Source organism: Myripristis murdjan, chromosome 22 (genome assembly GCF_902150065.1).
Source record: "Myripristis murdjan chromosome 22, fMyrMur1.1, whole genome shotgun sequence".
Classification (NCBI taxonomy): domain Eukaryota; kingdom Metazoa; phylum Chordata; class Actinopteri; order Holocentriformes; family Holocentridae; genus Myripristis; species Myripristis murdjan.
Genome location: NC_044001.1, coordinates 16,260,689 through 16,391,240, shown reverse-complemented (window position 1 = coordinate 16,391,240; position 130,552 = coordinate 16,260,689). Strand labels below are relative to the sequence as shown.

Here is a 130,552-nt window from a genome sequence, read left to right as displayed (position 1 = left end):
ATAACTGATTTTATTGTCACAGAATGTCACAAAATGAGTCGCTGTCGCAAACAAAATTAATTTGCTAGTGAGAAACTGAAACCCAAACATAGTCAGGCAGCTGCAGACAGAGCAACAGCCAAAGCAGATCTCACACTGTACACTGTGAGCCTCTAGGAAAAGATGGTTGTAATTTGTATTGTGAGCTTCACCAGAAGAGAAGAGAAGAGACCGGAGGAGACACGGGGTGTGTCAGTGCACCCGTTCTTTGGTCAAAATAAGCCACATTCATCCAGTATACTTTTATTGAGTTGGCACTTGGATGTTAGCAGAAACAGACAACATGCCGGAGCAATAAAGGGGATTGAGGTCTGAGTAGGAGTCACTTTTTCCAAATTGTGTTGCCATGACTTCATGATTGTGTAACAGGTGGAAGAACCGCACAAGCCAGCTTTTTCATGCTTCAGATGAGAGGCATGAATGATTTCTTTGTTTAAAGTGACTCTAACCATTCTGCAATTGAACCCTTCCTCAAAGAATACAGTAATATTTCCTAAGCATAACAGCAGGAGAACACAGATAGTAAAGGTTTTTAAAGCCTCAGCTCAGCTGGACTGCTACATTGTGATTTGGGAACTTTTCTCAGCTTCTCATAGATCACACACTGTATTACGTTTATAAAGGATAAGAAGAAGAAGTGGTTGCTTTACAAGTGAAGTACTTGCACATATGCTTGAACTGAACTGGTGAACCTGAGCGGTTGCAGGACAACTGAGCTACTAATGGGGGAGGAATGAGGAGACGAGGGGAGGAGAAGGGCAAATGCATAAGGGGAGGGAGAGGAGCACAGAGGGGGAGGGCAGTCAACTGTAACAAGCCTACTCCTTTCTCACAATAAGACAAACTCTCTGAGAGCAGGCTCCATAGTAAGTTCAGAGGAAGCTATTTTGGACCAGGATCCTCTCCCCTCTATATGAATAGACCCTCTGTGTATGAGTACAGATATAGTCTTGATGAGTACAAGCTGAGCCTCAGCCCTGTGATGGAATAGCATCGATATGAAATTCTGCCTTATTATCTTACATTTTAGTGTTTAAAACGTTATTTTGAAATCAATTTTGAACTCTTGTATTGAGCCTTCAGAAATTTTGCTGGTACAACACTCTCAATATTCAACCCGATGCAGAGTGAAGGCTGCCTTATGGTCTGAACTGAATTATCTTATTAGCTGCAGATGTCTGCTGACGTATGACATCATTTGATCATCATCAATACCAAATGTTTGGTCTTTGTATGTTCATGTTCGTTTTTCCATGCTGTACTGCAGCAAGCCCATCAGTACAGTGCTATGTTAGGATTAGGAATACTTCTGTAACTGTAAATAATCAAAGCATTAATGAGCAAAATAAATGTTTTTGTGTAGCGATGTGGTCACATATTGTAGTAATTCCATAAGTGCCAAAAACTAAACCAATCACTCACTGCCTAACACATTGTCTTCAAGCAGGGTGAGAACATCAGTTAGGCCAAAGGTCAGCAATGGTTGCAATTACACCTTGTCCAATCATTACTGGAAATTCAATTAGCTGGTTGAGACTGAGATGGTTTAGACATTTTATAAAAGTGAGTAATGCCAGTTTCTGAGCTGTACACTGCACCATGTGCTGGGTGATGTCATATACTTTCACTTTTCTTCATTAAACCGAGCATGAATGATGCCTTTTGATCATCACTGCCCTTTTTTCATCAGGTAATTTTGTAGGATAGACAATTCATCATCAGATGTTCATGGTAAAACCAACAAACCACCAGGATAGAGACATTCTATTCTTCTAGTTCACTATTGTGTGCTTTTAAAGTGGACAAAGCAATATTATCTCCATGTTGTCTAAATGCTCCAGCTGATGACTTTCATTGAACCCTGACACCTTAAAGGACAGCAAGGCATAAGGTTCTGTAAAATAATTGCATGATGTTTTTAGCCAACCCCCACCCCTCCCAGTTGAGTGATGATCATGAAGAGCAGGGGGGTTTGCAACTTCGTCGTTGCCACCATTAAGAGAAAGTGGCTCTTACAGTAATTATGGCTCCTTTCCCTCTGGTAAGCCTTAGCATATAGATAGGAAAATCTCAGAAGCAAGAAGGCAGTCTTTTCACTTTTAGAGGAGAGAAAGCTGTGTTGGGATTTGGTCCTGGATCTGTGGGGTATATGTGGCTCCAGAGGCATGAAAGTTAATTATTAGGCTATCCCTGAGCATGTAGAATCTGATTTTAATATATATTATACTGCACATAACGGGCACACAAGACACATTTATCACACTTATGATGCAAAATGACTCCATTCATTATGCCAGCAAAGTGCATATATTGGTAAGTCTTGTACACTGCAGCAAAAAAGTTACTATGTTTTTATCCTAGGAGAATGAGAAAATGTCCAGTGTCGCTGATAGATAACAGCCATATACGTTTCTTAGACTGCCTCATGACCTCATAAAAGGTCTGTGGCTGTGAAGTCTCCCTCCCTGTATATTGCAGAAGCTCTCTTTTGATCCCCAAGCAATGTAAGCCTATTTTAGACCCCTGGACACACACACACACACACACACACACACATACACATACACTCTCACACAACAAGGGATTATTACTGCTGAAGTCACTGTTCAATTCATTTTCTGTGGTACCATGAAGGGAATATACAGTTGGTCACACACACACACACACACACACATACATAGGCCATGCTGCAACAGTTATAGGACATTTTGTGGATATTGGGTCAGAAAATGGAAAATGAGGGTGTATTATGCTACAAAATACTTCTGCGCTGAAACATTGATGAAAAATATCGAGCAATACATCACCTGCCATCCAGGACAAATAATTAAAGGGTCACAAGGTCAATGTGCACGCAAAACATTGTCTTTGTGTCTATAGCTAAATATTTACTACTTTTCTTCAGCTTAACAATCCCCACTCTGCACAGTACAAGTAGGCACCCTTGAGTTAATTTGTGTCAGATATCAGTTTATGGAGAACAGAGGGTGATATGCTTTGTAAGACCGCAATCATTGGACGCAGTTCGACTCTAAGCCTTTCCTTAGTCAAGTCACGTAGCTACAAACATGCAATATAACGAAAAAAGTGACACCCCCTCCATGCACTCAACAATATGAAGCCAAGTTGCAGCCTGTGTTGTGTTACTCTCATTGCTCCCTAAGGGGAAAACCTCTTCCTGTACCCAGTTGCTCTGAAAGGAGAGCAATTGAAAAAAAGGGAGATCAGAGCTGGGGGAAATTGTCAGGCTCTTGGGCTAAATGGGAAAAAGAAACTCTCTCCAGCTCATCCTGCTACGTTTAATGGAACCCAGGGTAAACATACGTCCAGATTGCACTCTTAGGTTCTGCCTGAATCAGCGTCTCTATGGCACCGTAAACCCGGCACAAGCTCGCTGACAGCCCTGTGAACTCCCTGAGCGACTACTGTCACGGTGAAAATTCCCAGACTATGCTGCATCTGCTCTGACAACCAGTGCAGACGGGATGAAAGCCTGACAGGCATTTGAACCGGGAGCGGTAAAGATCCAGAGTGGTGGATGATGGAGGGAGATAGCAGAGGATGAAAGTGTATCTCAAGGGCATTTGCATTCATCTTAGTCAAGATGGTGGCCTCGCTTGCCGGGTACCGCTTCAATTAGCCACTTTAGCGCCATAATCTTTTATCCCGCTCTTCACATCGTGCACACTGTCTGGCTAAGTTCAAAGAGAGTGAGAAGCCGACTCTTTCTGCTACAAGAGCGAATGAAGAGGAGCAAGCATCATGTGGGGGATGAATCTGGCAGGATCCTCTTGGGAATGCTAATGGAGGGTATTGAGTTCACTCCATGTAATACAGTGATGATTCTGTCTGTCCCACATAGAGTGAAAGGTTGAGACAGACAGTGTGCAGAGTGAGCCTCCACATCCATCACCATCATTCATCTTCAAGACTAGATATTGTATTAGCCATATGGGATTGGTAATCTCTAAAAAGCTGCCTGAGGTGCCTGTGACTAATAGCAGGACAAAACAGTGAGCAGCTGAAAAATAAAGAGGTTGGAAGGAGTGGAGACAAGCTTTGTAGTTCAGATCTATTGTTCAGAAAACAAAGGGGTTGGCTAATTGGGAAAGAAAAAAAAAAAAAAAAAAAAACTCTGCTCCATTTGTTCATCAGGTTTGCCCAAAGATTATGTGAGTGACACAGGAGGGTGAGATAAGGCTGATTCTCTATGAGTTGCAGGCTTATTGGCTTATTGATCCTGACCACAAAAGTCACCTTGAACAAAAAGCCTGCCTATCACTCATCTTAATCTGTGCATCCAATTAGAACTAAACAGGAAGGACCACTGAAGCGTTTATTTGCTGTATTAAATATTTGCTAAGTGAAGCAAAGAGAGAGAGAGAAGAGCAGCTAAGAGAGGAGAAAATGAAAAAGACTTCCCATGAAAAGAAGAGAACGCTATTTAAGTTGGTCCACATACAGAATATTTTTTCTGGTGCTGACTGTGCATAACTGTGACAATTGCCTCTTTAAATGCATTGTGAGTCCAAACTCTAGGATTTAAAGATAATGAATGAGTGTGAGAAAGTTAACAGGCCTCCTTAAATTCTGCTATGTTCCCACCCACATACACTCCCATATCTTCCCCTCCCCTGCAGCCTCTATTGTGTGTCCACTGTGCATGCTGCATTGGTTTGTTCTGCGCTGTTGAACTTTGCCGTCTTGGCCGTGCAGTGATGATCATCTTAAATCAGTAGTGGAAAAAATAAATAAATTCTCCTCCAGAAATTTGTACAATGCTGTATTTCAAAGACATAATGTGTGTTTAGCCCATGTCTGCTTTAGTGTGGATGTAATGTGGTTAAAAGGCGAGTGTTAACAGCACAAATCTGTCTGTATTTCACTTCGTCCTCACTCATCCTGTCTGGGAATAAAAAGTGTAACCTTAGCAAGTGTAAAAGAGGGTAAAAATATTTGTTCTCTCATTCAGTTCAGAAGGGTAAAGAGATAAGAGGAAATGGGCAAGGAGAGACAGTGAGAGTAAGACAGAAAGAGAGAAAATAGGACATGTAAGGTCAGCCTGAAGTGAGGGGGAAACGAGTGATTGCCACTCCCTTTGGCTCACTGTGGGCAGAAAAAGAAACAATGAGCTGAAAGAGCTCATGTTTCTGCCACTGAAATAGATGGTGGTTATGGATTTGACTCCACTTTTCTCCCCTGAAATGTATTGATGTGGGGAAAGGATGGGTGTGTATTTAATAGCACTCAGCAGTTTAGCTGAGGTGTTGTTAACTTGTTCTCCTCTCCTCTCCTCTGTTTTCCTCTCTATCGGCATGGTGAGTTTAGGTAATGAACAGTACACTCCTTGCACAGATTCCTTATGTTGTGTGAAACAACACGATCGCATTTGCCACTGTTATCTCAAAAGAACTTCTTTGCATCATCTATTATTAATGTAAACGGAATAATATATTACAGTTCTTGGTTTTGTGGTGTTACTCAACCCGCGTTAGCAGGATGTTTTAACTTTTTTAACAGGAAGTTTCTATCCCATTGTCTGGGATATGTCAAAGAGCACGCGTTTATTGATTGGGTACCTCAGTTTATTGACTGAAAGATATGGCCCTGGTCTTAAGCAACATCTCAATGATCCTGCAGGTTACACACCAGACTATTCTGGGTGATGACGATAATGCGCTCCAGGAGAAACCCCTCTGGGATTTCTCAACCATTAGAATGGCCAAGACTCTGTTTGCTCAGGGAGCTTTCTGTCTCTGTAGACATTGTTAAAGCGAGATGGAGAGGGTAGAGGGAGGATGGGGATGAGACAGAGCAACAAGAGTCATAACATGATTCTCAGACAGAGATGACTGCGATGGTAAATAAGCAACACGTGTTCATTTACTGGGCCCTTGTTCTATTTCTGGATGCCTCGTACAACTCTGGCCTGACCCCAAAACACAAAAACACTTCCTGTCTCATCTTTAAAAATAAAAGGCTGTGAGTCCCTGGAGGAGGAAAGCTAAGTTAAAAGCATGAACCATTGACTATATAAGGAGCTTATGGATCTTGTCACCACAATACGGATCAGCCGCACGACTTAGCTACTGAGCAAATGTAGCTCGCACACTGACTGGGAGTATTTTTGGGGAAGAGAAAGGAGGCAGACATAAAAAGAGGACTGAATGCTAACTTTATCACTCCTGTACTTGTGTTGTTAAGTGCCAGTCCCATGGCATGAATGAGCAACTCAACCACAATTCACATTCTGCTCCAGCCTTTTTAAATAGTGTAGTGGAGTCTTTGTGTTTGCCTCCTCCTCCTCCTCCTCTTCGCTGTCTCTGCCTTAAAATTGTAATGCTGCTGGTAGAATATCTGTCTGAAAGAAAGGTTGGCTGCTCATTGGTAATAGCAGTGGTATACTAGGAAGTGGAGGGGGGAGGTGGTGCAGGGTTGCCATGACGATGCCAAATTAACAGACCAGTCTCTCTGCATGATTGTGAGTTTAATTGGCTGTCATTGAGGAAGAACAAAAACATAGTGGAGTGGACTGACATGAATGCAATGAATCCCTGCCTGCCTGCCTGCCTTCATGTCATGCTCTCTCTCTCTCTGTGTTCTGTATTTATGAATGTTTAATAATGATTACATAAGGACTCCAGTACATGAAGTGCATGGTGAGTGTTTCAGAAGGGCATGTAGAGATGTAGTGCATCGAGGAAGACAGAGACGCTCTGCAGAGGGGCCTGGCATGAATAAATAACCCACAGGCCAAAAATGATTCCTAAATAATTTAAAGCATTTATGTCAGCAAGGCTCACAAGCTCTCAAATGAGTAGCAAAATTTATATCTGATTGTTTGTCGTTTATTAACAATCCATTATAGTTAGTGGATAACAATCAATAATTTGATCTGACTAACTGTCGTAATTGAGTGCACATTTTATTCTCTATTGTCAATTATAAGTGAGTTCCTTTGGCCAACAGTTTGTTTGGCAAACTTTGCTCAGCTGGCCTATCTTTTCTTTTCTTTTCTTTTCTTTCTTTTTTTTAATTTTGATGCAGTGTTTTTGCTTTTGTTGTGGTGTGCAGCTTTCCCTGTGTACTTCATATACACCGATGATGGCTGAATAATTTAACACGCCCCTCCCTCTGATGTACACATACACAAACACACACAGCAACAAAATCTGCTGAGTCACCGGGGCAGCTGGAGGTTTCTCGTACCCTGCTGCCTCCTCCTCCCCTCCTCTCTCCCTCTCTTCTTCTCTGCTCCGTCTCTCGGCAGTGTCCACAGGAGGATACGTGTGTGTGCTGAACAGTTGTTCTGTGGTAGCACTTGGCAGCAGATAAGAGACTTCTATTTACACATTTGTCCACATTTGCCAGACCGAAGACACGGTGCACTGGACATGCTGCTTTCCATCCCACTCAGTATGAATGCTGCATAGCACTCTGTTCCAGTGACACTCAGTTGTCAAGCACATTCATATTCATAGTCATATTCATTCATAGTCACACATTCATAGTTGGTGCGGTATCACTTAGTGATGCACAGTGAATGCAAATAAAATTTAATTCTACATCACAATCATAACATGCAACTGGTGGTAAAAAGGCCAAATGTCAGAGCTGTAGAGACCTGGCATTCTTTCTGTAAGGAACCTCAACATATAAATATGAGCATGCTGGCACCATGGTGCATTTGTTATACTGATGTTACAAAACAAGCATAAAGTGGGATGATATTATCTCATTTTTGGTCAAGATATGAAATTTGAATGTGTCCAAAACTCTTGCATTATGTCTCTTGGGAATTTTACTTGAAAACATCAAAATAAACAAACATCCAAGTAAACAAAAGTGGGAGGCTATTGAGTAGTGGCTTCAACAACCGGGATAACACCCAGAGACAAGAATTTATTTTTTAAACGTTGAATCAAATTAACAATTAATGATGGCATTCCATTCATGTATTACATGTAAAGGAGGGAGAGGATTAATTATGAATTATAATTATGAAGTTTCGGGCATTTTGTTTGCATTAATTGAGGGATTGGCTGCTTTACTATTCAGACATTTATGCACCTCGTAGCACATTTTACTTTGTAGATAACTGGGATATAGACTGATGTATGACTTACTATTAAAAGACATAAGCATGTATGACTAGTTTTTGGTGCATTTAATGTTGCTTGAGAGAGAGAAAGAGAGAGAGAGAGAGAGAGAGAGAGAGAGAGAGAGAGAGAGAGAGAGAGAGAGAGAGAGCTTGTGTCATTGGACCCAAAGTCATTGACAGATCCCAGGCTTCTGTTCAGTGACGAATAAGCCCCCTATAATTCACTTTTATTACTTTGCTGCAATCTTTGATGATTTCCTGAGTGAATAATTACTCAATCACTTCTTCAAAAAAAAAAAAAAAAGCCAAACCCTGTTCAGTTCATCCTGATTGTTTTGTAAGTGCTGCCCTCTACTGGCTACAGTGACTCAATGCAGGCAAAAGGGACAATAACCTCCTGCCTGCCTCCATTGTTCCTGCAACAAAATGTGATACAACAATTTTCAGTGAAAAATGCTGTAGTTCCCAGGTACAATGACTAGGTCAGAAAACTGATATAGACTGTATTACAATGCATTAGAGGAAAAAAAAAGAATAAACCCTGGTAAATTTCTAAATCACAGAATGCACTGTTTGATGACATTATAAATTGTACAAAGAGATGTTCATGTCTTTCATTTTGAACAATTTCATTTTGACATTTTTTTTTGTGAATAATCGGCAGCATGCATCTAAAACAGAGGTCTGCCAAGCATTCCATCAAATTTGGAGGAAAACCTCTAGATGGCGCTCACAGACAAAGACGAATAAAAGCCTGACGACATATAACTTCCAGAGGGCGCTTGCATAATCATTCTAGTAACTAACAGTTATATGAGTGTTTACAATACAGACGTTTAATTTTCATTCACAGTAATCCTCATTCTGTCCAAGAACACACATTTTCATTTCTATTGATATTTGTCCTGGCTGCATTTTCATTCTCTTCAGATCCAGTCCCACCAGAGTATTCTTCTCATTGTATCATGTTTACCCACCCACCAATGTAATCTTGCTCTGCAGTTTGGCTGTGCATTTGACACAGACATATGTTTAAAACGTACAAAAGGCAATTACATGCAGATATAATTTAGAAGCAGATATAATTCTGCTTTTAGACACAGTAAATATTTCTTGGTGTCCTTCTTTGTTGAAAAAGTACATATAATTGTATCCAAAATATAGCTGGCCGTTCATGTTTCCAAAAATCACCCACATATGCAACTACATTTTGGGCAGTTTTTGCATGCTTCAAATCTTATCTTTAAAATTATTCTCAAGTGCATGCGGATATTTTTGCACTATTGGCACCAATTACAAAACCCATGTGATCGGGCTCTGACGCAAGAGAGTCATGCCGACAGATGGTACAGATGCAGACCTTGCAGTTCACTTAAGCAGGCCCTCACTGGGTCCATTGTAGCCTTTCTTTTTTCTTTTTTTCTTTTTTTGCACAGATGCATCCTGCAAAATGCCCCTCCCTACGTCACACATCTCTCCTGCATGTGGAGTGCTGTGTGGGAGGGGGCTTACATGCAACCCCGTTCAGGTCAAATTCAATTTGCCTCTTGGGTTGTAAATCAAGATGCTGGTGCCATTTCCACACACGTGATTGGCTGATGAGAATTCACTTTCTCTCCACGATAGGTCAAAATTCAGGGTTATTATGGGGGCTGGGCCGCCATCTCTCCACCCACACTATCACCATTTTTATGCTCGCCAAAGCTGCCTAAAAATCAAGATAGGTCACATCCTATTCCAGCGTGTGGAAACCTTTGACCGGAACAGCGTACAGCTGTTTTAAAAATTGGATGAGCTAACCACCCGTCAATACAGTGGCTAATCTATGCAAAAAACAAAAAAAAAAACAGTCGAAAATATTGATTATTGACACCAGACATCACGTTACTGTCAATGCGCGAGACAGAAACCGTTTTTTCAAAAGCTATTTAAAAACTTGCCAAGGCGTTAACCGTTACAGTGTTTGGTTCAGTCCAACGAGCCGCTAGCAGGAAAAAACACCGAATTTAAGACCGTCGACTACTAGCTTAAAAAAAAGAACAGGAGCAGTGTCATTGTTATCAAGATTTAAACGAGGAGGAAAAGCAGGAAAGCAGGTAGGAGTGAAACCTCTTGCTTCGCCTCGGAGCTCTGGTGGATCTGTGGATGACAGCCGTCCAGTCCGTCGCAACAACAGCAACAGCAGCAGCGGTTTAGTTATCATCGGAGCAGCCGTGGAGGAAGAGGAGTGAATCACAGAAGGAGAGAAAGGATTCACGGACCCCAACCGAGCATGGCTACCCAAACGACAGCATCCTGCACTGGATCCACTCTGCTGCAGCCAATCAGCGAAATTATCAATCTCCCTCTAGACCAGGTATGTTTTTTAGATAAAGAGGATTTTGGTCCATCATTCATCCGAGATCAATCCTATATGGCCTGTTACGCTAGCATATATAACGTTAGATGTAGCACGGTGCAGTGATGCACACCGCCAAAGCGTTAGCTAACATGATGTGCGTTACAATGGGCAGATATTTCGGTGTTTTGACAATGAGCAGACAAAATCACTGATGGTAGCATCAGCTAGTCAGGCATGCTGGGTGTCTTTTGTCTCATCCTGTTCGGTGGGCTCAGGGCCATCAAGTGGCTTCCAAATTGATGTCCGAGGACCTCTGCGGGCCCATGAAGGATTTCCATTAGGTCCCCAGCAAAATGAAAATTAGTTTAATTTTACTATTTGTGGCATTTATTGAAGTTAGCACAACCGAATGAGGTGTAGGCCTTGGTGATTGCTGTGATCTGAGGTTTCTACTGTGATCTTCAGCCTCTCAGTTGGTCATTACCTTCATTGTCAAATGGGGAGTCTGTGGTGTGAAGTGTACATGCAGCATGTTGGGCCATTGGCTTCATCTTCATTTGTGATGAATTCTTAATGATACATTTACATGCTTCACCTAGGACCCGTTCATTATTTATTCACAGCTGCCTGAGACTTGCCCTCCGTTTGGACAAAATCAAGCAATGCACTCGTGTTTGCAGAGGCTCTGTCCATGTTGAAGAAGTTGTGGTTTCTCCTAGAAGTTAGGTTCCTTTTGCAAATTCACAGGTTAAGAATTTGTGCACTTGAAGACTTTTTCAAGCCCAAATGTGATCAAAAGGAATTGATAAACGAGCAAGGCATATGGTCATAAATCAGGCCTGTATCACCATTACAAATCTTTTGAATTTGCTCAGCTGACACTAGTGTCTCTGCCAAATGTATTACTCATCTGAAATCTTACATTACAACTTCCACGGCCACCTTTTCAAGGCTGTGCAGCAGCACTCAAAATGGCTTGTGTAACTAGGTGTGGTCCATCTGGCATTATGACTGGATTAGTGCAATGTCTGTGCAACTTTATGCTATGTAAACATTACACACATCTACACATACACACCGCTCCTACCTACCTGCTCAAACACTTGTGCACAAATATGTACAGAGTGTGTTTCCACAACAGTGGTATCAAAGCCTTTGCTCTGGAGATGGCCTGTGGGTTGATTGTGGTAATGTCCACTCATCTCAGTTCACCATGAGTCAATAGACTAGCTTTTGAAAGCTCGTCAAGCCAAAAAAAAAAAATCCTTCTCTTTCCCTCCCCATCTCACTGGTGATCTCATAATCTCTGCCATCACCAGTTTGTAGGTAATTGTACCGCCTTATGATTTCTGTGTTTTCACATTGTGGAATCTTAAACGTCCCTACAAACACCAAGCTGACTTCATTTACAGACATATCTTTTTGTTATATGAGCTGCAGGCAATGTTCTCTCAAACTGTTATAGCAAAAAGTAAATTTTGCCCCAGAGAGAAGCTGCATTTATGTTTCTCAGTGCGGTATGAGCTCTATGAAACCCACCGTCATGTTCTCTTGCCAAATGGCACCATCAGTTTGAATAACCCCAGTGCAGAGCCAAGCTAGCAATACATTTTGTCTCACAAACTGGCTCAGATATACTTGCTCCCTTCTCTTCTAGTGCTTGCATATCTTTTTTGTGTGCGTTATTGCCACATGCCATTGGCAGCAGAATGACCCCTCTTTTCCTCTTATTCTTTTATTGTGTGGTCTTATCACATCCGGGTTGCATACAGATTAGTCTGTTTCCTCAGACTGACAAGCACTTAAGCGTGCACACCTTGAGCTTACAGATACCTGAATGACTCATCGCACCGTTCCCATTGGAGCCAAGAAAACTCTTGTTCAGCACACCTGAGATTGCAATTGTGTGCATCGGAGGAGGTCTGAGTCTGTGGCTGAAACCTCATGAAAAGATAGGATTATATATTTTAAGGATTTTGTGTAGGGAAGCCTGCTTGTCTGAGCTCTGCAGGCTTTGTGCAGAACTACTGAATGACATAACCCTTCATTTTTCTCACGGTTCATACAAAAAGCCTATCCCAGCCTCTTTGATTCTTTGATCCAAGTCCCTCCTTCCTGCATGTGCAGACTGGAATGCTTCATCATATTTCTGCACACCTATTGTCCAAGCCTCTGCTGGGAATGTTGCACAGCCAGGAACTCTTGTTTCCAGGGATCTCCTCTACCCTATATTTATGTACACTGATTCAGGGTAGAAATAAAACACTGTAAGATATGTTACTCTGTTAAAATTCAAGTTTCACTTCCAATCAAAATTTAAAAAAAGGTATCTCCCAAAGAAATTATGCAGTATTTAACCACTCCAAGAGGGGAAAAGAATAACTGAATTATTGGCATAACACAGTGTGCAGGGATTTGTATAGGTGATTAGAAGTAACCCCAAACTCATGTGAGATCAAACTGTGCATTAGTTGCTCAGCTTTCATTACTCAATATGGTGGCTGCAAGAGAAACTGCTGTGGTTTGAGGACCTTGTAGTCTGCACTATTTAGCATTGGTCCCTACCAAATGCTCACTACATCAGGGCTGCATGGTTACGGCTAAAATTACAATCCTGACATCGTCACCTTTCATTATGTATCACTATAATTATTCTTGATGATTTGGAGAGCCTTATTTTGTATTGCGTTGTATTTTTGCATCCTATAGCATCATTGAGTGTTTTCAAATACCTTGGTTGCGCTAAAGTACATAAAACAACACGTTTTGCTAGTTTGTCAAATTATTCAATTTGACAAAATGGTGAAAATTGTTGATCACAATTTCCCACAGTCAGACTTGACGTCCTCATATCTCTTGTTTTGTCCCACAGCCCAAACATACTTAGTTTACTTTCATAGAGGATTAAAAAGATAATATTCAGTTTTAGGAGCTGGAAATCAGGGAATTTGGAAATTTTCTTCTCAAAAATGACTCAGTGATTATCAAAATTGTTGGCAATAAATTTAACAGTTGGCAAATTTTTAATTATTTGAGAAACTGGTGCAGCTCTACCTATGATATTTGAATGGCCGCGGGGTGAGTAAAGGACAATAGATGGTACAGTCGAGACACATAATCTTGGACTGTCACACTCCCACCACTCTGCTGGACAGATGTCACCTGTGTGGCCATGCAGCTTGTTCGTTTCCTGACAGCAGGGTGTCCAGCTGGGCCAGCGATGCTGTCAACACCATGGGAAAAAAATACAGCCACTCATATACAGTATGATCTGTGTGGTCCACTGGGATTGATTTTTAAAACACTGTAACACTGTATGTGTGTGTGTGTGTGTGCATGTCTATGTGCTCTATTTTGTTAGGACTGTACATGTTTCCCATGGGAGTGACAGGCCTCTGTACTGGCTTGTGTCAGAGCTATAATGGGAGCTGTGAAATCTGAACTGACACCATCCTCCTCCCTCTCCCTGTCTCGCTCTCTAGCTCTCTGTTTCTCTTTCTGTCACACACAAACATACACACACGCACACACACACACACACACACACACACACACACACACACACACACACACACACACTTTCCCCTCGCACCTTGTCTTCTGCTGTTTGCACAGCTTATTAGCGTATTAGGCCCCCTCCTGCATTATTGTGTACAGTAAACACACCCCTTTCATGCTCTGTAGTCCAGATGTGTTCTTATGAGGTGTTTTGTGATTTTTTTTTTTTTTTTTTTGTATAAAAAGTTATATAAAAAGGTATATATTATTCTCAAAATTAAATGTCTAATTCTGTGTTTAGTTTTGACTGCTTCTCATGATCTTGGTGGAGATCATTTTCAATATGAACTTGTCCTCTTAGACTTTTTCTCAACAGTGTTCCTAAAAGAAATCCTTGACAGTGTTACTTATCTGTTCTTCCCCCCCTTTCGCTTTCAACACCCACTTGTTCAGCCACTCCTCAAAAGCAAAAGATCCTCTTTAGACCCAGGCCTGTTTCCCATTACCATTTCTTTGAGGTCATAATGAAAGCAGCTGCAAATTAAGTAACTTTCTCAGTCAAGAGGTTTGAGATTTGACAAGTTTCATTTGGGTTTTGGATCACTGCATAGCACATGGTCTGCACTGCTCAAGTTTACTATTTTCTTTAAACTGCAGATGCTAGGGACAGCTGCATCTTAACCCTCAAGACCTTAGCGCAGCATCTGATTGGATTACGCAATTTTGCAAAACTGACTTTAAAGTGATGGGAAATGAAATGAGAGTTTCACCAGGAGTGAAGCTCCCATTTCTCAATTAATCAGTTACTAGTTATCAGTATCAGTGTGTACGCATAGTGTGGCTGCTGAGAAGTAAGAGATTATATCCTGTGGTAAAATGGCAAGGCAGTGATTTACATCACTCCTCGTCTCTTGGTTGGATCTTAAAGGTGAAGTCTTCTGGGTACAAGTTCACAGTTTACAGGCCGGGCTGCTTTGCATCCTGTGGTCACAAAGTGCTCACTGGCCAGCTGAACAATCAGTCCACTGTTTATGTGATATATTGGATTGCAGTTTGTCACAGTCAACGACCACGTCTTTCATCATGATAACAATCCTTCTTTTGTTGCTGCTGCTGCACTTGCCATCAGGCTATTGTGCCTCAGGCTCCTGGGCCCACTCTGTGCTGTCAGTTTGACTCCTACTGTCCTGCCCTCATATTCAAGCCACTGTCAGTTCCCTCAAGTAAGTGGTATAAGTCAAGCAAAGCAAATGCCTTGGTTAACCTGAGTTTAACTGAGTTTTGATATAAGCAATAAAAAGTAGTCACAACAGAGCATTTGCCCTCACTGTAGATATTGGGATGCTCAAAGCAGGGATTGATTGATATATTTGTGTCAGCGGATATCCGCTTTAAAAACAGTAATGGTATTGGTCAAATATGATTGTTTCTGTGGATAGTTGTCGTATTGTAAAATTAGCACTTGTGTGTCACTTGATCGAGAAGAGAAACTAGAGTGAAACTATCATGGCCTTTTGTTAAACTCTCTAGTCAGGCCTGTAAAGGTCAAGCTTTGTACATGCATTTGTATTACAGTTTTTACAAATGTATGTTGGTAACAGTATCCACCAGTATGGGTGGGCCAATATCAGATTTCAATATCAGCCTCAAAAAACATATCTGTGTGTCCTTACTCTGAGGTCACTCCAACTTGTAACCTCATCTGTTGATGCTTTTGAAACTATCAGGCTGGTGACCCCTGCTAACCCACTCTCTAACCCTTATATTAACCTCAGCTTGCAATAAGTGATATTTTGCTGAGCTTTGCCTAAAAATCTAAGGCTCAGATCCCTTTTGGCTTCACTGGAGGCTCCCCTGTTTTCGTCTGAGTCCCCAGAGCTCTCCACTCTCAGCCCTCAGGTCCTGTCAGAGTTTCTTTGCTTCCCCTCTGTCTTTAATTGGCCGCCCTCTGGGGAGTCTTATCCCTACAATTGATTTCTCCTCCCCTTGACTCCCTCTAATGGAGCACTGCTGGTTGCTGCCATTATTACGTTGCACAATCAGCACGAGCATGTGTGATTACTCCTGGGGAATATGGCAAGTCTTGGTCATAATGATAACATTTTTATGTGGCTAATAATGGGCAAACGCAGAAGAAGCAAACAAGCTGTTTTTCATACAGATTGAGTTTCTGATCATGTTTTAATGAATTTTCTCTTTTGCATGTAAGGAGAGGAACAAAAAAAGAATTAGGAAAGCAGAAACAGACTGTGACACTGTCACACAGTTTACATAGCTGGCTTTGAATCCTGCCATCCTTATATTTGCCCAGAGCAAATAAAATTGTATCTGTGAGCAGTGTATTGGGGATGAAGGTAAATAAAGTGTATTGATTGGATTTAGGTTTTTACGTAATAATGAGATAGATAACTTGCTGCTCCACCACAGACTAAGGTCAGCCTTGAAACCTTCCTGGTCAGAGTTGCTCTCCAGTGTCTCTCCTAAAAGTCATTTATTTTTTTCTTCCCCAGGTTTGACATTATTTAAGTATTTATAGTTTTGCCTAGTAACATTTAGCATTCTCTCATTGTGTAATGGGTGGAGCAATGTAATACAATAACATAAAACACTGCCGCAGTTGTGAGTTCATTTCCATGTAGGGAAATGACAAATGCACTTATGATACTATAAGGCATTAATCCATGGAATGACATACTATGTTATGTTACCATAGTTTTGGAAAGAAAACAAACTATCTAATCTCACTGCCATTACCACAGCAGCCCTGGCTGTGGTTCAGGAAGTTCCCTCATACAGTGATTTATTGTGCTAAGCTGCAAGTTTTAGACTCACTTTCTGTATCTGCAGCTGCCAAACACAGCCACATACATGCATGAGAAAGACAGGTTTCTAACCTCTGAGCTATGTGATGTTCCCATATCAAAGGATCTACAAATTACTGTGGGTGTACTCTGGGTGTTCTCATTCCATGCTAAAATGCGTTTACTTTCAGCTTGTAGTGTCGATTTGAATTTATAGTAGGAAAGACCATATTTCCAGCTTCAAATCACCTTGCAGGCCAAGCAGCGAGATGTATCTAATGTTAAAGTAGTGTTAGAGTGCAGATATATCCTAGCAGTCTCAGCCTTGAGGATTTTCTGCTGGGTTTTAGACTGAAGCAGGTGGCTTCTGATAGGCCATGGCAGTTTAGTCATTATTCTGAAATGCTTGCAACAGTTGGTAGACAGTCATCAAATCTTTTTACAGTTTATGAACTGTATAATTTCAGGCCAAGCCTCTAGCATCTTGGCTGACATTTTTTCCCAAAAAACTGAAAGCTATAAGCAACAGCCATCACGGTCATTCAGTCACCATATTTGTCCAGGAATCTGATGGGATGTAAGATATGCATCTAATTCAGATGAAAAGACATGAATATTTATTGCTGTGTGACTTTGCGTTGTCAACCCCACTGAGGTAAGTCAGTAAGGGAATTGAGATGATTTGCCTTGTATTAAACTCATGACAGGAGCAGAGAGAGACTCGGACACAGTCCCAGGCTGCCATCCGCTTATACTTCAGTGCCTGTATGCTCCAATAAAAAGTCAATCTGGCTATTGATTGTTTCTAAGTGCAAGTTGCGATGTCATCTGAAAAGTTCAGCTGCTAAATGTGGAATTGATTCAAGATGTTTACACCTCAGGGCCCTCTGCAGTTGATTTCCTTGAACTTGAGCACTTGCACAACAAAGAGGAACAATGCCTTGAGATGAGTGCCATTCAGTTCAATATTTTATATGAATATTTCCCTTGGTGATCAGTTAGCGTTTGTGGACATGTACAACTTACTTCTAAAGTAAAAGCAAGAAAACCAAGACTCTAATCTTGGATGTACAGGCATATGTACACGATCTGCATAACTGACAATTACTATTTATGGACTCGGTCTGTTTTATCCCCAAATGAGCATAACTTTATAGAGGTGCTGTCAGTACTTAAGCAGAAAATATATCCTCGTCTGTTGAAACTCACCTTCCTCATCTTTTTTATATCATTCTCTCAGTGACCAGCTAAGGGAAATAATGTAATTTCCTTTGCATGTAAAAGACAATAGTCAGATTTTTTTCCAAACCAAACTGTATGACTTAAGGATAATAGCTCAATGATAAAACTAACATTCCACAGTAAGGCTCTATAAAACAAACAAACAAACCACAAAAGAAAAAAAATACATGTAGGGGCTTGATCTGGCTGCTCTTTGAGTGAAGATTTAGGGAAGTTGATGCTGTCACTGGTGACATATCTTAGCATTACCATGGTGGAACAACCACAGCACATTCACCCAGCCAGCAAATGCCAGTTACTTAACAGGCTTACGTAACATTAGCCTAGCATTTACAGTCTACTGTAACATTACAAAAAACCTGGCTTCTCTGCCGCGGTGAGTTCAAATACTCCAACATCACTGTGGAGTGTTGAGTACTGGATTTTGAGTGGATTTTTATTGGAAATTGCGCAGTATTTGTAAAGCCTCTATTGTGGATGTGAGCAATTACAAATGGAGTTCTGAGTACTTCAGGGCAGATTCCCCCCAGAGTGTTTAGCCATGTGAAAAGATCTGTTGTTTAAAGGTTGTCTCCTCACTCTTAGCACACCATCCTGCACTTTTGCATGCAAGCTGTATCATAGCAACTGACTGTATGCTCCTTCTTTTGGATAGTGTTTGCCAAATCCAGGGATATGGTGTGTTTCTTACCCACAATCAGTACCATTTCCCTTTGTACGCACAAACTCATGTTACAAATTTGGAATGTTGATGATATGCTGATACATTATCTCATGCCATATTTAGGGGCTCCGCCTTGCAGGCTTACGGCTGCTAAGTCAATCTTATTTTTGATCTGTTGACTTCCTTGTTAAAATACTCTGCCTCATGGTGATCCAAACTGAACTAAGGAGCAGAGAAAATGCCTTTTATAACCCTGGCCTCTTGGTGGAATTTGGCAGAATACGCGTGAGATGTGGCACATATTTTACTGTTGAGGATTGGCACAAAGGCCAGTGATCTAGTCATGGGTTTTTGAAGAGGCTTTACACACCCTACATCGGTTTTGCTGTTAGTTTTGTTATGAGGATGTCTGTCACAAAAACATCATTGGAAATGAACTAGTAAAAGCCACTTAGGCTATCTGTGTGCTATGGGCCAATCTGATTAGAGACTTGCTTAGCTTGTCTTGTATGTGTGTGTTTCCTCTGGAATTACCAGAGTTGGCTGTCATGACCGTCATGGCTGGAACAGGAAGCTGTTTAGAGAGCTGACTTGTAGCTCTGTTGGACAGAATAACATCATAGGCCTATTGTCCCAAGGCTGCCAGGCTCTTTTGGCTGTAATTGCATGTAATTGATTTCAAGGGAGCTCAGTAATGGCTAATAATTGTCTCTGGGGCTGGGCAATAAGGACAAAATCAAATATCACAATATATTTGACTGATGTTGATATTAGACCAACATCAGTTTCTTACATTATGTATTTACACATGAGGTTTTTGATAAACAATCGTTAGTAATGTGGATATGCTGAGGCAGATAGATGACAATAACAGAACAACTACAGCAAACTATTACGTTGATAAAATTGCATCCCTTTACTTTAATACAGCCTTTAAAAGCAAAAAAAGACAATGCTTATGCCATCATATTATGATATCCAAAATCCTACTATCACATATCCAACATCACAGTGTCCATATCGATACAGTATTTTGTCCAACCCATCATGTATCTTGAGTTTAGACCACAAAAAGAAAGCCAGAGAGTGGATGAAATGTTCAGTGATAATTCATTTCAATTCTTTTGTGTGGAGTGGAAAACAAAGACAGTAGGGCATGTGGCAGTGAAAGTCTCATTATGCAAATTTTTCAAGTTACGATCTCACACCAATTTCTTATGTACTAGCTCTCTGATGTCCTTTGCCATTACAGAGGACGCTTGTTTCACAATAACTCATTGAAGTCAATCATTTCAGAGGCATGCACAGCCAAATGAGCAAAGGCACAATCTGCTGTGTGACTGTGCTGCAAACTGGAAACACAATCAGAGGAGCATGAATAAAAGAAGAGAAGATCACCTTTTGGTTACTGTGGTAGAGAAAGCGAGTCCTGATGATGATCTTCGAGATCAGAAGGAATTGTGCTCCTTCATTGTTCAGGGCTGAACGCTTTCAAAGCCGTTTTAATGGATCTCGACCCAGCATGCATGGCTTGACTTTGAATCTCTGACCTTATGCTCTCCATATACGGTAGATGAGCAGCTGTGGCCTTACGTTCAAATAAACATTGAATCAAGGTTTAAATCTCCAACCTGCCTCAAGTCTTAGTGCCAGAGCTCTGGTTGTTCCAGTCATGAGTAATAGGATTTTTCCCCCAGCAGCTCTGTGTGAATGGAACAGGGTGAGGTGACCATGCAGTATCTCAGTGTCCTTGCCCTTGGTCAAGAATGTGAGACAATGCTGTGACTCACTGCCTCCCAGCTACACCAGCCTCTCACACCAAATTCTCAACTTAGCATTGCAGCACTAAAGGAAAAATCCACCATATAACGCTTTAAATAAGATAGTGGGAATGTACCTTGAAATCCTTGGTCCATTTTGTTGTTTGATGGGGTGTTTTTTTTTGGATGAGTGTCCAAATGTAGATGATAAGGGTCACGCAATGCCATATCAAGATATTGCCAGCCCAACTACAGTGGAGCCTGGTAGCAGAGAGAAAATTCAGCAGCAACAGTTTGTCAGAGGTTGTTTTTTAGCATTTCTGCTTTATTTGATAGCAATAGTTGAGAGGAGATGACATGCAACAGAGGGCTTGGCTCGAATTTGAACCCAGACTGCTGCGTTAAGGACTTTGCCTTGATATGTGGTATGCACTCTACAGCGTGAGCCACTGGGACCTCTCTACCAATATTTATAACCCACAGCTGAATGTGTGTTCTCGGTGTGCCTTTACAAGTTGTTCTGGGAAATAAAGGAAATCACTAACTGAAGTAGAAGTAGGCGAGGCAAGTTGATGGAAAATGGCCACACTGAGAAATTAAATTACAAAACGTGATCATAAACATAAATTGGTGATATATAACAGCTGAAGAGTCAGCAAGAGTCTGTCTCCAAGATTGAATTTTCTTTTTTTTTTTCCTTTTTAGGGGAGTGATCATTTGGCTGGGTTTGCTATATTGTACTGGGTGGCAGGGGGGGGCTTCCTATGTATGGAGACAGTGTACTGAGCTGGCCCAGCACAGGCTTTGTGAAATTTAGAGCTTGAATTGGAACTGTCTTCCTTGTTTCTGTGGCTGTTGTCTCCTTGTGTCCACAGAGTGCTCTAGTACATTTTCATTCATTCTAGTGATGTCTGTAAACCAAGAAAACAACATTAATATCTATTGGCAGCTGTGAGTTGGTTCCAAATTGGACCAGATTTCATGTTAAGGCTCATTATTGAAGTCTGACACTTTCTCTGTCTCTGTCTGTCTGTCTGTCTGTCTGTCTGTCTGTCTGTCTGTCTGTCTCTCCCTCTAAGAGGCCTGTAATAATGCCAGTAAAACATTATAAATCATATGGCTTTGCTGTTACCAGTTGTTTGCTCAGAGTTATGTGCATTATCAAAAGAAGGCGTTGTACAATGCTCCTTGAAGAATGCAAATGCAGGGGATGGCCAGTGAAAGAGGCAAGACTTTGACAGAGCCTACAGAGAGATGTGTCTGCAGCCGTGGGTAGAGAGACAATTGCTGGCAATCAGAGTCAATAAGGCCCACACACATACACAAATACATGATAAGAGGACTTTTCTATAGAGGAATGTAGGCTAATGTACAATAACATCTCTCTTTCTGCCTTTTAGTCTCCTTTGTCAATTTCTGTCTTGCTTCCTTTCTCTCCACGCCTCCGTCCCTCTTTTGTTTTGTATATTCCATCAGTATGGCAGGACGCACTAGATGAAGTGTAGTGTGCCTCACCACATTCACTACATCTGCACACTTCACCGTACCTCTTTCCCATGGAGCATTTTGACACCAGAATGTCCAGAGCACAGATGACATGTGTGTGCAGCCAAAAGCAGCTCTGTAATTTTCATTTGGGTTGGGTTTGTATGTTTCAAGATGGCAGGAACACACACACACACACACACACTCTCACACTGTGGACCAGGTTCTGGCCCAGTGCTGCTGGCTGCCCTTTGGGGGATGGCTGATTGTTTGGCTATTAATAGCCGGCCTGGCCACAGAGCCTGACTAGGATTTGTGGATCAGCTCAGAGAGGAGTGAGCCACACTGCTGCCTGAAAGGTGTGTGTGTGTCTGTGTGTACTGTTTGCTTTCAGGTGCTCAGTTGTGCATGGCACATTTCTCATCATTTCCAACTCAACCAGCTGATAAGGACCATAGTAAATCCACAGCACTCTATCTGAGCTTAAAATACTCTAAGCAGCCTGTTGTTTCGTTGAAATCAAACCAAAACATCTGGGAAAAAAAAGATCCCTGTTTCCATTTGTAAAGCTCGTTTGTCCCCCCATTTTTCTACTCTTCCATTGTTTCCATCTTCATGGCTTCAGTGTCTCACTCACCAGACAGGCTTTTGACTTGACCTGAGGTGATGAACTTATCAAAGTGTCAAACCTAACCCCTAACCCTTTCTTCCTTTTGGATGGACATGTTTTGTTCTACTTTTGTGACAAGCTGATGCCTCTTGGTCATCTGCTCCAGGCAGAGCATTCGAACAAGCTAAGAGCGCTTGCAAGAGGGTAGCGGTGGTCAAGCAAGCTAGACAGTGAATGAGGAGAGAGAGCAGCAGTAATGAGAACAAAGTAGTGAATTAGAGAAATAAAACATTATCTTCTCATTGTTTCACAGTGGTTGTATTCTATTCAATGCAGCTATTCTATACTCTATTCAATGAACTTCCTGAACACACTGGCATTAATTGACTGCACCTGGGTAGCCTTTCGGAAGTTGGCCAATCAGAAAGGTTTTCAGGGAGGAGGAGGGCCTAAAGGAGAGAGGAGCTAAAATGGCCTGTTTCAGATAGAGGATGAGCTGTTGGGCTGCATAAAGGGACAGTATACGATAAATACTGTAAGGATTCTTGTGAACTGTGAATCATGCAACGCTACTCCCAGTAAAAATACAGAGCTACAAAATGAGAATAATAGGCTCCCTTAATCGGTCGTGTGTGTGCATGTGTGTGTGTGTGCGTGGGGTGCTTGCCAATGTTACAAAGCTCAGTTGTATTGGTGGAAGGAACAAGAATGCTGTTGTTCTCATACTGTCAGCATTATGTAGTTGCACTGAAGATTCAGACACACACACACACACACACACACACACACACACAAACATACAAACATACAAACATACAAAAGTCTTGGGGAGCCATGACTGCTTCTGCCACAGTTATTGGGCCAGACTAAAGAAGTTATGACACTGCCTGAGTCTCTGTCTGCCTACAGAGGTGTGTGTGTGTGTGTGTGAGAGAGAGAGAGAGAGAGAGAGAGAGAGAATGTTTTTGATGCCTCACACAGGTTGACACCCCTTCTCCCCTCATCGTCCTACTCCTTTCCCCTTCAGCCACAGATTGCACAGGAGCCAGAGAGTAGACAGCTGACCCTGGAGCTACATTACGTTCTCTCTGCCTTCATCTGATTGTGTTTCTGATTGACAGCTGAGTTGCAGCATGGCCACCCCGCTCTGTGTCAAGGCTGGTCTATGGTATTTTTGTACACTTCACATAATTCAGCACAGACGAAGAGATGCAGAACAGGCAGCGGTGGGGGAATAGCTGAAACACGACATTAGTATAGACTATAAATAATTTATCATTGCACAACATCCTACACTTTCCATTTGGATATTTTGCAGATTATTTTGTAAAAAGACTCTTGCACTTCCCTTCTCTCTCTCTCTCTCTCTCTCTCTCTCTCTCATTCCATCCTAACACATCATAGTGTTTGTAAACATTTGCCGTTATCAGTTTTTTGCCAGAAATGAATATCCCTGCTCTCCTCAAAAAGATGAACATACTGAGTATCTATACACTTTCTGTGTATTAGTAATGAAACAGTTGATTTATTGGTTTTGTGCCAGAAAATTAAATATTACTTTAATAATTCATTGATCATTCAAATTTTGCTAATTACAACTTTGGTTAGAACACTTAAAATTGTCTCACTTTTCTTCATATTATTTTAAACTCAATACTTTTATGTTTTTTTGGAGGGGGGGTTTCTGGTCAGATTAATGAAGGAATATGAAAATATCGCTTTTGGCTCTGCTAACTTCTTAGGAGTATATATCAAATAGACTAAATGATTAATTGATTAATCAGAAATATAACTGATAGATAATCCAATAGTGAAAGTATTCTATTCTTGCTGCCTTCCTCTTTATTTGCATGCAGCACTTTCAAGGGAGGGGATAATGTAAAGTGCCTCATCTCCCTTTGCTTTGAATACAGACTGCGACGTTGCACCTGAGTCTTAAATTTAAGGCCACTCAGTCAGCAGCGCCATGAATTTGCATGAGTCATTCTGGACTAGAGCTGACGCAAATGAGATGAGAGGATGGGCACCATGGTCTGTGTGCACGCACACGTGCACGCACTCACACTCAATAGCAGGGGGACTGTGTTGCAACTCTGACATGGAAAAAGAGCTTTATGCTAATGACTGTCTAAATTTATCTTCTGCTCTGTGTAGACTCACTCACACAAACAGATACACACACACACACACACACACACACACAGAAACTAGTCCCTGTGAGCTAGGCTAGAATGGGGAGGAGTGCTGCTCTTTCCAAAAGGGACTATTTTTGTCTTGCGGCGCTAAACCTGGACTGTGCAAAGGGAGGGGATAGTGGGAGCCGAGCAATATTTAAGTAACACCACAGCGGGAGTGTGTGTGTGTGTGTGTGTGTGTGTGTGTGTGTGTGTGTGTATGTGTGTGTGTCTTTAAAGTTGTTCCTGGAGGAGTGAAAGGCTTTTCCTAAGGGGAGAGCTCTCCCATGGAAAAGGTATACAGCACACAGTAAAACCAGGGAGAGCAGGTCAGACTCAACAAGCCAGTTCTATTCAGATGTTTATCTGCTTCAGTGCCCCATGGGAACTTCCTACACTGTACTTTCTCTTGCCTTCTGCACTCAGACATAGACAGAGAGACAGGTTAGTGGCTGTAAATTCATCTTTCCTGTACATAGCTGCTTCTTTCCTCCAGTCCTTTAATAGTTTAAACCTTTTCCGGCTAAAAAAAAAAAAAAGGCAATATGTGCATTCACAATGTCAAAAGGATGACCCACCCACTAAGGCATGCATAAACATTTCCACTTTAATCAAATGATCCTGACCAGGGGTCAACTGTTTTTTCTGACTACTCTTAAAAGGCACAGGTTGTCTTCACAAGCCTCATAGATTTCTTCACTGTCACTATAAAGCTGCTGAACTGCAGACGAACAGAACAAGAGGTTTAGCTGTGAATATTGCTTGTATTAACACAGCCTTTATAGGTGATGGTTTGCTGATTTTTATGCAGAAGGAAAAGAGGAACAGCAGTGCACAGAGGAAAGATGGCTCACCCTCCCTCTGTCCCCTCCTTCACAGCCTCACCGCTCCCCTCCAGTGTGACATCTCCAGCTGATGAGCTTGATTACAAAATGAGAATGGAGGGAGGGAAGCAGAGAAACAGAGAGCAACAGAAGGACTGCATTTAATAAGTGGCCTTTAAGCTTTGTAGTAACACAGTCATCATCGAAGTAACACTTCTCTGCCAGATAATTTCCAGACATTCATGTCCTTGCAGAAGGGTAGCCAAGTCTACTGGAAGAAAACTTTGAGGCGAGGAAGTTGAGAGAGGGAGGATCGAGGAAAAAGAGAGAGCTGTGTGAGAATGAGAGATGAACATTGGAGCAGTGCTCTAGCCCTTGGGGCCTTCGTGCCTCTTGATATCTCTCTCTCTCTCTGTCTCTCACACACAGACATAAAGAGGCATGCACACTGTATTCCACTCCTTCTCTCCTCTCTGTAATGAGCTTCAGGAAGCTGGCTTATCTGTCTTCCACTGCATCCACAATGACTCCCTCCCCCTTCAGCTTCTCTCTCTCTCTTTCTCTCTCTCTCTCAGTCTGTCTGTCTATACTGTAGCTTCTTAAAGCCTAGCCCTGTGTCACTGCTGCCAGGAGGAACCGGCTGACAGCTTAGTGCCCATCAGCACTAATTGCTCACGGTCGCCTGCTCCCCTTTAAACATCTGCATGCTGTCTGCCCGTCTGTCTGTTTGTCTGTTTCATGCACGCACGCTGCAATATGTCTGGTCTGCTCAATCACACAGAATCTTCTGGTATCGTGGGAAGGACGTGAGAAAACGCTTGAAAGGGCGAAGCGATTTGGTCCTGACTGGACAATTATATCAAGATCGGATGAACTCTTCTTCTTGCTGTTTTTTGGTAGAGATAGAGAGGCTACACAATACGTTTGACCCTGAGCAGTCAACACATGCCATCTTCCACAAACTAGCGGAATGTGCAGAGGCGATTGTGGAGGACGGAGCAAGAAATTAATAGTATGACAGTCAAGCATGCTAGACTTCGTATGCTAGACTTTATGTTGAGTTTTTATGGGCTGACAAATGACAAATCAATCTGTGTAGTTGGACTCCAGCATTATGCTCTCATAGGGTTTGGTTTGATTATTTTATTCCTCTGTTCCACTGTTGATATAGGTCAACAGTTAGGGTGTGTTCACACCAACTGCACTTGTTTGAACTCTTGGTTTGTTAAGGCACATGAGGATTCCGCCATTCAAATTCGGGTGTGGACCAAATACCTGACCTATGACTGTTTGACATTGTTGGTCTTCAAAGTGAACTGTGGTGCACTTCATTGGGATTGAGCATGTAGTCTGCAGCTATTACAAGAATCAACAGCAAAATGTGCAGTAGTGTGAGTATAAGAGGACAGATGTTGACCACTGATGTTCATATTCAGCTACTGCTTTATGTGAAGAGAAGCTAAATTACAGTATGGCAAAGACAAGTCCCTCAAACTTAATTAATGTTACTGGGACTGGACGCAGACATGTTTGACTCCCCAAAGTGTGTAGCACATTACAAAAATTCTGTCCAGTACAGTGAAATGCTTGTTTGGATACGTTTTGGTTACAATGCCTTGTTTACATGGAAATTAACAGTGCTAAGCTAAATAAACCAAATAAAAAAAAAAGCAAAATGAATTCATAGAAAATACAACAAAATTACCTTTTTCCCTCGCAGTTTAGACTACAGGTGATCTCAGTTATACCTATTTTCTCTGTTCCCCCCACCTTTACTATTTTTTTCCCTCACACAGTCTTTTCAGAGGAATATTTCAGGATGTTTTCTGCAGTGCGTTTATCCAAAATAGTGGCTTTGTCTCATTCTAAGGCTCCCCCTGAATCTCCTGCAAACTGTTCTGCAGCACAGATATTCTGCGTTACATTCTCAGACAATATGAGAGCAGTGTACCCCAGGGTAAGGTTGACTTCAGAGTGAATCAATAATGGAAGAGGAGATCCATTTATTATGAATGAAGAAACAACGCACTCTGGCACAGGAGCTTGTCTTTTGCAAAATGTTTATTCAATAAAACTCCTATCTCAACACTGACAACAGGCCACAGGAAAACACATTTAGCCTTCCCTTTTTACAAATCCTGTGAACATGAGGAACATGGGGAGAAGCTGTCTCTCTGGACTTCTAAATCTTATTGTTTCTGTCATGCAGTACATTAGCAAACATCCCCTTCTTACCATCAGAGTTTCCAGAACTTTGCTGGAAAGTACAGTGTGAACCAAGGAAGAATCAGCAATGGCTAGAGATCCCACAGTTTTTTGCATTTCTGTGTTTTGCAGTTTAACAGTCATAATGAAGCAGAATCAATTAATCAGACTCAAATCAAATTAATTTGCTGGCCTCGCTGACTCCCACAAGAGAGCATTTCGCTGATAATGCGAATTTGGTTCCATTGGAAAGCTGCTGAAACTGTGATACTGCACCACCTGTCTGCTGCCTCTCCTGTGAACAGATATGATACAGTTTGGCACCACAGGGTGAAAAACCTATGACATCAGTCCCTGTAGACAGGCTGTCTAGTTGATGCGAACGGGCAGCAAGGGTGACAATCTACACAGACCTAAGATTGAACAGGCATGCCCAGGCCTCTGACTGACGCTTGAGTTCACCGTGGAGGCCTTGAATAAATTGAAGCACTCATGTCACCTACTCCAAAGCAGTTATCTCTCCAATTCCCAGCCTTGCTCAAATGACGCAGATATTGCAGTGTGGTGAGAAATACCCTGAGGTGTGAGAAAAGTTCTTAATCCTCACAGCAGTAATAGCTATAGTTTCTTTCTTTTCTTGACTACAAGATGTTACAATGTAAATAGCCAATATGACAAAGTAAGTTGTGCCTTTGGTGTAAGATAACTATATTTACATTTTACAGTTCAAACAAAGGCTAAATGAGATGGGGGATGGGGAGCAGTGTTTTGTTTTTTTTTTTTTTTTAAGCGTAACAACCCTGGATCATAGTAGATGTGGCCAGGAAAATGAACAGAGTAAGGCCGGGAACACACTAGAGGGTTATCAGGCAGATTTACACCAGCTTCTCAACAATAGGGAGGGGAAAGCCTGGTGGTCAGCAAAGATTATCTGGTAGTGTGGGGGATTTAGGCTACAGATTCAAAGAAAACCCATTAACTCCAAGACTGCACAGTTCTGAAGTGAGGATCACAGATTCGCCCCAAGGGTGTGGACCACCAATCGGCAATGCAGGTTTATAGTTGACTGTGATGTCAAAATAATGAATGATTATTATATATGGACAATATGATATAATACAGTATGAACCTAAGAATTTAAAGCTGCCTGTTGAGCACTTGCCCTTAGGAAGTGCTACCGAGTGTATTTGCCTGCGTCTATTTGCACATCCATTTGTACTATCTTGGGCATATATGCTTACCTGCAGTTATGTGTGTGTTCTTTCCCATGCATGCATACCTAAGGTATGTAAGTATGTTCATGTCCATATTCATTTCATACCCCAGTCAGGAACATTAAGATAAGAGTCTCAATTATTGTCTGTTCAAATGCGTCCCAGTTCATTAATTAGCTGTGTTTTCCTCTCTGCCAGTCATTCGGAGAGTCCAGCTCCATTGCAGCTGAGACCTCTGATAAATCAGTCAGTCATCAACAAGCATACACAGAAGGACAACAGCAGGCTATTTCACAGTCGGAACAGAATGATTTCCATGTGTCTCATCACTACCAAAGAGGGCTCTTTCAAAAGCAGCCTTGGCTAATCTTATCAAGAGTCACACTTGGTTATTTGAATATTAAGAAGTTTATTTTTGGAAGTGGGTGGGGAGGGTGGTTGAAAACAAAACAAAACAAAAAAAAGAAAAAAAAAAAAAAAGAAAGTGGTGTTGGTCATGCATTCCTTTTCCCTTGTTAAGTTCATATTCAGCCTGGTAGCTCTGCCCACCTGTCACACCTGACAAAAACAAGTTGTGCTCAGGAAAAGGCTGAGTGTTCAGCAAACAGGAGATCTGCTTCAACATCGCCGACTCCACATCTCATCACAAACAACAACTGAAACTCTTTTCACAACCGCCATCAAAGCAAATGAGGTGTGTGAATGAGATCAGAGCAGCGGAGTTTCAAACTGTGCTGTGGAGGGCCACCCTGTGAGTTCTTCATGAAGCCACCTGCTGCTATTGTTTTCTTCAAGTTCTATTCTATTCTATTCAATTCTATTCTATTCATTCTAAAAAATTAGTGGTTTACATCCAAGGTTGTTACTTCAGTCATATTGTCTGTGTCAAATGAAAAGCTTCCAAACAGGCAACTCATAGTGGACAAATTGCTCAGTCAAAGTGAAATGATGTTTTTTTTTTTTTTTTTTTTTTTTTTTTTTTTGCCTTACTTGGCTTTGAAGTGGTAACTGTGCTACTTGGCTGCTGGCTCAAACAATACAGTTCCTCTATCACACCCTTCCAGTTGACCACATGGAATTCCTTCCTTAAAAAGTTATGTGTTGATTTCCAGGGAGGGGCTGATTTCACATTGCTACCACTTTTTATAACTTGTTATACCAATTTGTCATCAATACAGATGTGAGAGAACATTTCAAAAGGAAACACTCAGATTAGTAGAAGTTGTAACACACTAAATGATGTAACCCTTCAGTGAAGGAGTGAGACAGATTTTTATGACTTGGCAATTGCTCTGTTGCTCAGAAATACCAGAAATTTGTTTATTACAGTGCACAGTTTTGCTACATGCAGCATAAATGTTTTGTAGGTGGTGCCAGCCTATTTCCTCTTATCATGGAAAGACCGCCTTCAGCTCTCCAGTGATGACAAAAAGGAAATAGGCCTACCTAATAGGGCTGCACAGTATATCGTGTCACCATCGACATTGCCTGTGTGCATGTGCAGTAGTCACATTGTTGGATGTGCAATGTCAGGTAAGGCAAATTAACTCAAACACCGCACACTACAAATTTTTTGCCACTTGATACAAAAACTTGCAAAGTTCTCATTTTCCATGACTAATCTACAAGAAAAATCTGTCTGATAGAACAAGATGTTGTCTGATGTAAGGGTTCTTAGATACAGAGTTTGTTGCCAGTGACAGCAAACTCTGCGTGCACAGCGATCAGTATGTTCTTACATTTTGTCAGCATATAGATAAATCTGTTGCTTGTGTCAGTTTTACCTTCTTCAGCTGCACTGGACACCTACATGCACGCAATATGTATTTATCTTCTATCACGCAGACTTAAGCATACCTTTGAACATCGTTAGAAAAAGGTAGATTATATGTAAATTACACAACTGAGACAAGTCCATTTTTTAGAGTTTATTAAGAAACATATGAGTCCAAGCTGATTTCTGAAGGGGTGGCAGAGGGCTAAACCAAGTTTTGTACCCAACTGATGAAAATTAGGATTACTAATTATCTCTCTGTATGTGAATAACACATTGCATGTATCTGGTGAAATTGCCTGTATTTTTTTAATTTCATTTTTCATATTGCAATAGATATTTTCAATAGATATCAGAGAAATGTTTTTCTCCAGTATCATACAGCCATAATACCTAAGCTGTTTTCTGATAACAATCCATGTGTGCAATCCAAGCAAAAATAATGATGTCAGCAAATATGAAGTGAAACATCCAAAATATCAGGGAAATTATCCTGTGGTTTGTTGTACTGGTAAATATGAACCAAGGATCACAACCTCCTCATGCCGAACAGAAGCAAAATATTGGTTTGACTCATGCTGTCTCTTGACCTGGCTCTGCCCCTCTAACCATTTGACAACGCTGCAAGAAGCGAAGCTATTTTTGTCTCTGCAGGTAACTTCCATTAATCAGTGATTCCAGTAAGTGAGGAAAGTCTGCTGGTTAGCAAACCAGCCCGTCTGTTATTTAGCATGCAGGCTGACAAATCGGTCAGTCATCCGGCCAGCCAGCAGTAGCCTCTCCACCAAGAGAGCAGCTTACCGCAATCTAAGCATGAAATGACACCCAACGCCGTGGATCATATAAACACACTTTGAAGCAGAGGCTTGCATGAGATGGAAAAGGCAGAGGATGTCTATTTGTTCTGATTGGTTGCCATTACCGAGGCATCATGTTTTATTTTTAGTGCTCTAGATTGAGAAGATTTGGAGGCAGTTTGGAATTAGGCCTAAGTCTAGTTTCACCACGGGAGCTACGATACACCAGAAGCTACTGTACGCCCAAACAGAAATAGAACATCACTCATGCGGTTGCATGACTCAGATGTCTCATACATTCTTTATCAAGGCTTTCTAGATTACAGAAAGAAAAAATGAAGAAAGTAGCATTCATTGACTGTGAAACACTAATAATTTCTCGCAACTCAGCTGGGTTGTTTACCTTCAGTCTATAAGTCAGATGGATGACTGTAGTTTGTTGCTGAATACTGTAATAATGCTGTCTGTTGTTAAACCTAGTGACACGCCCTGTTACAAAACAAATGACTTCAGTCATGACTCAAATTTTATTGGCTTTTAGTCTTCAGTTACTTTTAGGCTTAGCTTACAGGTCCTCCAGTAGTGTTCAGAGCAGCTTACAACCTTTTGTCTTGCACTATCTGTGACTGTATTATTTGTTAATTATGCATGTGTTAGTCCTGAGTGGGTCCATCCCCTAAACAATACCAATTGTGACAACAGAAGAACAAAAGAGGCCAGCCCCTGTTGTCAAATCTCATGTTGCTTTGTCTGTGAGAGTGTGCATGCACATGGGAAAAACAAAGGACCCTGTACTTGCTGCAAGTGCCATCTGATATGATACACTCAGGCTAATGCTCTGATGATTTGTTGCTACATCTGTTAGCTCTGCAGACTAGAGGACCTACATATATATCTGTCTCTCTCTGTCTGTCTCCCTCCCCCTCTCCCTCTCTCTTTCTCATTAATCATGCAGGATCCATAGATAATGGATGGCACTCACATGTGTCTCTCTAGGCTTTCACTGTTGGCTGGCCAGACGGATCTGTTGACATGACCTATATACATGGACATGCTATTGTGGCTTTTGACGTGCATCGCTGAACATGATATTAAACAAGCATGCTGGGTTCTGTATACATAGTGTAAATCACATTTTATATGCCACCATTTCTCAGAATCAAACCCTGGCACACACTACAGCCCAGACTTGTCTTTGATGCCTTTAATGCCTAATGATTTTAACTGAGTAGATAATAAATATCCTTAATGATGTCTTGCATTAAATAAACAGCCACTGAAAATAAGAGTGCAAAAGTGAGGAGAGCAGGAGTGAGGAGTTCAAATGGTATGGCAGAGAGGATTGAGTAGACAGAAAATAGGTAGTGAAATGCATGTATGTGTGTGCGCATGCACATATGTGGTACTTATTGTGTGTGTGACTGTGCGTGTGTGTAGGTGCATGCATGTGCAAATAAGTGATGATCAGAATGATGAATAGCCCAGGCACCGGGGACTGATACTGTGGATCCCTGAGAAATGCCTTGTCTGTCATCTCTGAATCATCTCTGTTTTATGGGCTGGATGGACACACACACACACACACACACACACATACAAACACACACGAGCACTGTATATTACCTAATGATACCCGAGACTCTGAAGTGGCTAGAGTGCATTAGACTCTGACATGATTGTGTTCACAGGGGTTGGACTGTGGCCATGACAGTGGATAACAGACAAGAGTCGTTCAAAATAGCCTGACATGAAAGCATCAGATTGACAGGATAATAGAGTTCAGCTCCGCCCTGGAATACAGTAATCCTGTCAGATCGATAGGATATACTGTACAGCCCCCCACCCCTCCTTTCTGACCTGCCTATGTCAAGAGAAGTGTTAGCAATTAAAATGAGAGGTAGCCTTCCTATTGTTCTCCCTTTGACAGGTCCAGTCAATCTGGAGTAAAGCCTCTTCTCTCCACCACTTGGGGCTATTAGGGGATAAACCATGCCCTCACTCTTACTCAGTTTTTGCATGCATTTTTTTTTTTTTTTAAAGGAAGCAGGTTTATGGAAATAATGTGGAAGAAAATAAATTGATTTCTTTTTTTTGAGTGTAGTACGAGGGAAGACAGACCGGCGCATTCAGGAAGCAGAGTGGTGCAGGCGGTTCTTAATAAAATGCTCATTTATCATGACATTGATTGTGGTGACACTGTGCTGAAACTTATCAGAGGTGACCTTTTGCAATCTTTAGGTTAATGACTTACAGAAAGAAAATTGTGACTGTGGGGAAGATGTGATTTATTGTTCACATTTGCAGTGTGGCAGTGTGTAATGAGTACCTGTTCCAACTGATGAGATATTGTGTGAGGTACAGTAGATTGTAGGCTAGAGAACGGGGTATGTTTGTGTGTGTGTGTGTCAGCGTGCAGCATGTATGTGTGTGCTGATTGGTTCCAGAAAAAGTGGACAGTGAGGTGTGTGTGGTCAAGAAAATCAAAAGCTAAAGGCCACTTGGTACATGTAGTGACCCCTCTCCATGCAGACCAGCTTTGTGAATCTGCGTCTCCATGTCTCTATCTTTCTCTGATTGTATATTTACCTGGTGTCTCTGCCTTAACATTGCTCCATCAGTGGCTTTGCAGTTGGGACAGTTTTGGCTCCTTCCCTCAGCGTCTCTCAGTACATCCTGTCCTCGCAGATTTCTAAAGATGTTTGTCTGTCCCTCTGCAGGTGAACTTTGTGGTGTGCCAGCTGTTTGCCCTGCTGACAGCCGTGTGGTTCCGGCTCTACCTCCACCCCAGTAAGACCAGTCCCTTCATCAGACATGTGGTGGCCACTCTGCTCGGCTTCTACCTGGCTCTCTTCTGCTTCGGCTGGTGAGTCAGACCTTGTTTCATTCCTTGGTTTTCTACATTCTTTTTTTCCTGCGTCATTATCTTACTCGTCATAGAACTTGCTGCACTTCCAGCTCCACGTCCCACCTTGCTGCTGTTTTAATTACATAATCACATGCTGTTGTATTGTTTTAAAAGATGTGATGCTTCCATTTAAACGATACAATGCTTCTATTTTGTCCCCAGCCCCGATTTTATGCATTAAAGAAAAATTCCCCTCTTAGTTAAACTGTCTTCTAGGAGTTTTGTTGTTACAAAGTGTAATTTACCTTATCTCATCAACTTCCACCTCAGCATTTCGCAAAATGTCTTTTGCCAACCCTTATCATAATCTAAGGTCTGTCAATCACATTCCAGCTGAGCCAACCGACAAACCAATTTCAACATTTCTTTCAAAGTACATACTTTGGAAAAACAACAAATATGTGGCAAAAATAGAAAATATCACATACTGTGATAAAATGTACCAGAAAACAATGTACAAAACATCAATCCATAAATGCAGGAATTGGGTAAAACCTCCAGTCATTATGGAATTGTCTTTTGAAGTGTTTAAGAATGATTTTTTTTTTTTTTTTTTTTTTTGTCTTGTAGGAGTATAATGACATAAGTGAATTTCAAGTTAGTTTGATTTTTTTTTTTTTTGCATCATTTCTAACAGTTTTAAAGATATGATATGGATTCCAGTGAAGTTATTTTGTGCATTTCCTTTCCTTGAATTAACAAATGAAGTCATGCAGGTCAATTTGTTCTGTATTTTATTTTGTGCTCTCCCTCCTCTCCTTTGATCAGTCTATATCCTCCTGCCATTTTTTTTACTGTTCACTTCCTTCTCTCCTCCCACTACTGCCACCCCCTCCTCTCCACTTCTCATCGTCTTCATCCTTGCCAAGCGAAATGGCTTGATAAAGGAGGAATTAATGTCCAATTACAAAGCTATTGCCCTACGATACAGAACCCACCACACCTCTGGCAGAATGCCTCCCAAAATTACCCCCAGACTGTGTGTGTTTGTTTGCTCGGAACAAGGCCAAGGGAACACTGGCTAGGCAGCCAATTAGTGGGAAAATGCTGAGCAGGTGAAATGCTACCTGGCCAGCTCAGAGCCTGAGAAGCCTTTCTCTGATCACCTCACAGATAGTTGGTCCATAAACACAATAAGACTGACACTGAGCTGTGGTCAGATCACATGAATTGTGCCTGACAATACTAATGTTGTCTACTTCCTTTATTCTCAGGAGTTATACAGTTTTTAGCTGAAGAGTGACAAGGCAGCAGCAGCACAGTGTGACTCATACTCTACCACTGAACTGTAACACATGGGCTGACAGTTGCCATAGAAAAACAATAATAATAAAAAAAAAAAAAAAAGACATGCACATACTCATTCCCAGTTGGATAGGTGATGGACCTAAGAGGAAAACAAAACAGTGTAATGAAAGAACATTGGCATAGTGTTGATATGGACCCAAGAGTTAAGAACTTTATTTCTAAGCCCCCGAATTCACCATTGAAATTGTTTCATGTTGTTTCATGATTGATTTTTTAAAGTATAAATAAATTATGATTTCTTTGTATTCTATCTTGCTTTTTTGTATTTCATATCTTTATATGTAGTCTATAATAATTACTATGTAGCCTATCACTGCATATATCTTGTTTTCTTTTATTTGGCTGTTGTACAGCACTGAATGAATGAATGACTAACCTGTCTTAATTTTTATTTATTTATATCAAAAAATAGACTGGGTCTTTCTCCATGTGAGAAGAGATCAGCATTTGTTTCTATTTCTTTAAAAGGCTCTTCTCCAAAAATCATGCTCACAGCTTATTTTGCTTATTTCCTGTCAACTGGGAGTGAATTTTCACTTGTTTGGGTCTTTCTCTTCTTTGTGTTCCTCTCTCTGCATGCCAGCACTCTTGGAAAAAGAGGCTCTATGTCTCTCAGTGTGTTTTCCAACTATTAAATACATGTGGAATTTTGTGAAATTAAATAATAATTCACAATGAGCTCAGCGCTCCAGTGGTGGGCTGGTAGCCAGCTTGGTGGTACTTATCAGTCAAAGGCTAATCAATGCTCTTTGCGATAAATTCCATTTATCCCCCTCCACTTTGCCAAGCAGGAAACACTCCTCGTTTAATTGGACTAAAGAATCAATATGCAAACTTTGTGTGCCAGTAGGTTTTATTTGCTACAGTAAAATACAGCAGAACCCATTTAAATATTTGGAGCAGACACATTTTACAGAGGTAGCATATAGTATTTATTGAACTTGGCAGAGAACTCCTGGCTCAGTCTTTTAGACATGCTCCACTATCTAAATTACACAACAATTACAGGAGTAAAAACTGGTCTTATCAGTTTGGATTTACAGCGTTAACTTCCATATAGTGTAGCAGTGGTCGGATTCAGGGACTTAAAAAAAAATAGAGGAAATCATTTTTAAGTAAAGTCACAGTGCTTAAGTAGTATGCACACATGTATGTAATGCATGAATGCATGTATGCACATATTTGCACATACTTTGGTGCTTTCTCTCTCTGTCTCACACACACACACACACACACACACACACACACAGTTCTTAGAGGGCACCTGGCTGCAGCCCTAGGGGAGCTGCCTAGCAGATGCTGCAGAATGTCAGTTTATTTTAGGACATATCCCCTCTCATGTCATACATACAAGCTTGTTTCAGTTTGTCGCTGGAGAAAACAATTGGGCACTGTTGAACAGATGGAAGACTTCCTCCATCAGAGGAGACCGAATTCATTTTAGATTCTTCTAAAATTACATTCCTATTGTCAAGTTTGAATTAGACTTCCTAAGCTAATAGGTCACAAAGTTCAATATCCTTTTGTATAAGAAGAGATATTTTGCCTGTTCAGCATCTACTGATTTCCCTTCTTCCCTTAGACATTACTGCATTATTAACCCTTAAATCTGCCCTGCAGCTCAGTCAGTTTTCTTAGCCCATATTCCTTTGTTCCCACCAACCCCTGCTACCCTTGCCCCCTCTTGTTGACTTGCTCTAACACAGTGTGGCATCTCTCCTCTCCTGGAGGGCTTCATGTTGGGAGCATCGCATACAGCATCCTTCAAAGGCCCATCTGGAAGCTGCTTCTGCTGTCGAACAGTGTGCGTTCTTGCATTTGTCTGTGTATCTGGTGTGTGACAGAGAAGCTCTGCTGGAGAGTCAGTATTTGATCACGACGTGGCTTCAGAATGCAAGGGCTCACAAAGACCCATACATGCCTTACTGTCAGGATGGGTGTGATAGGAAGAATCTTGTGTCTTGAAGGCATAGGAAGTGATTAATAACATGTCAGTCACTTTCCTGTCATTCTTTTTCCTGGGAGTGGAGATGACACATTAGTGGTCACAAAGGTCTGACATCACATGGCTGATGATGTGACTGAGGTTTCATAACACTGCTCTTTCCTCCTCCTGATAGTATGGGATGACAGAGAAGTATAGAGCAAATGGAAACCAATATAGAAAAGCTCTGTCCGTAAAGGGAGTTTGCTAAAGGAACAGTTCACTCAAAACACAAAACAAAAAGTGCAGTCAGTCGATCATGAGGTTTCCAGTCTACCGCAGCTGGGTGCATCTTCATTTGTGGAGCACAAACTGTAAAAAATGTACATGTGAAAAACTCAACAGCAGTAGCTTTTTCCAAAAATAATTACACAGATACCCAAATTAATCCACAGCCCTTGGGAGCAATGACTTTCAATGAGAGCTAGTTCCTACCAAAGAATAGTAGCAAACTGTATCAGTCTGTCCAAATGAGTACAAATTAGAGGCAAATATATTAAGTTTGCTGTTGTTTTTCAGCTCAGTGAAACATTTAATCACCGATGACTGTGGATTATGCCAGGTGTCTGTGTTGTATTTTAAGTGAACTTTAATGAAAAATCCAAGTATACATTATGATAAAAGGACCAGGGTTCATATCATTTCTGCAAGCATCGGCCCTGCTGGAGCAGCTTTGAGCAACAGACTGAATCCCCGACTCACCCAGGAGGGCTGCTCTATAGCTGAATCTGCACTCTGGGAAAGTGCAAAGAGAAATTCCCTACAGAGAACAATACAATATGTTATTGTTTAATGTGTCTGTCCCTCCACAGGTATGCCCTCCATTTCCTCGTGCAGAGTGGTCTGTCCTACAGCGTCATGGTCTTCGCGGGCCTGGAACACATGCACAAGTAAGAATGAGTGTAATGCAAGTGGACTGCAAAATTGTATGTGCAGCATTTACAGGGTTTCCTCCACAGTTGTTGTTTGACCTACAAGTGTCAGATATGTCAGGGTCACTCAAAATTGCAGAAATGTCCTATCAGCTCAGATATTAATGCAATGCTAAAACCTTCCAGGACAAATGCAAGCATTACTATTTAACTGGAGTTCTCTGTTTGATATGGAGTTTGCCAAAATACCAAAGTCTTGGCAGTAACAGGTATTTGATAATGCTAAGGTTGTGTGCTAGGTATCTTGATATGTTTTTTTGCTTTGCATAATGACATTCAGGGCTGACAATATATCCTCTTCCATTTGTGTGTTAATTCGTTCATGCCACAATATACCAGACAATGCTGATCAGATTTTGACAATAATGCCTCTCATTGCTGAACTCCAGTATTTAAAGCAAGTCACACTGGTTGGCCCAAGGGGTTTGTGACATTGTTTATTTATTTGTCCATGTGCCATGTGATATCTGAGACACAACAAATCTGATTTTCATTAATGTTTAAAAATGATGCATCTCATCACTGCATTCCAGCATAACAACAATTCCCAAAGGGGATGCTACGATTACAGGCCTCAAAACAACATGGTATATTTGTCACTAATTGCCTGTGAAGGGGGAATGCATCCTCACTGAAGGATGACATGTTTACTGCTGCGAGGAGAAGGAGGCAAACTAGCCTAGGTGGACTTTAAATAGTCTTCTGTTGGAGGGCCGTGCAGTTTTTGGGTTGTCACTTATTTAATATGTGCAACTGAAGGCCTTCAGCAAACAGAACACAGGATGTTTCCAATGTGTAGCATCTGACTGTGGTTTAATTTTTGCTGTCATTACTGTGTTATTTGTTGGGTTTTGGGGGCAGATGAGCCTGGGTCACGATGGCAGTGATTCTGTCCCCCAGGCCTCCATCTGTGACCATGGCTTATCAAGACAACACACACACACTCTGTTGTCTTGCTGTTATTTTTGCCAGGATTCAAGGTTATGAGGGCAGGTGTAAACAGTGGAAGTTTCCTTCTGGGTAAAACACCCTAAATAGATGCTAACAAAACATTCATCACAATAACAAGTGCTCTGGCAGAATGGACTCATATCCTGATTGCAGAATGACCTAGACATATATTAAGTGGCATTCTTTAGCTGTACTGACAGATGGCATTGCAGCATACAGCAAAACTTTCCATTATCACATATTGCCTGGCTGGAAAGACGGTTAAATCCCCTTCACACGGCTTTAGTAAGCTGCTGGCCTGGTGTTCCATCTCCTGTCTAAGTGGACAGATAAGTCATGTCCGCTCCTTCTTAGCTGTTATGAAATTGAAAAGTGGAGCTGTCACCCAAGCCAAGCCAGCACAAGTTGGATCAGTCCACACCTTCGCCTCTTCCAGAGTCAAAGTTCACGCAGTTCTTACGTTTTGGAGTTTTCCATGGCCAGATACTAAGAGATAGAGCTTGATGACATGTTCCTATTGTGGCTGCACATAGTTTTGAAGGGTACCCCTGGGAATAGTAGGTTTAAAGTTCAGCCGCCAGCTTGCTGCTTTCTGTTGGCTCAGGAGGAAAGAGAAAGAAGCAGGGTAACAGGGCGCAGTGACATGTTCATATTTGCAGAGGCAGAGGGCGTTGAACCCTGTACGTCAGGTTTTTGCATAACAAATGTGCTATTATCGTAGCAACAGGTTGAGATTTAACTTGGCACGTGTTTGTTTGTGTGTGTGTGTGTGTGTGTGTTTGTGTCCTTTTGAGTGTACAATTAGTCCCAAAGTCTAACCTATGGCCTCTGCTCTTTGAACTATCCATGTGTCTGCTTGCATAGTCATATATTTTATTATAATTATAATAACAATAATAATAATGAAATATTAATTAGAATAATCATAATAATATTTTATTTTATGTCAAAGACCTTGGGTGAAACTCCCACCTTGTCCCATCCTATGCAGTCTACTCTTTAGAGTCTCTTTCTCCATCATGTGCATTTCTTTTTCCATTGTACCTCTCTTTTTCTCCCCATCACTGTCTTTCACAATCAGCCATCCTCTGTGTTTTCACCACAGAGATTACATGGCACACTGAGGACTAGGAGCCTTTCCAATGATAATACCAGCCAGCAGAGATGAAATGGAGCAGAAGAAAACTGGATATAAACACTGCTGCCCAGTTGCTAGTAACAGCCATGTCCCACTGCTCTGGATAAAATTACTTTATGCATCCTCTCTAATGCAGTGATAATAGCCAAGCAGTGGACAAACTCTGTCCACTTCACATCACTTCCAGTGCACTGCACTGTGTGTCACATCAGGACTCATGTTATCCTTATTTGTTGTCGTCTCCTAGACTCCCACTCAAACACACTACACTTGGGCAGAGTGGACAGTGAGTGCAGTGCAAGTGTAACAGATTTATGGAGTTGCTAAAAGCTTTTTATTTATATGTTTATTTTTTTTGCTATGATTATGAGCCAGGCTTGGTGTGGCTCTGACTGCTGAGAGGCTCTTTGCTCAGTGGTGGGCATCATATGTCATGCCATTCACTCTTTTGTAGCTGCAGATCCCCCTCTCTGTCCTTCCCCTTTCTCTCTCTGCTGGATGTAACTCAAGTTTTGGTGGTTCACCTGTTGAGTGTGTTGAATGGCCAGGGAATGTTCTAGACAGCTCCTTCCCCTCTTGCTTCAAGTGCTAACAGAGTGCCGCCTGCTGGTTGATAACATCAGTTATCAACCACAGGTACCAGCTTCTTGATTGCAGCCACAACATGAACTTTCACCTACAGTGGCTGCCAAAAAAGACAGGTGCTATGGCTGCATTTCAGGTTTCAAAGAGAGATCTTAAGATAGTTATTTTTTGTTCCTTTTGATGTCATTTTTGTAACAAAGAAGTATTATAAATGTACATTCTAAAAGCACACACCTCTGTGTGAATGCAGTCCACACTGCCAAACTAATTGTCATACCTAGGTATAATTACCATAAACAAATGAGACCTCAGACAAGATCATTTATAGGATTTGTTTCATGCTCATGCTGTGGTTAGTGCTAGCATTTCTCAGACATATCCCAAAAATATCATTTCTCAAAAATATCACCCCATTTCCCATGAAGCTTTTACTTCCTGTTGCAAAAGGGATGTTGCAATGATGAGAAAGTCTGGAAGCATAAGCTCCACTTGTGCTGGTAGAACAGCAAGTGCTCCTCCTGATGTGCGCCCTTCCCTTGGTGTCATACAGCAATCCAGTAGATGTTCTCTAAAAGTTTGCCCTGTGGCGCACAAAGGAAACTGCAGCCATTGATTTCAGTGGCGGTCTCTTTTGTTGATGAATATCCCAATGTCTCATGTTAAATGCAGCTAATGGATTATTGATGTAAAAATGCTACATGCAGCCCCTTTAAAATCAGATATATTGCCCAGCATGGACAGAGATCAAAGGAAAGCTACAATTGTAGTCTCTTTTTTTGTCAAACAGGCACATACACTTATGCACTTTTTTGTGCAAGCAAAGGTAGAAGCATGTGCAAGAAGCATGTGTCAAATGGTGATTATTGTTGCAGTTCAAAGCTGCCTGTGTGAGTTTCATGCTTCTTTTGAACAGCACAGGCATTGTTGTGTGTGTGTGTGTGTGTGTGTGTGTGTGTGTGTGTGTGTGTGTGTGTGTGTGTGTGTGTGTGTGTGTGTGTGTGTGTGTGTGTGTGTGTGTGTGTGTGTGTGTGTGTGTGTGTGTGTGTGTGTGTGTGTGTGTGTGTGTGTATGAGTGAAAGAGTGTTTATGAAGGAAAACTGTGAAATCCTGTGGATGTGGTGTGACCAGCAGAGAAGGCTATGAAAGTAAAGCTTGCTGACATGAAAGTGTCGTCTCTTATTGATACTGGCACCAACGAAGACGCAGAACCAAACAGCGATAACTGGGACTGTTGAAGAGATCTCACAACACCTGCTATCAGGCGTAGACAAAATATCTTCTATTCAACTTGAAATCCAACTCCACACCTTCTACAAAGCATTTTTATAGCAGCACCTCCGCAGTGACAGCTACAGTAACTGAACCACATTAAGGCCAGAGTGTAGGGTGAATTTGAGAGATTACGTCTATATGGGCGCAGCATGCTGTAATTGGTATGAAAGCGTTGACATTGATGACACTTGCTAAGTCTTTCATACATAGCATGTGGTCGTGAGCAAATTGCTGTATGTGAGCAGATGGAGAGAGACAAGTGTGTGAATTTCTTACTGCCTCTCATAATTCTTTGCAGGAACAGATGGAAATTTCCACTTGATCTCTGGATATATTTATACGTGCTTAAAAGTGTATTTAGAGGCATTCACTGTATGTGTACACAAGCCCAGAAAGGTCTTGGCCAGTTGAAGCATATACTGTATGTATTTCTAGGTTTTTGATTTAAATTGCTCCATGTATCTGTACCCTACCTGTGGTTCCCCTTAGGCTCCCTGTCTCTGTGTTGACCCGTCTATCGCTCTCCCACAGCAGGAAGCTGGCGTATGTTAGTCCCAGGCTTCATCTGAGGCCCTTAGTGCAAATGAAAGAGCCCCCCTCTGGGCTGTAAATTACATAAACACAAATCACATTGGGATGAAGACAGGATCCCTGGTGGGATCCACGGCAAATATAGTTGCTGTGGCACATAGCTCATATCCAGGTTGAATATCACCGCTGAGGGCTGCCGGTAGAGAAAGCTAATCTTTGTGAAAGCGTTATTACTGATGATTGAGATGGTTATATTGAGAGGAAGGTTTTAAAGTGCTGGGCAAGTTGACAGAAAAAGTTAAACCTGTTCTGCTCTGCAAAAAAAAAAAAAAAAAAAATCATCTTTTGTAAAGTAGTTCAATATTGAGCCTATTACAATATTACTCTTCTAAAACACAAGAAAACATCCGCAAGTGGCATGATTATTTGACTTGTTTCCGATGAAAATCAAATCTGATATCTGATATGAAATGATTGATTCCTCTGGTGTGATCTGCAATCTGTTTGTAGTCCGGAACCTCAAGTAAACAAGCCGTGAGGTGTGTTTGATTTCCTGTCTGGCTGTCATATTCTTGTTTGTGTCTTTAGATGATGTGACAGCTGTGTTGATGAGATAGTACCGTGTCCTCAGTCTTATTTCCTGCCCCACATTAAGAGATCAGGTGACTGAAGTTGGACTTGGACACTGAAACATTGCCTCACAACTGCCTAAATCTATTTTTGGGCTAGTTTTCAGAATCACTTTTCACAGCTAAGCCCATTTGAGGCAAGTACATCTGCCAAGTACACTACTTTCTTAAAATAGATTAGTGGGGTCAAGTTGGTTTCAGTGTGGGGTCTTGGGACCTTTATGAGTTCTCAAGAGGTTCCTAATGAAATGAGGAAATATGCTCCAACTACAACACTTTGGATTAAAGTAGCTAATAAATGGCATTTCAAAAGTGTCACTCTTTTTGTGTTATTTCTGCTGCTACCATTGTTTTGCCCTTTTAGAGGGTAGGCTACACACTTAATGTATTCTGATAAGACAAAACCAAAAATGGCAAGCATTACTCAGATGATGGTGTCATCAGCTGCATATACCTCTATTTGGGATATCACAAAAATATCAGATGGCATCTCCAGTATGATAAAGTCTGCGCATTGTTCCAAGAATAAATTTCTCACACAGTGTACACACTTGTACTGGCTTTAATGAACAAATAATCTTACCACAGATTTAAATGGTCTGGGAATATAGAACATATTCCCAGACTATATACACTCAAATGAGCTGTACATTCACTCCTATATGAGCTGTGCACTGTTTTGCCCATTGAGGACATGCCAAGTGAGGGATGGGCATAAGCACAGAGCACAGGGTGCATAATGAGGCAGTGTTATGATTATCTCCACTCCGCAATGTCTCCTCTGAAGCCGGCTTGGGGATGGCATGGAAATCCGATGAGAATGCAGACGTGCAGTCTTCGTTTACACAAACATGAGTTTGCACACATTCAAACTCACACTGAGGCAAAGACAGTATTATGAGAGGAGGTGGTAGGGTGGAATTTTCTGGCTTGCAGAGTGACGTGCAGCTGTTTGCAGATGCCCTCTGTCTTGAGGCAGCCTTCCCTGCTCAGAGCCTGACAGGAGGATTAATCCCACTAAGTAGCTGAATCCTCTTTGGTTCCTTTTGGGTCAGAAAGTGTTGTACTTGTAACTGCTTCATCTTTTTGTTTTGACTGCTGAGATTTGCAAAGAAGCAAGTCTTAGTGACTAGACTTTTTTTTTGTTCTTCTTAATTCTGATTTTTTAGAATCTGACAGGGTCTGAAAATAATTATCACTGGAGCATATGTGTGGATTACTTTTCATTATAAACCTTTGGCAATAGAAACTAAAAGATGGCTTGACTGCATCTTGTCCCAGAAATAGATGTCTCTCTCAGAAATGTAAAATCCAAATAACTACTGTTATCTCTCTGGCTGGTGTGTCTTATGTGCTCAGACCAGCACAATCTTCTTATTGTTGGTAGCAGAGGGATGCTAGCTAGCTAGCTGTGACTTGGGCTGAATCTGCAGCAGCTTTGTACTCTTAAGCCTCAGTGCTTTGGTCTTTGGTCATCTGTTGAAAGCTCCTGTTGTCTTCTGTCTTCCTCCATGGACAGTGACACATTATTGGAGCCCTCTCTGCCCTCCTGTCCACTTTCTGACTTCGCCACCCCCCAACCACTCCCACTGCAGCCAAGACCACTGTCTTTTGTTCTGTACAGCAATCCCTGTTCCATGTCAGAGATGAGATGGAAAGGGAAAGGGGCAAAGTGAACAAACAAAGCTAATTGTCACTCCTCAGAAATATCAACTAAAGAGATTAACAACATGTATCAAGACACCCCATCTGAAATGCTCCATACCAAGATTATACCATACCAAGTATTTTTGGCTTTTATTTCTTTTGAACTAATCTTTTCTGTATTTTCTCACTTTTATTTACAGCCACATGTACATTACCCAATTTATTTATTTATTTATTCTCTCTCTCTCTCTCTTTCTCTCTCTCTCTCTCTCTCTCTCTCTCTCTCTCCCTCTCTTTCCCTCGGCAGGTACTGCCTCATTGTGGCACTGGGCTATCTGAGTTTCTGTCAGATCACGCGAGTCTACGTCTTTGATTACGGGATGTACTCTGCAGATTTCACAGGGTAAGCTAAAGTCATGGAGCTCATAATAGTGTTTTGTATGCTTGAATTCATTTCAATCTGTAAAGCAGTCTGACTTTTAATGCCTCGCAATACCTTACAAGTCACCTGCAAGAGTCCGGGGAATACTGGGAATGACTCAACCTGGCCAAGCTCAACAATAACAAGAGCCTGTGATGCTGATCAATTGGGTCTGCAGGAGTATGTCGATGGAGGCTGTAGTTCCTTGCAGTTAGTTCCTACTCCTCCAGACTGTCTGACAATTGAAGCAGACAGCCTGCACACCCAGCAGGGCGGGGGTGGCCAGTTGCTAAGCAACCTAATGCAAACTCATGCTGGCTCTGTGAGTGTAGAGATTTCACTCTTTCAACTGTCTCGTCCTCTGTCCCTCTATTTTCCTTGAAAATGTCAAATACATAGTTCGTTTTTTTCTAAATGTCAGTTTGTCCCGTATAGCTTAATGTGATGCTTGCCTTAGGACCAGACAGTCTATAATTTTCTTAAAATTTTAAAGCAGTTTTATTGACAGAGAAGAAAATGTCTGGTGTATTACTTGCTGACCTAACTTTATGCTGCCACAAACATTTTCACCTGTAATTATTCAACATCATGAACTTGTACCTGCTGATGCAAGTATTAGCATGAGGACAGGGTTGCATATATCTAAATATAGGCTAATGCATTTGAGCACACACTCTTCAGTGCTGTATATTTCGATTTGCACTGATGAGGCATGGATGAGATAAGACAGGAGGGAGAGGACTGTGCAGCACAGTGTTCCTCATAAACTGGCTCAGGGTCCAAAGAATAGCTGCAGGAAGGTTGAAATGGCCTCCATTTATCCTGGAGTAAAGAGAGTTCCCATTGTGGAGTAATTAAAGTACTGCAAAACTACACAGGTGATGCTGTGATTATCTTTACTGGAGAAAATGGCATACAAATCCACTGGTTATATTTTGCTTCCAAAGTCCCCATTATGTAGGGTGACATTATGTAGGCTAGCAGGTTATTAGCCTGTAAATAATGTAACTACTTGATTAGCTTGCATACTATTTGCACAAAATAAAGTTTAAGGGGGACAAGTAAAAATAATTATAAAATCTCTAGTAGTAAAGAGTGAATTAGTTATGAAACTCAGGATGTTAACTTTGCCCATTTCTCTGTTTGCTGTTCTTTTTTTAGGCCCATGATGGTCATTACACAGAAGATTACCAGCCTGGCATTTGAAATACATGATGGTAAAACAAGTGCGGATGTGTTTCCAAATGTGTGTGTGTGTGTGTTCTGTATGTGTGCATCCAATGTGCATCAGTCAGTGGGCATGACAGTGAAGTGAAAAAGTCAGGTCACTTCCCTTTTGAGTTGGAAACATATCGCATGGCCACATTTCCAAGCCAGCAGTGAGGTTTGACAATGAACTTCCAGGCTAGTGAACCGAAAAGAAAGATAAACACACTTACATAATAAAACAGTGACAAATTGTGCTCTCTCTGCCTCTCTTTCTCTGTGTAACCAAGCAGGCTGTTTTTGAACACTTCTTTATATTTCAGTAACAACCTAGAAGGAGCAGTTACAGTGTGTGAGGGCTACTTAAGCTCCACTGGAGCAGATGAGAGTTCAGTGGCACTTTGATAGTGGATATTGCTGCCTCCTCTCTCACTTCCCCTGAACAGATTTTCTAAAATGGTTTGTGAGTTTGAGCCAAAGAACTTCCAGTCACAAGCTCGCTGCTTGAAGGGGAAACCCTGACATTTTGAAATTTAGTTGACTGTTTTTCTTAAGAACTTATCACCTTGTGGGAAAAAGCTTCTCCCCCCTTCCTCCTTGACTTATTCAAGACAAGTCAAGAGTTGCACCTGTCTGCAGGCTAGGAGTTGGCTGCGCTTACCGATTTCACTGAGGAGTGTCTTCTGTGGGAAGGTAACACCAATAAAAATTTCAAATCTGGCGGCATTCCTTTAACCTCCTTACTGGAGAGGGAATTTTGCAGCTCTGTTACAGGGTTTCACTGTTACTTGGTCTTATTTTCGGAATTAACAATCTTATATTTCTTAAAACAAGTTCCAATGCAAACTTATTTCCAACATTTTCTTGAAGCGATAATCATTTTCTCGAGTGGGCTGATTTGCCATATTGTGCCTTGTTTCAATGTATTCATACTTGTTCCCAGAAAACCTACTGAAACAAGTGAAAATATGTTGGAAACAAGTGGGATTAGCTCATCCCACTGGCAGACTTTTTATTTGGTCTAAGAAAAACAAGATTTTCAAAATTGAATATGAGACATAATGGCCTGTTAAGATGGACACTTTTGCAGTGTTCTGCTTTACACTCTCATCTTTGCTTCTATAGATATTTGTGCCAGAATAAGACACCCAGTTTGTTTTCCACTGGCTGACCTGAATGTGACAGTCTCAATCCTTTGAAGCCGCTCTTACTCACGAATGGAGTGTTTGATGCGCTTCTTTAAGTGAAACACCAGACTTGCTAATGAGCAATAAATAAAGATGGAGACTTGACACCAAGGTTAAATTAAACAAGTGTGATCAAGTGTCTTCGGTGGTGAGAGGCTTACAGATTGAGAGAGGCTGATGAGAGTCTCTCGCAGCTTTTTTTGGCTCCCGCTTGGAGTCTTTTGTCCCCGCAGGCATTTCTAAGTGGCGTCAGTAGTCTCATAACAATCTGTTTGCTTGTGTGACAGCATGTGTGTGGATGTGTGTGCAGTGCATATGTGTGTGCGTGCATGCGTGCATGTCTAGTATAGTGTATTAATTTCGGTTCAGGTTGGTGATTTTCCTTCCAACTGTGACTCTAATGAGAAACTAAGACTATAATCCCCATCCTCCGAGGACTGTCACACCCTGATACCTGTTTCCTCACACACCCACACACACACACACGCATATTCACAGAGTTTTATACAGTAATAGACTTCAGAAGGACTGTATGATTCAGCTCTTCATGATTCAGAGGTATAGAAGCCACAGCAAAGCCCTTATCTCACATTCATCCTTTCCATTCATTCGTTTTGATTAGGATCAGAGGTTTTAATGCAGCCAGGAGAGCAGCATAGTGCGACTAAACATAGCTTTGAAAGAGGCGCTGTACACTGAACCTAATATGTGCCCCATGATAGCCTATCAAAGCCAGCCATGAGTATTCACTAGCCCAATGAGTTGCACAGAGCCAGAGGCAGCCCAGTAGTAGACAGGGCCACTTCTAAGTACCATAAACAGTGAACAGATTGGTAATAACATATTTAGCCACATAAGCAATTAGCCCATGCAGGCAGCTTAAACAGAGACCAACCACTAGTCGGAAGTGTCTTGCCAAGACGTAATGGGGCTTGCCTTAGGTTATAATGTGCACTACTGTTCTGGCTGTACGTCTTTGTTGGTCTCTTAATGATAAACATCCTCTGCTGGATGATGAGTTCTAATGAGGTTATGTAACAGCCCTCCCTCTCATTCCCATCATCTCTTCTTTCTGCCCCTTGCTCTCCCTCCCTGTTCCCTATTCTCAGCTAACTCAGCTGAAGGGGGATGGTAGTAGTCACGGGGTCAGTCACACGTCCACTCCTGGCCTTGTGTATTACTATGGGGATGACCTCTGACCCCTGATGGGTTTGATTGCATCTTGTGACTCATCATGGCTAGTCACTGTGACATTGCTGTTTTTAATTGTTGTTCAAATAAGCCTTAGGGAAAGTAACAGGACTTTAAAAGCACTGGTGTTTATGCATGTGCATGGTTTGGAATGCATTTATTATACTCCTTGCTAACACAATTGAAGTTTTAGCCCCCTTTGCTATGTTACAAAGGGATTCACACACGCACGCACACACACACACACACACACACACAAAGGAGAATATGCACACATGTACACATACCACACAGCACAGCAAAGTACAATAATCTAAGGATAAAATACGTCATAGACTACATAAAAATACAACATTAAAACATATTCACCACATAAAGGTTCATCAATAAAGATCATAACATAAAGAAAAAAAAGTGCTTTTAGTTTTGATTTAGTGCTTTCGACTGAGTTTGCCCTTCTGCTTTTAGCTGGGAGAGAGTTCCACAAAAAGGAGCAGAAAAAAACTTCCTCTGGATTTTTTGTGCTAACAAAAATATGGAAATTAATGTCCCTGACGTTAAGTGCCCCTCTGTGTCTCTCTCTGTAGGTTTGACCAAGAGGGAGGAGCAGCTGAGTACGACTCAGAAATACCTAGCTGTCAGGTATGTGACTCAGGTATGTTTTTACTGCATCAGATGATGGGTTTATATCAATGAAGGGTTTACCTCTCAATTTCAAAAGCTGACAGTGTTAAACTAGCTTTTTAGAGTTTCATGCCTGAAAGGAGTATCACTCTTCATGGCAATGGAAACTACATTTCTTTGTGCATAAAAACAATCACACCCCCGTCCAACTCTCAAATGCTCTCTGGGGCTGTCAAGAACGTCGTACACACTCTGTATCTAGGCAACTGCACATTCACCCCTCGTATGTGACCTGTATTGTAGGAGTGCCCCCACCCTGCGTCTGTTTCACATCAGCACTGCAGGACTTTCCCAAACAATTCCTCCTGAGGACTGACAGTGTAGCAGTACTACAGCAGGCATGAAGGAAGTTAGGCAATGGGATGCTATTGTAAGCAGGCAGAAATGGGAACAAATGGTGCTTTCAAGTGCATTTCAGAAGCAACATGAAAGCATCAAACATGGACAGTGTTAGTTTTTTTCCAGTGGATTTTCTAGAAAGTTGCTAATAAGTTGCTTTCTACTTGAGCAGCAGAATAAAGAGCAGAGATTCTGCTCTTGGAGAGAAGAAGAGAGCAAAAGAACAGAAAGAAGAGACAGAGCAGAGAACAGAACTGACATCTTTGCATAATCATGGCAGAAACTCTGTTATTACTTTAATTGAAGTTGACCAGAGTGTGAGGGAAACATATTTCGACAGTTGCTATGGCACTAACGCAACCGTGGCATGGTTTTCAGTTATGCGTGTCACCTTGGGGTTTAGTGAAGTCCATTGGAGGATTTCCACAAAAGACAGGTTAACACTGTTTGCCAGATGAGCATGAGCTCACAAGCAATGTCCTTATAAGGCCTCAAATATGGCGCGTTGCTTTATTATGCAGAAATGCCATGGTCACTATGAGTCAGCCACTCATTCTGAGATGGCCACAGGGGATGTCGGGAATTAGCAATCAGAACAAGTACTTCTGTTCAGGCAGTTAATTCGCTACCTCCATCCCGCAGAATTACATTTGGCAGCCAAGGCAGAGAGACTGCACACTGTCCAGAGTCACTCCACCGGCTCCAAGAAAATGTGATCAGCTGCAGCACTGTCTCCTTACCAAACTGAATGTAGAGCTCTCATTTCCTCAAACTCTACTGAGACTATGGATGCAGAATGGCATTTCCACCAGTAAAAACTCTGAACAAGAAAACAATGTTTTATTCTCATTACAGTCATCCCTCATTTGGCCGCCAGCCTGTGGTAATAACAGTGTCTTCTTCAGGTCCAACATGTGTCTCTTACCTGTCTGCAGTCTCTATCTGGACTGACATATCTGTTCTTCTCTCTAATTGTGGTTTTCCAGGCGGATGCCCAGCTTGCTGGAGTACCTGAGCTACAACTGTAACTTCATGGGCATTCTTGCAGGTCCCACCTGCTCCTACAATGATTACATGGCTTTCATCGAGGGCACGGGCTACCAGCCGCGTCACCTGGAGAACACCAATGGCAAGGAGAACGGGAAGTACAAGCAGAGCGAGCCATCGCCCAAGGTGCTATAAACTGCTTTACAGCTGTTGTGTTGTTGTATGGGATACAAGTTGATCTCGTTTAAGTCCATTTCTTTTAGTTCCCTTCAGCTGAATTCACGCCAAAAGCAAAAATCTGGTTTCAGTGGAAACACAATACAGACACATCACAAATTTTACACGTGGATAGACCAGAAAATCAGTAGCTCTATATAGTTCAAAAGTTGTTGCATTATTTCTTATGTAAATTAAGATAGCTTAGGGTAATCTTGCATGTAATCACATTGCATTGGGAATAAGATACAACACAAAGGTTTGAGGTTTGATTCTTAACAGATGAGCTTCTGCGCTGCTGCTCCTCACTGACCTGTTTCAACATGTTACATGTGCTATGATTGCATTTGCTGGCCTCTTATTGTAGTTTAATCATATATACAATACAGTGTTTTAATCTGATTATACAGTATATACCATTATAATTAGGGAAAGAAATCCTTTCTGTTCATGCACTGCAAAATGGAACGGCTCTTTGCAAGCTTCATTTCATGATGTATTTGTCTGCTTACAGCAGACAAATACATAAACATTTTAAATCTTTCCTGAAAAAAGAACAATATGATGTCACGTTGTTTCAGACATCAGTCTGAAACAACGTTGTCATTAAGAAAGCCCTCCTGTGTGTGATGTCTAAAGAGGCTAGGGTAATTTTAATCTGTTTTGTCCTCCTCGGAGAAACTAGATGCTTCCGTTTTATCATTTTCCTGAGGTGGGATTGCGAGTATGTACTGAATGTCTCAATCCTCCAAATAACTTCAGTATTTTTACTGCATATGCATTAATAATTGAAATCACACTCCAAGATGTGTTTTTCCTCATTTTTTTCTTTTCCCAGAAGAGAAAAGAACAGGGAGGAACACAGCCGTGGCTAAATATAAAGCATGAGAGAATGTTCAAGGACTTGAAACATCCTTGAGTCAACTTAACAGAGGTTTAGAGGGAGAATGTCTCCTAATATCACATGGTTATTGTTCCTGATTTGATGTAATACAATATGGTGTTGTTACTGGAATCAAACAGCTGAACTTTAACTGTACTGACCCTTTGCAGCTGTTTCTTTCTTCTCACCTCCCTCAGAATGATGTGATCGCCAAGCTGTGTACGTGTGCCATCTCCCTGGCTGTGTACTTGTCGCTGTGTAAGGTGATCCCTGTGGAGCGCTCCATCGACGACAGCTTCATCTCCTCCACACCCTTCCACCTACAGGTCATCTACCTTTACCTGGCCATGCTGGCTCTGAGGCCCAAGTACTACTTTGTCTGGACGCTTGGTGAGTTAATTAGATTGTCAGTAAATCAAATCAAATAATTTGGTAATAAGTGGATTTGGCCGTTATATTGTTTTGCTGAATCAATCAGATTGTTGGCCTTTATTAAAATTTGCTTGATAGCTATTAGCACATTTTTATGTCTACATGATTAATATAATCATGTAGTTGTGTGTAGTTTGGCAATGGTTGTCATATTTTCCATTCACCTACAAGTTTCAGTATGCTTCATGAAACACTTCTATTACTGTATGCTTGACAAATCACAGCCTTTGAATGCACAGTGTGCACCCATGTGACTGAAACAAAAGTTAAGATGGGAAAGCAGAAAAGAAAGAGAAAGAAACAGAAGTACAAACCATACAGACAGTTTTAGGAAACGTGTAATGATGAGCAGACTGGTGGATCAGCTCAGTGTTAGATAGGGAAATGCAGATTCTCAACATGAAAACTTTATTGTCTGTCATTTGGAGTTACTTTGGTTTTAAGCAGATGCTGACAACCACAGAAAACGAGAGAGAGAGACTTAATTTATTAATTTGATTTTAAATAATATAATTTTTTTAATTAATTATTCACCTAAATGCTGAAATGTATCCCAGAGTTTCCCCTACAATTGGAAAAACCCATACTGAAACCTAACTGTAATCTTAGCAGGCATACAGAAAAAAACTGATGCAATTGCTAGTGAGTTAGCATCATCCCCAGCAAGTACTAGGAGGGCCTTTGTTCAATGTACAGTACTGCAGGCTCAAGGATGTGATTGCATCCTTTGCAGATTATCATTATTTAGCACACAGGCACGTAGTTCTGGTAACTGTGTAGCACAGTCAGTGTTTTAACTTGTTGAGATGTTTTGAATCCAGAGAATTTGTTAGTTTAATGCTGTCTTCATCTCCTGAGGTCAAAAGAAAATCCAAGACATCTGTTGAAATAGCATTAAATTATGTTACAGTGCCATCTAGTGTTTAGTTGTGAGCCTTAGTCCTACATAATGCCAAATACATGTATCGTATGACTCCATTTTTCTCTTTGAATGTTTCTCAGATGTCTGAAATTTAAGAATATAGATGTGGATCTGCAGAATATTCATTGTCATTCTTTATTTTTGCTGTGACAGTACTCTGAAACATTTCTCCTGTCTGTCTGCAGCTGATGCCATCAACAATGCAGCAGGATTTGGCTTCAATGGATACAACAAAGATGGCACCCCACGATGGGACCTGATCTCAAACCTCAGAATTCTGGACATCGAGGTTATACTCTTTTTCTGAGACCAGTTACTTTCTGATTAAACCTTTTTATAACTACATTCTAATGCTATATCTGTTGGGTTCCATTTTCAGTTTGCTACCAGTTTCAAAATGTTCCTGGATAACTGGAATATCCAGACATCTCTGTGGCTCAAAAGGTAATGCTGTAATACCTTGCCTTCATGTGTGTAGGAGACTGCCCACTTAGCGAGTGTGGCTCACTCCATTTTAGATCATCCCAAATGCAATTCCAGACTTACCTGTCTGAAAAACAGTAATTGAAGGTTTGATTTAAAAACGTGCACCACCTTCATACATAAATATTTCAAAATACAAATTTTATGTTCTCATAAAAATAGATATATTGTATGCGAAATTTGTTAAATGACTGACTGGCTTTCATGTAAACCGTAATGTGCTTTACTTTCATGCCAGCAGTCCTTTTGCTAAAAATAGGAATCAGTGTTTCAAATGGTACATGTCTCAATTTGGAATGGAGCTCTTGACTTGTTTTTTCCTGAGTCATGTGAATTGTTTTGACCAAACCGTGGATCTGTGCCGCGCCTGTCCTCTCTGCAGGGTGTGCTATGAGCGCTGTCCAATCAGCCCAACTGCTGCCACCTTCCTGCTGTCAGCCATGTGGCACGGGGTGTATCCTGGCTACTACCTGACTTTCCTCACTGGCATAGCCATGACCATGGCTGCACGTGCAGTAAGTACCCGCACATCCATACACCTCTACAGGACCAAAGTATGGATATTAAAATGATATTGTCATACAAGACTCAAAATTGACCGGGCTTTTGGACATTATATATCGTATATATATCAAGGCTGCTTCACATTAAAGGGATGCATTTTTTTTTAACTTATTAGGCTTTATAACTGTTCTATTATGTTCCTGCTTGGATATCATATCCACATTACTAATGTTAGTTTATTAAAAATCTATTATGTGTACACATCTTATAAATTACTGCTACAGACTAATTCCTAGCCCAGAATAAAATAAACTTTGTTTTCTCTCTGCCCTACCACAGTCTAAGACCTCTTTTGACTTACCGGAATGGGATGTATCATTTTCCACCAAAATAATGATCAAACAGCTGCAGACCGACAAAGAACAAAACTCATTTTTCAAGGATACAGTGATAATTATAAAGTGGTGCACAGCTCATCCCTCAAACTAGGCCATTACCACTAAGCTCTGCTAAGCCAAGCCTCTTCAGTTTGGTTTTGTGAAAAAAAGATGATGACATTAAGGTAGACACAGTGTGATCCTGAAGACACATCAGTAAATAACTTGCCTGAAAAAGGTTGAATAACTGAGCGCAGGCATAATGTACCGACCTGGTGCAGGTGCTGTTTCCTCTTCAGCTCCAAGGACACAGAGACCACTGACCCAGCTGCACCGTAAAACTAATGGCTACACACAGTCTTTTTCAATGATAGATTTCTCCAAACAGGACACAGAGAGCGAGGCTATATAGTATGAACAAAGAAAATGGAGCACAGCCAAAACCAATGAGTGCATAATGAGCAGAGCAGTGCAGTAATGCAGACTTCTTCTTAGTTGCCATTAAAGTTTTCAGGACAAGGTCCCTTGCTCTATTCAGTCCACTTTTTACAATACAGTTTGCAGTCAATGCTACTCGTAAAATATTCCTACTGTGAGGAAATGGTTGAATTTAAAGGATTGATTACTAAAAAATAATTAGCATCTGACAGATATGGGATTTTTGAGACCGATAATGATTTTAGAGGGGAAAAATTCACAGATTACCGAGATGGCAGCCGATATTGTGAATTTAGGCTGGAATGAACATAGACCTTTTCTATGTGGATTGTGCACCAATTTAGCACTAATATGACTATGCAAAAGTAGTCAGGGGGCTGCTTTCCTAAGCAAAAACTTTATGAAAGAATATTAAACATGATTATACATTATACACTGGCAAGCAATTCTGCAAATGAACACTGAAAAAATAAAGAATAAATAAGTAATGTAAATAAATAAGTTAAATAAACATCAGTAAAATACTGACCATTTAAATAAATAATAAATCAAAATCGGAATAAAAATTTCATGTATATTAATTAAGTATTCATTTCTAAATTATCCAAAGCATCAAAACAAATTTAAAAAATGTGTATCTGTGTCAATGTATACGCTGATACTGATATGATACTGATATATCTATGATTGGCCATATCAGCTGAGCACTAAAATAAAAGAATTAAGCATGTTATGATATTAGATTATATTAATACTGTATTTGATAAAGTTTTGCACTGATTGTTTTTCATTACAGTCCAGCATTTATCTGTCTGTTTGCTCTGTTCCAGATAAGGCACAACGTCAGACCGTACTTCCTGGTGTGCGACACGTACAAACAGTTCTATGATGTCATCACGTGGGCAGGGACGCAGGTTGCCATTAGTTACACAGTGGTGCCATTTGTCCTTCTTGCTGTGGGACCCTCGCTCAAATTCTACAGGTACATCAGTTGCACTGAACTATATGCCTGGTCTTGTGTCATAATGCCACGTGCTCTGCTATTATCAAAACCATTGAGTTCCTTTCATATAAAGTAACAGAACACACTGCAATTTTGTCAAACCTTTCTCTGAAGCACACAGATCAGCCAGTTGTGCATGGTATTTTGTCTTGAATTAGGATAAATGGGCAGCACAATGACTATATTTCAACCCCTGTACCTGTCATATTTTTACCATTGTTGTGTAAAATAGTGTTGTGATATTAAACATGCAAATGAAGTCACTGCTCACAATGTAAAACCAGCACTTTGTCATTACCCCGGTTTCCCCTGGTGAGGCCGTAACTGTTAATGAGACAGCTTAATGACTGTAGGCAGGGGCAGATTCACAAGGAGGAAATAAGAGTGATTTTAACAGGGCCAGCACGCCGCCATGAAATAAAGGCCTTAACAGCGGTCAGTGTCATTCGGAGGGTGGCTGCTGTTAAATCAGGCTGTGGCTGTTAGAGAGGCAACATAAAACAGACTCAATAAAGACAGCGGGTGGTGGAGGAGAGAAGGTAGATCTGGAAAAAAATATTGTGGTGTGAAAGTAGGTTAATTCACTATAGTCTTATATAGTGCTGTTGATATTGATAATGGTTATGTTTTCACAGGAAATTATGGCTTGCCTCTTTGCTGCTAACCACTACTACAGTGCAGTGAGCTATAGCTTGAAAGCCATCATCTCAGTTCATTTAAACCAGGGGTGGGCTTGGTAACTGAGATAACTTCCTGGTAGGCCACTGTAATTTGGCAAAGCAGCTGATGTGAAAGCAAAATATCAGCAATCGCTACTAGATATGATACTATGCATACCTCGCTGGCTGACACGAAGTTTATCAGATATTAGTGGTGAAATGATCAGACCCCAGCAAAACAGCACAGACATAAACTTTGATTGGTGAATTCTGCCAAGATTGCTAAGTAATTCAAACTACTGGTGGTCAGAGATCTTAACATGTTTATAGTTGGGAACTTGGGATGGTGTTCAAACTGAAGAAAGACTTCATAGTGCAGCTGTTACTCTGCACCACTGAGGTGGAACAGAGGCCATGGGCACCAGACTGTTCTGTTGTCATGGAAATAACCCTATTAATCCTATAACAATAATATCCAAGCTGTCAAGACTGAAACATAGCAGCCAGGATTAGCTCCCACTGATTTTCCTGCAGTGCTTGTTCCACAACGATCATCTTCCTTCCTCGCATAAATTGACAACAAGCCATACCCCTCTAATTACAACTAATCATCTTTCTCATCTGTAGGTTTTGCGCTTTTATCACTCTTTTACTACGATCTACAATTCACTGTGTTGGAATCCTTTGTATTTACATATGTCTCGCTTTGCAATCACTGTCCAGGTCCTGGTACTTCTGCTTACATCTGCTGTGTCTGCTGTTGGTGTTGGCCCTACCTGTCAAGCCCAGACACCTGCGGCCCAAAGAGCAGCAGGACAGCCTACAGAAGGACGGCCCGCAGGCCAACAGCCTACAGGAGGACCACAGCAAGAGCCACTCCACCACAGACAACAACTGCAACCAGAAAGACAAAGCCACATGAGGCTCAGGAGACCCAAGTGCAGTCCCTTCAGCAGCAGAAACACTGAACTGAACAATATGTAACCACTGAGAGCTGGGGTGAAGTGAGTCTGTTTGCCTGAGAAAGAACCAAATATCGAACGCACTGAGAATCCTAACAGACAGAAAACACGAGTCAACGACCTGTCAAAAACGTCCAGTAGCAAGGATGACAGCAATCATACTGTACTTCTGACATGGATGAAAGAAAGAGTGAGTGAGAGTGAGAGAGAGTCTAAATCTAACTGACCAGGATGTAACAAAGACCATGATGTAGACTAATGAGTGTTAACGGTTACATTTCATTAGTGGAAATGAAGAAAAAAGTCAAACTGACTTCCAAGTTGCCTTAAACCCTCTATGTACTCAGCAGGTGAAATGATAACAGTTTGAATGGCACACTGCAAGAATCCAAATGCAGTTACACCGTTGTGGTGTAGGGTTATATAAGGTTATACATGTATATGAAACAGACCTAAAGTATGTGGAGGGTTTTTGTCATTGTCTGGATATAAGCTTCTGTTAGGACAACAAGTGGAAGAGGAAAATGTGTTTGTGTAAAAGAAACATAACCTTTATCATCAGCTGCCAACTTCAAACAGGCCTTAGGATCCTCAAAACATTGTTCGATTTCTATGTCTTTTTTTTTTTTTTTTTTTTTTTTAACATCTTTATTCCAGAAGAATTCACACTGTATGTGTTTTGTATTTAGATCTTTGTGGAGACACTTTGTGAAATCCATTCAAATGCTTTTCTGGGACAAATTGACTTTGCCAATGAACCAATACAGCGTCCCAAATTTAAATCCAATTCTTGTCCATCTGCAACAGTGGAATGTCTAAAACAAGCACTCAGAGTAACTAAATGGATTTTAGTTTGTTTTTATGGTTTTCATATCTTATCTGCTGCTTTTTTTGACAAACAATACTCATCAGTTACAGATAAATGTGTGTTACAAAGGGAGTTTATTTACTCTGTCAGCTGATTTAGATTACGTTTTTTCTGTCTAACAGTACAGGGGTGTGATGTTTTTTCATGTGCTCATATTGTTCACACCGCAGGTTTCCTCTGTGTTCAAATGTCTTGCCTCTCCAATACCTATAGAGTATCCAAAACTATTTAACTAATTCTTGTCTGAGATAATAATAGGGTATGATGAGGGAAAGACGATGGATTGTTTACATCACTGCTGAATACATGTACAGTATACCTATAGATTACTGTCTTAAATCTGGCAAACACAACAGATGACTAATCGGATTAACAATGTTAGGCATTCTTAGGCAATGCTTAGTCATTTTTCAGTCAAAACGGCCCGATAGCCACAATTGTCTCAAGTTAATTGAATGTAAAATGAAACGGTTTCCAAATTAATGCACCACAGCAACAATTATTCAGGCTACAGAACTAATTTAAGTGAGCAATTTGCATTAGTCTGTGAGGAAATCTGCTCTGGTAGATTATATATGACATGATAATGTACAAAATTTGAAGACATAGACCGGTTGTGGTGCTGTAGCTGGTCTGATTTCATATTGTGTGCACTTGTGTTAGAATAGGTGATGCTTCAGACTGGACTTAGTGAATGGTGCAAGAGATACTAGTTCCTTATGTTCTTTTGGTCTATGACTCACCTTGAGCCTTTCAAACCATACAGTTACACTCTGCTCTGTTAACAAGCATTCAAAACAGGCAGAAGTTAAAAAAAATAAAATAAAAATAATTAAATAATCCCTATGATGATTTCCTGCATTATGACACATTTCTGGGTTTAGGAAATGAAATAATGGATGTGGCGGCGTGGTGCAGATGGGGCAACCTAAGAAGCATCTTACTGTTTCGACAGTCGAACTACACCATTTTTATACTATCTGTTAGAGCTGGAGATAGTCTGGGGGTTTCAAGCACACAATATCATATACACTCTGAAGTTGTGCATTTTTTTGTAAGTGAGCCTGTCAATAATTTTAGTTGGTTTGGAGCATTTGTGTTCTGTAAAATAATGACAAAGCAGCTGAGGTGATTTTTTTTTTTTTTTTTTTTTTTTTTTTATTAAAGTATGAGCCTCATTTTCGTTTCTTTTAAAAAAAGGAAAAAAAAAAATTCTAACGTGCATATTCCTGCCATATATGTGTGTATCCATGTGATTCGTAGATGTTGATGTGGTCTAAAGTACACTTTATTTGTAGCCAGGGCCCTATACATAGGTGAATATGGCCCAGTTAAGGGAAAGGGATGTCATTCTACCAACACAGCGATTATTGCACTGCATGGCCACCCAAACCAGCAGATCAATGCAAACTGCTCCATATGTCCAAAGTGCCAAATCATGAATGGCGCATTTTCTTTTGTGTGTGTGTGTGTGTGTGTGTGTGTGTGTGTGTATGAGTGTGTGTGTTTGTGTGTGTGTGCGCATGTGTCCACGTATGTGTGTGTGTGTGTGTGTGTGTGTGCCTGTGTAACATAACGGTTATTTTTGTGTCAGAAGGAAATTTATGGCGAGATTTGTATAACAGTACATTTGAAAAAAAAAAAAGATCCTGATTTATGTGGTAAAATAAAGAGAAATTATTTTTAAACACTAATACAGACGTTTGAAAAGAGATCTGTCTCCCTTCTTTTTGTGCACATCGGTAAATACTGAATGAATATTGACAAAAACATTTGTGTGAAAAAGAGTTGATATTTGACCCATGCCTATGTTATCAAGGCACTAATGCAGCCAGGGGAATATGATGCACTCTTCCAGCTCTCAATTAAAGATCATAACCAGAACGCAATTACACTTCACTACTTTTGGAGTGCTATTTTGTACCTATTAAGATACTCACTTTACAAGCTTGAAACTGGAGGTCATGCTCTATTCATCCTCATTTTGCAAATTGGCCATTAATAATTTATTAATTAAGTCAGGGATGAGTAAAAAAAGGGAAAGGCTAGATAAATCTGTTGAATACACTTGATTAATTTTAACAGCCACGCATTACTTTAATGGCTATGAGTCAGTACAGACATTCGCATTTCAACAGTGACTTCAAAAATGAAGATGCTTAACAGCTCTTCTTTAAGACGATCAGAGAAATAAGGTGATGCCAACTCCAATGTAAAAGCTCAAATTATTTCTTGTTGAATAAAATTCAAAAACTAAATAAGGATAAGGATATTCAGAATTTAAAATCCAAAGTAGAACTCCATGTAATGATGTTCATTAGTATGATAAAAAGTGCGTGACAATACTGAGGGGAAAAATGCTATTATCCAACACAGCCCACATGGAAGTCATGGTTCAAGTCAGTGCGACACACTGAACTATACATCATGTAATTCTAAATAATCATGCAATTTTACTGTTATTTTACTCATAGATTAACACAGTGTGCAAATGTATAACGCTGTTATCACAAGGAGAATTCACTGTCACCTCCCCACCTACACAATAGATCATTATGCAGCTACTAAATCCTAACGTCCAACAAAAATCCTCGGAGGTAGGGTGCCTCTGGACAAAAGAACATTAGGACTTCACTCATGTCTGAAGAGCCATGTAATATTTTTTTAATACAAATGTGTGGTGGCTTGGAGGATCCTGTCCTATGTCATAATTGCAAATTGTTGGCAAATGAGTGGAGACTAGAAAAAAAGTTGTTTAAGCTTTCTGAATTGTTAAGTAATTTTAATTTTTGTGGATATTAGTGCAAACTGGCATGACTGCAGTGTAAAATAGTCAGAGATGGACAACATTCTTTGTTAATGATGTTAGATGGAGAGGAGCAGATTCAAAAGTATCAGAAAAGTAAGACGGGCATTTCCACATAAATCTGTCAGACATTGCAGTTAGTTAGCCAATATTTAAGACTGTCGCAATCAATGAAGCTCTGTTCCTCTTAAATAGGTGAATCATCAACAAAACAAAGACAAAGTCCTACACTTTAGCATTACTGACTGCTAATTGGGCTGACTTGTCTAGACGTGTGCTCAGAAAAGACGATGTTCAGTCTTAAATCGAATACAGCCATACAGCGTTGTCTGAGCACCATCAAAAACTGTTTCCTTTCTTCCAGTTACTAACACCTGCAATTATGGGCATGAACCTAAATGTCCTGTGGCTGGCCTCGGCCTTTAATATACGCCCCCTAGTGCTCAGAGGAATATTACATTTAAGCACAAATCAAATACATTGCTCCTGGAACATATTCCACCAGGCTGCAAAAATGACATATATTGCTTTCTACCTAGCCATATAGATTTTATTGTAGCAACCATAATGCAAAATCAAGTCTTTTGGCAATTAAAAAGTAGTATTAGATTCTTTGAACAATTTGAGTGATGAGTAGATTAGCTATATTTTCACCAACTTTGGTTGTTGAAAAGCCACACTAACTGCTTCCTGACAAAGAGGTGTTTGGGAGTTGAGAGAGCTGTGATTGGTAGGCTGAGGCAAATGATGTGAGTCACTAAAATGAGCAGGAATTTACACTAGTTTGGTGCTTGGCATGTGGGGGCCAAGGTGGGGGCCCCTGCCCTGCCCTGCCCCGCCACGTTATGCGGTCACCTCGGTCTCTGGTTACGCCCCTGTAACCAGCGCCGGTGGGAGGGGCCACTCACTTTTACTGTAGCGGCGATAGCTAGGTTACTTAGTAAACACAAGAGCAACAGTATGAGTTGAAAACTCACTCAATGTTGTGACAGTAGTTTCCGCACTGGAATTAAATTACAGAGGATTTCAAAGCAACCCAAACTTTGGTAAGAGAGCATCAATTTTTGCGCAGTGTACTTTGTTCTTTGTAAAGGTAATGAAAAGTCACTAATACAGGGACCCTTACTGGACAGCTAGCGTAACTGGTTGGAGCTAACCTAACGTTAGCATGTTAGCATGTTACTTGCAGTCGCACAGCTAGCTTGTGTTAACTGTGGCTTCCTGGTGACAGCACTAAGACTGTGTTAAGTCACACCGCCTGCTTTATTGTTGCCAAGACTCGTCTATCAGAGACAGTTTCCCACCAGAAAACCAAAGTATAATGTTTTCTTTGTTTGGCCACACTCGAGGCCGTGTAGTGTGCGTCGCTGTGTGTAAAGGAGGGATCCAGATGTTCACTTTGAACGCATGACGCACAGTCTGTGGTTGCTCGGTGCCAAGCACAGACATTGTTCAGCTAATACATCTACAGCCGCTGCTATAGTCAGAAAACCCACATATATACTCTATTGGTGTGTTGACACTGTGACCTCGCTTGGTACACACTCAGCTTCCTCTCCAACAACTGGGATCCTGTGACTAAAATGTCCCAGGGAACTGAATCCTCAGCAACTTCATACCCACATGACAAGCCAGAAAGAGCTGACTGGTTAAATTTAGAGATCACCTCCAAAGTTACCTTCTAAGTTTACACCACCTGCATTTGTTTGGGTGGAGATAAGAACACAGCTGACAGCTCAGTTTCGTTGATGGTGTCTGCACGGTCTGTTTTTCATAGATACTGGACCATATCTGCTCATGAGAGATTAAACGATTATGTTTGGTCAAGGTTATTTCTACAATAACCAAGGCTGTTTATATTGCCATTAACTATATTGCACCCGGATTTGCTTAACATGATGTGTGACTGATGGGAAAATAAGTCGTTTATACACTGAAGAGAAGCCAGACACCAATGGCAGTATTGTCAAATGTGCCAGGCAACCACACATATATCAACCAGATGCTACTTTACTGAATGCTCATATAATTAAATCATCTAAATCAGACCAACATCTAAATGGTCCTCCTTTCCAGCTCTGTTCACCAGTGCCCAGCCAGTTAATGTAATGAATGGTAATCTAGTCGTGTGTCTATTGTGTTGGAAAGAGATGGGCGTAGGCCAGCCCCCTCATCTAATATTCAGCCTTGAGTCAGGGGGGATGCTGAGCCTGAGCCCAGCAGCGCTTGTTGATACTGTGAGTGCGAGTGAGCAAGGGATAAAGAGTGGTGACCCATCAAGTCTTGAATAGTCTTGAATAACAGGTATCAGTTTCAGCCTACACCAAGGTAAGAGGTTCTCCTTTTTAATTTTATTTTGCCACATTTATGGACACTATGGTTTTTACTCTTTTAGTGGCTTTACTCTCTTGTTCATTTGGCTTTGTTGGTTAATAGCAGCTGTGTGTGTTGTGTTGTGTAGAAGGATGTGTGTGAGCTCCCATCTGATCATCTCTCATTAAAAAAGCTAAAGGTTTTACTGATTGGTGCTTGGATTATGTCAGCATTGTCCATCCATTGTGCTGAAAGTGGAGCTGAGGAGGGTGTGTCAACAGGCTCCCATTACCTCCACTGTAAACAAAGGATTCTTTTTTCATTTGTGCATGACTGTGTGTGATATTGGACAACAGTAGGCTGAAGACAGCTGATCTGGCTGAAAGAATATATCATCATGTGCCGATAGATCACTTTGAATTTGTCTGAATTTACTGTTGGGCCTCTGTACTGACGGCCCAGCAGAACAGACTAATGACATTTAAAGCTTTATTGAGTGGATCTGGCTGCTTGCGTCACAGACTGTGTTGAAATATTGAACAGAATTCTGGGTAGCCTTTGTGTGTATGAGACCCATTGCCAAGGTAACTTGCCAGTAGTGAATGCTGCCCATTAATTCTGCTCTATGATAGCAGGAAACAAGTCTAAAATGATGGAAGAGCCTGACTTGTTGAATCATTAATGAGTTTTTTATTGATCGGCTGGACCCTTAGCTACAGCAAAAGCAACCAGGTTTAATGGCTTTTCTTTTGTTGGGTAGGATAATCCATTTCATGGGCAGGATGTGGGGTCAGATATTCTTTTTTCTTGTTTGAATATTGGAGGATATTATGACTGGACTGAAGTTCTGGTTTGTGGTGAAGACTTAACACCATTATAGGCTGCCATTGTGCCCATGAGCAAGGCTCTTAACCCCCAACTGGTCAGTAGAAGATGGCCTAGTGGTTGTCGTCTGTTTCTCTAGCCCATGGTTGTAAAAAAAAAATAGAATGTTCTCAATCAGCCTGTCTGGCTAAAAGGGGTTCAAAGAAGTGACATAATGATTAGAGAAACTCAGCAGGCTATGTCTGCGCTTCAAGCAATTCTTTAGAATGGCAGAGTCTAACAAAGATAATCCCTCAAAGTTGGCTTTTTGCCTTGATTTGTCATATGGAGCGAATCCCATTATCCACGGCCCTGCTATTTGCCTGCTAATGCGATGCTATTCCAGAGAAATGGCCTACAACGGTGTTTTTTTTTCTACGTGAAGATACTCCACAACAATAAGTCAAGACTCTGCTCTCGTTTTGTCTAATAGTGTAAGAAAGTACAGCTCAATCCAATTTAGGGCAAGGGAGATTGGTAACCAAACTATGTCTCGATATAATGGAAGCACACAGAAGAGTGCACCAATTATCTAACTCATTGCTGCTTCAAAGAATGGAAGTTCGACTCCTATTGTTTGTCTTCAGTGGTATTTGATGGCTTTGAGTGGTTTCTTTAGCTGAACAGTGTGATTGCTTGGGCTTCATTATAGTGAGCAGAGAAATTTCAGTTCATGTTTTCAGCATGAGTAGCCAGGGACTGAATTGAATGTGCAGCATAGACTGGGCCTCAGTTAATCCTTTTGTAATGAACATTCTTGGTTCCTTGTCCCGTTGTAATAATATTATCTACAATATAGTTGAAGAAAGTGAAATATACCTTTGAAACACACATTACATGCAGATACATTGATTAATAAATAGTTTATATTAAGTATACATCTATACATGTCTGCTGCAGCTACACTATTAAACACTGACACACTTGACAAATATATACTACCTCTGTTTGTTTATATAACACAGCTTGAAACATTGTTTTTCACTAATTCCATGATGTCGCAGACGCTCTGCCAGGGAGAAAAACATAAATCACACACATCACATTTCTTAGTCACAGTTGCTGGACATGGCAAACTTAAGTAAATCACAGAAGGTCTGCATGCTGTTATATGCTCCCACAGTCTATTTATTAACACCTAACATGCTGTGAGATTATGAGCGCACAGTCTCCTCATCAGACGAACCATGAGCATAAAGATTTTATGGCTTTCAGGCATTTTACCAAGGCTTGTTTCTTCCACATCACTGGCATTTTGGGGTATGTGAGTCATGAGCAAAGTAACACTAACATAATGGCTGTAGTCATTTCTGATATTAATAATCCAATTTATTTTTGTGTAGCGCTTTTCAAGACACTCAAAAACAATTTATATTCATGATAAAATCCAATCATAATCAAAAACACTAAAATTACATTAAAAGTGGGGCAGTGAAGTTTTAGAACCACTCAGTTATTTAACTAAAACAATGAGACACAAAACCCCAATTTACGCATTAAGGTATAGGCCTATATTAAAGCCAAAGTTGTAAAATCACATGTAAAGTCGTTATCTCACTAATTTGTACATTAATCTGTACTCCTCTCCCCCCCCAAAGTGGTGTATAGGTGGTTAGCAGTCAGCCATGGATACCACCACCTCCCTGAAGATGACGTCTCTGGCCGTCCAGAGTCTGTTCAGCTACGTGGAGGAGGAGAACCTGGCTGCTGTCAAGGCCCATTTGGACAAATTCAAAGAGGTGGACAGTAGGGGTGATGTAAGTCTACCATATTACGCTTACAGGTGGTTAGTTTGCACACGCATTCTTTTTTGTGGGGATGCTTAAAGATCATGCAACAGCTGTATTGTGGAAAAAAGGATATTGGAATCTATTTTGAAGCCGTAAAACAATGATTGAAACTGATTCAGAAACTATATGCAAAGAGAAGATACAAAACATTGCAAGGGGCTAGGGTTAGATTTTTTTTAGATGATTTTTTTTTATTTTATCATATTATTATTATTATTTATGTGGCATTTAAAGGCTACTTTCAGCTTCTAAGTGAAGGCTACCAGAAGGCTCATTGTGCTAATCTTCTTTAGCCTACCAAAACAACAGTGTGCGGTTTCTGTGTGTGGTGTGTGCCTGCTCACTCTTTACCGGGCATGCAATCAGACCTTTCTTTATTCCTGCCACATGATTGGCCATTTGCAAGTTGTTTGTGTGCCTGCTGTCTAATATTGCCACATGATAGGCTGTTTGTGTGTTAATCATGGAATGTAATAATGTTGAAAGCGATTGACATTTTATTGAGCATGTTTTATTTTTCGATTGAGGAAAAATGTATTCCTCTAAATATTCTTATTGTTTCACTGATCAACCTTAGCAGAGATGATCATTTTCCTTTGTCGGTTACAAAAACAAACAAACAAAAAAAAAGTGCCCCTTTACAGGTCAGTATTAATAGAAAACCCTTAACCGTGCTGTAAAGTTGACGACATGAAACAGAGAAAGGAGGGTGAAGTGAAAAGCAGAAAAACAGTGAAGGTTGAGGAAATGCCTCATCATACTGATACTTTTTTCTAATACAGCTACTGTCATAGTGATGTTTAGTCTACTAGCTGTACATGCACTGTAATAGATAAAGTGGACAGCAGAAATGATGTTATGGAGCAACACATGGCTGCTCAACTCTAGCCTTGAATTAAGATGACTGATAGAGTAGCCTGCACTTTGTCTGCTCTGTAGGCCATGTAATACAATATAAATATGTTCAGTAATCAAGGTTGGGTTGCCAGTATTGGATTTATGATGAAACAGAAATGACAAATTGTGCTACCACCTGTCACTAGAAGGTATGTCACATGAATCGATACTCAGTTAACTGTGTTCTTATTCCAGTGTAACTTACTAAGTGTGTTTAAATACTGAAACACTTACATTTGGTTAGTGGACTGTAAATCACAATGAGAGCACATAATCATACCATTGTATTTACTGTTACAATGGGGCATTTCATACACTCCCTTTAATTTGAAATTAAAGGGAGTGTAGAGGTATTTTGTAGAGGTGCTCTGTTTTCTGCCTGAAGGCTGCAGGCCAGTCTTGCACTAGTGTTCATTTTTATATTGCCTATCCACGTTTATATGTTTAAATACTTGAATCACATTACGTTTCTGTTAACTAATGTTTATACAGATATTTTAAATGAAGCACTGTGTGCTGAATGGGATTTTCTATTGTTGTAATGTTGCAATATTGAATCAGATACCGAAAAACCAAATTCTGATATTGTGTCATCCCTTATCACCAGCAGAGTGTTACAGGTATGCTAAAATCTTTGCTGATGACTCAGCCAGTCCTCTCTACTTTTAGAATGGACTGACTCCCCTGATGGTGGCAGCAGAGCAGGGCAGTCTGGAGATTGTGCGAGAGCTCATTAGGAGAGGAGCCAATGTTAACTTGGATGATGTGGTAAACATACACGCACACCCACACACACACACACACACAGACACACACACACACACACATACACACACACAGCTCTGACCACCAAACATCCACACACGCAAGAACACATGGCACGATGGAAACAATTAGAATGCACACGAGTCAGAGGATCCTTGCAGGTGAAAAACAATACAGTCATTTTAACCACATCGTTCCCTTAACACAGAAGACTTAGCCGAACTGTTGGCTTGGATGTTTCATCTTGCTGAACTCACCACACTGCGGCTTAGATTACAGCTATTATGAGCCATCACAAGCCATAATGACAGCCTATTACACGCTTTTACCTTTGCTTGAGTAAATGACAGGATCCACCTGCTGGCCAACACCCGTTCCGTTAAAAGCCAGCCCCTCACAAACGCATACACTCACGCATGCATAGACAAACCCACGTAGATGCATGCACGCTCCCCACTACACCTTTCATTACCATCTCATGCACATGAAACCCACTATTACACATGGCACACACACGTAGACTCACTCTCACACTAACTCAGAGGAAGATAGCAGCACATAGTTGCATTTTCTCTCACCGTCTACTGCCTGACACTTTTGTCTGTACTCCTGGCACCTTGCTCCCATGAGCACCTGGTATGACCAGCTGGTAGGTACAGCATTTTCACCGTTGGACTGTCCCACACTTGGATTAGAGCTCCGGCGGATGCTCATCCAATTGAAACTGATTGGAGTTCCCACAGTAACAGGTTGTCTCTGTATGCAGGACTGCTGGACGGCGTTGATCTCTGCCGCCAAGGAGGGACACATCGATGTGGTGAGGGAACTGCTGGAGAACAATGCCAACCTGGAACACCGAGACATGGTGAGAGGATGGAGGAAGACAAAAAAAAACATAAAACACGGAAGCAGTGAGAAGAAGATATAGAGGAAGTATTAGTAGGAAGGAAGCAGTTTGTCTGTTTATCAAAATAAGCAGTAAATGTTGATCACCTAATATGTTACCATATTTACAAAATAGTAAAACTAAACTTTTATCATTAACAAAAATATGGGTGTTCTTTGGAATGGTGGGATCAAGGAAAAAGTCAAAGGACATTTTTTTTTTTTCATAATTGAAGCCCGTGCTAATAGCATGGAGGGAGGGCAGCAAGGTGAGAAACAGAGATGTACAGTGTACCAAGAACAGGGCACAGTACTGGGGCTTTATTTGGTGCCATTAAACCACAGATGACTTTGAAGACAGAGTATGTCTGTGGAAAAAAAGTGGTATTATCTAAGCAACAGTAGCATTAAGATAATGTGCCTGTCTTTTGATTTTGTATTTTGCTTTATGTAACCATTTGAAACAACCAACTAAAAACTAAAAATACAAAAAAAAAAAAACCAACAAAAAACAGCATTGTAGCAAGATTACCCTTTCAACATGTAGCTTCCTGTAAAAGTCATAATAAAGTACATTCAATATTATGGTTCCGGTTCCTATGCAATGACTTCAGTGCTGGCTGAGTTGAAGTCGGTGAACCATTAGCTTTGAAATGGACATAAAATGAAATTATCTGCAGTGTGATGGTTCCTCTGGAGTAGTAATCCTATTTATTGGAGCTTTGGTTGTCTCCTTACATGGTGCTGTGATATGATTCAGTCATGAGATACAGACCGCTTACAGGCAGGCAGCCCTCTTCAGGTCTCTCTTAGCAGTTTTTCCTGTGTATTCATGGGCAGAGCATTGAAAACATGCAAATATGATATACCTATTTACCAACTGCTGCTGAATATGATAGGATACTTTTAATTGTGATGTGGATGTCTCAGGTGTAAGAAGCAGAGATAGATAGGTGGAACAGAGATTACAAAGTAGCCAGGAATGCTAGAATAAACACTACCTGCACTGCACTCAGCCTCTTAGCTTGAATGTTATTCAGGGATGAAATATACATAAAACACTTCAAACACATGTTGCAGTTTCTACCATTTTACATTTGTTTCCATGTTTTAGCATGTAGGATTGAGCTGTAGAGTTGATTTCCAATTGTTTGCCTCCGTGTATTACCATGTATGATTCGTACTGTCGAGTTGATTTTAAAAGCCTTTGCTTCCCTTGAACTTGGTGGAGGTGACTCAGGATGTCAGTGAGTCATTCCAGTGTGGGGCGTGTCTGTGCTGCACAGGACGGGTCGCAGCCTGCTGGCCTGTAATGACAACAGGATTATAGTCAACCACCGTGCATGATACCATTTTCTTACTGGAAAGTGTGTCACACTAACTCTAAATAGCACATTTTCCTACCACAAAAACTGCATTTTTCATACCTATTTTGGAAGCCGGTCCACGTCGCTTTTTGCAATGCTGTACCACTGTAACATAGCACTCCATTTGTATTCTGTTCTACTCCATTTGTTCTTCAGTCAATTTGATGTAATATTTTTTCTATAAATCTGTACAGTTAGACTGTGTTTCTTTATGTGTCTTATTCATAGGGAGGGTGGAGTGCTCTCATGTGGGCAGCATATAAAGGTCGTACCACCGTGGCCCACCTGCTGTTGGAGAAAGGAGCTAATCCCAACATCACTGGTCAGGTATTGGAACACACACTGGATTTAGTATACTCTTAACTGTGCCAATATACATATTGTGGCTAGCTCACTCATACAGATTTTTTTTTTTTAATTTGTGTGCAGGTGCATAGGACAGTGGGATGTAAACTAATCAAAGAAAGATATCCCGCTCACTGCGCTCTCACTCAAAAGGCATCAATTTTATTTATTCAGTGACATTTCAGTTCTTGTGGACTGAAATGCCAGTCCTTGTGGACTAGAGTTTCTTTGAACAAATAAAAACTATGGTTTGTGCAAGAGTGCCGTATGCGGGACATCTTTCTTTTATGATAACCAACATGCAAAAATTACATAGACAGTGTTTCAGCAAACTGGTTTGATGTTAGCAGTTGACGTCACTTTGTAGTGACATAAAAGCAAACACAACCACAGCCCTGTTCTTGGCCTGAACAGGGAAATGCTTACCTCGTCATCTGCTGTTTCGATGGAGTAAAGTGGCTTAAGACGCTAGTATGCCCACAGGCCTGACACCGGTCATTAGTTATCGTCAGCATGACCTCATCCCTGTCCTTTCTCCCAACAGTACAGCGTCTACCCTATTATCTGGGCAGCAGGTCGAGGCCACGGCGAGATCGTCCATCTCCTGCTGCAGCACGGGGCCAAGGTCAACTGCTCGGACAAGGTAACTACATACAAACTACTGGAGACAGTATTCTGGGAGTTGTTTTTAATCATCCAGTGGACGTAGTTGAAGGAATATGCTGACTTAATAATGTCTCGGTCCACAGGCGCCCTCCAGCCTCCTGAGTCATTTCTCCCTCTCCCTCCACTATATAAATGAATCTGGATTGAAAACAGAGCATAGAGATGTTCCTCCAGGTTCAAAATGTTCCTAGTCACTGAATAATAGATAATAGACCAGTCACTGAAAGACAGAGATCACACCAAAGGGATCATGCAGAGCAGACTTGCCCTTTTCATCACGTTAGAGAAGGGATGAATTTTATAAGAATTCTGTGAATTGAAAAAAGAAGCACCTGAGCTGTTGACCAAATCATCTGTTTTTATTAACTCTGTTGCTTAAAGTTGTCAAGCACTCTGTCATCGTTTCTCTTCCCCTCCCTCCACTTCTCCCTCTGCTCCTCAGTATGGCACCACTCCTCTGATCTGGGCAGCCAGGAAGGGCCACTATGACTGTGTAATGCACCTGCTGGCCAATGGAGCTGATGTTGACCAAGAAGGAGCGGTAAATAAATGAAGAGCATTTTTACCTAGTGTTCAGTAGATCCTGGAATATAGTGTTTTCATCTCACAATAAGTCTAACCATAAAAGTAAAGTCTTTTAAGATGGCATGAATAATCTAGTGCTGTATACATGATCAGCTTAAAGTTTTTCTCAGTAGTAGGGCTGCACAATAATGAATAATCCTATTTATTTATAATATTATTTATAATACTACTAATACTACAGAACTGTTGCATTGGCAAGATCAAAATTTTTGATTATGATTTACAATATCTGATGTAGCTGAAATTGTCCTGGTATTAATGTAAGATGTTAAAGTACAGTTAAAAAAAAAAAAAAAAAATCAGCAAATCATCAGTGCTCAAAATTGATTAATAATCATGACCACAGTATCTAGCACAATAATTATCCCTAACCATGCCTGTCTGTCTGTAATCCTAAATGTAAAGAGGTATTGTTTTTTTTGGTTTTGATGCACATGTAACTGTGAAGTTTGTGTAGCTATATACCAACTGTTATTTGACATATTTTTTATATTTGTCAGTGCTTCCCATGCAGTGTTAATACTTGGGCGTCCTGCCCAGGTAAATGAAAAGCCTGCCAAGTAAATTTTTGTTTTGGATTTATTTCAGCTGCTATGATGCATGAAGCTGGTGGTTCTCATTAACATAGTTTTCAAACAATTAAGATTTAATACCGCCAAGCACTGAAAGTATATTAGTGAATTACTGTGGGAAATAATTAATTGCACCTAGGATGCAGTGCATCTGTGCTCCTTCACGTTGTGGTGTATGTTTGCTGGCACAAATTGAATGGAGAGACAGTTTGAAATGTAGCCTCAATAATCACATGGAATTACCTAATGTTGCAATGTCATTATCTTATCTAGATTGAGAAAGTTGAGCGCCTGAAAAAATAAGTGTTACTGGGCTCACTGTCAATATCGATAATAAGTAATCAACAACCTGGCCTCCACAGTAAACACCACCTCAATAAATGAGCGGGTGAGGGCTAAAACAAGTTGTTGTGAGGGATATTCCCCAGCTATAAATTGATAAAGCTTAGCTGACATATTTTCCAGCCGCCGTCATCATATATCTTGTGTTATGTCTGCCAAAATCTGGAAACCCAGTCAAGTTGTTAAGGGTTAGAAAAGGTCTGGGATGTTGAGTTGATAAATATCTGGCAGTCCTGAGTTGTGCAGCTCTCCTGAAATCGTGCCACTAAAGTCCCTCTTGCCTCATTTTAAGATGCTCTTTGTGTCTTTCCAGAACTCAATGACAGCTCTGATCGTGGCGGTGAAGGGCGGCTTCACCGAGGTCGTTAAGGAGCTGCTGAAGAGGAACCCAAATGTTAACATGACAGACAAGGATGGCAACACGGCCCTGGCCATCGCCGCCAAGGAGGGACATACTGAGATCGTGCAGGACCTTCTAGACGCCGGCACCTACGTCAACATACCTGACAGGGTGAGGCCCCCAAACTTATCACCAGCTCCTTGGAGCTTGACAATATCAGAATGATGTTGAGTGGTTGATATTGGATTGTGGTGTGGGTCTGATCAGTTGCATGGTGTGACTTTAATATTTGTGTCTGTCTTTATCTTTGTTTCTCGCTTTCTTTTGCTCTCTCTCTCATTCTCTGTGTATTGCTGTTTGTCAGAGTGGGGAGACAGTGCTGATCGGAGCAGTGAGAGGAGGTCATGTGGAGATAGTCAGAGCCCTGCTGAACAAATACGCTGATATTGACGTCAGGGGCCAGGTAGGAGCTCCTCTCCCACTATCTCTGCTGTTTTATTGATGTTTAGAGGCAAGCTGGAGGCCTTCTCATTTTACTTGATATTGGCTCACACTCGCAACCTTTGGTCGAGTGAACTTTCATTCTTGGGTGAACGAAAGCATGAAAAAATGAAATTAATTCAAATAAACGGATTATATCAACAGGCAGTACTTGACACACTGCTCATGGTTGTGCTATACATTGTTGAAAATACACTGTACTTTCAGCCACTGCACAGTTAAGTTCTTGTTGTTTCAACACCAGATCAGAGTCCTCTTTCTGTTTTGCCAAGCTGTTTTTTCCAATGATAAATCAAAGAAGTATGTGCCTTCTCTTTGTCTATATCAGGATGGAAAGACTGCCCTCTACTGGGCTGTGGAGAAGGGCAACGCCACCATGGTGAGAGACATCCTGCAGTGCAACCCAGACACTGAGAGCTGCACCAAGGTATGATACACCCAGCAGCCAGGAAAACCACAGAGATTAAAACATGCTCTTTAATTACCTCTATCTTATTTACCTGAAAGCTTTATTCCAGGTCAGACACAGCAAGCGCTTATACACACAGTCATTTTCTAAACAATGTGTTAAAGCTTGTGCCTCTCTCCTCCTAGTAACTAGTTTTCTTGCAGAGTGCTTATGGTAGCAATTATGATTGTGTTTGTGTGTTTTAGGAGGCAGAGACTCCGCTTATCAAAGCCACCAAGATGAGAAACATAGAGATTGTGGAGCTGCTGCTGGATAAAGGGGCCAAGGTGTCGGCTGTAGACAAGGTACTGTGCACACTCATATGGCATATCCTTGCAGTGAAAGTGTTTGTGTTGATACAATTCCAATAAAACAACAGTAGAACATGTAACAAGGTCATGCACACATGAAGGTTTGTAGACAGGTCTGGAAAAGCTGGAAAATTATGGGGATTGTTTCCATTTCTTAGAAAAAAAGGTTTTAGTCTGTGTCTAAAGTCTAAAGTATGGAAACAACCAATTATCAGGTCTGGTAAATGCATGAACACACATTTTATTTTGTTGCAGGCCAGCTGCGATTTCAGAATATCTACTTGACTTTTAATCTTAAAAATAAAACATTTATGAGAGTCATCACAGCATCTGATGTTTTGAGTTGACATCATCTTCAGGGATGAGCTGTTTGTCATGTAAAAACAAAGTGTAAAAATGTTTGTGTCAGCTTGTGCTCTCCCTTTTTGCATGCTCTGCTGTTATTTTTTTAATCTGTGTTTATCTAGGAACGGTTGACTGAGCATGGATGTCTTTTATCATCAATGTCTCCATCGTCTTATATACACACTTTCATACTTGGGTGCTCTCTAGTATAATGAATAGCCTTCTGTTGGCCACTAACCTGCTTCACTGGAGCAGTTTAAAGTTTTGGGCTTGACTCAAGGGATGTCATAGTGTGGAAATCGAGGAATCTTTTCCATCTTTGTCTTGGCTTAGAAAGGAGACACGCCGCTTCATATTGCTATCCGAGGGAGAAGCCGCAAGTTGGCCGAGCTGCTGCTGAGGAACCCTAAAGATGGCCGTCTGCTATACCGCCCCAACAAGGCTGGAGAGACACCGTACAACATCGACTGCACCCACCAGAAAAGCATCCTCACTCAGATATTTGGAGCCAGTACGACCCATTTCTCCATATTATTCAGAAAAAAATGCCTGGCAACATGAACTCATTGCCTGTTGTTGTTTATTCAAAATTCAAAGAAATTAGAAGACATTAAGTTGCCATTTCCCTCTCTTCTCTCCTCTTATGCTTCTCCCCATGTCTACCCCTTGTCTCTCTCTTCATCTTTGACCTGTTCCTCTGCTCCAACACTATCTTTCCTTGTCACTCTCTATCTGTTTCTCTACATCCCAGAGCACCTATCTCCAACTGAGTCAGATGGAGACATGTTGGGTTATGACCTGTATAGCAGCGCCCTGGCAGACATTCTAAGTGAGCCCACCATGCAGCCGCCCATCTGTGTTGGTCTGTATGCCCAGTGGGGAAGCGGCAAGTCTTTCCTTCTTAAGAAACTGGAGGGTGAGTAATCCCTGAGTATTACCAACAGTCTCAAAACATGAAGTGATGAAAAGTACACTATTGTGGAAATTTTCTCAGTCCTCACCTCAATTGTTTGAGTGCTTTTTGTTTTCTTTAACATTTAATTATCCTGCCTTCTCATGTTCTTCCCTCTTCTCCGCGTGTTCTTCCATCAGATGAGATGAAGACGTTTGCAGGCCAACAGATAGAGCCGCTGTTCCAGTTCTCCTGGCTGGTTGTCTTCCTCACCCTGCTGCTGTGTGGCTCCGTGGCCCTTGTCCTTGGCTTCTCTGTCGACCACAAGCTGGCCATTGCTGTCTCCCTCAGCCTCCTCGCCTTGCTCTACATCTTCTTTGGTGAGAGAGCAGCCAGAAATACAACACTTAATTCATTCCTTCCTGGTTTCCTTTGCCCCACTAGAAGGGGAGATCAGAGTGCACTCTTAGTTAGCACTGGGACATGTAGGGGCTGAAACCCAGCTCCTCCAGTTCATGGAGAGTCTCCAGGTTTACTACACCACCTTGCTGTTCAGACAGGGTGCAGATGGTGTAGAGCTACAGCAGTGTCACCCAAAAACAATATTCAGACAAAAGGAAAAGAAGTTAATAAAGATGATAAAGATTATAAATTCTCTGTTCATGCAAAGTCAGCTTTTGTCATGTGATGCCAGTGAGACATGCAATTTTGCTCACTAGAGGGTGCTGTTGTACAAGCAAAGTGGGTGACTCAAGCCACTTTGGTGAAATCATAACTAACAAAGTTTTAACAAAGTTTTTTAATCAGCTGAAACTTTTGTTCATGCTGTGCCTTAGGAAGAGAACTCAAAATAACTACAGTAAGACTGGGTGAAGATAGTGGAATGGTGTTGTTCAGCTCTTCAGGAGATACTTCACCTGGCATTTCGTAGACTTCAGTGTCTCTTCTTCTGTCTGCAGTATTGGTGTATTTTGGAAGTCGTCGTGAAGGGGAGAGCTGGAACTGGGCCTGGGTCATCAGTACCCGTCTGGCTCGCCAGGTGGGCTACCTGGAGCTGCTGCTCAAACTGATGTTTGTCAACCCTCCTGAGCTTCCTGAGCAGACCACCCGTGCCCTGCCTGTCAGGTGACACTGACAACATTAACACACACAGTCGTACTAGAACAAGATGAATAAAGTGAAAAGCACTCTGCAGATAAGCACAGTCCCATGGTGCATTTATGGCGATGATATATTTGTCCTGTATTTCTTTCTTAATATGCATAGAGGACTGTGGGGGTTGTGTGAACATTTGCAGCTGTGTTGTGAAGATCAATAGTATATTTAGGCAGTCATGTACATCCTCCTGTCAACCAACCATCATCACATATAGCAGATTCCTGATGTATGTGAACATGCCGAGGGTGCATGGTAGACACACACACACACACACACACACACACACACACACACACAGTCTGTGCAGTGTAGGTGTGATGACTTTAAATGGAAGGTAGTTTTTAAATGTGCAATGAACATCCATTTTTACCTTTACATCTGACATAGATAGAGCATCAGTTTCCTGTCTCTGGCTCAAATGTCTTGATGTGTCCGTGTGTCTCGTGTCATGCAGGTTCCTGTTCACGGATTACAACCGTCTGTCCAGTGTCGGCGGGGAAACCTCCATGGCAGAGATGATCGCCACCCTCTCGGATGCCTGTGAGAGGGAGTTTGGCTTCATGGCCACCAGGCTTTTCAGGGTGTTCAAGAATGACGAGATCCAAGGTGCATTCATTGTGTTTTGGCTTAAGTTGTCAGTCATTCCCCTTCAGCTGACACAGAATCACAGTTAAATGACACACTATATTTCTACCCAAAGGTGAACAGCAGTAATTGCTTTCGATGTGTTTTCAAAGTCAAAAGATGGCGAGCGTGGTTTGTATTTCAAATAGCCCAAAATTGATGTTATTGAAAATGATATCCATGGACTCTGCTGAGCAATATATAGTCCACTCTAGCACCAGTAATACATTTGGGACAGCAAATGAGAAATTAAGAACTTTTTCTCAGTTTGACTGCTCATAATGTTACTGCTTTTTGTCTTTGTGGGGCAGATTTGTTGTCAAGACTTAAGAATTTTTACAAATGCAAAAATTCTTCACTTAGTCTTCGCCTATAGACACACTGAACTATTTCACACTGCATTTTGAAGTGGCAGTTGTTTGTATATCTCACGGCATCATACAAAAGACCCTCTGTATACTTAATTGCGCAACCTTTCACATGATGTATTCTTGACTGGATCCAGTCTGTGTTTTTAATTTGCAGAGTAACCTGTCTATTGGCCATATTGTACTCCAGTTAAAGTCTTAATTAGGTGTAAGGCCTTTGCAATCACCTTTGATTTTAGAGGTATACAAAGAATCTTCCTGTTTACCTCTAGTGTCCTTCCCACAGATAGAACAGTGAAAAGAGAATGAAAAGGTGTAGTTGTCAGCTACTTTTTCTTAGTAAGCAATGCTTGCCATGCTTTTGTTTTTTTGTCAACATCAGAATGCCCTCCTGACACTCTGTGTCTCTGTGTTTGTACAGATAGCAAAAACCAGAAGTGTAGAGCAGGATGTTTCCATGACAGAGTCACCTGTTCATTATTGTAATAAGCCAGGCATCTTATCCAGGTTTCTCATAATTGGACGATGAGTGTACTCAGGCTATCTTAACTACCTTATTTAATCTTGGAATTATCTGTACTTGTAAACAAAATCAGTGCTGAAAACTCCCCATTTAAGCAGTCTTTCCTTTCATCTATAACCCCCAAATCCCAATTATTTAAGTAATAGCTGAAACAAGTGAAATGCCTGCTCACTCTGTAGAGAAAAAGTGTTCTTAAAGTTTTGTCCCCTAGTGAATTTCTCTAAATACCTCACTCTTTTTTTTTTTTTTTTTTTTTTTTGCTTTTCCTCTCTCCCTCCAATTACCCTCCAACATCCCAGGTAAGAAGTGGAAGAAAACATGTTGTGTGCCGTCCTTTGTGCTGTTCGCCCTGACGCTAGGCTGCCTGATCACTGGGATGGCCCTGCTGGCTATCTTCAAGGTGAGTATCGGGGAAAATCTTGCCTGTGGTGTACTTTTAGGTTGGTTCTGAGAAGCTCCAACAGCCAGAGAGCATGACCTTTAATGACAATTGGCTATCATATCAAATGGTTATCATTTGTATCACGCCAAGGTAATATATGTGTTTTTACAGAAGACGTTGTACCCACTTTATTGTGTGAATTCCATTTTCTAACTCTGATTCATGTTCACTGAGATAGCACGTGTCATTATACATTATCACGAGTGGGCTGACCACAACCCTGTAGTATTTGTTTGTTGTTAATTTAGACAAGGAGAAAGGTATAGACAGACACAGGAGAGAAAGCTTTGGTGGGATTTGATCCCAGGCCTATAGGGGCAGACATGCAAGCGCAGGGGCAGAGGACTTGCAGCAAAATTGAACTTTGGTAGAGTGCTGGGTTGTATTGATAGGTGGACACTATATGATTCCACATGGTGGCAAAGCGTCCTTGTTAGTTGCTGTATTTGTTTCTCTCCATTAACTTCCATAGTGTGGCAAAATAGGTCCCAAAATAACACTTTTAGCACATAAACAAACACAAAGTGGATGACCAGTATAAAAAAAACAACTATCCCAGTCCTGGTACCCACTTTTTGTATAATTACAATTATTTGTGAAACTGCTATCAGGTTGTTTCTTCCTGGCACAAGGCTTCTGTGGGACCAGAAGATGTCAGACATACTTCCCAATTCAGTAGGAAATTCAGTAGGAAAATTACAAGAAGAGCTGTTTCATGATACAACTTGGTGCTTTTTATATTGGCATAATTCACTTTGTTTGTGTTTGTTTATGGGCTAAAAGTGTTATTTTGGAAGCTAGTAACTACACAACCCAACACTCAAAGATTAATTTCGCTTTAACTATCTTGCTACCCGTCTCTGTGTAAATTTGATCAGTTTTAATGCTCTGATCCTCCAGGTGAACCCTGAGAACTTGACGTTAAATGCGGTCCTTATAGCCATGGCCAGCGTGGTGGGCCTGGCCTTACTGCTCAACTGTAGGACCTGGTGGCAGGTGGCCGACTCCGTCCTCAACTCCCAGAGGAAACGCCTCCACAGTGCTGCCAACAACCTGCACAAACTCAAGAGTGAAGGATTTATGAAGGTAAAATTAATACAGTTTTCCTGTTGTACCTCTGCAAGGTCAGGTGGTCTGACTTATTGACTGTCTCAGAAAGCTGATAAGACTAAAGCTATTTAAATTTTATATTTTGTGTTTTCTTTCTCTAATCGTGTTGCTACAGTCGTATATTTACCAGTTTTACATTTGGCACTTGAGATTTGCTGAAATGTATTACACAATGTACTCTTTCAACTTGTTAGCTAATTTTCCATACTAAATTTCACCTACTTAACAATTAATGACAAATAATTTACTACATTTAGATTTTTTTTGTTTGTTTGTATTTTTGTTTGTTTGTATTTCACTTAAAAATCCCATTACTTCTAAATTCTGGAAAAGTGTATCTCCAATAGTGACATGATTTGTGGGAAAAAATCAAGCAATTAAAACTTTGAACAATCACATTCCATCAAATAAAATTGCCTTGCTCTCCTTAACTGATCACTCATTAGTAACACTTGTGGATGATGCCTCTCTGTGTTAAGCCCCGTCCCAACAACCTGTTTGGAAGTACATCAAGTGAAGGAAGCAAAAGCCTCTCAAAATGTTGTGTTACTGTGACATCAGACAAAGCAAGCTGCACTCTGGCTTTGGTGGATTTGTAGTGTCTCTGCACTGTGCAAACTGAGCCACTGAGACTTTTTTAATTTCCTATTTCACACCAGGTTCTGAAGCATGAAGTGGAGCTAATGTCGAAGATGGCAAAGACCATCGATGGCTTCACCCAGAACCAGACACGCATGGCTGTCATCATCGACGGGCTGGATGCCTGTGAACAGGACAAAGTGCTGCAGATGCTGGACACGGTGTGTTTTTCTGTGTGGTGGGGGGTGCGGTGGGCTATATGTGCAGTTTCCCCGAGCTGATAACAACATAATATGGAAGAATTAAATTACTCAATGTCCGTGATTCATGTAAATTTGTAACCATGAGTAGCTGTGTTGTCGAGAAGCTGCCACGTGGCCTTAGCTCTCGGTGGCTCTTTCACCTGCGCACACACAGCCCACACAGCACCGGTGCAGTTTCTGGTCTTCCCAGCTGTCTCAGCTCGCCTCCAAGTTCAGATTCCTCCTCCCAGCTGGCGTAATAGAATTTCCTTCAGCCAAATGTTATTATTTGGTGGAGTAATCCCCCGGAGGATGGCAGCCTCCTGTGTGCTAATGTAATCTTCTCATCTCGGCAAGCGCCTCCCAGCCACTATGAAGCCATCTTCTGTTTGGAGAGATTCAACCAGGCTACTCTTAAATACACTGTTTTTCTGCAGGATACACAAATGACCAAATTCAATTTCTTTTTTTAATGCAAACTACATATTTTTCCTACCGACAGATGTAGATGTATGCTGCGCTATAATCATATGATAGTGACTCAGTTGATACTGCTCACAGTTTCTGTAGAGACTGAGGTTCATCAGCCTATGAGGTGAGCCTAAGGGTGCTGGCCAGGAGTTAGCAAACCGCGGATGTATGCAGCACAAATCAGTGTCCTGTGACACTTAGACAATGTCCCTTAGTTAGCAGAGTGGAAATCCCCCTCACCATGTGCTGCTGACAGTCCGCTTCGCAACAGTAATTAAGTTAAACTAGTAGTTGAAGCATTCCAGACTGTTAGTGCTAGTTTTCATGTTTGCCTGTAATCTATCTATTTTGACATGATGTTATTAGACATGGCTGATTTGAACCTGATGTGTTAGGACAAGGGTGAAATAAAACACTGTTTTCTAACACTGCTGAACGAAACTAAACCTAAATGTCCAAGTGCATGACCCTCTGCCTGAAAGTACAGCATTAATAGAGCAGTACTTGTAGGTATCGCAGTTTGACAAATGCATCCTATGTAATCACTATAGCTGTGTAAAAACATCAGTACAGCTGAGCATTGCCATGAAATTTTGTACTAATTCAATAAATCAGAATGGTAATTTTGAATTAAATTATTTTTAATCACCTGATTTATAATTTACTATGTCACATATTTGATTATTTTACCCAGATATTATGCAGTAAGTTGTATTTCAAGCTACATTATCGGTCAGTTCAGTAGAGTTTTATAATGTATTGTGATACAAATCAAATCATAACCCATTTATTCTGATTTATATTGTATTGTGAGTTTGCTGCTACCCGTATCCAGTCTTAATAATAACTATAAAAATGGTGCTGAAAGACAAGTATGTAAAAATGTGGTTCCTTTCCACTGCCAGGTGAGGGTGCTGTTCTCCAAAGGCCCATTTATTTCCATCTTTGCCAGTGATCCACACATCATCATCAAAGCCATAAACCAGAACCTCAACAGTGTGCTGAGAGACTCCAACATCAACGGCCACGACTACATGAGGAACATCGTCCACCTGCCTGTCTTCCTCAACAGCCGGGGCTTCAGTTCGGCCAAGAAACTCTGTATGGCAGCACCCACCAACGGAGACCTGTTGCCTGCTGAGGGTAAAGGACATGAGCCTACACACAAAACCTTTCAGTGTATACACATGCACACAAGGACACACAGTTTTTTGCCCATGTGATGAGTTGAGGAGTTCAACAACAGCTGTGAGCCATTATGTTTGAAATAGGGTTAGATTGTTGTGATGTGATGATCTTCTTTCTCAGTCTCTCTCCTTCTCTTTCTGTTTTCTTTTTCCCTTTCTCTCTCTCTGTCTCGCTCTCTGACCCTCTCTTTCCATGTCTCCCTCCCAGGATGGCATGAGGACATGGATAGGAAGATGTCCCAGAACAGCCTGGGTCTGGGAGATCAGGCTAAGTTTGGCAGCAAGAACGCCCTCAACCGCAGGGTAAAACACTCATTGTACTTGTCACCCTAATTAGACACTATTCACACCCCATCCCAGCCCAACCATCAGGAAACAACAACAACAACAATAATAACAAACTCCAGAGCAACTTTTGGTACCATAATAAATTTGCCACAGTCGCTTTGTTTACGAAGCTATGCAAAATAAATTTGATCACTTTCCCACTACACCCAAGTTATCCGCAAATATCTCAAGGCTGGAAATGAATGCTTGACGACTCAACATTAATCAGACTAAATTAAAATGCAGTTACTTCACCCCAGCTAGAACTGAAAATGCCAAAGGCTGCGTATAGGCTTAGCCGGCACAGGTCTCTCTTCTCTGGCCCATCCTTAAAGGGGGGGGTTCAGTAAAGGTGTGGTGTTGGCAGGCACGGCTGAGGCCAGAGGACAGAAGGAGACACAGACAGAGGAAGAGAGCGAGATGCTCGGTGTGCGGCCAAGGTTCCTGGTGTAATTGATGTAATGGCTGTTTATCCTTCCTGCTGTGCTGCCACAGCCTAATGACAAGGCCTAGCAGCAGTGGGTCCCTGTGACAAAACACTGGCACCCGGTCTGCTGGCAGGAGGCTAAGTGACTCCGCTGCTGTCGCTGCTGCCTTCTTCCCCCCTGCGAGACCCCTTCCCCCCCCGCCCCCTCCCTCCCCTCCCGTATCCCTCTCTTGTTCATTTGTTTGACATTTGTTTGTATTCCTGATTTATCTGGTACCCTCCATTATTGGCGTTGGCCCTTTTATTACGTGGCGGCGCACTGTTTTTATTTGCCCTCCACGGCTAGCTAGCTCTTGGCAGCTCATGTTACAGCAGGAGGACCCTCTCTTTACAAGTGGAGATTAAATTGAAGACGGGAGGGGAAAGAATTAGTGGCTCTCCATTCTCGTGTGGCTTCTCAAGTTCTGGATCACATTGCGACTATCTGTGCTGGCTTATTTCCATCCATTCCTGTGTTTTGTACATCCCAGCATGAGTGAAGATCTCCTATAAGCTGTTAGTTAATCATGAAGAGTGATTTCTATTGTAACAGATATTAAGACTAATTCTTTATAACACCCTTTGTTCTCTTTTTGGAAAATATAATATTGAAAATGTTATCTCATACTCATAAGTAAATGCAGAGAAATCATGGTGATCTCGCACACTGTCTTCTTTTGCACAGGAACTTTATTGTAATATTTCTGTCAGTAAGACCTTCATCAGGCTTCTGCTGTGCAAGTGAAGACAGTGTGTGGGATCATTCTGATTTCCCTGGATTTGCCTTTAATGATCTGTGTTTTTAGCACCTGTCATGGTGGTTTAGTGGGGTGTGCAGACAGCTCCTTTCTGTAAAATATTACCTGACGCTCGGTATTCAGTATTTCTAAAACACAAAGGATCCAACCTGTCCAAGTGTTTTTCAAGCAAGGACTTAACCACCTGCTTGCCTCTAGAAATTCCCATAATTTGTTGGAATTCTGCCACCTGTCATTTTTTAAAGATAATTTGTCACTTATTTCAGCTGGTAGAAATCTTGTTGGAGAGTTACATTCTACAAATTATTCTGAAGGTACTCTCCTGTACAAAAACGCAACACACAAACAAAAAAAACAAGGAACAGTAGAAATCAACAAATATTCTTGAGCAGTTACTGCTTCAGATAAATCAGTGAAAACAAACCCTGGGATTAGCATGGCAAATTAAAACTGAACTGCTGTTTAAAAAGTAAATGTGTATAACGGGTAAGTCTGTCAAGTGTACATCAGAGAATTGTCAGGCGCACAGGGCTAACTCTACGGTGGACCTTTTCAGTGCTGACTGAATGGTGGCCATATGTTTCATCTCTCTGAGAAGGAGGTCATAAAACTGGCGTTATGACTTCAAAGTCAACCAAAAGCCTTGCTTTGGCTCATGATCATGGCAGCTGTCTGATATCATCACAGATGTTCTCTCATGGATCTGTGTCAATAGCTAGCCTGTGCGTCATGACTGTCCAGCTTTGGACTTTGGCTCTTTGTGTTTTCCTTGCAGTCACTGAGAACGACTATATCTCTTACTTGTGGGGCGATGATACAGCAAGGAAGAGTGGAAGCAAGCAGAGCTTAAAATCACTGTTAATTGGCCTCAGTTTCTTGTATGATCTAAATAACCTGAATTAAATTGAATTTTGATGCTGCAGAAAATGTTATAGAATTAGTGATGCGTTACAATGTCTGCAATTTGGAATGGGGCAAAAGTAGCTCTGCAAGTGTATTTTTAGGCCACGTCATCTATCCTATTTGTTTCACAGTCTGTCTCTTCAAACATAAGCTCTTAAGATGTCATGACCTGAGATCACACAGTGACCTCACAGCGCCTGTTTTCCTGTCTCCTGATGGACAGCATGTGGCAGTGGGGATGAATGCTTTCAGATTCCTGCCACAGCTCAGGGGACATCTTAGAAATGTCTCTTTCCGTTGCTTTTTTTCTTATACTTTAACTGGATTTCTCACACATTTTGATCAGAAAGTGACGCCCACCATTTCCGCATTTGATTTTTTATGAATGAATGACAAGTGAAACTATAAATTAAGTCATGCTAGCTGGAAACACATCAGATCCTAATGTATAAAATTTCCAGTCTTATGTAGATATGAATCTTTTTATCCTCACTGTCTCTCTAGGACACGTACCGGCGTCGCCAGATGCAGAGGACCATCACCAGGCAGATGTCCTTCGACCTGACTAAACTGCTGGTGACTGAGGACTGGTTCAGTGACATCAGCCCACAGACCATGAGGAGGCTGCTCAACATCATCTCTGTCACTGGTGAGGAAAAAAACACGCGCTGCTTCAGCACCATCCTAATTCCATAGCATTAACTCAAACTATGTATGTTCCAGTGATTTAATTACTGTGCTCCTAAAGAAACTAAATGAGTTATTTTAAAGGGGAATGGGCCCACTGTTATGTTTTTCCCCCCTCTTTATTCAGACACTGGAAAGCAGCGGGGAAGATAAAGGCACAGGAAACAAAGCTCTGACAGATTTAATCCTTGGCCAGTGGGGGCAAACATGTGGTTTTAGAGGCGGGACCTTTAACCGAGAATTTTAATATAGAGGAAATTCTGTCTCTAGGCCCTTAACCAGGCATTTTAATTAAGAATAAATATTGTTTACAATAACAGCTTGACAGAGGATTAGGATTTTAAAAAAAAAGGAAGTCACAAACAAGAGACATGAATAAATTACTAACAGATACTGTCAGGGCAACAGAAAACGGAACAGCAGTTGGAGACACAGTAAACGGCAACAGCAAATGGCTTAATGTTAAATAGATGTTGATACAACAACATGCGCCAGAATTTGAAAACCTGTGTAAATATAGCGTCAAAATGAATGTTGAGATGACATCTGTAGTCATCCTTTGCTGCCATGCGTATTGTTTTGTGAAATCAAGACCTAAATATCTTACTGATACCAGTTCAAAACTGATATCAGAGTTGTTTTTAATTAATTAATTAATTTTTTTGCTATGTTGTGATATATTGTAAAAAGTTTTCGCTCATTTGGTTTGAGATTGAATTTGGCCCACATGGTGCTCCACCATGATAAATGTTTATTCACTATGTCACAATAAAACTACAACAAAGAGTCCATAACAGTATTTGTTTAAATTAATATTCTTTATCTTTAACTTCTTTTTCTAAGGAGCAGGTTGGTGCTATTAACAGTTTTCCCATCGCTGATAAATCAGTCTTCATTTTTATTTATTAACCATATTGCTTTACATTCATACAGTTTTTTCAGTGGATTCAAACTGGTAGCCTTCTAGTAAAAAGACAACTTTTGTAACCTCTAGGCTACAACTGCCTCTCATTATTTTGGGAGGACTGTAAACCGACTGAGAGAGTCGGGGAATAACATTAGGAAAAGCTTTTTTTCTTCATTTAGATTAGGCTGTTAAGGTCAGAGCAGGTCACTGACTTGCAGAAGCAAACAGCCCTGTGGATGCATTTTTGGCAGGTCGTTTGTTGCGGGCCAATCAGATCGTCTTCAACTGGGACCGGCTAGCGTCATGGATCAACCTGACGGAGGAGTGGCCTTACAGGACGTCCTGGCTCATCCTCTTCCTGGAAGAGACTGATGGAGTCTCTGATCAGGTCACCCTCAAGGCCATCTATGAAAGGTACATACAACACACACACTGTCTCTCATTCCTTATCTCTCATCAACAAGATGTACAGACTTGTACGCACCCATGCAGACTCCTTTCTTTCTTTCCTGTGGAGGCATACTGATTCCTCAGTAAGCTACCTTTTTAAATTGAGATGAGATGAAATTTAATTATCTCCATGGAAATTAGGTCAACTGAGTTTAGCTGAAGGACTCAAATTCAAACATCTGCTCTGCTAAAGTGTCCCTGAGCAAGGCAAGGAGTTTCTGCAGCAGTATTCCCTCACTGACCCCCCCTGATTTGACCTCCCTGTGGAGGGCAGCAACAAAAACAAGCACTGTATATAATAAAGCATCGCATCAATCATCATTCTGTCTTTGTATCAGCGATGTGAATATTTTTGACCAGTAGGTGGCAGTAGATGATCTTCTTTTCTGAGGCCACATCATTAGTGCACAGTTAGTGCCAGTGGCTGAGTGACACACTGATTGGCAACTGACAGACAGGTTTTGTAACTGATCATAATGCATAAGGCAAATGATGACAACTGCATTATAGCCCTTATTTCTCTACATTTGAAAAAGAGACCAAGCCAAGAGACAGGGCTAGGCATGTTTGGTTGAACAGTAGGGGAAACCTGTCAGGTATGTGTTTGTGTATCTGTGTTTGTTTGTGCATTTATTTGTGTGATGCCACAAATGCTGTTGGGCGTGCTCACGACAGAGAAGAGGGGAAGGAGGCTGACGCAGGCTGAGTGGTTGCGTTTGGGTGCTGTTGTGCATCAGTAGCTGGCCTTTAAAGGTTGCACTCTGTCACAATACACTAGCGCCCGGGACTCCTGCGGCAGGGAAGTGTCACACACACTTACTGTCAGCCAGTCAGCCAGCTAGAGTCAGCAGCACATCCCCCATCCAACACTGAGGCGCACCGCTGTCTCATTAGGCTGGGTTTTTGCTGTTTGTTTTTCAAAGGACAATAGGAATCATCTTCCCTTTTATTCAGGTGCCGAAGAAATTGCTACATGGATGAATACGAGGGGAGGAAGGCTGTAACTCTAATAATATTCATGGTTGTAAGATTATAATGATTATTTTTCTTGATATTATGATCTCCATTTTGTACCACCATTGTTAATCTGAGCCACAAAATTACTTCACTGCACTTATGAATTGCCTGTCAGTATCCTGACTAATTCTAAACGACAGTGAGCGTGCTAAAGGGAATTAATTGCAATGAAATTTCAATATATAGTCAAATATTGTGGTTATTATGTAAGTGAAGATAGTGATTTACGAGTATGTGCTATTAATCGGGCAGCCACAAAAAAGCTCTCATACTGCTTCGTCCAACCAAAAATGCTAAACGTCGCAGATTCTAGTGTTTTTACCAGAGCTTACACTTCCTGTTAGATGTAATGCAGTAATCATCTTGTTTTGGATCAACGGTCCTGTCTTACTTTATTTTCATCCTCATTGGGAGTCTTTCCAAATGGCTGCTGTGTTCTGTATTGGTCATCAGAGAACCGGCCTTAATGATGATGACAGGAAGCCTTGAATGGGCTAAACACAGACACCTCGCCTAGAGGCCTTATCTCTAGCACTGATCCACTGCCGATAAGACTTAGGCCTCTCTCTGTCTGTCTTTATCTCTCTCTGTCTCTGCTCTTTTCTTCCTCTTTCTCGTGATCCTCTTTGGGCATGCTTTTTTTCTGGGTGAGTTATTCTGCCTTCTCTGTCAACGGCGGACGGACATCCGGCTGGCCACTCAGAACCGCAGGCCTCCTTTACCCAACTGTCTGCCTGCCTGAGAAATGGATAGCTGCTTCTCCTCGCTTTCCTTTTCAACTGCTGCCCTGCAGTCAGCAAACATGTACGCACACATACACAAATAGGCACACACACATGTTTCCTATCTCATACCTGAAATTCAACCTGCCCAACTCAGATTGTCCCGTATCGTATGTCATGAATTAAAGCCTGCAGTACTTCTGTCATCGCCTGAGCCGAGTTATTCTATATGTGCTTTGTGCAGTTTGTAGCTCGTGTGTTTTGTGTTGTTGTTATTTGTTCTGTTATCAGTAAAACACATGACAACAGTGGTTCGGGCCTAATGTGTGCGTGCTTTGTGAAACGTTGTGCTCAGCCATTTTTCACAGCAGAGCTGCACATCCCCTGAGCGTTACTAAGTGAATATATTAATGGTGAAGTGAACGTGGGGGTGAGTCAGCCCCTTATAGGTCAACTGTCGCCCTGCATCTCAGTCACAAGCCAGCGCACTCCTCCTTTTCCTCATCTCTCTGTAAGATTTATAGCCTAGATTTCTAAGGATATTGCACAGATAAAGTTATTTCTTTCTTATTAAAGATGAAAACATACTGTTTTGATGATGGCTTGAGGTAATTGCTTTAATTTAGCCTCATTGTCAAAAGACAGTCTAAATTTAGGTTTCTCTACATAACCTAATAAATTGAAACTCAGTTAACTCATTCCCTGCAAAACCATAGGTTGACATTTGCGAGTGTTACACAGTGCCTTTCAGTGAATGAGTCAGTTCATATTCAAAGATGAAAATGACAATCACTCTCTTTACTGTAACTGTAGCTGGTACCTGACCTCCTGTAAAAGAGGAGAAATAGAAAGGATTGCCTGCCTTCCCCATATCTCACACACAAACCCACATGCTGTCAAAATGGCTAAAAGCTGTTTTTAGCAACTTGCCTGGCAGCGAATTGCGTGTGTGAAGGGCTGTGAAGTGTCATTGTAGGACACGGCAAGAAGAGAGACGTGTAACGATAATTCCTGCAGCCGGAGTGGGCCAGTTCAGCCTCTAATCTGATGGAGAATGTGTAATCGGTTAATAACCTCAGCGATTTCTATCATTAACAGTAAGACCAGACCTCCTAATGCTGGGTAGCAGGAGAAAGACGGTGTAACAAAGATGGCAGTGTCTGTTGAAAATATTGGCTCAAACCAAACGAGCTTATACACACATAGACACACATGCACACAGCATGGTTAACATGTTTGTCTCACTAGTTCTGCAGGGAAAACTACAAATTACACCTCTAGTAGTGAGCCAGCGTTGTGGCCTGCCTAACACACTGAGAGAAATTGAAGAGAAAACAAAGCAAGAAGTGTTTTGGACTGGCCCTCATATTTGTAGCCGTCAAATTAACAACCCTGAATCCATGTTTTGGATGTTTTGTTTTTTTTTTTCTCTTTTTTTTTATCACTGGCAAATTGAATTTGGAGCCTGGAGCCTTGTTTATGTTGTGTTCAGCGATGTCATTTCTGTCTCCTCAGTCTCTTCTCTTTTCTCAGGAATCACTTGTTCCTTGTTGTAGCTGCCATTATAAACTTAATGGCTATAGCTAGCCTAGCTCTTTCCTTCTTCATGGTTATTGCTTTAAAGCTATTTCCAACACCGTTAATTTGCTTTTTGTATGTTTATTTGCTTGATGTTGTTTTAGAGTCATTACATTTCATTTAGGCATTCAGCTGATGTTCCTCTTCAGACTGACTTTACATAAGTGAGCAGGTAGGGAAGCAGGAACTTGCTCTTTTACACTTTTACAGAACAATTTTTCCACTGTTTTCTCTCTCACAATTAATATATTTTTATATCCTGTATGGTCCATTATATGCTGTATATTATGCTGTGGTGGAGTCTGTGTCTGTGTAGACTCCTTTGTGAACAAAATAATTCAAAAACGATATGTGATAAATAAAAAAAATCATAAAATCATGAGATAAAAGATAAGATAAGATAAAAAATCATGCTCACATCATAGGTTAATAATCGCATTGGATGTTTGAGTACCTTGCTGCATTCACTCAGTGTCCGCTTTATTAGGTCCGCCTTTACAACGTAATGCAGCTCAATGCAACAGCTCTGCCATAAATTTTACCTTTTAAGAAAAGTGTATAATGTTTGGTTCTTGCTGACATTGTGGAGAATGTGTAAATTTAATTGTGTTATTATTGAGGTTGTAGTTTGCGGAGGTCTTGTACTGGACTACATTATATTGAGAGGTGTTTCTAATTTTTTGTCCTCCCTATTTACATACATGTGGGGGACAGAATATTAGAAACAGCTCTCAATGAAATGCAGTCCAGTACAACAGCACCACTAACTATGAGCTCAATGCCAAACCTGAGCATTATAAGCATCATTTGTATTGGATTGTACTAGATTATGCAGGTGTACCTAATAAATTGAGTGTACATTTGTGTATTAATGAGTAAAAAAATAGGTGGTTCTAGTGAAAATCACAACTGAAGAACATTGCTGTGAACAATGCTAGAGAACATTATTGAGACTTCATGCTTATTCTGCAGGTAGCTCTTTCACAACAGATAATCTGATTAGATTTTGGAGCACCTTGCTGCATAAATTTGCACATTAATTAAGTGCAATGGCAGGACATCAGGCAGATCAAGTACCGCTTATTCTTTATTTAGACAGTGGGAATGAAGTGAGAGAGACTTGTTAGTGGTGACACAAGAGAGAAAATAGATAGAATAATAAAATAAATAGTTTCTCTCATTGGTAGGCATTCAGTTTCAGTGTTCGTCTTTCTCTTTAATGATTAGTTTGTGGGTTTAGAATACTTTTGCCAGGGAAGTCTTGTTGAAAGAGAAATGGTTTTGTGTTTTGGTTGAGGGGTTAAGATTTTTGGAACTGATGATGCGCGGGGGCGGGTTGAGGCCCCTTAGAGAGTTTATTCCTGGACGCCCAGATCCCGTTTTCAGCCCTAGAAAAAAAAGTGTCACTGGTCCACCGAGCAGGTTCCTGCTCTGCTCTGACATCTGGTGCCCTGTCTGTGCCAGGATGCCCCCGCCGCACACAGGAGTGTGTTTCTGGCGCCGCACCTGAATCTTCTCCGCGCTCCACACACACATGCACACACACCTTATTGCATAGACACGCTTATATGTATGCACACACAGAAACAACAAGAGTTGATGTCACGCACACACACACACACACACACACACACAAGGTAACACGTACACTGGTAATGAAACACACACATACAAAACACTACGTGCATTTGTGAGTGAACATATGCATGTACACACACCTTGAATCACACATAAACCTGGCACATGTGTTATACATGCAAAACACACAGTATACACACACACACATACACACACACACACACACACACACACACACACACACCTAGCTCTCACACCAGTGCAAGAACATATGTCACCCTCAACTCCTCTGAGAATCGGTGTAATTAATCAGACCCTGAGATGCGGGCTGTGTTCAACAAACATGCATATGCACACACACATTCACACACTGCATGGGAAGCAGAACACAGCAGAAAACTAGTTCGAGAGGTAGTGTTAGGGCACCCTGTGGCTCACCTCGTACAGCACGCACCACCTATCAAGGCAAAGTCCTTACTGCAGCGGCCTGGGTTCAAGTGTCTTCACTACCTCTCCTGTCTCTCTCAGCTGTCGCTATGAAATAAAGCAGAAATGCTGAAAAAACTATCTGTAACAAAAAAGAGATGTTTGTCTTTACACTGGTTTTGCATGGACAGAGATACTTTTAAACGCTTTTTATCCCGGCTATACAGTAATATCAGACTAGTCTGTTGTGAGACAGTGCCATTTATTCATTCTCAGTGGCCTGGTCTAGGACTGTTTCAGTTCACTATCTGCTTGCAAATCATTTGTAATTTTTTTAAATAAAGATTTTATTATTTTTTGCCATTTTTGTGTCATGTACAGCCGCCATCATGTGTTAGTATGCGAAGAATCAACTGTTCCTCTCCTCCCCTCCATTCATTTGGCCTGACCCTGCATTCATCCTCTGAACAATCCTCCTCTCGACGATGTGACTAGAGCCAGGCACTCCTCGGACACTTCAAAACTTTTTTCACTAATCGCACTCTGAATGAATACATAGCCAGGCAATTCAGTCTTAATTAGAGAGACTCTTCTCCCAAGTACTGAAACATTAAGATGACACTCTCTTCATTCAGGATTACTTTAATTGGCACAATTATTGTAATTTGGTTGCAATTACGTGTCGGGATAAAAGCGCCATTCCAAAGCTCATGCGGGTGATTCCCTTTATGTGGAATCCTTTAATAAGCTATTAAATACCCGGCTGCAAAAAAAGGGTGAGATCCTTTTCTTTTCTTATGATGAATACTTTTGAACTTTTCCTGCCCTCGAATGAAAAGTCTTTTCTCTCCGCCACATGGCCTATTGTTCATGTGAATTTCCATCACGTTCACAACAGTGTCTATAATCTGGGTGCACGGTGAACGCTAGAAAATGGTTTTTCCCTCTTTCTCTCTGTCCTCCGCTGAGGGAGCCCATTGTCTCCGTGCTAAATCCCTCCAGGAGGTATTTCAGTGGAAGACGGAGTAAAACGGGTAATTCGATCGCTCAGTGCGCCGCCATTTGCCAGGCAGCCCTAAAACGTGTGTGAATTTGTAAACGCTGTTGTGAAGTCACCTATTTCCCAATAGAGCGCTCGCCGCGTCCCCGATAGGAGACGGGCTTCTTTATTGAGTCTCCACACCGGTTTGCTGACAAACTGCCTGACTGACCAGCAGATAGCAGAGACAGACAGAGACAGAGAGAAAATAAAGTGTGGTTGGGATGAGATAAAGATGGAGAAGGCAGAGGGGGTGAAATAAGGCAGATAAGAGACGGGATAAAAGAGAGAGCGAGAAGAAAAGAGAAGGGACAGTTTGGTCTCCGGGGTAAACTGAGGTGAAGGAATTACAACACATGAAAACTGTAGAGGATCAGACCAGGCACCAGCAGGATTACTGTTTGAGGATTGGTGTGTCCACATCCCAGGTGAGTTCCAAGCCTCAGGTGATACTGCTGCTCGGAGCGAGACGGGAATACGTCCAGGTGGTGGTCTCACACACGCACACACACTCACACACACTGCCCCCTGGCTCTCATATGGCTGTGTTTATATAGTGGGAGTGGTCTTCTGCTGGTACCGTTCTGCCCATCTGTTGAGTGTGTGTGTGTGTGTGTGTGTGTGTGTATGTGTGTGCGCATGTTGGTTTGGGCTATGTCGTCGTCCCTCCATCCCTCAGGTGTTTGGCTGCGGTGACTAATACATGAATCAGCCTCAGCCAGCTTCACCACCAAACTCCCACAGAGCTGCTCAGAATGGTTAAAAAAACCAAAAAAAAAAACACGACAGCCGCAGCCAAGGTGTACAGGTGACACACAAGGTGGTGTGCGTGCGTGTGCTTTTTTTGTGTATAATAGCAAGCGTTTGAATGTCTCCGCATGTGTGTGCAGCCTGCCATGTGAGGACGGAAAGAACGTCATGCAGCATTCTTTGTTAGCAAATCCTTAAAGCCCTTTCATTTCTGCTCGTAAGCCGAGGTTGAAGGATTAGTCTAATTGGTCTGAAACAAGAGAACTACTCTCTGTTCCCTTTTATGCACAAAGCATAAAGAATCATTTCAAATGCACGAGAAGCCTCCACTGCACCTCTGCTCGCCCTGCGCTCTTTAGTCAGCGTCCTTGATCGGTGACGACAATATTGGATTAACATTTAAATGTGATGATGTGTAGCAGACACCAAGATGGACTTATGAAGCAAGTGGAGCTAGAAATAGAGACGCAAAGAGAGAGAGAGAGAGAGAGAGAGAAAGCATAGGGAGAGGATGAAGGGAAAGCTAGAAAAAAAGAAAAGCCCATATCGTTGATTTCTCCCGCTCTGTTGTCCCTTTGTGCTGGAACTGCTGGAAGGTGGGGGGCTGATTATAAATAGCAGCACAGGGCTGCGAGGGGGTCAGCGCTGACCTTTAAGTGGACAACGAGGCTCGCCACTCAGCCATCCAGAAGGCCTGGGGCACACTTGACCCGTAGTTACACACACACACACACACATCAGACCGAGTGACGTTGACTTCCTGGCCCCTCCGAAGTCAGTGGAGGTCTAGCTCTCTGTGTTTGTGTGTGTGTGCATGATGATGAACTGATGGAGATGAAAGAGTGGTGTGTGTAAAAACAACACTGTAGGAAATGCCAGAGAGTGACTAGGCAAGCGATCGAATCCTCAACAGACAGAACAGAACAGAACAGAACAGAAGAATTACCCTATCCACCCTATCCAGGCGTTGCGAGGGATCACGAATGTCCTTTTCTTCTCCATCTCCACTTTTAAAGCAGCTTTTAATTCTGCATGTGATCGCGCAATTTGTGACTCTATGGCTTAAGGATTTAGCTATCAGATTCGCCTGCTGGGGTTTCTAGAGAGATGCACTTTAAGTTCTGAGGAAGTGCTTAAAAATCAGGCGGGGCTTTTCCTTTATTTGCCTCTTATACAAAGAGGAATGGAGGGGCATTTGCAAAGAATTGTGGCGGGGTTTTGTAATACAGCATCCCTCTCTCTCCTCTTTATCTCTTCCTTTCTTTCTCTGCCATGATTGATCACTCTTTCACGTTATTCTTAACCCTCTCCCGCCCTGTTTCTGATGTACGTGCATATTTCTCCAGGGAGCTGGCTGGGGAACTACTGTTTAGCCTGTTTTCTGCATGAGAATCACAAGTTTTGTTTGTCACATTCATCGCTCTTTGTTGGGACAATTTAGGTCCAGAACAGACTCATCCCAGATGTATTATGTCCTGCACATGAGCAGATTTGTCTTCAATTTAGCAGTCCACCCTGCTTAACCCTGCATCATTATGGCATATCAACTGGCCATTACAGCTATCAAACAACCACATGCTCTCATATGCAGTCCATGGTGCAATTAGTGTCACAATGAACGAACTCTGCCATGGCCCTAGGATGCTCCAGACGCTCCCCTTGCACATAAATCAAAAAGCTGAGGTTTAGTGTTCTAATATTTGTCAAGAATGGAGCCTTAGTTACACCGAGTTGAGGGTTCAGTTAAGGTTTTTGGGGTCTGGAAGAGGGTGGCTCAGTTTCGGCCCTACACATGAGTTTAATCAACATTTCGGAGAAAAGTCCCAAGCCCATCTCACCAAGAGGCTGCTCACTCTGAAGCCACTTGGGTTTTATCAGCCTAGTGTGTTTCCCATTAGTCTGCTTGTCTCTGCGGTCAGCTTTGGGATGCACAGGTCCAGCTCGGTACATGGGAGTTGCAATTACTGTACTAAAGTCTGCCTTTAATGTATATAGAAAGCAGACACTGCCACAAGTTGTCAGTTGGCACTGCCCAGAGGAGGAGGTACAAAAGAAGGTGAGGGAGCAAGTAAGAGACAGAGAGACAGGAGAGCATAACAAGAGGCAGAGCAAGAGAGTGTGCACATTACTTGAAGCATTTGATTCAAATCAAAGAAATACGTCTGGATTTTAAGGAGGCAAGGAACATGGCGTCGTCTAAAGTGAAAACATATTTTTGCTTTCCCTCTCTGCCTTTGGGGTGGCTGAGGCCTTGGCAGCTCCCCCTGTAACAATAACCCTTCTCAGAGTTGACGCTGAGTCCATGCGCCAGCTCGCTGCTCTATCCGCCTGTCCACTGTTTGCCCAGAGAGGCCTCGCTGGGTTCATCCACACGCTTGGCAGACACTGTGCCAGCGGGTCTGACATGACTCCGACCAGGAGAGGAATGTGCCGGGCTCGGGCCCGGTTAGCTGTTTCGCCCACACGCTGTCACACTGCTCACAACAGTATGTGACATTGATGCTCTTGAACTTCTCAAACAAAACATGTATAGACATTTGTCTATTCTGTAGGCATCTCCCTCTCTATCTCTCTTTGGGCCCCTTTATGGAAATGTTTGGCAGCGAGACCACCTCTTTGTGGCTGTGTGTGCACATGCCATCCATAAGCACAGAGCGTGGCTGTAAAGCAAAGTCAAGTGGCACATTCATACATTCAGCGCCCAGAGAGACGATGACGGGGCGGAAGGGATAGAGAGATGAATTCTGCTCTTTCCCGTCAGCTGCAGCATGTGGGAGGTTGAGAGGAGAAGAAAGGCTGTGCTCCAGTCGGCTTTGGGACCTATTAGCATTTGGATAAGCTCAGAAAGCTCCCAGTGGCCACGCCACACAGAGAGTGGTTGGGCCTAAGCGCCTGTACTGCTGCAGCTATAAGCCGGGTCCTGTCAATGGGACCATTGTGTAGGAACTGCTGCAGGGATGCCTGACGCGCTTTATCTCGCTTGTCCTCAGTCTTTTTAAAAGTAACACGCCGGCTTCCTTGGCGCTCCAACCAGAGCATCCATCTTGTCATTTGGCGCCTGATTGCTGATAAGAATGGCTTTGTTCATTCTGCCTGTCTCATCTGTTCACTATGAAGAAGGCTGTGTCAGAAGCGATTAGTGTCAATTGCTTGATGCCAAGGCCAACAACTCATCATCAATTGACTGCAAAGGATGTCATTTGAAGTGGTTAAGCCTCATTGACAAACTGCTGTTGTCATTTAATGGCTTCTGTTTGTTCTGTAATCAGGCCGATGTTACAGTTCAGCATGCTGACCGGTTTCAATCCTAAATCTCAAGGCTTATCAGTGGTCAGATGATCAGTATTTCCTTCCTTCGCTGTCCTCTCTATAATTCTTTCATCCATCCATTCTTCCTTCATTCTTGCTGCTCTTTCATCTCTTCCGTTGTCCTAACAAGGCCAGCACTTAAGCTCCACTCTGTGTCTGGTCAGCCTCTCCAGCAGACACATCTGACCAGTCAGCTGGGAACGCCAGGAATGGACCCTTCTCTCTGTCTCTGTCTCTCTCTCTCTCTCTCTCTGACTCTCTCCGTCTTTCTCTCTCTTTCTCTTATTCTCTTTCTCTCTTATTTTGTTTCCATCTGTCTGGGTGTAACTTGGTGATGGATGTCCTTGACTCGGTCTTCTCACCAGGCTTTAGTTGTCTTTGGAAGATGCAGCTGTCTGTGTGCGACTGTGCGTTTGCAATGGTACTACAGCATGCCAGAGCAAACACACAGGTCAGTGAAGTATGCACAATCATAGCTGGCTTCTCATTGGGCTGCATTGTTGCACACACAGTTTGCAAAGCAGTGGACTCCATTACTAAAGCACGATAGACTTCTTCATTAATTTCTCCAATTTCAAGTATTAGCAGTTAGACTATTTACTGGTTATTATGCCTGAACAAAGAATGTGATGAAGCCAAATTTGTTTTCCATTTGCAACTTCCTTAAGTCTGAGGTTCGGCTATTTTGATCCATGCTCAGTTTTGGCACAGTATGACTAAACTGTGTAGACAAACCATTGAGTTATGTTAGATTGTCCTATAAAAAGACTCAAGATTCCTTAGAAAGTCACTGGAGGGTGTTCTCTGTATAGAACAAGGAAGTGCCCTGAGTGTTTTTGTGTGAGTCACTGGCTCCTGTTGGTCTCTTTCTGTAGACCCACAAATAAACAGCAGTAAGCCAGCTGGACATTGGGAAAAGCACAAGCTCCGCTCAGTCTGTATATGGGTTAATACAGTTCGTGGGAAAAGGGAAGGGACATGCACGCAACCATACACATGCACGCACATAAACACACAGCGCACAACGCCCTTCATCTACGCCTTTGTATTTCCCTACGTCACTGTCCAGGTGTCTGTGGTGGACAGCGGACAGTTGTTCTTGTCGACATTGTTTGAATCAGCGTTCATGCATTTTGTTGATGCGGCTTGCTTGCATTAGCGCGTGTGTGGGTAACATCTGTCCATCCAGTTCCCCCCCTGCAGCAGTGAAGGTCACGTGAGTGGGGTTCATCTGTGTGCCAGCATGGTGCCTCCTTGACCTTTTGGGTTTAGTTAAAGGTTCTGATAGAAGACACACACTGAGAGGGCTTTGTCCACTAGAGCCCAGCTGTGCCTCTCTGTCCTCCCCTCTCACCGCAGATTCACTTTCCCTCCAGCCTCTGTTGGTCTGTGTGGGTGGTTGGACTTTTGGATGATGGGGGGGTAGAGGGTGTGGGTTACACAGACCCACCTGGGCCGGCCTGCTGAGAAGTGACATTCTCTTTGCATGAGCGTGAAAGAGTGAGGTGAGGGTGGGACACAGAGCTTGAAGCTGACTTACCTCCTTGAACTCTGATAATCCCTCAGATTTCCTCTTAAATGCCTTTTAAGTTAGATTTTTATTCCATAATGGGCAACAACACATATGCTGTATCTGCCATTGTTTTATGGCTGCACCATTCCATCATGTAGATAATGTCTAGATGTTTTGTGCATAATTTTATACACGTTTCCCTGTAATTAATCAGGACATTTTTGGTATCTTTGTATCTCCACTAGAATTTGAAATAAAGCTCTGAGTTTGGAGCCATGGAGCATGCATTTGTAATGACGAATTCACCGATGGGATGGACAGAGTTGATGCGGTTCAGCTCACCTATTTGGTATTTCTCATTTTCTCTCGTTGCGCCAATAGCTGGCATCTGTGAAAGACATCTGTCAAGTTTATTTTGCCATAAAAAAATGTTTAGAAGTATTTTCAATAATTTACATTGCAGTACTTCTCCTCCACCCAGAATTTTACAGGCCTTTTTGGGGACTTGGCACACAAGCAAAACGAGGCACCGCTCTGATTCGCTGGCTTTATTGGGGATCCACCCCTCCACTCAAGCTCTGATTGGTAGATTTCACTGAAGCCCTGTGTCTGTATAGAAAATGTAAATGGCTGGTAAAAAACAGTGATTTTTCCAGTGGGGAACAAACGGTGAAATGGCAGTGACTCAGTTATTCACTTTTAGCTCTATATTTTAATATTTCCGGGTAGTCATAGTTTCCAAATACTGGAAAAATGCCACTGTGAAGGATCCCCTCCCCTCTATATTTCTGGATAGACGTATTCATGAAGTTAGAGAGACCATCCTGTAACCACAAGGTCACAGGTTCGAGCCCTGCACCAGCAGATGTGTCCACATCCATAGCCATCTGTCCTGTCAAGATGTCCTTGAGTAGGACACAAGACCTCTACCTTTTACCTCATTATAAGCCCTCTGGATAAGAATGTCAGCTAAATGCCTAAAATGTAAATGATGTAAACTGTAAATGAGTGTGATCGGCCTCTGAATCTTCACCTTTTCCACACGGCAGTGAAGCCAGTCTCTGCTGTGCACCGAGGTATGTGAGCCTCATTGTGTCAGGATGCTTACAAGCTGATGGGGCCCCATTTCTGCTGGCACGTAAACTGGATTAGCTTAGCTGGTAGTTAGGTTATCAGCTAACAGTGTGTTGTGTTGAGCCCTGGCCAGATGCTGACCTCACCCTGGCTTAGCTAGCATGCTGTGGCAATGGTGCTAATCATCCAATCAAGTCACAGAAAGGCCGTCCTCTGTTCACTCTGTAAACCAGATCAGGCTGAGGGAAATGCCCAGCTCGTCAGCCGGCGCTCTCAACAGCACATAGCAGCACGCAGTTTGGAGGGGGGGGGTGGGTAGGAGTAGACTGAGTTCGGGTCAATCAGGAAGGAGAGAAGGTTAAGCGGCATCTAGGGAAAGAAAGCCCACAGATCTGAGTAAGTGAGAAAGGGGGTGAATGACAAATGGAGATGAGAGAAAAATGTCTGCTCCCTGCTTGAGTCACCTCATTCATCTGATAAGAGTGGCCCATTCTGGTGATGAATGGTCAGTGTCATAAATCTCTCCAAGTCTCATATTTTCATGTCTGAATGATAGGATTAACGAGATGCACTCATTCACTTGCTGCTGGGTGGCTGGTGTTTGTTCCCCCTTGTCACTCTGGCCTCAGGTTGCACAGGCATAGGTGAAGGTGACTTCTATTTTAAACGTGTTAAAGCCTTCCCACCTCAAACACATCAACAAATTATCACTTCAAACCTGCTTCTCCATCTGAAATAGTATTGCTTTAATAGTTTGGACTTTCTTTTTAAATATTGTCCTTCTATATTGTCAAGTTGTGTGGAGGTTTATTAAGCGTAACGTCCTATAAACTTACAGTGACTCTGAACTCTTTTGCTCTGAAATTTGATGTTCTTAAGTCAATTCGTGTTTTTTTCCAGTGTATAGATAGGAAAAGCTATATTATGCAGCGACGGCACAATCTTCAAACATGGCTGTTTACTTGGGGCCTGTGATAACAAACATCCTGCTAAGTGTAGCAGTGCATCATGACGTGCTTCCGTCTGCTGCTTGCTAAATTACCCTGATTGTCATCTTCTCAGGTTTCCTCCTCTGCGGAGAAAAGATAACATCCCTCGCTCTATCTGTCCTCGAACATCCCCTTTTCACTATCTTGCCTTCTCCAAATCCAGTTATCTCTCTGCTTTCATGATGATGATGACCGTTACATATCTCTGCAATCTTAACAGAACTACTTGCTATTTCCTCTTTTCTTTTCTCATCAGAATGAAATGCTTAGCATTTTGTGCTCTGAATCCACTGATCAGTTTATTCTGTAGAGCTGTTTCACATGTTTCATTGACCTTTTTAACATGCCAGTAAGACTCCATATTTAGTTCTATAATTCTGTATCACTATTTTAATTTCCACTGTTAATAATTGTATAATTCAGCTATTTAAGAACTTGTATTTCTTTGTGTTTCATGTCCAGTGACTTTAAAAATCAAGATGACAGGAGATGCTGTAATTAAACATCCTTGTTGTCCAAATCATTAAAAATTGTGCTAAACTGTTGTGATGCTCAGCCGTACATGTCAGTAAAATTATTTTTCTGTCTCTCCTCTCAAGAATCTCCAAGAGCATCCCCACCACCAAGGATGTGGAGCCGCTGCTGGAGATTGATGGAGACATCCGCAGCTTCGAGGTGTTCCTGTCCTCCAGGACCCCTGTCCTCACCGCCCGAGATGTGGAGATGTTCCTGCCCTGCACTGTCAACCTGGACCCCAAACTCAGGGAGATCATTGCAGGTCCATACACACTCAGTAGTCCCTGTCACACATATTTACACCGATATTCACATTTTTTTTCTCATAGGCATAGAGCATAATGTTTATTTATTTATTTCAAAAATCCTTTGGGATTACATTGCCTGATGGAAGTCAATTCCCTCCTTTTTTTTATTATTAAACAAGTTACAACCAGCAAACACAAAACTAACATCTTTAAAAAACTAACAAACTAAATAAAATCAACAACAAGAAAAAAACCATTTGACTTTCTCCACAACACTTCACAGACATCGGTACATACATAAGTACATACATACACAAGTTCACATCTAAGCATACAATATGTGTACAGTTATGTGTACATTATAGGCATATAAGGACACCTCCCGACCAACTATACAGTGCATAAGCACATATATGCCCATATGATATTGAAAGTGTTGTACTGCACAGTGAAAGGCTCCAGACCCATTTCATATCATCATATCTTCTGTGTTCCTTCATGTTTACAACAAAACACATTGGAGAGAAACATTTTTTCTCTAGGATTCCTCCGGCTACTACTTGTTGTTTTGGTATTACAGATATATTTGTGGTGCACAGAACATCTGCATCTGTGTTGTGTCTGTCTTGTGACATTTAAAAGAGCTTAATTTAACAGTTTTGGTCTAAGGTCCATAAAAGGGCCAACAAACTTGCATGCAGTGGTATAGAGAAGCAGAGGACTGTCCCGTGTGTGATCTGTTGAATCCATTGCCAGCTGATTTGGCAGTGGCATTACTCAAAAACATTGCTGTGGGATCTGGTCTTAAGTCACCCACTGCAGGGCCCCTCAAAAACCCACAGTTTGGGTCTTATTTCCAAACACTTAAAGGTTGATGGTTTCAGCTACCACATCACGGGATGAGGACAGTGTTTTCACTCACTGTCACCAGTCTGCCTCTAGTGCTGCATCAAACTTCACACTTTGTACTTCGAGTGATGTAATAGTGCATCAGTATGTAACTGTAGGCCAGAGCAACACTGTACGTTTGTGACTGTGCGTCAGTGTCTGTTCAGCCTATACAGGAGTGTCAATGACGCCTAGTGTGAAGCTGCTGCATCATAGCGTTATGAGACCACAGAGAGCACGCACACACTCACATTGAGTCTGTTCCGTTGAGCCAGTGTTGAGTCATGGCGGCCACAGCTGACCAAGCTTTTCAACCAGACATCCAAAGCTGTAAGCACAAGGCGTCTTGGCTGAGCATGTGTAGGTGTGTATCTGTATCCACAAAACACGTGTTTATTTGTGTGTGCTCTCGAAAGTGTGTGGGTGTTTTCACCTCCACACGTGTCACCAGAGAGCGGAAGGTGACCAATGCTCTTGCCCAGTCATCCTGCTCCCTGCACTCCCTCTGTGGCCAGTCGGTGCTCGGTGCCCAGTGTCCTGTGGCCAGCCAGTGGGCAGTGCTGTCAGTGATACCCGCCCATGAGCCTGACTCACATCATAAGGCCCCCATTGTGTTCTCGGGCTGGATTGGGTCTCGCTCAGCGTGTCATTCAGCAGCCACTTGTATAACCAGGAGACATTCTGGTGCCTGCTTCTGTTTCTGGTTCTTACTCCGCTGCCAGCCGCACAGAGCCACTCTGTTCTGTTTCTGGGCTTATTTAACTTTAATTTGAGGGGGTTTACCAAAGCTCCTACTTAGCTCCTACTCAGCTCCTCTCAATGCACAACTGATTTATGTGAAAACAATTGCGGCTAAGTATTTCTGAGATAGTCTGCATGAGTTCACATGGTCGATGATGTTTGTTTACATGGTGGTATTTATTTGTCAGGGACAGTGAAGCGCTGCATGAGCCAGAATCATCACGTGCCATCCGCTGGCATATAATTTGGAAAAAAACAGGATATCAGCACGCCTGCTGGTTTGTGTGCAAAGGGAGTAATATAAATCAAAGTGAGACTATAATTCTCAATTTAAGGTCACTGTGCTCTAACATCAGTCGTGCTTTTAGTTGTTGGATGGGATTGTCTTCTATTTTGGACAAGGAGAACATGTTTAGAGAACTTCACTGCCATATTCCCTGAAGTGCACTGAGAATCAAGAGAATTTCACCCGTGCTTGCGTCCATCGTTTGATATGTCGTTTTTCTCTATGGATTTTTCACTGCTAAAACTCAGCAGAGATGATGAAATGAAGCTAAATCAGTGCAGCGTAGGCGGATCTAAAGGGTCTTTATAGTCATAGCCAAGACATGATCTCCATCAGCATTGCAGATAAAAACATTTCCTTCTCTCTCCCTCTTTCTCTCTCTCTTTTCCCCCCTGGCTGTGTCTTCTCTCAGATGTGCGTGCGGCCAGGGAGCAGATGCACATGGGAGGAGTGACCTATCCCACGCTGCCCCTGCAGGAGGCCGTGCCCCGTCCCCCGTCAGGTTACAGCCAGCATTCTGTGGCCTGCTCCCCGACGGGCTCCTTCACCGGCTCCATGCCCCCGCAGCCTCACAGCTCCTACTTCAGCGGCATGACCGGCCCTCAGCACCCCTTCTACAATCGGGTGAGATGGGACAGAAAACACCTTTAAGTTTACAAGCACGTTACGTGTTAATAGGGGTGTAAATATTTGACTTAACAGAGATTTGATTTGCTTCACAGTTCACTTGATCATTTGTTTTAAAATTGTTTTTGCTTTTTTTTTGGGGGGAATAATTCAGGTTGACTTGAGTTTGTAAACAATGGTTCCAGTCAACAACTCATTTTTGAAATGTGAGGGGAAAATATCAGAAAACCTTTATTTAGCTGAAAAAAGTCACTGTTAGATTAATGTTAGGTCTTTTTGTCTTTCAAGAATTGTGAATAATTTGATTCTAAGCATTTCATATTGATTCAGGACAAAGAGTGATTGACTGCACTGATTTCTTTTACTAGATTGATGCAGTTAAATCAGCACTTATAATTCATAGCAATTCATTAATCATTACACCCCTACCTGTTAATTTAATCTAACCATTTTGAGCTGACAAAATAACAGTTCATCTCCTCCAGCCGATAAGTCCATATCGATATACAAAGTCCAAGTGGGAAAAAAAATGACGTTCTCCCTTGTCTCAATATCAGAGCCACGTGAAAGTTGTTCAGTATCAACACTGGGATCCCTGGCCACTAGCTAACAGCTAGGAACACTTCCTGTCACCTGAATGTACCTCACTGGTCCCCACAACCACAAACAACCACACTGTTTGTATGAGGCCCTTTCAGGATTTAGTAACTGTCACAATCTTGGCAACCAGACAGTACATCTCTGTACCTTATCATAGATGCCAAGTTGTAGCATCGCAGTGACCCACTTGGCAGTTGTACTTGCAGTGAAGAGATCTGGGGGATGTACCATATAGCAAAGTTTTTTTTTTTTTTTTTTTTTTTTTTTTTAAAAACTAACGCTTTGCCTACTTTACTGAGCAAGAATGACTAAGTTAGCAATATTTCCCGCCTCATCATGTGTGTGAGAGCTCCCTCATATGATTTTCTTTTTGTTGTGTTTTAACCCTGCATCTCCTCTCCTCTCCTCTCATCTCCCTGGCCTCCCCTTCCTCTTCCCCTCCCCCCTCCTCTCTCCCTTTACGTTTCCTCTCCCCTCAAAGCCTTATTTCCCCCATCATGTGTATCACCTGCCGAGGCATTACACCCACCATGTCCCCTCATCCCTCCGTCCCTCCATTAAACCACCCGGCCCATCTAAGGACAACACCAATGGACTTGTAAGTATAGATCCAACAGTAGCACTAGATCCAGCGACACTGTGGCTTTATCTAGCAATAGATGGTCTTAGTTGTAGCAATATCCACTGTAGTGGTATTCATCATGGTGCCTGTGTGATATAAGTGATTGACACTTGCAGAACTAAATATTATAATATCTGATTTTCCTTGCTCTGAATCCGTTGGAAGAATATTCTCCAGCAGTGCCAAATCTTGTTCCATCTTAGCCATATACTCTCTGACTATAATTTAATGGAAAAAAAACAAAAAAACAAATCAGGTTCAGGATCTAGTGGTATCTAATCACTTTATATTCAGTATTCTACCAGGTCCATTGTGTAGACCTACTGCATGAACCTGCCTCCTTACAAAGCCTTCGATCCTTCTCTTTCTTTTGATCTCTTGCTTTTTCCCTCGCCCTCCTGTTTCTTTGCACCCTCACTCTTCTCATCATCCCCCCCTCCCCTTTCTCCCTTCCTCGCACCTTCCCCTCAGTCTTTTCTCTCCTCAGTGTGAAATCACTGCTTTACCCATCCATTTTTCCATCTTCTCCAGATTAGTTTGGGTTATGCCCCATTTGGGCTGCCCCAAGACCAACTCCTGCAGCTGGTGGAGGTGTTCCTTTGGTCCTGAACGCAGGCCCTTCCCCCAGACTAATCATTCAACCACAGTGTTCGTTGGGGTTAAAGCTGATAATTGAAAATGTACAATCTCACACATTCGCTCTGCACAACCACCTTGTCTATTCTGTGCCCATGTCAGGATGTTATTGCAGAGGATACCAGAGAAGCACCCCCCTCCTGTCCCTCTGACCCCACCATGGTAACCTGACTAACCTGCACAATAACAGATAGAGCAGCACGCACACTGAACGCATCCACACAGATATGTGGATACAGTGGTTGCAACATTACAGATATGCACAACTAGCCGCTCCGTATCTGGCCGTGGTTTTGATGCTTTAACCTAACAAGGGCATTTGTCACGCGTTTCTGATATTGAATTCAAGAGTGCACGAGCATGCATAAAAAAATAACAACAAAAAAAAAAAAACACATACGAAAACATGCTCTGGATTGTGCATGGTCACTGACCCAGTTTATACTATTTATTTCATCGCTGTGGTTTCAAACGGCCGACACAAAAATTGCACTGTTGCACACACTGCTCAGTGTATAATACTTATAGTAAGACACATGCATCCGGTGCAACCGTGACCTCTAACGCCAGTGAAAACCCAAACGACTGAGAGTGGTATGTCTTGTCATCGGCTATATCAAGGCAAATATAACAAGCATGGCAAATTAAGTTACCTCTGATGTTGACAGAGTAACAGCTCTCATTCTCTTGGGACAGACAGAAAATGTGTCATCGGCCAATCTAGCAGCTCAGGAGCCACTTTGGACGGAGGGCTCTTCTTTGCACGCATGCACTCACACTCTCACACACTTTTTTTTAGAGGAAGTAACGGTTCTGCTCGATGTCTATATGGAGAACAATTGATGATAACACCAGTCAGTAGACCTCTGCTCCACAGAGCCACTTATCAGAGCAGAGCCAGCAGGCGTCTAAAGAAGGTATACAAAAGATTCAAATAAAGATCACTGTGTGTAATGTTCGTTCTCTTGCTCCCCTCCCTCTCTCTCTCCAACCTCCTTCTGTCTTCAAATCGTTTATTTCTTCCTCCCTTCATCACGGTCTTCCTTTTTCCTTTCCTCACATCTTCTCCTGCACTCTTGTCTCCTTTCGCTCTTCCTTTCCACCCCTATTCACTATGCATTTACTCCCCTTCTAAAATATTCACAGCTTTTTTTTATGTACATTAGGCAATCTTATCCCTTTTTGGCTCACACTTCATGTCTTTGTGTTGTGTGTGCCTGTCTTTCTGCCCATTTCTGTGTATAAATGCATACGTGGGTGAGTGAGTGCGGGTGTGCATGCACTCTTGCTCATTTGTGTGTGTGTGTGTGTGTGTGTGTGTGTGAGAGAGTCTTTGTATATACGTAACGGGCATAGCCCAGTGTAATTGCCTAGCTGATATAAGCGTGAGTATGGATTCCTTGGGCTGCTGGGATTATCATCAGAGAGACTGTTGGGGCTGGCAGCACGCACACACACACATACACACACACACACACACACACACAGAGGCACTGACAATGAGCCGAGCGCTAGTAGAGCTTATCACTTAACCAAGACGCTTCCTCCCTCACAGAGCTCTGTTTCCTCTTCCCCATCCTTCTACCCAGCCCTGAGCTCAGCCCAGCTGTAATTACAGCCTTATCACACACATTGGGAGGGTTCACACACACACACTATAAACACTCCCGCAGACACTGACGCCTTCACACATGTTCTCAGAACACACGCTCACAGTCTCAACAGTGGAGTATTTAAGGCCTTGTCTGAATTGAAACTTCTGCTTTTTCTGTGCAGAGTGAGAAATGTCTCATTCTCTTGCTTGGCTTTCTCTGTCTCGCTCCCTCTCCGTCCCTTTCTCTCTGCCTCACTTTTGCTCTCTCACAGTCCACAATCCGTCCTGTCTGCGAAGATTATGGCTCTAAAAAGCCCGCTGACTCCAGCGAAAACAAAATCTCCTTGTGTAATAATTCTACTCCACATAGGCTCTTCTTTTCCAGTCTGACGTGGCTGGCTGGCTGGCTGGCTGGCTGGCTGGCTGGACGGCTGCTGTAAAGGAGCCATCTCCTCCCCTGCTGTGAGACAGATAAATGTCTGCCCTGATGTCAATGTCTCTCCTGTCCTCCAGCTCTGATGATGACTTCAACATGTGCGGCAATGTCTTTCTCTATATCCGCCTGTCTTTTTTCTGTCATTCTTCATTTGTTTTCTGCCTCTTCTTTTCACAGGTACTGTCAGCGTCTCAGAAAATTATGCTGTATTCATTGTCTGTATTTTTGTCTGACTCTGTCTGACGGCCTGTCTGCCTCTTTGTGTCTCCTTTTTGAAGATGTTTAAGTTGCTGCCTTGCAAACAAAAGCAGGTACATCTATAGTTTCATGGCCATACTTCAGTCTATCCTACTTCCATCCTCAGCCAATTTTGACCTCATCACTAATTTTTCCTGGTTCATAACAACCCAGCTTGCTGTAGGACGAAATATTATTGGAAGAAAATAGTGCTAATTCTGCTTCTGCCGTCAGTCCATTTGTAGGGATATGACCGTTCAGTAGATTCAGTAACATAGTTTCCATGTAAATCCTCCACATGTACTTGCACATGTACAGTAGCTAAACTCTCCGTGTGCCAGTCACCCTCTTCATCCTTTTGTGCAGCACTACAGAAAGTTGGCACCTTCTCTTCTGTACTGTGTTGCGAGCTGTTTTCTTTTTCTCTCTAACAACCACTCACAGCAACTACACAGGAACGGGAGTGCCAAGTCCGTCTAAGCCCTGCTCCTCTGTCCCCGGAGTCCGCAAACAAAGCTGGGGGCTCAGTCTGAAGCCATGTCTTAATGGTGTTAATAGGAGGGAAGAGCGGAGGGAGGGGAGCGCGTTCGGGAGGAAGAGATGGAGCGGGTGATGGAAAGAGAGTGTTGGAGAGTTAGGAGAGACAGAGGGAAGGAATGTGAGAGGAAGAAAGGAAGGAAGGGTGGGAAGGAAGGAAGGAGAGTGAGGGTTCAGAAGGAGATGTAGAGCGAGGAGGGGCGACTGGGAACAGGCGAACAGAGAAAGTGGGGGGGGTGGGCGGTGGTTGACTATTGTTTAGTTTTTGTGCCAGTGGGCAGCATGTGGGCTTTCTGTGAGGCCTCAGACAGCATCAACAGGCCACTGGTGTTAGTCACATCAAGCCTCATAGCTGCTCAGCGGTGGCTCAGTTCAACAGCAGCTCACAGACTCAGAGACTCCTTCCTCTAAGTGTTGCGCACACAAACCTCGTGCTCATGTATACACTGAGTAAGAAATAACAGCAGGTACAATATATTCCGTAGGGTTGGCAACTTTGTTTACTTTTACACTCACATTGTGTGACTGATGGAGAGTTACTGTGTGGGATTGTTTGGGAATGCCTCATGGTAGCAGGGCTGCACATTAGGGCTGAACGGTATGGTAAAAAAAAAAAAATTAAAAAAAATAAAATAAAATTGCCATTATTTTGATAGATAACACGACTGGAATATGATTCACAATTTCACTTGCAATAATAATTTTTAAATCATTTTATTTTTTGCTGAAAAAACAATTGAAAAGGTGATGATGTGATTTTTGCACAGTTTATAGAGCAAGGAATCTCTGTACCACCACAGTACTTCATTTATAAAGCTATTTTGTCACACATTTTACCTCATTAAAAAAACTGGTTTTGCAATTTGGATATTGCACTTAGCCATGCGGATTACTTGTTCAACCCTACTGTGCATCTTTTTGCAAGGAATTGTTGCTCTGTTGGCCTGATTGAACTGTTGGGTGTGAAGAGTTGTTCTAACAGTGTGTGTTAGCAGTCTTTACCTAGTAACCTTAACTCACTAAAACTCTTAGAATGGGTTAAAAAGGTGCAAATGGAGCGCTGCTAATGGCTTCTTGTAGTAACTCTGAATGGGTTGGTTCTGCTCTAATCATGTGCACGTGTGTTTGTGTTTGTGTGCGGATATGCGTGTGTGTAGGTCTCTGGGGCCCCTGTGGTGCTGCTCAGCTCTCTGAACACAGATGCAGTGTGTGAGCGTGTCAAACAGATAGATGGGATAGACCCCAACATGCTGCCTCAGTACACCTCCATCATCAAGAAGGTACACACACACACACACACACACCTCTCTGTCAGTAAAGTTGAAACACTCAAAATCTCCAGGGCTGTCACATGCACAGGATTCACACAAAGTAAAACAGTCTCCTTTTTTGGCTTGTCTAAGTAAATCAGATATCTGTTTTTTTTTTCAATGGTTTCCTTAAAATTTCACAATTTCTGTGGCATTCATGAAATATGTTGTCAGGGATAGTGCTTTCTAGCCTACTTGGAGGGATAGTTTTCTTCCTGCAGTTCCTAACACACTGCCTCCCTGCTGTATTGTGTGTCATGCTTGTTTTGGCCCAACACGTCTTTGCACATGTTAATACATTCAATCAATCAGTGAATGAAGCAGTCAGTCCCTTCCCTGTCCACTGCAGGCCAATGTAAACGGCCGGGTGCTGTCCCAGTGCAATCTGGATGAGCTGAAGAAAGAGATGGAGATGAACTTTGGAGACTGGCAGCTCTTCAGGGCAATGGTGAGACTAAACTTCACCCTTGGAGTGATCTTCTCTTGCTTTAAAGCCTCCTCTGGCAATATGTGAGCATTTTCTATGCGAGTTATATATTTTCATGTGCAGTGGTATAAAAGACTGTTTGTTGAGTTAGAGAAAAATAAATGAGGTATCAGGAGACGTGCATAAAAAAGTAAAGCATCAGTCCAGCAACAGTAACAACTGCCACCATGCTGATCTACAGTAAATACATGGAGATTTGTTATTGCAGATACGCTCCTCACTCTCTGATGCTACACAGACAGTCCGCTCTGCCAGGGCTTTAGCGAAGATTGATTTCAGCTCATGTTTATTCTGAAAAAAATAAAATAAAACATCATCTCATAATACGACATCTTGAACTCTGCAGAAATATTGGGGTGGAAGATTTTATAATCCGCATTACGAGAAGGTCGTTAGTCTGTCAGCCAGGAGTCCAGTCGGCTGGGCTGGGGGTTTAGACTGGAGCTGGCTAGGCTGAAATCACTAACACATGTAGCCGGCTCCACTTCATCAGATGTCACTTTGCGCTCCTAATACTAAACCAGAGCCCTGGATAAAAACAGTTTGGTCATGTTTTACTGGAGATCAAATCCGGCGCTCACATAGAAGCAGCTGGAAACTGCGATGGTCTAACTCTGTATACATACAGCGCCAAGTACTAACCAGTGTTGTGTTGCCAGGATGCAGCCAGCACAGCCATCTGGTTCAAGATGGCTGACTGATATCTGGATGAAGGGAGTTTATTGTCAGGGAGGAGTGGACAGCTGAATAGCTTAAAGAATAACTCACAGTTCTCCTCGCTAAAGCACATGCTTCTGTTGTTGCCATTGTCTAACACTAAAATTTTTGTCTGAGTGGCACACACTGTCAAAAAACATGTTTACCATGTACTAAAACAAAGAATTCCTGACCCAAAACCCTTAACTGTGATGTCTGGTAGTATTCTGCAACACAGCTGGCAATCCGGCTCTATGTCCAGCCATTTGTTTGTCTGTTGTTAACACCCGATCATTCTCAGGTGATGGAGCAGCGCAATGCTGAAAGCCAGGCTCTGCTTCAGGACGAGTCCAGAGCTGCCAGTGAGCAGGGTAGCAGTGTTCACCATGGGGAGCCCAGCAGACGCTCAGGAGGAGCCCAGCATGATGTGGGGGGCTTCAGCCTCAACCTCAGCTTCGAGGAGCTCAGTGGAGCTGGGCTGGAGGAGCCTCCGAGGCACAGCAGCAACCCACACTGGCCGGTCAGTTATGCGATCTGGAGCTTAGTGTAAATTTGCCCATAGCAGCAGATCTTAGCACTCAGACAAGCATTGTTTGTATGCAAGCTTGTACACGCTGCACTCGCCCAAATAAACATGCAAGAGAGACAGGAGGTAAATGTGTACTGCTATACAATATGTATATTTGGGTACAAGCATTGAGCACTCACAGAATCATAAATACACAAAGGTCACCAAAAAAAAAAAAAACCCTCAACTGTCACATGGCCACATGCCCTCTGCACCAAGCAGCCATTTTATCAGTGCTGGTGACCTCAGTGGTTTGACATGAATATGTGGCTTTGAGTGAGCACCACGCAAGGCAGGGGAAGCTAATGGTGCTCTCGAATGTGGGAAACTTAAAAATACACATGCTGCACTGCACCAAAAGGTGTCAAGGGGCCACCCGTTTGTTAATTTCGCCTTTTCTTTTCCCGATTTGCAGCCACTCTGAGACATGAGCATGTACTCACACACAGACTGCTCACTCTGCCGCTGCTCTGTTTTCTGTATGATCTCACTTTGCGATCTGTTCCAAATGCAAACCATCTACCCTGCTGAACGAGAGAGGAGGCTGTGTTTGTCACTCACTCCCTTTGCCGATCACTAGTTCAGCACATCCATGCAACAGTTATTCTTAAATGCTGAATAATTCACTCTGTACCAGTGTAATTAAACACAAATGTAATTAATTTAATCAATGCCACTCTGTAGTTGGGTATAGCATCAACATATTCCTCAGTACTCATGTACATCTACTCAGGTTGATGTATGCACACCGAAATAACTCTGTCCCATCCTGTCAGGTGGCAAATCACCGTACCTCTAGCATGTCCAGCCTCAACTCCCAGGAATCTTCCAATGACATCTGCAAGCTGACAGACAAGCAGCAGGCAGAGTACCGTGATGCCTACAGGGAGTACATCTCTCAGATGGCCCAGCTGGAGATGTCCGGCAGTGGGGGAGAGAGGCCTGTCCAGCCCCACCCGGGACAGTTCCTTCAAACGACCGGCTCAGAGGACAAAGGGGTAGGTGGACAGCTAGGATTGTGCACCGTTCGGGTTTTGCAATGCTGAACTATCTAAAAAACATAAATAGTTCCAGTCAAATCCAAATAGAATCTCCGACTTTTGGCTGACAGGAAAAGTAGCTCCCAATTTAATTTATTGTAATAACTCAGTATTATGAACTTGTGCAGTAATAGTTCTGGTGTCAGCATGTGAGTGTCCACAGGCATGTGCATTTTCACTATTTAACTGTCAACTTACTCACCTTTCTCTGACCTGTCCAACATGAAGGGTTGTGGACTGCGCTAGCTTCTTTACTTTGTTAATTAATGGCTTATAGTCTGTTTCTGTTGGCACATAAAGCGGAGACAGGAATCCTTCTCTTCAGAGGCCTCTCTGCCAACAGCACAGGATGCTGTGTATTTTCATGTTCTGTTCATTGAATCCCCTTCCCACTCCCCAGGCCAAAGAAGGGGCTGACCAAGACAGCCGCAAGTCCTTCACCAAGAGAGGCTCCAAGCCTAGCGATGCCACAGACTTTCCATCAGGGGCTGATGCCCAGCCCCTGGACCCCATCAGCGAAGAGGATGAGAAGCTGGACCACAGCACCTCGTCCAGGACTCTGGGCTTCAGAGTGAAGGGAACAGTGTCAGGCTACCAGAAGCTGCCTAGCGATGAAGACTCAGGCCCAGAGGAAGCTGACAACACCACCCCTCTCCTCCACAAGGAAGCTAGAGCCAGCGCTCTGTCTGTCCACACAGCCTCCCAGCCCACTGGGCTGCTTACCAAGCCTGGCTTCCTCAGCGAAATCCTCCTGGATAAGAAGGACTCGTCCGACTCAGGGATGCGGTCCAGCGACAGCTCCTCAGATCGGTCCCTTGAGGAGGCTGAAGGAGAAGCCGATAGAGGCAGGGAGAAAGAAGCAGAAGCGGCAAAACCTAGTCTGATTGAGCTAGAGCTAGAGGGCCTGGTGAAGAAGAGAGGCCTCCTCCCCAGCAGTCTGAGTGGCCTGCAGGACTCGACAGTGGCCCGCATGTCCATCTGCTCCGAGGCTCCGTCCGAGGCCAGCCTGATGGCCAGCAGCCCAGATGAGGGGTGGTCATCCAGCGGGATTAGCAACCTCAACCGCACCGCCAGCAACACCACCCTCAACAACAACACAAGCAGCCCCAACAGCAATGCCACCAACACTAACACCAACAACAGCCACCAGCAGCAGGATACCATCACAGGCTCTGAGTCCACCTTCACCGCCTCCAGCCTCAGCGTCTCACCACCTGTCATCATCAGCCCCGGCAGCACCAACACCACCACTGCCACCGTCCACCACAACCAGAACCTGCGCACCATCAGTCTGGGAGATGAGAGGGAGAGTGTGCTGTGAGGATCCCCAGGTGGGCATCATGCTGAGAAGGGTCATATAGCTGGTTTAGGTACACTGTCTGTTCAGACATTGTGTTGATTGTTGTTGTTGTGGTTGTGGTGGTGTGTTATTTAATACAGGTCAAGTAGCTGTTCCAAAGAATTAGATTAGTTGTCAGTGTTCTGCTGTTACGAAGAAAATGTAGGAAATGTTGCTGTGAATTAAGGATAATTACCCATTACTTTCAGTCATAGGAAAAGCTTTCGTTATTTGAGTAGTGGAAAAAAATGGTTTATTTAAGAAGGCACAAATCGAAGTTCATAGTTAAAAGTCCATAATTCATAAATAAATTTGCAAGTTGATGATGCCATAATTTTTTTAAACCAAATTGGAATTGCTGTACTTCAGCAGGCTACTTTAAATTGTTACAGTACATGGCCTTTTGTTGTCACATTTTTTGGATAGTCCCATGTAGGGATAGTTACAGTGGTAGACTGTGTTGTGATTTTTCACATGTGAATGTTGTGTTGAAATGTGGCCATAGCGTGTTTCGTGATGGAATGTTAAGTGTTGTGGACTTGAAATGTTAGAGAATTTAAAAAAGAAGAAGAAGAAATTAAAAAAATGTGTAATCCTAACTGAAAAAGCTTTGACATGTTATTGAAGCCTGTGCTCTTGAAAGCTTAATGTGGTGTGCCGTATTTGATAGTAGGAAGATTTGGAATGGCAGTGTAGACAGTGGTGCTGTGTCAGATGAGCTGTTTTTGCATGCAGACGTCTTCAGAGTTGTGATTGACTTTTACCACTTGTGATTCTGTGATTTGTGAATCAATAAACATTTTGACCTTGTTGACCCTTGAGATCCATCTCTCATTTTCTCAGACTTAAACACATTCTCTGTCAGGACAATACATTTTTTGCAAGTTCACATCATGTTTTTACAGTGATCTACCCTCCAGTGAATTTTAGGTCACCTCAGAAGACAGATATGTGTGGACTTTGATTTGCCTCACAAACAGATTAGATTACTTTAATGAAAGTCTTCTAAATAACATGTTAATATTGTATCTAATGCAGTTTTGGCACAAAGGAAGGTGATATCAAGTGAGGACGGCGTTACTGGAAAAACTCACATCCACCGATAGATGGCGCACTCTCCATACAAACCTGCTGCAGGCTGCTGGCAGGGACATAGCCTGTCAATGTAGTTGTAAACTACCGAAGGTAGCAACTTTTGCTCAGTGATTCTCAAAGTCTAGCCCTGGGGGTCTTTAAAACTTTAATGGCCCCTCGGCCAGATATGGTATACCTTAATTTCACGGTAATTTAATGCACTAGAATTTACCTTAATTAGATGGTGTATAAAAATGCCTCCTCTAATCACAGGTTTCACTCTCACCACTGTATCTCCCCATGTACAGAGCAGACAGCTAAAACCTGCAATTCACTCTCTAACTAAATCAACAATAGCCAAATTCCCATGTGGGGTCTTATCAAACGCCTGAGGGCCCTTGGTCTAATGGCTCTCTACTGGAGCTGAGAGGGTGTGTTGGTGGGTCAGTAGTGAGAAAACATTGGAGAAGCCCGCTGTATGTTGTGAGGGATGGCGATGACTGACAAAAGGGTTCAACCCCGGGCACCACGGGGTAGCCTACCAGCTGTGGCAGCCACAAGCCTATGCTGCCCCTCCTTCATTCTCACCAGAACGAGTTGTGTACATTACTGTGATTGTTTTGTGATGCCACTTTTGCACTACAGAGTGAGCATTGCTTAATCCTAATTAGGGCCCATAAAACCAGTTACAACCATGGCCTTTGATCTTAAAGTCCTCACTGAACCTCTATGAGGGACATAAACTCATATCTGTCAGTGCTGAGTGGGAGTAGTTGCTGAATATGCCTCACAGTCATAGTCTATTCTCAGCCTTTTTTTCTCCAGTATGAATTAGTTTTCGTTATACGCATTATTGCTGTTAAAATAGTAATCCAAAAAATAAGGTGTTACTTTTATTAACACTCCTTAAACATCAGATCACGCAAAATAATATTCCATCAACATCTCTTGATTCACTCTCCTCCAAATAAGTTACCCTCCTTTCCCACGCTTGATTTAAATGGCTGGAAAGTTTGCTTTGCTCCGGGTATTCCCACTAGTTTTGATTTTTATGACGCGCATTAAAACACACAAGTTATTTGTTTTGCCTCAGCTATCGCGCTTTTTGAATACAAAATGCAGTTATCATTTTGATACTAGAGTACAATGATAGCCTATTGCAGTGACATTACTTTTGGAATGAGTAATGAGTCATGTAGGCTTGTACCCAGTTCCACCACGGGAACCCATCTAAATTTAATCAAGTCTATTTACTTTTCTGGAGTAACGAGCCCAACAAGGATACAGCCCACTGCTTAAAAACCAATGGCTCAGGCTGTCACCGTAAACCATTTAATCCTATTTACATAGCCCGGAGGAGAAAGTAAAAGTGCGGTGCGCCCTAAATAAACCTGCATGCAGCGCTCAGGTAAATTGTGTGCACACATAGCCTACAGGTAGCGTTGGTTGCCATGTCTCAGGCAACTGCTGGACCGTAAAAAACAGCGCATTTTCACACTACCTTATTTAAGCCTCATAAGGACGCCTTTGATTTACAAAAGGTGATCACTGCAATCAGAATCAGGGCCACCATACGATTATTTTCTGTATTATGATTAAAACAAACTGGCCCAAGTGGAAAACTGATTTCACGTTTTACAGTGGGGCAGGATTATACCCGGGACAGTGCTGAACAATTAAAACCCCACTTTGAATTATAATTTTCCAAGCAATCCTCTCAGTTCCCCCACCCCCCAATGAAACATGTTCCATATAGCGTTTTTGATTTATTTTTGTATAAAAAAGGTACAATTTACATTACTTTTATAAAAAGTTTCAGCATAATTAAGTACAGCATTACACTTTTGCAGAAGTTTCAAATTCCTGCAACTATACAAGATAAAACTCCCGATAAGAGTTCACAAGGTTTCATTCTTTCACTTCACTTTTTTTCTCTTTTATATAAACAACGTCCAGTCCTTCATGTGCCAACAATTCTGACAAGACAAGACTAAACTTTTTACAGTAACTAACCAAGTTGTCTTTTCTATTCACGTTCCCACCTCCGCAAAAAAAGCGAAGACTTCAACAAGGGGGGAAAGGGAGGGGGGATAATCCTTGTGACAATAATCTCGTTTTTTCCTCCCACTGCTGGGAATATAACGCGCCTTCCATTTCCAGAAAGGACCCACAAATAAGTCTTAAGTTAAATAATGAGTGTCCAAACAGAAAACACATCACATAAGATTGTCCCATAATAAGCAAAGTCTCTTGATTAGTCTCTTGATTCAATGTCAGAAGAAAGAAAAATCCAGGCCCTGGAGGACAGAGGTGGAGGGGGAAAGTCCTGTTCCCCAGGTCCTGTGTGTTTTTGCGTCTTGACCAAACACCTGCAAAAGATTGAGAAAGAGAGGCGTGTTTAGAAAATGCAAACAGGGCAGAGATCCGGACAGACTGGCGCCAGGGAGGAAGCCGCAGTTTTTAACATTTAACCAAACACTCCCAATACTGAGCAAACCCTGCGCTCCAGATGTACACACACACACACAGCGAGGGAGAGAGAGAGACTGACACACACACTTTTCTCACAACTTCAGCCTACAATCTGGGGAAGAATCAGCGTAATTGCCGCTCAGCTGGCGCCTACCCTCTTCTTGTACCAATTATGTGCAGACATCGTCGTAGTAGTAGTAATCCAAACAGCCATTATTTTCCTGTTACAGATGCTCTTCATTATAAGACACAAGAGGGTATAATGGAGCCCTGACGACTGCTACTTATGTAGAATAACCCAGCCAGCGTATTTAAGCATTTTATATATTCCTTTTGCTGCGCAGGGGCTTTCATTAAACCCCAAGGTATGGCAAAGTAAATCATTTGCAATCAAAATCCACCAGATGAGCAGGCATTACGTGATTAACGTGAGAAATGAGATGTGGGTCACCCCACACAGCAAAGAGGAACATTGCTCCTGAGTGACCCCATGATCTTACTATTTAAATTTTAAGATATAGCTCGCAGGGAGATAGTCTGTTTTTCCTCTTCATATTTACTCTGCATGAAGCCATAATGATAAACGTTATAAATTCAAATTTGGTCTCACTCATGGCAAGTGTCCATACCAACTGACGCCCATGATGCAACGCATTCTCATGCAAAACATATTGGGGCCATTACAGCAACGTGAGACGACAGACCACATTAACGCAGGGAACAAATGGATGGTAAAGGGTAATGCTAGTCCATTCTGCTTCAGCAGACTGGGAGACAGGCTGTAGCGGAGCCTCGGAGCCCTGGACAGAATGCAGCAGCAGACATGAGGACAGCCTACTTACCGCTTTAACGATGCAGAGTCCTGCTGTCATCTGTCATCAGCTCTGATGGCAACTCCGGAGACTGAAAACAAACAAACAAATAAACAGACCAAACGTTAATTTACGCAGCGCCCGAATGATCTGCCTGGCATTGCAATATTATTATGGTATGTCGAATCCCCTCTCCCTCTCCCTTCTCTCTCTCTCTCTCTCTTCGGATCCTGAACAAAAGAAGAAAAACATGCCATTTTCTTTTTTTTCCCCCAACAAGCCATTTTATGCTGAGTTACGCATACAAAGACTCACTGATAATGCGCACGAATAAGCTCCTTTACAGCACCTCAAGTCTTTATGCATTTACCGATTCTGAATTAAGTACGTTGTAATTACCTGTAAGGACAAGATGCTGATATCTGTGTTGAGAGTGGTCAGTGGGGTCCTGGAGGGAGCCTGCCCCGGCCGTGGGTGATGCAGGCTAAGTGCGACATTGGAGTCCAGCGCAATCTGCAGGTCCAAGATGTAGTCGATGACATGCTGCAGGATTTCCATCTTGCTGACGTTCTTGTTCTGGGGGATGCTGGGCACCAGCTCCTTCAGCTTGGAGTAGCAGTCGTTCATGTTGTACAGCAGGCTGAGCGGGTCGTCCACGGGGGTCTTGCTCCGAGAGATTCCCAAGGAGTGCTCTGATAAATTCGCGTTGTTTTTCCGGAAAGACCTCACGGGGCTTATTGCTTTCATTTTGTCAGTGTTAAGTTGGGTGAGAGGGTTTGTTTGTGTCGATATCTTGCTTTCTAGTCCTGTTTCCCTGTTTGCCAGACGGCTGTTGAGCGATCAGACTGGATTACCAAGCTGTCAGTGCGGCTTATATAGGCAGCAGGCTGGGCACGCAGCACAGGGGGTTATCAGCGCTGATTGGACGGGGACACTGTGTCAATCACCAGCGTTTTGCTCTGCCGTTGGCTTCTCTCGCCCCAGCTCACCCAAACCCCTCCCCCTATCTTCCGCGTTACCAGTAGCAACGCATGTTGGAGGCGGAACCCAGAGGGCGCTTCAGCAGCTCCGGTGGGCAATTTGGAAAATTAAGCCCTTACCTGTTTCTGATCAAGAAAATTAATGATTCGCATGGGCGTCAGTTGAGTATGGCAAAGTTTGCGCACACGGCAACCTTAGCCTCAGTGCGTCCAAATTTGATCTTGCAGATTTGTTCAGTGTGATGGCGAGCAAAAAACAGGCAGACATCGCCAGAAATGTATTTAGAAGCCATAGCCTATATATTGATCAGTCACATCAAGGGAGCATCTAGAGGTAATGTTCACTCTAAACTCTGTGCGTTGGTGCAGAACAGTTTTGTTCCCTAATAACTTATTCCACTGATCAGATAATAATATGTCCGGCATCACTCCTTGCTTCAGTTGTTTACCTAAAGTTTTGGGTGATAAATAGTTGGCTATTAGATACATGAACTATACCTCAGGGTTTTGTAATTATCAGATGCCCCTGATAATTCTTAATTTGCACCAGACGGGCCTGTGTGCTGTGAGCGTTACAACGGAATGATCAATGGCCAGCTGAACGGGCTCCTATCACAAATTGTCAGACCAGTATAAAAATATTACTATTACTAATTATCATAATAACAATAAGAATAAAAAAACACCAAATGTTATTAGGCATACCAAAATGATGCTCTGAACGCTTCTTCTTGCATTTATTAGTTTAAAAGAGCATATATTGGTTTCCCTTCTGATTAAGTTCAGACTGACGTGGGATATCGCTTATACCTTACAACATTCCTTTGCTGTCAACATACAAGAATATTTCAATAAATATCTATTTTTTTTTTTTATTTGGCTACATTTAATATCACAGATCAGAAAAAAATATTAATAGACTACTTAATAGACAACTTCAGTGTATTATGTACATACACCACTGTGCACAGTTTGGTGATTGTGCGAGACCAAAACACAGTCTGAGACGCGGAACAACAGTTCTCCAGCAAGACGCACTTGACTGGTGGACCAGTGTTGGGTGAAACTAGTTTGAATGTGATTGTGCACATCTTAATGAAGCAGCAGCAGCCGGGAGCCGAGCCGAATAATGCCGTGCACCTGAGCGTTGGCACCTGAGTTGAGAAAGTCATAATTCATTTAATCACATGGCCGGGCGGCTGCGCGGCTTTCATATCTGACCAAGTCAAGGGCTGATTAAATACTATTGACACTTTAATGTTGTCGGAATGAGCCATTTGTTTGTAGAAATTACACGCTCCATTCTTCAGCTGGGGGTGGTGGGTGTTTGATGCTGCACAAACTAATTGCCCCCGGGGGCAGTTATGGGCTGTTGTGACGTGCTCGTTTTGCTTTGTAGATTAAATTTCCTCACGACAAACCTAAATAAAAAAATACATTAATAAATAAGGCGCAGAAAAGGTCGCCTCAAGATGCGACCTAGATGGAAGACTCTGGGACTTAACACTAGAGGCACGAGGAAAAATAAGAAGAGATTATGATTTTAATGTTTATTTTAATATAGGCTGTTCCTTTTGCGAGAGAATTCAAGTGACAGAAACAAAAAGAAACTCTTAAAGCCAAAGTAATCTTCTGTAATGTACCAAGAGAAATACAATTTAGAGGCCATGCAGCCTGCAGTCTTACAGATGCAGATATGATCTTTATGAAAAGCATAAGTTCTCTAATGGATTATTGCGCGCAAAAATACGGCACGGAAAGGTGAAGAAATCAATTTATTATTTCACAGAGTAGGCCTACCTATGGTGATTCTAGTCTGAATCTAGTCGAAACTAGTCTGAATAAAAGGCACTGAAAAGTCTGACAAAATCCAACTAAATACCATCTTTCTTTATTGCGCGCGGTAGGCGACGGTCTGCCAAACTATTCAGCAGGCACAGACAGCTTCTCCTTGGCTGTTTGAGGATCCTTTTTATGCATTTCTATTATGATCTGGAATTCTTGCAGTCGTGTCCACATCTGGTGCGCTAGGATTTTTCCATTTTCTCTCCTCTTCCTCTCGCTCCCACAGCTGTGTACATTTCGCACGACGCCCTGACTGATGCCTGACAGGTGATGAATTGGCACAAGAGCACGTCGGTGCAACGCCGGGCGAACCAGTGCGTCTCTCTCTCTCTCTCTCTCTCTCTCTCTCTCTCTCTCTCTCCCTCTCTCTCTCTCTCTCGGGCAGACTCTCTGGCGCCGGCGCCGTGACGTCACCCCATTCACAGCAGCCCTCGGAGCCAGCCCTCGCGGCGCCGCTGAGGCGGTTTCTATGGCCACGGGGTTTCGGGCTGTCAATCAGCAATAGTTCTCAGCTGATCAATGGGGGCCGAACTGGGCCGGACCCTGGGAAGTGAGGAGTGAGCCCGGTCCCCGCGCTTTCGCCCTCGGTGCTGCTTCGGGCTGCGCACACCTGCATTTACTCACATGTCTAAAATTAACGTTTGTGTCAGACAGAGAAAACACACTAAGAAAGGGGAGGCACCCATCCCTCCTTAACGACAGTGTTACAATTCACCTAATCTCTCACATCCCACTAAACTGTGCTCACTTTTTATGTATGTTGACAATATAAATAGACGAAAGGCCTGTTTTCGTTTTGTCTCCTGTCACCTCTTTTTTTCTGCACATGCACTACCATTAAAATCCACTTTTCTTAAATCATTAAAACGTCCTTTTCCTTCACCTTGCTTCTGGGTAGGAATCCACTCCGTTTCTATAGCAATGACTATAGCCTCGTTATTTCACAAGAGGGCCGTGGGAGGTGAAAATTTACAGGTTAGCAAAGTTTGCTGATTAATGTTGAACTTAATGTTTGGTGGCATAGTGGTCATGAGGAGCCAAATTCCTGTCAGTCAATGTGACTCTAATTGAATCATGATTTAGCCTACACTATAGCACTCTGAGAAAATAGGCGCAAGTTTAAATCAAGTCTATATGTCCGACTTTAGTGAAACAGTGGGTCTGCTTCAGTAAAAGCCCAATTTGTGAATTTTTAACTTGGGCTATGACAATCTGCTACCCCAACAGTCTACATAATTGGACGGTTTCAGCATCTGTACTTGTTTGCAGATGTTACAGAGTTGACCAAATCAAAATATTTGCCTGCATGAAAGTTCATGAGTGGGAATGTGGCAGAGGCGCAACTGTTCACTGTACTGTGCGCAATTTGTTTTTTATTTATTTAACCCTAGAAAGTTCAGGGGGCAAGAACTAAAAAAAAAAAAAAAAAAAAAGTTTTTAAAGCGACCAAACTTTTCCCAAGCAGCCCATGCTCATGCGTGATAAGTCATCTTTGAAGCCGCTATATTTGCCCCCCCACTCAAAGACATTCCTCAAACTCACCGAACAAATAAAAGCTTCCCTAGCCCCTTTCCCGGTCACCAACCTATTAGTTTGGGTTCAGGAGATAAGGTTTGGAAAACAAAGCGGAGCTGCCAACCGGCTGAAGTGCGCCCTGCAGCCTCGGCGTCGGACTGTCTGCGCTCCGGTCAACTGTTGATCCCCCTCCCTGCAGCTGCACTGCCACGGCTTTTTTGAGTAAATATTAGTCTAATTCCAAATGATTTACCCGATTACTTCGAATGCGTAAATTATTCCGATTACACGAATTAAGGATAATATAAGTTTGCACGTCCCTAGACGGTTTTAATGCGCTGCACATTCAAAGTAAATCCGACATTTTTAGGCAATTACACTCAATAGCAGCTTACTGTGGCAAATCCTCGCTGCTATTAAAAGTCAAACTTCATCATGAACAATAAACAGTGCAGCTAGAATGGCGTTTTGTCCGTGGCTTTATCTTAACGCAAAATGTGGGAATTGTAAACTATAGGCTCCTGCAGGCTATATTGCAGCAAAACGTAAAAAATACCATGCAGGTTTTGCGTCAAAAATCCTTTAGTAGCCTAATACCACAGGGTATTAAAAATACCATGCACTACGCTGAAGTAGCCTACCCCTGACACATTCTGCTATGAGTCCCTATAGAAATGAAATAAGAACAGCCTAGTCTATTGGTTTCATTCGGGTATGTAGTTTCGGTTCACTGCCTTGGATTGAATGTTACTTTTCCATCATCAGAGCCTATACAAACCGCGCTCTTTAATCTAAATACACTGCAGCTCCCCTCATTTCACAGTCCGTGTCCGTCCGCGGCAGCAGCGACCCGGTTCGCAGCCAGCAGCCTAAACTCTGATTGTCCAGCCGTCTCATAGGTAAAAGTCTCGTGCGCTACTCTCGTCAATGGGCTGCCACGCGTCTGTCGCGTGGAGGAGTGTACACATTCAACAGTGGCGCAGGGACTCTTTGTAGCAGCATCGACCCTACGGGGCGTGGTTTGCATGTCCAGCTATTATACACCCCCAAAGAGCAGTGATGTGGTGTCACCAGTGGCAAATACAAAGGGGGTCAACTTGGAGCGTCGGGGAATGAGCATTATAAAGGCAAACTGTCACTAAAATAAGAAAAAAAAATCTCAGGATGGCATTTTGCTTTTTTCATATAGGAGACTATTTGGTATGCTGTAACACACATTGGTTTTATGTGGTTTACTCGTGTGTTTTACAGAGCATAGAGGAGAAAAGATCTCTGCAAGTAATCTGAGTGTGGTAGCGCACACATTTTGTGATCAGTAAAAGTGAGTCATAGATTTGCTGGTTTCATCTGTTTGGAACAGGCTTTTTTTTTTTTTTTTTTTTTTTTTAGTGAATATGAAGACAGCTCCATTGTGTTAAAGTAGGAAATGACTCTAACTTATACAGCCACTGGCCTTGACAGTACTAAACCTGGTCTGTGTTGCTGCCAGTTGATCTCTTCTTTTTTTGTTTCTGTCTCCCTGTCTGTCCATCTCTGTGTCTCTGCCTGTCTGTCTGCCTTTCTGTCTCCCTGCTCTGTGGTCCAGATGGGACTCTCTCTGCTCTCTGAGCAACAGCCATTGAGGCCTGGCTCTATTGTAACGTGAGAGGCTGCAGCAGGCACACAGGCAGGCAGGAAGCACTGGGGGAGATGGATGGGAGAGATGAGGTGGCCAGATTGGACAGGGAGACAAAGGCACCATGGCTGCCTGAGTGCCTTCCAGGCTGGTAGTGGAGTGGCCACTCCAAGCCTTCCTGGAGGCTAGCCTCCTCTGTCACAACACACAGCTGGCCGGACAGACAGAAGAAGGAAGGGAGAGGGCAGAGTGATGGAGGACAGAGTGATGGTGGTGGAGAGCTGAGGTGATGGGGCAGGACCTTTCTACAGTCATGGTGATAAGGCAGCCCATAGCCCTAACCTGCATCTACAAACAACTCAAGTAAGTAGTAGTCACAACAAGTAGCTAAAAATCCACTCATTTTCTGTGAGAGTTGAACCACTGAGATCCTTTTTGGCCAATGTGACAACCACCAACCAGCTGGCAGTGTGGAAGAATTGGCTGCAGTATTACTTTTGGGCAATATTGCCCATTGGCAGGCACTCACACGTTAACATTGCTGTGTCGCCCACCTATCGTTGCAACACAGCTGTCACTGCAGCCAGCACTCTGTTACTCCAGCAATCAGCTATCTGCATGCCTTTACTGTCAGACACTGAGTGTGACACTGTGGTTTCAAGCTGAACTTATAGTTAGATACTGATAGTTAAAGCCACCAGTGCTGACTTTTTGAGATAATGATTCTGGGTCACTGATGCTTCACTTTGAGCCTCAAATATAGGGATTTGATGGGTGTAGTAACAATGTCATACTAATTTCACTGTGTGCCTTTGTGCAGGAGTTTCAGTGACCGAATAAGTGAAGTTATGCGTCATTTTGATCCCAAGGTGTTTTCTGCTAGCTTCCTCTATTCCAAGGGGAATTGAGAATATGCATGAGATATGAAACTAGCTTGTGATACCACCTTGGCCTGAGACTTCTTGGATTCTGTGGTAACATGGTTGTGTGTGTGAGTGAGTGTGTGTGTGTGTGTGTGTGTCTTGCAGACGGTTTGTGTAAAACTCGTGCTTCTTTCCAGAGAGCTATACCCTTGCCTGTGTTCTTGTTCACTCCCCCTCACAGTTTCTCATTTTTTTATGTTTTTGGACTGAGTTTAGAACTGTTGTTAAACCAAGGAGCAAGAGCGCCTGTCAGAGTTTGGATCCATTTCACCAGAATCACCATTACGATGATATATACTAAATACTGTAATGACAGTTAATCCTCCCAGCATACCTCCCCAACCATTTACCATAAAATATGACATTTCTGGTGGCGCTTGTATCCAAATCACTGTACAGATCGGTGTTTTTAGTTGACGCCAGTAGGTATCTTAACAATGACGGTGTTAGTGCCGTGCCTTACCCACTGAGCAACGCTGGATCACCTCCAGCCTGTGCGGACAAGTGTGCCGAAACACGAGGAAACAGAATTTTTGGATTGAGCACTCCACCAGCTTTTCTCGGTGCCTGTTTCCCTCAGCCATATCTCTTTGCTGCAACAGAGCTTACTTCCCTATAACCCTAAACCCTCTGGCCACAGTCTTGTAGCTCTTACTCAATCTTTATCTATTTATACAGCACAGAGGGAAGAGAGAGTTAATGTAGGAAACACACTCCTCTCTGTGGAAACAGAGAGCAGGTCGGCCCTGGCTGATTCACAGCTCCGTCCAGTGCCTTCTCTGACCACCCATGCTCCGTGTTGTTATTGCTATGAAGGTAATTTATGCGTCTTGTGTTTGCAGTAGGCTAGAAAGTCCGGGCCGGTGGGCTGGTGGGCTGCAAGGTGTTGTCATAGCACATATATCCCTGGTCTAATCTGGGTCCTCAATCTGCCAAGCCACATGCTGAGTCTTTTCCACGGATCAGCAACTGGAGAAGTAATGCACAGATCCACTCCTTAACTGTTTTCTTCTTTATGCCATAGTGTCGTTTGCATTTGCATGGGGATTTATTTTGAAGTTTTGTATCATTTAATAATATGGCGGTGCCCTCTTTAGGCCGTGCTATACACGCCTTCCCCTGATGAGCACTTTGAATCATTTGCTCATCAGTCAGTGGTTTCAAAGGGAGTCTGTGAAGGTATCTTGTCCCCCCCCCCCACATGCAGATTTGCTGGTGTAAGCATGTTGAAGTGGTCAGGTGGATCATTGAGAGCCAGTGCTTTTAACTGATCACAACAACAAAGGTTCTCACGGCCCTAATCCTCTTTTGCTCTTATCTCTAACCCCTCCTCACCCTTCACCCATCTCATCGGCTCACATAGGATCAGAGCTACCAGCGCAGACTTTCTCATGCCTTTCTCTTTTGGCATGCGCTTAATATCCCTATTACGTTCTTCTTTTCTTTCTCTCTCTCAGATTATCTGTCTCACTCCTCATCACTCTGTCTTTCTCGCCGCCCCTCTCTCTTTTTGATTGTCTCTTCTCTGCCTCTCGCGTCATCTCTTTCTCCTCCCCTCACTTTTACCAGTTTATCTGTCCTTTCTCACCAAGGGCATCTGGGCCTTAAGAAACCCTCCTCGCCCCCCTTTGAGTAACAAAAGCTGAGTCACTTTTGAAATGAAGAAGCTGGTCTTTGGACGACACTCACTAAGCCCCATTTGAAGAGAAGCTCCAGTCTCTTATCAACAATAGCTCGAGCTCTGTGCGCGGACTATGATTAAGCATAAGGCTTTTCATTCGGAATGGTGGGAAAATACGCAGCAGAGAAACAGCCTTTCAATATGAGTTAATTTAAAAAAATATATTGTTCAGTAACAGGATCGTCAAATCAAATCTCTCTGATGTAATCGTGTTAGACCCTCAAAGTCGATGTTGTTTCATACTGCTATAGACACACACCAAGTTATACTTTTTCACTATGACAAGCTCCACCATGGTTAGCCCCAGCCAAGACAGGTTAATGTGGCCATTTACTTTGATATCAGCAAAATGAATCAACCTTTAAAGGCTATTAGTGTTATTAAAAATGCCCCAGAGAGAACAGCTCTGGCTCGTATATTTCCAGGGTCTCTGTGTGTGTTGCAGTTAGCTTTAGATTATTGGGACTTATTGGAGTAACAAGCTAATGGAATTAAGGTGCTGGGTTTCATGCGTCGTTGCCAAGATTCAGCATTAAAAGGATGTGTGCTGAATAAATAGTGCTTTAAGTAGATGAGATTCCGACACGGGAGAGATTCGCTTGTCAGAGCATTATTGTTTGCTTGGCTCCCGAGCCAGTGAAACTGTCAAGTGTGCTGCTGACCACGGATAGATGGATGGATGGATGGAGGATTCAGAAAGAGGGATTTTTCTTCTCCGAGTGCATTTTTAAAAAGCTGAAGTTGACAAACTCTTCAAATGCCGAAAGCAGAGAAACTTTCGGTATTGAAGCTGTTCTCATATCTTCCTAGTTTGGGAATGGAAATGCAAGAGGCAGTTCTGAAAGGAACTGCTGGAAGCACACCTAAGACACCCAACACCCTCTTGAAGAAAAAGCAAGGGTTTCTATACAGATCTATATTTGCCAGCTAATTACGTACATGAAAAGCGGAATCAAAATGAAATCCAAATATTTACCAAAATAAACCCATGTTTTGTTTCATTTCTCCGTCACCGGTGCCAGAACAGAGTCCTCTCCATTACAGATAATTCATCTGATGTTTGTGTTTGTTGGTGGATTAGCTGGGAGGCGTTGCTGTTGGCCCAGGCTGTAAAACGCTCTCATCTGTATTTTAATGGACTAAGAAGCAGTGGGAGGATGTGGCGCTGTGCCACAATTTCACAGTGAAAGGGAGGATCGTATGTAGCAGGTAATCTATTTGTGAGAGTGTTTTATCCGTATAAATGGAATTAGTGGATGGTTTGACAACACATTAAAAGCAACTCTGTGTGTGTATGTGTGTGTCTCCCTGCGTGAGGATCCATATTTGATCGGCCCTAATTGGGATTTCTGTGCAATACGTTTCTGTGCTGTAATGATGCTGGGAATGTAGGGTAAAATGGTAAAAGGGTTAATGAAACGCACTGGTATGAAATCGGAGTTTACACAGACTTGAAGGTGAACTGGATTCACACAATCCATATGGCGTGAAATCAACCTTGAGAGGGATGTGGCGGAGTTGCGTATAGACAGAGGCGCATTACCTTTGGCTTTGTGAAATCTGAATAATTGCGTTTATTAGTTGGATGGTGTCTCTCTGCGGCGTCCATGGAAATGGCGATCCATTTTATTTAAATGGTCCCCGCTCGTTTCCTGTTGAGATGAAGGAACTGGTCACAGAACTTGCAGGCCCTTTATCTCCTACATTTCACTCCAAATATTTTCAAGTTGAAAGTAGAATGACAGCATGCATGTATGAAAGCGTGGGTGTGCACACAGACACGCACCCACACACACTGACACGCGCACACACACACATACAAATGCACACAGAGCTTGCAGATGGTAGGGTCTCTGTAACCCGGCTCTTTGTAGCCCTTTCACAGCATGAGAAGAGGAAGAAAAGGCTTGTCTTTCATCAGGCACTGAACGCAGCAGTGTTGACATTGGGATGGCACCTAATTAGGTTAGGCCCAGCACAGCATGCATGGTTAACTAGGCTGGCCTAGGCCTCAGGCTCCACAGATCCCAAGGTGACTGCTACACTACAGCTGAGGAATGATACCTCAGACTATTAATGTTCTTTAATGTTATCTATCTTCTAAAAATATTACCGTAACGAATGCATACAGCCATCGTCATTTTTCCTCTCCATCTGCAATTAGCAGGTAAAAGTCTGGGCCCTGGCAGAGCTTGATAAATATGGAGGCGTCAGTCTGTTTAGGGTAGCGCAGTTTTTAAACAAAAGCCAAGTTTTTACTGGTGAAATTGCAATAATCCTGTGTTCCTACTATGCAAGCCAGGGTGTACAAACTCAACACTGCCGAACCACTCCCACATTGTGAACGACGGGATTTCAGCGTGCTTCCTGAAGCAAGAGCAGGAGGTCAGACAGCAGCAGGCGAGGGTGTCTGTTCTTTGTGGGACAAAGCTCAAAGCATAAGCGATGTGTAAAAGTTTGCTTTCCTCTGGAAGAACGACATACAGCGTAAAAGGGGATTTCAAGTGCTGTATATGATGTTGTTTGTCTGCTCACAGGGATCAAGTGGGACACTGTTTTGGCCCTGCAGCCCCCTCCGCACGTCTCACTTCCCCCAAGTGACTCTCTGTCGTAGCATCATCAGGCTTCCTCGTGTGGAATCCCCTCATCTGAATCCATTTCAGCTTTTTTGGCCCCTTTGCCTTCTTTGAATGGAGCCTGTCGAGCTGGAAAGGGGATGTGAGCTCAGAAAGGGGATGTGGTGTGGGCTTGTCCGGTCTCCGCGTTGACATGTGACACCGATTATCTAAATGGAAGAATTGTGACAGCGGTGCTCCCCGCGTT

The 130,552-nt window shown here is 42.3% G+C and overlaps 3 protein-coding genes across 5 annotated transcripts; 2 read left to right on the top strand and 1 right to left on the bottom strand.

The window, feature by feature from the left end:
- The first annotated feature begins 9,861 nt into the window (after positions 1–9,861).
- mboat2a (membrane bound O-acyltransferase domain containing 2a) lies at positions 9,862–60,863 on the top strand. The gene is made up of 13 exons (XM_030044962.1): positions 9,862–10,496; positions 34,247–34,392; positions 38,539–38,616; positions 45,719–45,814; positions 46,994–47,049; positions 50,004–50,058; positions 51,426–51,612; positions 52,723–52,915; positions 54,065–54,168; positions 54,259–54,323; positions 54,745–54,877; positions 56,512–56,663; positions 58,067–60,863. Exons 1-13 carry the CDS (start codon positions 10,413–10,415, stop codon positions 58,263–58,265), a joined length of 1,548 nt encoding a protein of 515 aa, XP_029900822.1. The 5' UTR covers positions 9,862–10,412; the 3' UTR covers positions 58,266–60,863.
- Positions 60,864–62,882: 2,019 nt separating this feature from the next.
- On the top strand, positions 62,883–115,633 carry kidins220a (kinase D-interacting substrate 220a). Of its 3 annotated transcripts, XM_030082006.1 has the most exons (32): positions 62,883–63,025; positions 66,755–66,913; positions 68,513–68,611; positions 69,375–69,473; positions 71,089–71,187; positions 71,750–71,848; positions 72,314–72,412; positions 73,684–73,881; positions 74,075–74,173; positions 74,540–74,638; positions 74,866–74,964; positions 75,649–75,826; positions 76,067–76,231; positions 76,408–76,587; positions 77,167–77,332; positions 77,820–77,971; positions 79,180–79,280; positions 80,223–80,408; positions 81,092–81,232; positions 82,630–82,867; positions 83,120–83,214; positions 85,870–86,014; positions 87,211–87,373; positions 102,004–102,182; positions 104,496–104,707; positions 105,792–105,908; positions 108,877–108,909; positions 110,530–110,652; positions 111,032–111,130; positions 112,167–112,385; positions 113,210–113,431; positions 113,874–115,633. In XM_030082006.1, the coding sequence occupies exons 2-32, from the start codon at positions 66,782–66,784 to the stop codon at positions 114,792–114,794; spliced, it is 5,157 nt and encodes a 1,718-aa protein (XP_029937866.1). In that variant the 5' UTR covers positions 62,883–63,025; positions 66,755–66,781; the 3' UTR covers positions 114,795–115,633. The 3 variants fall into 3 exon arrangements, with proteins under 3 accessions (XP_029937866.1, XP_029937864.1, XP_029937865.1); XM_030082004.1 differs by lacking the exon at positions 108,877–108,909; XM_030082005.1 differs by lacking the exons at positions 62,883–63,025; positions 108,877–108,909 and adding an exon at positions 64,226–64,307.
- Positions 115,634–117,639: 2,006 nt separating this feature from the next.
- id2a (inhibitor of DNA binding 2a) lies at positions 117,640–120,030 on the bottom strand. The gene is made up of 3 exons (XM_030082007.1): positions 119,570–120,030; positions 119,201–119,261; positions 117,640–118,255 (listed from the first exon to the last, which is right to left on the bottom strand). The coding sequence occupies exons 1-2, from the start codon at positions 119,915–119,917 to the stop codon at positions 119,205–119,207; spliced, it is 405 nt and encodes a 134-aa protein (XP_029937867.1). The 5' UTR covers positions 119,918–120,030; the 3' UTR covers positions 117,640–118,255; positions 119,201–119,204.
- Positions 120,031–130,552: the final 10,522 nt, after the last annotated feature.

Coding starts and splice junctions, on each gene's coding strand:
- mboat2a (XM_030044962.1), top strand. CDS start 10,413: ATGGCTACCCAAACGACAGCATCCTGCACTGGATCCACTCTGCTGCAG. Junction 51,613..52,722: donor AGAGCGAGCCATCGCCCAAG/GTGCTATAAACT, acceptor CACCTCCCTCAG/AATGATGTGATCGCCAAGCT. Junction 54,878..56,511: donor TGACCATGGCTGCACGTGCA/GTAAGTACCCGC, acceptor GCTCTGTTCCAG/ATAAGGCACAACGTCAGACC.
- kidins220a (XM_030082006.1), top strand. CDS start 66,782: ATGGATACCACCACCTCCCTGAAGATGACGTCTCTGGCCGTCCAGAGT. Junction 68,612..69,374: donor ATGTTAACTTGGATGATGTG/GTAAACATACAC, acceptor CTCTGTATGCAG/GACTGCTGGACGGCGTTGAT. Junction 75,827..76,066: donor CACTCAGATATTTGGAGCCA/GTACGACCCATT, acceptor TCTACATCCCAG/AGCACCTATCTCCAACTGAG.
- id2a (XM_030082007.1), bottom strand. CDS start 119,917: ATGAAAGCAATAAGCCCCGTGAGGTCTTTCCGGAAAAACAACGCGAAT. Junction 119,262..119,569: donor TCAGCATCTTGTCCTTACAG/GTAATTACAACG, acceptor GTTTGTTTTCAG/TCTCCGGAGTTGCCATCAGA.